This window comes from Agelaius tricolor, unplaced genomic scaffold (assembly GCF_023055355.1).
Source record: "Agelaius tricolor isolate 1412-34295 unplaced genomic scaffold, bAgeTri1.0.p SCAF_20, whole genome shotgun sequence".
Lineage (NCBI taxonomy): Eukaryota > Metazoa > Chordata > Aves > Passeriformes > Icteridae > Agelaius > Agelaius tricolor.
Genome location: NW_027269280.1, coordinates 897,366 through 1,028,013, shown reverse-complemented (window position 1 = coordinate 1,028,013; position 130,648 = coordinate 897,366). Strand labels below are relative to the sequence as shown.

At 48.7% G+C, this 130,648-nt stretch overlaps 3 protein-coding genes and 1 long non-coding RNA gene across 4 annotated transcripts in view; 2 read left to right on the top strand and 2 right to left on the bottom strand.

Moving 5' to 3' along the window:
* Positions 1-11,535: 11,535 nt before the first annotated feature.
* SLC15A4 (solute carrier family 15 member 4) lies at positions 11,536-34,126 on the bottom strand. The gene is made up of 8 exons (XM_071444945.1): positions 33,503-34,126; positions 27,390-27,685; positions 26,196-26,364; positions 25,542-25,619; positions 24,422-24,590; positions 20,568-20,723; positions 15,838-15,996; positions 11,536-13,308 (listed from the first exon to the last, which is right to left on the bottom strand). Exons 1-8 carry the CDS (start codon positions 34,070-34,072, stop codon positions 13,160-13,162), a joined length of 1,746 nt encoding a protein of 581 aa, XP_071301046.1. The 5' UTR covers positions 34,073-34,126; the 3' UTR covers positions 11,536-13,159.
* On the top strand, positions 26,035-30,952 carry LOC139598499 (uncharacterized). Its single transcript, XR_011681893.1, has 3 exons — positions 26,035-26,107; positions 29,197-29,282; positions 30,013-30,952. It is a non-coding gene; the product is annotated as an uncharacterized lncRNA (long non-coding RNA).
* A 3,439-nt stretch (positions 34,127-37,565) lies between the features above and the next one.
* On the top strand, positions 37,566-75,154 carry GLT1D1 (glycosyltransferase 1 domain containing 1). The gene is made up of 12 exons (XM_071444946.1): positions 37,566-38,183; positions 45,576-45,724; positions 47,663-47,768; positions 50,359-50,410; positions 53,565-53,601; positions 54,604-54,660; positions 59,069-59,164; positions 60,203-60,252; positions 63,405-63,448; positions 64,785-64,905; positions 69,242-69,340; positions 74,021-75,154. The coding sequence occupies exons 1-12, from the start codon at positions 37,813-37,815 to the stop codon at positions 74,168-74,170; spliced, it is 1,332 nt and encodes a 443-aa protein (XP_071301047.1). The 5' UTR covers positions 37,566-37,812; the 3' UTR covers positions 74,171-75,154.
* Positions 75,155-89,459: 14,305 nt separating this feature from the next.
* Positions 89,460-130,648, bottom strand: part of TMEM132D (transmembrane protein 132D) — a 195,659-nt gene continuing 154,470 nt past the window's right edge. Inside the window, exons 5-9 of the mRNA XM_071444941.1 lie at positions 122,345-122,488; positions 99,400-99,605; positions 98,171-98,444; positions 96,020-96,211; positions 89,460-92,436 (exon numbers count right to left, since the gene is read on the bottom strand). Of these exons, the coding sequence (XP_071301042.1) occupies positions 91,273-92,436; positions 96,020-96,211; positions 98,171-98,444; positions 99,400-99,605; positions 122,345-122,488 (1,980 nt within the window). The 3' untranslated portion in view covers positions 89,460-91,272. The remainder of the gene's footprint in view (positions 92,437-96,019; positions 96,212-98,170; positions 98,445-99,399; positions 99,606-122,344; positions 122,489-130,648) is intronic.

Here is a 130,648-nt window from a genome sequence, read left to right as displayed (position 1 = left end):
CACCCCAAATCCTGCTGGCTCCCAGGTCCTGCTGCTGCATCCCAAATCCTGCTGGCTCCCACGTCCTGCTGCTGTGGCTGAGCTGCTGGGCAGTCCCTATTCCCTCCCCAGCACTCTCACTTGCCCTCAGCTCTAGAAATACTTTGAGACTGATGAAATGTGAGAGGTGACCTGAAAAAGGGGAGCAGCAGGCAGTGAGTTCCTGGTGCTGCACCCCACGTGCTGGGAGCAGGGCAGTGACCCCCAGTGCTCCCACTCCTCCTTCCCTTGCCAAGCTCCCAGCCCAGGCAGCCGTGGCAGTGAGGGATTGCTGTGCTTTGAAATGCTCCTGGGCCAGATTTCAGAGCCCAGAATTTCAGAGCTGTCAGCAGAGATGCAGCAGCAGACAAAGATAACGATGGAAATTACCAGATAAATCTCCTCTTGATTACTTATTTGGGACAAACTCAGACCCATTCTTTTCATGCTTCTGTAGGGAATTAAAGCTCTTGGTGTGAAGCAGCAGTGTCAAGGGCAGCCTCAGTCTTGGGGAGTGCCCGGTGTTCAGCTGAACCCTGGGTTGCAGAGCCACCCTGTGCTAATTGCAGGCACCTGTGCTAATTGCAGGCACCCTGAACCAATCCTCTGCCCTGCCCTGGCTGCTGTGGGGCTGCTCTGGGCACTCCAGGCCATCCTGCACGTTTCTGGAGCTGTTTTCAGAGATGCTCCCTCCTTTACCCTCGTTTTCCCCCGGAACTGGATCTGGAGGTTTTTGGGCCATGGAGGGGTGGGAGCAGCAGCTCCCCAGCCCCTCTGAGCCCGAGCTGCCAGGGCCAGGTTTGCTGCCTGAATTGCAATAATCTGAGCAGTAACTGAGTTCCTGGAGGCCGCAGCTCGGGCTGCAGCCCCTCCTGAGCACATTGCAGCCCTGCCATGGCCTGGGCCCCTGTCTGGCTGCCAGGGCAGCTGGAGGGAACCTTGCAGGGGTTTTGGGGTTCTGCCACAACCTCCCAGCGCAGGGGCCTTGGCTGAGGATTGCCAGAGCTGCTGTGCCAGACCCTGAGTGTTTCCCTCAGTGCTGGGAGCTTGGAGCTGCCCTCCAGCTCCCTGAGGCTGCAGATTTACCTGTGCCAGGGAAAAGCCACTGGCACCAGTTCATTATTTGCATTTGTGGGAGAGGGGAGGCGCAGAGAGCTGTGGACAGGCTTTGTGGCAGAGGTGAAGAATGAGAGAGCGGCTGTGTGAAGGGTGGGTTGTTTTCTTAGTTTGCTTTCTGTAATGTTTGCATCATTTCCATGGCTGCTGTGCTCTCTCTTGGTCTGGAGTGATAATTTTAGAGAAATTCCAGCTTTGGGGGTGAGGTCTGCACAGCAAGGGCTGTTAATTCAGGGTTTGCTGGGGCTGGGGAAGGTTTTGGTTCCCAAACTCAGTGGTACAGCTTGTGAGGCTGCTGGACAGCTGCAGTGCCAGTGGGAAATGGTGCCTTGATTTGCCCAAGTGCCTCTGCTGGAGAATATTAATCTCTGCAGACAATGCATGGGGAGGCCCTGCAGCTATATCACATTAAATTAATGGAGTGCCATCATGGTGGTGGGCTCAGCTCAGCCCCATTGGATGCGTGGTGTCACCAAGAGCAGCCCCTGGATCATCCTGCTCCTGTAGCAGCTGCTGCCAGGTGACCCTGATGTGGCAGTCCCGGGATTGTGGCTGGCTGTCTGTCTGTCTGTCTGTCTGACAGGCCCTGCAGCTGTCCAGCAGCAGCTCAGGCTGTGCAACCCCGATTGCTGCGGGCTGTGTCCCTGCTGAGAGGCTCTGAGGCACACGGAGGGAGCCCAGCCGGGCCTGATGTCAGCTCCTGGCTGAGGTCATGGCCATAAAACCCTCCCTGTGCTCGGGAGTCCCTCGAAGGGAGGGTACTCATCACCTCATTGGCCCATTCGTCTCTTCTCTCATCAAGCGCCTTCTTAACAACAGTGATGAGTCATTTCTTGCCTAAACCGGGAAGCTAGCAGGTGTAATGCCATTACTTGTGCTTTGGAGGTATTTGAGACGGTTGTCCTGCTCTTTAGAATAAATTCAATTCAAATTCTGTCTGGGATCCCGAGGAGAATTAACCCAGGCTGATATGGGAGCCGCTTTGAGCTGGAGAGAGGGGATGAAGGGGTTAACCCGGGACAGTTCCCAATGCCGGGGCTGCAGGGGTTAACCCGGGCCAGTGCCGGGGATGCAGGGGTTAACCCGGGCCAGCTCCCGCTGCTGCCCGGGATGCAGGGGTTGAGCCGGGAGGTGGCACTCGCAGCCTGGCGTGTGCAGCACGGCCCTGTTGGGAAATGTTCCTAAATCCCATTTATCGCGTTCCCAGGAGCGGCTCGGGAATCCTGCCCTGCCCGTGCTGCTGTGCCCAGGGCGTGGCCAGGGCGTGGTGTCGGAGCCGAAAACAGAATCCCCGTGGGCTCCCTGGGCACGGCCGCTCTGTGCTTCCCTGGCTCAGGGCCGTGTTTGCATTTTAGTGCAGGTCTAGGTTGTGTCTTAAACAAAAATCCCCATCCAAGACCACTGAACGTGAGATACAACCTCGTTTATGTAATGACCATATTGTGTATATATATGGTATTTATATATATTTCAATATATTATATATATATATAACATTTCTATATATTTCTATACTGCCTGGCCCCAGGCTGTACTGAATTGCCCTGAATTCCTGAGAGGTTTCGTTTCATTTCATTCAGAAACCACCTCCTCCTCCCCCATGAAAAGCAGCCCTTGCTGGGCTCCCTGCTCTCCCCAGCTTGTTTGGCATTCAAGGATGCAAAGGGGAACAGAAATAATTTGATATTCCCAGTGCCAAGTGCAGGCACTGCCGTGGCCCCAATTTCAGCAATGGAATGGACAGTGAATTATCTCAGAGTGTGTTCTGAGATCAGAGCTGATCTAAAGGTTATTCACCCCAGGAGAAATTATGCTGTAATTGAATTTATCTTGCATTTGTCTATTCAAGGAAACATAACTGCGGTTTAAGGGAGAAAAATACATCAAGGAGGTAAATTTTTATCATCAGTTTGTATAAAAAGACACAAATTATCCCAGCAAACTTCCTCCACTGAGCTGTGTTGTTTTGTGCATAATGGAAGTCCAGAGTGGAAAATAAAGAGACATTTTCAGCACACCTTGGACCCAGAGCAGATGAGAGTGGAGCAAGGGAGCACAGAGCACTGAAATAATGAGGGTAATGTGGAATGAGTCAGGAAGTCTGGGAAGGGAAAGGAGAAAGGAAAGGAAAGAAAGAGAAAGGGGGAAAGGAAAGGAAAATGGGAAAGGAAAGGGAAAGGGGGAAAGGGAAGGAAAAGGGGAAAGGAAAGAGAAAGGGGGAAAGGAAAGGAAAATGGGAAAGGGAAGGAAAAGAGGAAAGGAAAGAGAAAGGGGGAAAGGGAAGGAAAAGGGGAAAGGAAAGGGAAAGGGGAAAAGGGAAGGGGAAAGGAAAGGGAAAGGAAAGGAAAAGGGGAAAGGGAAAGGGGGAAAGGAAAGGAAAAGGGGAAAGGGAAAGGGGGAAAGGAAAGGAAAAGGGGAAAGGGAAGGGAAAGGAAAAGGGGAAAGGGAATGAAAAGAGGAAGGGAAAGGAAGGGGAAAGGAAAGGAAAAGGGGAAAGGGAATGAAAAGAGGAGGGGAAAGGAAAAGGGGAAAGGAAAGGGAAGGAAAAGGGGAAAGGAAAGGGAAGGAAAAGGGGAAAGGAAAGGGAAAAGGAAAAGGGGAAAGGAAAGGGAAGGAAAAGGGGAAAGGGAAGGAAAAGGGGAAAGGAAAGGGAAAAGGAGCCCTAGAGTGACGTTGTGGTGTCCCAGAGGGGCTGGGCAGCCTGGCTGGGGCACGGACACCTGGGCAGAGCTACAGCAGCTCCTGAGTAGGGCTGGTGCCACCAACCCCTCCCAAGGAGCTTTTCCTGCTGCTGAGCCCGGGCTGCTGCTCCTCTCAGGGTGTTCCTGTGAAGGAAAGCAGGAGTTCTGAAGAAAACTTCAAGGCAAAGCAGGAAATCCTGCTGCTTCTGAGGCTCTCCAAGGCTCCAGCCCTTCCCTCTGACATAACGAGCAGTGGGAGAAGTGCAATAAAATGGATAATGAAGAACAGGAGGATTAATAAGGAATGTGAGAGTGAATGAGGGAAATAACTCTTCCATTGTTAGAATGGTGCTGGTGGCAGCTTTATAGCAACTTATCATTTCTATTTAAAGCCTGGTTTGGGGGCCATAATCTCTCAGCTGTTTTCTGTACCATCTGGCTGAAATTTAGCATAAAATTTGTTATCTCAGAGGTAAATTAATTCTTTTCCCTTTATCAAAATTGCTGGATTGGGGCAAAAACCCCCCAAGATATAGAGACCCACATTCAGGAGGGTTTTTATCAGCCAAGATCCATGTTTGCTGTAAAACCAGCTCACTGAGATAACCTGTGATGGGCAGCACCTCCAGCCCTGCCAGTGCTTTCACCACTGTGCTGTGAGGGGCTGCAGGGAGGGCTCAGGGCTGGGACAGCCCCAGGGCAGTGCCAGGGGCACAGGGACATCCCCGGGTGTGCCCTGAGCCCTCGGGCACAGCCCCCATGGGCTGGGGCTGCCCAGGGGCCAGCAGCACAGGCAGGGGCTGGGCAGGGGCTGGGAGTGCCAGGGACAGCCCTGGGCAGAGCCAGGAGGGTCTGAGTGTGCCAGGGGCGTCCCTGTCACACCCTGCAGTGTCTGGAGGTGCCAGGGATGTCCCTGTCACACCCAGCAGTGTCTGGAGGTGCCAGGGATGTCCCTGTCACACCCAGCAGTGTCTGAGGGTGCCAGGGGTGTCCCTGTCACACCCTGCAGTGTCTGAGGGTGCCAGGGGTGTCCCTGTCACACCCTGCAGTGTCTGAGGGTGCCAGGGGTGTCCCTGTCACACCCTGCAGTGTCTGAGGGTGCCAGGGGTGTCCCTGTCACACCCAGCAGTGTCTGAGGGTGCCAGGGGTGTCCCTGTCACACCCTGCAGTGTCTGAGGGTGCCAGGGGTGTCCCTGTCACACCCTGCAGTGTCTGAGGGTGCCAGGGGTGTCCCTGTCACACCCAGCAGTGTCTGAGGGTGCCAGGGGTGTCCCTGTCACACCCTGCAGTGTCTGAGGGTGCCAGGGGTGTCCCTGTCACACCCTGCAGTGTCTGGAGGTGCCAGGGGTGTCCCTGTCACACCCTGCAGTGTCTGAGGGTGCCAGGGGTGTCCCTGTCACACCCTGCAGTGTCTGGAGCTGCCACCCCTGCCAGCCCCAGCTGCCCAAGGCTCCCCAGGCCCAGCTGAGCCCAGCCCTGGCTCTGCCCTGGCTCCCCTGACCCTGCTCCAGCTCCTTCCAGCCCTGGCACAGCCCCAGAGGGGGCAGGGGCTGAGCCCAGCCCTGTGCCCATCTCCTAACCCGAGACAAAGCCTGGGGACAGCCCTGGGGACAGCCCTGAGCCCCCCAGTGCCCCAGGAGTGCTCCCAGCCCAGGCTGCGAATGCCCAAGCTCCACTTCCAGTTTCACAGCTGAACTTTGCCTTTTCCCTTTTCCCTTTCTCTCCCCTCTGGCCCAGCCTGTGCCAGGTGTTCCCTCCTGCTTCCACACCACCTGTGGACAATCTCACACTCTCAGAGTGATGCCTTTCTTTTTTTAAGAATTTTTTTTAAAGAATTTTCAGCCCTCCAGCTGAATCTTTGTTCTCTGTGTGATCCCGAGGGCATTGCAGCAGCACCAGTCATTGTTCCAGTGCCTCATTGCAGTCTCCCCTGTTGGGATAACCCAGGGAGCTGCTGGCAGGGCAGGGCAGAGCCCTCTGTGCAGGTCTCAGCCAGGCTGGCAGGGGAGGGATGAGCTCAGCCCTGCCCTGACCGCTCTGTGCCTGCAGCTGGGCTTCATCTCCTGCTTCTGTCTCACATTTTAAAGTGCTACATGTATATGAAAAGCAAACAATGGGGCTCTGTGCCTGCCAGGGACGTGAATCATGTCAGGGAAGTGAGAATAATAAAATATTGTTTAATATACTGCAATAGACACAGCAGATGTTTAACTTTCTTTCAATAAAAATGACCCCATATCATTTTATTAACTTCAGGGATGCATTAGTCTCCTCTGCAGAAGGCAGGAGGAAATCCAGCTATTGTACAGAAATGAAAGAGGAAATTGGAGGGGGATGTTATCGTGCCATGTCTCCCTGCTGCATTCTGCAGCTCTGGAGCACTGCAAGCAGCTCCTGTCAGATCTCACTGGTGTCTGCAAAACCAAACAAAATGAATTTGTACCCCAAATCAGCCATCTTCTCCAAATCCATGCACACCAGGCTGCTGGATCAGCCTTTCCTCACTCCTGGAAATCCTGGCAGTGTCCCAGAGCTCCCTGCTCTGCCAGGCTGGCACAGCCACGGGGGCACCGGCACCAGAGCAGGGCTGGGAATGGGGAGCAGGAACCCCTGGCAGCAGCTGGATCTCTGCACTGTGGGTGTTGATATGTACAGGAGCTGCTCTGCAGTGTGTACATTGATATTTACTGGAGCTGCTCTGCAGTGTGTACATTGATATGTACTGGAGCTGCTCTGCACTGTGGGTATTGGTATTTACTGGAGCTGCTCTGCAGTGTGGGTATTGATATTTACTGGAGCTGCTCTGCAGTGTGGGTATTGGTATTTACTGGAGCTGCTCTGCAGTGTGTACATTGATATTTACTGGAGCTGCTCTGCAGTGTGAGTATTGATATGTACAGGAGCTGCTCTGCAGTGTGTACATTGGTATTTACTGGAGCTGCTCTGCAGTGTGTACATTGGTATTTACTGGAGCTGCTCTGCAGTGTGTACATTGGTATTTACTGGAGCTGCTCTGCAGTGTGTACATTGATATTTACTGGAGCTGCTCTGCAGTGTGTACATTGGTATTTACTGGAGCTGCTCTGCAGTGTGTACATTGGTATTTACTGGAGCTGCTCTGCAGTGTGTACATTGGTATTTACTGGAGCTGCTCTGCACTGTGGGTATTGATATTTACTGGAGCTGCTCTGCAGTGTGGGTATTGGTATTTACTGGAGCTGCTCTGCAGTGTGTACATTGATATTTACTGGAGCTGCTCTGCAGTGTGTACATTGATATTTACTGGAGCTGCTCTGCAGTGTGGATATTGGTATTTACTGGAGCTGCTCTGCAGTGTGTACATTGATATTTACTGGAGCTGCTCTGCAGTGTGGATATTGGTATTTCCAGGAGCTGCTCTGCAGTGTGTACATTGGTATTTACTGGAGCTGCTCTGCAGTGTGGGTATTGGTATTTACTGGAGCTGCTCTGCAGTGTGTACATTGGTATTTACTGGAGCTGCTCTGCAGTGTGTACATTGGTATTTACTGGAGCTGCTCTGCACTGTGGATATTGGTATTTACTGGAGCTGCTCTGCAGTGTGTACATTGGTATTTACTGGAGCTGCTCCTGCCCCCACAGGGGCCAAAGCTGCTTTTAACCCCATCAGCAAACACACTGCTGCTCCGGGAAGCTGCAAGCTGCAGATGAGCTGGGATTGTTGCTTTTCAAGACTCTCCAAGTGTTTTTCTCAGCCTGGGGATTTATGTTTTGATGTCTGCTGCTTTTACTTCAAAAGGCTATTTGACCATATTCTGCTTTGACATCCTTGTAAAAATATTTGAAGTGTTCCAGCAACATGAGAGTGCTTTGAAAAGCCCACTTTAAATGATGGTAGTGTTTGGTGCTTTTATAAGGGCTTGAATTTGGGCAGTTTTGTATCACACAGAACAATTTCCTCACGTTAAAGCTCATCCATTTGATGAGCTGGAATTGCGAAATGATGAGCATTGTGCACATGTGTAATGTGATTTTTGGAATCATTAAACTCCTGACAGCCTGCAAAGGCATCACTGCCAGGCTTTGCCAGGGTGGGTTTGTGGCTGTGCCTGGTGAGTGGGACAGGGAAGGAGGAAGGTAAAGCTGAACCAGAGGGATTCAGGTCTGTTGGAGTTAGGGCATCTCTGGACCTGCAGTGTTTGACAGAGTTCTGAAATGTGCAGTCAATTAACAGGAACCCTCTCCCACGTTTTAATTAATTCAGTGTCTCCTGGGCCCGGGTGAGCCCAGCCCTGAGCATCTCCTGCCTGGAGCCCCTTCCTCGAGCTGAGCAGAGCCCTGCTCCTCACAGGTGCTCGGCTGGCAGGGCTGCCCTGCAGCGTCCTGCCTGCCAGGGAAGCCATTTGTCATTAGGGCCAGGTTATTCATCAGTGATTAAAGTCAAAAGTGCCACCCTCAGTGCGTGTGGCACAGAGCATTCACGGGTTTCCATGGCTGCAGCAGCCAGGAGAAAACTGCTCAGAGGGGATGGGATGGGATGGGGCACGGGGGCTCTGCAGCCCCAACCAGGTCAGAGCAGGCCCTGGGTGCTCCAAACTGTGCCAGGGTGGCACCAGGGCAGCCACAGGGGCCTCTGAGCTTTCCCAAGGCGCTTCACCTGCCTGCAGCTCCGCCTGCAGAGCCTGAGCAGGGCTCCCCTTGCCTCCCCTGGCCATGGCCGTGCTCTGCTCCCTGCAGGAGGGACTGGAGGGCTCCTGTCACACCTCGGCACGGGCTGCCCCTCCTGCCTCGGGGAGCAGCAGCTCCCACAGGGTGCCCTGGGGTGGCTGCTGAGTGTCTGTGCTGGCCCTGGGAGCTGCAGGCTGGGGACAGACAGACAGTGCTGGGACAGCACTGGGGACAGACAGACAGCGCTGGGGACAGACAGACAGTGCTGGGACAGACAGACACTGCTGGGACAGCACTGGGGACAGACAGACACTGCTGGGACAGTGCTGGGGACAGACAGACAGTGCTGAGGACAGACAGACACTGCTGGGACACTGCTGGGGACAGACAGACAGTGCTGGGGACAGACAGACAGCACTGGGGACAGACAGACACTGCTGGGACAGTGCTGGGGACAGACAGACACTGCTGGGACAGTGCTGGGGACAGACAGACACTGCTGGGGGACAGACAGACAGTGCTGGGGACAAACAGACAGTGCTGGGGACAGACAGACAGTGCTGGGACAGTGCTGGGGACAGACAGACACTGCTGGGGGACAGACAGACACTGCTGGGGACAGACAGACAGTGCTGGGGACAGACAGACAGTGCTGGGACAGTGCTGGGGACAGACAGACACTGCTGGGGACAGACAGCCAGTGCTGGGGACACTGCCAGGTCCCAGCTCAGCTGGGCACAGAATCCCCTCCACTCAGGGACATCCCTGAGCCGTCTGTGCCTATTTGGAACAGAGCTCTGCAGAGTGTCCTGACAGAGGGAGCAGCTTCAATGAAAAATGGGTATAAGGAAGTAGGAAAAGAACCAAGAATGGCATTTTGGGTTCAATGAAGAATGGGTGTAAGGAAGCAAATAACCAAGAATGGCATTTTGGGTTCAATGAAGAATGGGTGTAAGGAAGTAAAGAACCAAGAATGGCATTTTGGGTTCAGTGCCCTGGCCCTGGGTCCCACCTGCTCTCTGTCCCTGCAGGCAGCTCCAGGCTCTCAGCTCACTCTCACCAGCCCTGCTGGCTCAGAAATGCACCTGTCTCAAGGCACTGCCTGCTCAGATGGGAGCTGTTCTAATCTCCTTCCCCAGAGGGCTTTGCTGCAGTGCCAGACTTGCTCTGCATAGAAACAAAATCACTGGGATAGGATTTGGAGTTTGAAATTGCTTTTTGGAAATTAAGAACTCTGTGCAGCTTCTAACACCAGTTTATTGTCAAGCTGAGCAACCTTGTCTCATGTCAGCCCTGAGCAACTTCTGTTAACACCAAAAATACACAAATAAAACCAACTCAGGGGTGACTACAGACTTTTGAGGGAAATAGTGATGGATGTCTAAACTGCTGTAATTGAACTCATGCTGGAGGTTTACATAAGCAGAATAAATGAAAAAAAGTTTCCTTTTTTGAGGAGGGATATTCAGTATGGATGCAAAGGCAGGAAAAACCAGGTTTTGCTGTATTCTGGAAATATCCACCATTCTATGAGCAATGCACCCACCCTGTAATCTCAAATAAAACCAGGCCCCCTCCTTCAGCCCTGGTGGGAGCCTGGGGAGGCTGTAATTAGCCTGCAATGCTAATTATTTCTGCAATTCTCTACAAGTCAATTTACTGAGAGACCTCCTCTCATGTTGAACAAGGGCTTTTCTGTGTTGTGCTTTGAATTTAAGGCACCTGGAAAGACAAAGGCTTAAAGGCATCCATTAGGGGAACTCCTGTCAGATCTTCCCCCTGCTCTGGACAACCTAAGGAGTGAATGCAAAACTCACACCCTGAACCTTCAAGGTACTCCATTAATGAGGAGCAGTGCTCAGTCATGAAGTTAATTGGTTGGTTCCCATTTCTGTGCTGGGGTGGAACCAGTGCAAGATGAGATGGGGAGGAGGAATCAGCTGAGCCTTGCAGTCACTCAGAGGCCTCAACCCCTGATGAGAGGTGTCAGATTAGCATTGAGAAATGCTCATAATTCCCTGTGCCTGGGGCTGAGCCAAGGCATCCCAAATGCAAATTGAATTACAGGGGGCAGTGCTGGTTCAGGCTGCCAGGGTGCCCAGAGCTGGCCCTGAGCTGTGCTGGCCCCAGAGCATCACTGACTCTTGCCTGCACAGCCTCTGCCAGGCCCCTGCCTGCCTGGGGAACCTGCAGATCACTCTCCTGGCCTCAAACTCAGCTTCAACCACCCCTCAGCAGATGGGAAATGCATCCATTTATCAATTTATCAATTTATCAATTTTTATCAGTGCTCAGAAAGGGGCAGATCAGAGCTGCCCTGGGAGCTCTGGCCCTGGGGCCAGCCCTGCAGAGCAGGAACACCTCAGAGAGCCACACCTCCGTTTTTGAGAAATGCAGAAAAGTTTGATAATGTTCTGCCTGGCACCCTAATATTGCCAGTCTGAGAGACCCCAAAGGGGTAACATTTTCCATGGGAAGGAGAAGTCATTCCCCAGGGTCTGGGGATCAGATTAAAGGTGGTGTTCGGGGCTCTAAATATTTGCACAGTCCCAGCTGCTGGCAGCTTTAGTCTGGAGAAATCCAGCCAAGTTTGCCAAGTTCTAGCTTGGCACCACTGAGGAGGCCCAGCCCAGCTCTCCCCTGGCCTGGGGAGCTTTGCAGGCAGTGATGCAGGGGTGAAACACCACAGGCTGGTTCTTGTTTGGGAACAGCAGCTAAAAAAGGGGAAAAGTTACTTGGTCCCTGTTCTGTCTCTTATGCAGCTTCCACTCTCCTAATATTTGGCTTTTTTAGCTGGTTATGAATGGGATATTCCACAAACACAACATATGGAGCTTCTGAAACAGAGTTAGGAAAGGAAATTAGTTTTTCCTCATAGAGACATTATTCTTCAGTCATTGCAGTTTTAAATCATGCTAAGGAATGCAATGGCTGAAGCATTTTTGCTGATTTATCTGGGCAGGGAGAGGACACTGCTGTAGTGTCTGCCAGAATTAATGGGGTGCCTGTGGACACTCAGAAATCCAACACCATTCCTCTGTGTCTTCAGGAAATAAAGGCTAAAGAACAAAGCAGTTATAGCATCATTTTATTCACCTAGAAACAAAGGGTCGGAAGTCACAGCATGGAGGTTCATTTTATTTTGTAAACTCATTAAAAAGATGTCCATGTACAAAATAAGGACATTTTAAACAACAGAACTGCAGACAAAGGAAACTATAAAAATTCAATGCATTAATAAAAAGGTTTTATTTTCTTTCTGCATAATTCCTTGCACCTTCCATACCAGTGTGCACACACTCTGAAGTACAGTTGTTAAAATCATTAAAATTCAAGAGGCTGAACATGAAGCCATTTGCTCTGCTGGAGGAATGTGTTGCTGAAAGATCCAAACCCTGGAGCACGTTAACTAAAAGTAAGACAAGGCTGAAGGACCTGGCTAAAGGCTGCTAAGTGGTTACTGTGCATTGATCTGCTCAGAATTCCAGCTTGCTTTGCTTCCTGCAAATACCTGGAATAGTCCTTAGGGGAGAACAGTGTCAGACTGAACAGGGCCTTGCCCAGAGGTGGCTGTTGCCCTAACACATCTGATGCAGGCTCAAAAATAAAACCATTGCTGCAGTCAAGCAGCTGCAATCCCAACAAGTGTTAACTGTGCAGTGGCTGCTGAGCAGCTACTGGGATTTAGGACTCAGTCCTGGATCCTCCTGACTGCAAGTCTGGACTGGAACCCTTGATACACCCTCAGTAACAGGTCAATTATAAAATCTAAGCTGTGCTGATTTGTAATTTAATTTGTCCCTGTTTCTCAGCCCAAAATGACTCCCATGCACTGCTTGAGGCTCCTGTCAGGGTTTCCCTCCTCAGGGAAGGCTTGGCCTGCAGAGTTTCTGTAGGGTTCAGCCTGGGTCAGAACAGCCTCTGTGAGTCCCTGCAGTGCCCTCCAGGTGTGCCAGCCTCAGGAGCCCAGGAAACATCTCCCCATGGGCACAGAGCAGCTCCAGGGCCTGCAGGGGATGGATTCAGCTCCCGTGGGCACAGAGCAGCTCCAGGGATGGATTCAGCTCCCATGGGCACAGAGCAGCTGCAGGGGATGGATTCAGCTCCCGTGGGCACAGAGCAGCTCCAGGGGATGGATTCAGCTCCCGTGGGCACAGAGCAGCTGCAGGGGATGGATTCAGCTCCCCATGGGCACAGAGCAGCTCCAGGGGATGGATTCAGCTCCCAGGGGCACAGAGCAGCTGCAGGGATGGATTCAGCTCCCGTGGGCACAGAGCAGCTCCAGGGGATGGATTCAGCTCCCAGGGGCACAGAGCAGCTGCAGGGATGGATTCAGCTCCCGTGGGCACAGAGCAGCTCCAGGGGATGGATTCAGCTCCCAGGGGCACAGAGCAGCTGCAGGGATGGATTCAGCTCCCAGGGGCACAGAGCAGCTCCAGGGGATGGATTCAGCTCCCGTGGGCACAGAGCAGCTGCAGGGGATGGATTCAGCTCCCCATGGGCACAGAGCAGCTCCAGGGCCTGCAGTGATTCGTGCCCAGCTCTGCTGTCCCTGCCAGGCCGTAGTGCAAGAAGCAGCCCCTGCCCTAAGGCACTTGCCCAGGGGCACAGGGCAGGGCTGCAGGGTCCCTGGGCAGGCAGCAGGGCTCCTGCTGGCACTGCCCTCCCTGGTGCTGCTGGCACAGGTGCCCACACGCTCACAGCCTCCCGTTGGCAGCCGCCTCGCCCGCCTTGGCCTTGTGGTGCTCGTACTTGACAGACACAATCAGGAACAGCAGCAGGGTGGCTCCTTGGATAGCAGCCAGCAGGAAGAAGTAATAGTTCAATTGGCAGCCATTGATATTGCCTAGGAAGAATCGGGGAGGAAAAAAGCATTAAGTGAGATGATACAAAGGAAAACGTGAATCTGGTCAGGTGTGAGTGGTGAAGGCTTTTGTGCAGAACCAAACTGAACCATGTTTCCATCCCACAGCAAAGTTCATTTTAATTATCCACAGCAAAGGCTGGCACTGCTGAGGAAGGTGTGCACAGGATAAGCAGTGTTCTCTTTTGTTCTCCAATGCCTTAGACCAAGTCAAAAGAAAATTAAAAAAAACCCCAAAAAATGAATGCTGTAAAGGAAGAAGTTGGCAACTCCATAGATATAAAAAAGCCATTATTGAAATTGTTTCTCAGACTTTTTTGGCAACAAAGTTTGGAGTTCATGAAAACAGAGGTGACTTCTTTGTGGTTCAGTCCACCTGTGATGCCCCCATAAGTTGTCACAAATTACTGCTTTGGACACTGAACAATGTCAAATGAAGGAAGCTCATTGCTAAAACATCATTCCTCTGTTAGGAAGCATGCCCAGCTCCTGCTGGATTTCCAAGAACAATATATTGTGGCTCATTTCCAGCACAGCACAGCCAACTGGACCATTACAATTATCAGATGTGTTGCAGAGACTGAAACAGTGACGTGTACATGGACCCTAACCAGCTGCCTATAAACGTTCAGACTCAATTACTTTAATTACTGAAACTTAAGATTCAATTAAATGAACTTATCATAAAATGCAATAAAATTAAACTGAGCCTTTCCTTGACATTTAAAACACAATATAGATGTGAATCTCCATTTCAAGAGCAGATGTGTTTAAAGAGTAGTAATTATCCTTTATGAGATGGGATATTAAACCCATGAAATCTTAGTTTTGGTGGAAGAAACAAGTCAATTCAATGGCAGCAACCAGCCATGAAGTGCTGGCAGAGAGGGAACCTCCTCAGGAGATCTTGGAGGCAGTCAGACACCCCCATGATGCCATGAGATGGGATGTCAGTGATGTCATGGATGTCATTCCTACCCTGGAAAACCCAGGTAAAGTTCAGCTGTGGCTCTGGTAACTTCCAATGATGTTACAGCAATGAAAATGGATTTATGGAGCTACAGAGAGTTACACACCTGAGCCAGGTGTGTCCCTGCTGGGGAAAGGCACCAACACCCAGTGCTGACAGTGCCCAAAGGCCTCTGAGCTGCTCAGAATGATGCCCATGGCCCAGGAAAGGCACCAACACCCAGTGCTGACAGTGCCCAAAGGCCTCTGAGCTGCCCAGAATGATGCCCATGGCCCAGGAAAGGCACCAACACCCAGTGCTGACAGTGCCCAGAGGCCTCTGAGCTGCTCAGAATGATGCCCATGGCCCAGGACAGACAGCCCCTTCCAGTGCTGACAGTGCCCAAAGGCCTCTGAGCTGCTCAGAATGATGCCCATGGCCCAGGACAGACAGCCCCCTCCAGTGCTGGCCACCTCTGGGTAGATTTAGCACAGCCCAAGTATTTCACAGAGGGAAGATCTGGCAGTGTGCTCTCCCAGCTGCTGCAGAGAAGAAGGCAAGGGGCTGAAGAAGCACCATCATTATTTGTGTGGAATTCCTATCCCCTACTGAGCCATTACCAGCTGAATGACCTCTGCACTGCAGAAAAGGTTCCTTTTCCAATTCTGAACCTGACTGGGGACAAGAAGCCTCAATGGGATGAAATATTCCTTTGGGGAGCACACTTCCATAAGGGCAGGCTGCTCATTATCTCTTGCAGCTGTTAAAGAACAACTCACAAGCCACAGATGCCAACTTGTGGCACATGCAGGGATCAGACACCACTGCTTTTTGGTAAATGCACATCCAGTTGAAATGGCAAATTCTCTTGGACCAAAGTGAAAGTTTAGGCTGCAGTTTTAAGCCATGTCTAGCAGACATTTGCAGAACTGTTCACACTCCCCCTGGTTGAACTAATTAGCCCACTGAGGATGGGAGGGTTTTCTGAAATTCCCAAGGTGCCACCTACTGGTGCCAGTAATTATTTTTAACCTCCACTGGCAACTCAAAGCAGGCGATTTGTTGAACTTTAGGAGTATAAATAGCTGGCAGACAGAAGTGCAGAATTAACTCATGGTAATTTCAATGAAGTCACTTGAAATGAGGAAGCTGAATAATCACTTGGAGAGAAATGGGTACATTTTACTTCTCATAACCACAGAAAGCAATTTCAGTACTTTATACCAAATATATTCTTCTGCTGCACATAATTTAAATATTTTTTACTGAAATGAAAATATTTGTAATTTCTAGAGATGAAATACAGTAACAGCTGAGCAAGTAACTGAGGCTCTGCAGAGGTGTTCCTCAAGCTCTCATGAGGGCAGTGAATTATTTTGCACAGTCACATTATTTCATGCTTAGATGCAAAATGAAACTATAACAGAGCAGTAGACAAATTCCTATTTTGAAAATAATAACTGTGCTAAAAAACTGTGTTAAAACTCAACAGTGCCATGTCCTTGATGCTTAACTGAAACTTCTACTTTCCAGGCCATGAGCAGACTGAAAAACACACTTACCAAAATCTGTGTGATTACTCATCCAGCCAATTTCTTTAATGGACACCAGTGCCAACAATCCAGAGCCAACAAAGGAGCCAATCCCCGAGAAGAAAAAGAACAGCCCCATAATGGCACTCTGCATGGACTTGGGAGCAGCTGAATATGCAAATTCTAGACCTGTGTGCAAAGATGAAAAAATGCTATTAGAATATGTAAGAAATGAGAGTAGATTTTTCTAGAAGTGTTCCAGAAGGCACAGGTGTGTAGTGAATCCTTAGCAGTCCCAGCTCATTTTAATTGCTTTATGAATTCTCTTAAAGGTCAGCAATGCATCAACCCAGTGTTGAGACACAGACTTTGATCTTATTTATGTTCCATGTGTAAAATCAAGGAATCTTCTGAACCAACATATTCGTTTTTCTGTCTAAAATTATCCTCAAGGAAATGAATGAAACCAGCTCAAACCTGGCAGTTCCACGTTTCCCACCTCCCTTGTTTCCCTGGCTGCTGGGCAGGACAAGGAAAAGAGGAAAGAAGGAAAGAAGTCACTCTTGCATTAGCCATGAACATTGATTTCTTACAGCCTCAGTGTCTCTGTCTCTGAATGTGCAGACAGAGAAATTAACTGGAACTGGAAAGGCAGTAATTATTTTAATTTAATTTACTTTTGATCTAGAATTCTCTGAGTTTATTGCTTGCTAGCAACCAATTCTTTTTAAGATTTGTAGATAAAGGGCTTGAACTTTCAGCTGTCTTTGCTCAAATTTCAACCAACAAACCCAAGAAAAAGGTAGCAGTGACCATCCATCTGCAAATCTGTGCTACTGCATTTGTGTACCAAGAGCACTCACTGGGTTAGGCTCTGCCACACAAAGATTAATGCCCATGATTAACTCTCCTTTTTAGAATAATATTCCTGTCAAAAATCAAATGGGATTATTCACAAGAGACAATCAAATGCATTCCTTGCAGAGCTCTTTCTGACAGGTGAAATGCTTGTTTCAAAACACTCTGCTCATACTGGGAATTAATGCTACCTCATCTAACATTTTTCTTTGCAAGGAGAGCATTACAGACCTGCAATTGCATAACTCTCATGTCTGGCATAATGAAGGCATGCTTTATTTACAGCACCACTGCTGTCTGAGTGCTCCAGGCAGCTCGAACAGGAATCCAGGGGCATTTCTTTGGGAGCAAAGGATGAACAATTCAAGGCACCCTCGTGCTGTGAGGGAGGAGCTTTGTTCTGGGAGAGCAGCAGAGCTGGGTGCTCTCAGTGCTCCAGCAGCAGCCTCCTCACATTATTTCATGCTTAGATGCAAAATGAAACTATAACAGAGCAGTAGACAAATTCCTATTTTGAAAAGAATAACTGTGCTAAAAAACTGTGTTAAAACTCAACAGTGCCATGTCCTTGATGCTTAACTGAAACTTCTACTATCCAGGCCATGAGCAGACTGAAAAACACACTTACCAAAATCTGTGTGATTACCCACCCAGCCAATTCCTTTAATATGAAGCTGAGCTGTGGCTGGTGGCCACCACCCTGCTGCTCCATCCCCCTGGGGCCAGCAGGAACTGAAACTCTCCCCCTGCTCAGTGTGGGGCTTCCCTGAGCTCAGAGCACAGCCAGAGAGCAGCACAGACACACACACAGCTGCCCACAGTGGCATTCACTGCCAGAATTAACCCTGCCTGTGTTCCCTAGGCTCTGTGACCCATGTAACAATTCAGCTTTCCCAAGGAGCATTTACCTGGCCACCTGCACTTTAAGGAAAAGCAAGCAGACTGCCCTGGGCACACAGCAGCTTGTCTGGGAGCTCTGGTTAAGTGATCAGAGCTGCCACAGCCTGGGCACCAGGCTTCTCAAGGTTCTGCACCAGTTAAGCTCAGGTATAACACATGAAAGCATCTGAACTCCTTCTTTTCTTGTTTATTTTACAGATACACTGGATCTGACTGTTCCAGCTGGAAAAAGACCTTAAGACTCAGAACAAATACCAAAATGACTGTAACCCTGCACTTTTTGCAACAAAATAAGGTACATTTCTAAATTTGAGTGACTTTTGCAGCAACACTACTATTTAATCTGGCATAAAGAATATAAAATGTTTTCTTTGCCTTCAGAGCTCCTTTGGCTGCTGGCAGCCCTTGATAATGATTTCATGCTCCTGCAAACAAGCACTTCTGAAATTAAAGCCCCTCGCTGGTGTTGTCATGTGAGATTACAATTCCCAGTTAGACAAGGGTGCTTTAGGAGGATTGACAGAATAATACAAAGATTAATGCAATGTGTGTCATCTTTTTAAAGGTACCTCAAGTGTAACTAATGTGGCTTAATAAGAATATGCTTAGTTTTACAGTAAACAGAAAAACAGAGGTATGTTTCAGCTCTTGGGCTATTTATTCCCTTTTTGCTCACAACAAACATTTCCTCATCATTATGGTTTTGTAACCAATAACACTTTGCTTGTTTTAAGCCTGAATTTCATAGCAGAGTAGATGCCTTTATCAAGTTTAATATTGAATTGGTAAAGTACACTCTGAGTCTTGAGAGGCCTTCTTAAAAATATTAAGAATTATGTTCAGGTAACAATCAGAAGGCAGAAAGAACCTTTGTAAAACAAATCCAGTGAAAGTGCACGACACAAAGCAATTAAGCTCTGCATAGAATTTCTGGTGCATTTCTTTCAATCACTGACCAGGAGTTTTTGAAGTTCTAATGCTGTTGGTACAGACCCAGCAGTGCAGAACAGCAAAATATTCCCATGAGAAGGAGCAGAATATCCACATGAGAATTGTGCAAGCCTTAAAGACTTCTCCAGAGAACTCCAGCAAAGTCCTCTCAGCTTGGAGTTCAGCAAACAGAGACCTTTCCACAGCCTGCACACAGGTTTGCTGTTTTTCCCTTGCAAACACCTATGAACTATTAATAGTACCTGATAGAGAAACAAGGTTGTGTAAGAGGGAAGAAATTGGTTTAATTTTCCATGAACACTTGTGTTTCTGATAAGTCATCTGTTTATCTGAGTAAGGACTGAAGTGGAACTGTAACAAAACTGCTACAAGTAATTCATTTTACTCTTTGGATAAAAAAGCTAAATACAGCCTTAGTTGGAGTAACTAACTAAATCAGGCAAGATTTTATCTTCAGATTTTTGTGTGCTGGCATTTGTGACAGGCACCATACACACATAACAAAATGGACAGCAAACGAGTAGATAGGAAAAAATAACAAACCCCACTTTTATTCTCCTTGCCAAGCCATGCAAGCACCTTATTTTATTTCCTAACAACTGTGATGACAGCAGCCCACGAGTAACCAGAGCCTGTTGGAGCAGAAGTTCTGTGCTGCACTCAGAGGGAACAAATGGGCCAGGGCCAGCAGGGTGTCCCAGAGCTGAGGTCTCACTTCAGGCTGCTGTGCTTGCCCAAGAATGAAAGTGGCCTGCCCAGGGGAAGTGAAACAGGAGCTCAGCCACAGCAGTCGAAGGAAAGGAGCTGGGGGTGCTGCCAGCCTGAGGGGATGAGCCCAGAGCCCAGCACTTGCAAAGAGAATTCAACACTTTAATATCAGGGGCTGGAGTCCAGCAGAACTGCAGGCAGGTTAAAATGAGCTTTACAGGAGCCCCTGGAGGAGTTTTGGAGGAGTTTTGGAGGATTGCAGCAGGGAGCTCCACAGTCCTGCTGGGGCAGGCCAAACCTGGCTCTCAGAGCTGTTTCTGTCCTGGCAGCACAGGAGCAATCTGTGCTGAGACATTCCAGGAGCATTCACCTGAGCCAGCCCAGGAAACAGGGCTGGAAAGCACAGGCAGGATGGCAGGATGGCCTGAGCTCTCCTCCTGGAGCATTCCAGGAGCATTCACCTGGGCCAGCCCAGGAAACAGGGCTGGAAAGCACAGGCAGGATGGTAGGATGGCCTGAGCTCTCCTCCTGCCATGAGCCTGACACAGGAAACAAAGCAGGAAATCTGATTTTATGCTGCTCTCCTCCCACTTCACTTTCAGCTGCAGAACCCGGAGCACACAGCTGTGCTACAGCACCAGGGCACTGCTGGGGAATTCCAGATCTCTTGTTCAAGACACACAAAATGGGATCAGGGTCTCAGTTTCATTAAAGTCATGTTGAAGTACTGCAACAGCTACAGAAAAACTGATCTAGAAATGAAGTAGATAAAATGATAGAAAATACCTACTTCAGTATTAATATTCACAAAAACTTTTCTAATTTCATAGATGGAAAAACTCAAGTAACATGAATTAAACTGGTAAGTCTTTCTAAATGTGGTTTATTTCTTCCCTTTGCCCTCAGAATGGTGTTTCCACTCACTAATTGACTTTCTAAGCTCTGAGCTCAGTTTATAAGACCAAAAAACATCACAAAGCACAAATTGTATTTCCAACACAGAGGAATATACAGAGGACACAAAACTGCATTAAAATACAATATTGAAAGAGTAGATTGTTTTCCATTAAGGCTTGCAAATATCCAGCACTAACTAGATGTCACACAAGTATTTCAGGTGTCACTCTGCTTGAAATTCGATTTTGAAAGCACAGTCTTACATTGCCAGGCTTCAAATGTGCAAGCCAGGGGTGAGCTTTGCCACTTAAACTGAGCAATGCTGTATGAAAATGCATTTGGGAACATCAGAGCTTACTGGTAATGATTTGAGAAGTATTTCTTTTCTAAGATTCCATCATTTACAATAGATCCCAAAGCAGATTTAAGCACACACAGACTCTTACCTGCTATACTTGCAAATATTTCACTGAATCCAATCAGCACATATTGAGGAATCTGCCACCAGATTGGCAAATCTGCAGCGTGGTATGTAACATTCCCAATTGTCTGGTTAATTGTTTTAACCTTCACAATTTTCAGTCTGTTGCTTTCCAGAATTCCTATGTGAAAGGGGAGGGAAAAAAGATTGAGCTAAGATGCAAACATTGTTTCTCCACATTAAGAATTAAATTAGGATTCAGCCCTCCATTGCAATTAGGAACTATCCAATAGGAATATGTATTTATTTCCTGACATAAAGCATTTCAGACTACTTCTGCTGGTGTTATTTGAAGACATGGTTGTTCTGCCATAGAATTACTGATTATATTCTCATTCAGTAGCAATAATTATACAAACACTTGGCCCATTTCTGGATGGATCAGCTCAGAGCTCTCATGGACACTGTGCTGGGCTTTTTTTAAAGACAATCTCATTTTCACAAACTACTAGTGTGCACTGTTGAACCATTTCAACTGCCACCATAGTATTCATAAATTAGAAACCCTTTTGCTTATGGAAATGGCTACACCAGTCCTGTAGAGCTATGAAAACCCTCTATGAATATGATTATGACATTTATATGACACTTTTCATCCAAAGATATCCAAGAGCTCATTAGAGCTTGATTTACAAGCAATACATTGCATAGAAAGTACTTCATCTGGAATGAAAAAGAGACAGGATAGTGTAAAATATAAGCATTTGTAGCTTGCTCAGCACAACAGTTTAGGGTAGAAAGTGAATATCAAATAATGCTGTGGGGTTTTGTTGAAGTTGCCCAGATTAAACGATTGGCTCACAGTTCCATAAAATACAGAGAACAGTTAATAGTTAATGAAACTCCCTGCTGCAGCCAAAGAGACCTGCACAAAGGAACTCTCATCCCTTATCCTTGGAAATAAGGTGAATTTATTCATCACCATCCAGAGCAGGCCTGAGCCACTGCCACTCCAGCCTCCATCAGTGCTGTCAGCCCGGGGCTCCTTCTGTCCTGAGCCAGGACCTGCCCTCATCTGGGACACAAAATGTGTCCCCAAAACCAGGACCTGCCCTCACCTGGGACACAAAATGTGTCCCCAAAACCAGGACCTGTCCTTATCTGAGACACAAAATGTGTCCCCAAAACCAGGACCTGTCCTTATCTGAGACACAAAATGTGTCCCCAAAACCAGGACCTGCCCTCACCTGGGACACAAAATGTGTCCCCAAAACCAGGACCTGTCCTTATCTGGGACACAAAATGTGTCATGTCCCCAAAACCAGGACCTGCCCTCATCTGGGACACAAAATGTGTCCCCAAAACCAGGACCTGTCCTTATCTGAGACACAAAATGTGTCCCCAAAAGCAGGACCTGTCCTTATCTGAGACACAAAATGTGTCCCCAAAACCAGGACCTGCCCTCACCTGGGACACAAAATGTGTCCCCAAAAGCACGTGCAGGGCTCAGCTGGGCTGCTCCTGGCTATCACAGCATGTGCAGGGACTCCATCTGCTTCCTCAGTGCCAACTTCCCTTTCCTGGAGGCACCCAGGGGTGCCATGGACACATCCCATGAGCTGCTGAACCCCTCTGAGCCAAAGTTCTCACAAACATCTGGGTTTAGGTAAAGACTGCTCTGAATTCATTACTCTTCATGTCAGGCCAGCCACCACATTGTCTCTGTATTCCTCACTTCTTTTTAGGTGACCCATCTTATCTTTCTTTAGCTCTTCACCTACCTCAGTGCCCTCTGAACTATGAAGAGCTGCTGTAATTAAAATAAAACTGGAGTTCTTGATGTTTTAATTTTAATATAGCTGCCCAACATTTTAGAGTGGAACTTAATTCAAGTGTAAACAAAGCAGTAGAGTCATCTAAGTGCTCAGACATAATTTCCTTTATTTACACTCAGCACAGAATTGTTGCACCTCAAAACATCAAGGGATGTATAATGTGTAAGTATAAGTATAATGTGCTTATACTCTTACAAAATAACCATTGAGCCACCTAGGAGCACAACTACAATATCCCAAACTTTGCCATAAATTCATCTTCAAAGTCCTTCAGTATCTGGAATCTAGTGATTCTTCCCTTAAGACTTTGATAGACAAGTTTCATATTTAATTTTACACTTAGTAGTTAAAATAATCTGAACTTCTTGCTATAATGGTTTAAACTCTATACATGAAGTAGATTTTCCAGCTGAATAACCCTGAACATTGCTGCTCAGAATTCACCATAAGATGCATGAAGCACAGCAGATGTTCATTAAATCTAATCAGTTGTATTCTAACACAGCTTGTAAAATATTTTAAATAATCTAACCAATCTAATAGGCAGCCTGAGTAGTGTCCACCACTAATGGCTGTTAGATAAGCAAGTCAAAATGGAAATATGGCACAAACAAATCATTAAGATATTGCAATGATTGCAAATTCTTGACATTTTCATATGTTTAAGATTTCATTCAGTGTCCCTCTTGAAGGCAGCAGTGGTTGGTGTTAATAGTGTATTTTAAAATGTTAAAATATGGCAGCTATAAATATCACTTAATGAGAACATAAAAATTGAATGGAACACAGAAACCACCACCTTGCTAGAAAGAAACATTTTCCTAAACCCCAAATTTGTCACGACTGAAGCTCTTAAATTCCTGTTATGATGAAGAGATGTCAAGTTACTCCAAAAGGTTAAAACTTTCCAAACAGATTGCAAATAATCACCCAAAGAATTCACCTTTTCAGCTTCTACTGGGGCAGACTTGGGGAGGAGCAAACCAACAAAAGCATGTGTTACATTTGCAGGTGAATTGGAAAAAGCATCAGCAACTTTAAGGAATTCTGCTGTATGAGCCCATTCCCCAGCTCAGCTATCACAGCTTGATGTGCTCTTCCCCAGTCCAAATAAAGACAGATATTGCTGGTTTTGAATTCCCTCATATGTGAGCCCACAGGTTCTATTTAAAGAGCTGACATTTAAGTGTTTTACATCATCCTCTTCTGCAGCAGCAGCGTCCTAAGAAACATGGAATAAGAGAAACACTTCTATTTTAACTTTAAATGACTTTGCTTGAAGAACTTTTCCTTGCCCACAAAGTGACCTTGGCCTAATAATTACCTCTCTTATTGAAAGAAATCTTAATAACCATACAAAGTGTCCCTCTCCCTAAAATATAGGGGATCCCAAGTGCTGCAATGAATTTATGGAATGCTATAATGCTTTATCAGGATGTTCATTACAGTGATGCTGGTGAGGGCTATAGATTCTGTGAAGCATTGCTCAGAGATGCTCAGTTCCACATCAGCAGCACTTAACAACTTGAAATCATCTCAAAAGCAGCTGATTTATGGGGCCAGCAGAGTTGCCATCTTTTCCCTTTCATGCAACAGCTGAGCTATTTTACACTACACTAATTCCCAAACATTAGGGAACAGAAAGACAGGGGGGAGAAAACCCAAAGTGGGAGGAAACTCTTGTTCAGCCATGACCTAACTTTATTATTTCAGAGCAGGGGAAAGGACTTTGGGTAAAATTTCAGCTTTCTTATACTTGTGAGTCAGAAGGTATGAAGAAACATTTTTGAAGGGTATATGCAAAGTCTACTTCAGGCAGGAAAAATGCTCCAATTTTATTGCAAGTGTTCAAAACAGTTTAGTAAATTGTTGGATACAATCCTCTTTATTGAGGAAAATGCATCCATGAAGGCACATACCAACTATCCTGCTAAAAAAGATCTGAATAATGCTGAATTAAATATTCACACAGCTCTTTAAAAAATGCTGTAGCAGTGAGCTGGACAATTGACTGTGTCAGGAGATGCCCAAGTCATTTTCTTACCTGCAGCAAAGGCAGAGCACATCACAAAGAACATCCCAACTGCAATCCTCTTGAGGGAGGATGGCAGCAAGCCATTCCTCTTCAAAATGGGGTCCACCAGTTTGTCCTTTAGGGGGATCAGGATCAGGATAAGCACTGCATCAAACATGGTCAGCCAGGCTGCTGGGAACTGAAAGGGGAGATGAGTTGGCAATTTCATACTTAAGAGGTAATTTTTACTATTATTTTACAAAAAAGGTTTTAATTGAACCCTTTGATCCAAAATGAACAACAATGCACTGACAAACATTGTGAAAAGTCATAAGTGTTTATAAATAGGAGTGTTTAAAAGCTGAAGGAAGTACTCAGCCATTCAGGTTTTCATTGAATCAGGCTGCTGATACATGGTGAGCTCAGTTTCTCATCTGACAGAATTGCACTTTTTACCTAATTCAGTCATGAAAAGCATTTAACAGCCAAACTCTGTCTGTCTCCTATTAAGTTTAGAACTATCAGAAATATGCCACAGAAGAGCAGAAACAGACTCTTCCTAATGTAAATGCAAAGTTCAATTAAAATCAAGTTACACTTGTCAAATGACCAGAGAGGGTGGTGTAACACATGTAAACCCTGTAAATCCTGTGTTTTACTTCTCTGTGCCATTTCTGCATCACATGATGCCAGCCTTTCTTGAAAAGTATCGATTGAACAGCTTCTTTCAATATGCTGAAGGTAAAGTGATTATTGATTAGGCAGTCTAGAGTAACAAATGTGTCTCAAATTCCAAATGCTAATGGATCACTTAAGGATGGGTATTTATTCCTTCTGGGCTTGCAGAAATGCTTCTGGCCTGCTCTGGAAACTCAGGGCAGGGAGATTGATCAGCTTTCTCCAAAGGTCAGACTTTGGCCAAGGAAGGATAAAGCAACTCTGGATGAAAGCAGTGAGAGTTACTGAATGCATCCAGAGCAGGCTGGTGTGAACTCCAGGCACTTGCTGGAATAACCAAATCTGGGATGTGCATCGTGCTCCTAAACCCCCAAAGGCTGGGCCCCCTGATCCCCTGGAACTGTTGTACAATACTGCCCCAACCTGCATTTCCACTAAAGAAAGGCCCTGGCTCTTGTTTAGCTCTGCTCACCGTATGGATGGAGTTGGTGTCATTGGATATCTCGGGAATTTTCAGATGGAGGCTCTGCAGCACATACGTTGTCTGCATCTAGCATTAGGAAAGAGGAGTTGAGATTACTTGGACAAGGAGTGCTGAGAGCAAGATATTTTTCATTTTGTAACCATTAACAAAGATTGCACCAGAGGGGAAATGTTAAGACAGCAAACTGAAAACAATTACAGTCAGAACATTCCAAGGTTTTTTTAACCTTGTAGCTATTTTAACTAAAAACACCAAGAATCATTTCTGTGTCTTTGAAAACAATTTCTGCATTGTTTGTTTTGCCCCAAATGTATCTGATATCCTGAATCATCTCCATAAGGCAGAACCTGAAAATTAAAATGAGGTCTAGATCACTAAGCCTGACCTATATGAAACAGCTGCAAGATGAAACACAGCACAGTATTTAAGATTTGTGAATTTGTACAACTGCAACTCTTAACTACAATTGTAATGCTTTTTTATTTTCTATTATTAGGTCAAAATATTGTTTGAGAGCATTCCTTAGTAGTCACTTTTCATCTCTCAACTTCAAGGTAAGTTTCCCATTTATAAGAGAACACCCCCAAAATGTTAAATTAGAAATAATATAAAATATAACTGTAACCATATGGAAGTACTCACTTGAAAATACACTGTCCAGTAAGGAATTAAAGCCAGAAAGACAGGGATAATCTTGACAAGAGCTTTCACATCCTCTACCTTGTCTTCTCTGAAGGGCCCCCCCCGAGACAGCTTGGCCGTCTCGAAGAGGCTCTGCCTGCGAGGAGGGTGCAGCACTCCAGGGCCTTCACTTTGGAAAAGGATTTGACATGTTTAGTTCAACACAACTGGCAATCAATCTTCTCCTCCTTATAGAAAGCTAATGCATTTCCATAATGAGTAATTCATGTAAGTTACAGCAACGCAGCCAGGCCAGAGTGGATCCCCAGCAGGTGGAAACACCAGAGGAAACTTCCTGCCATGGAGTTTCCTCATTTCCCATCCTCCCCACACAGCTCAGCCCTAAGTAACTGGCAGAACTTGGAGTAACCTGTGTTTTGTGACATTGCTTGTTAAGTCACTGAACTGTTTGGCAATCTGAGCACATGAAACCCCACTGCAGAGCAGGCACCCGACTCCTCTTACCAGTGCTTCAACTCAACCACCAGTACTCCATGGGCAGCCCTTCAGAGTGGAAAAATGCTGGCTCCCCATCGAGCTCCTTAGAGCACTAAATGCAGATGACAGTGCTTTTCAAACCAGAAGGCATCCACAAACATATGTGCCAGAGCAGAAAGTTAACTAATGCTGAGAGCAGCCCAGTCAGGGTACAGTGCACCCTCAGGAGCTCTGAGCTGGCAGGACCCAGGGCTCACTGACACCGTGGTCTGGCTGCAGGGACCCCCAGTGCCCTCACTGTGCCTGCTCCATGCCATGGTGTGGCTGCAGGGACCCCCAGTGCCCTCACTGTGCCTCCTCCATGCCATGGTCTGGCTGCAGGGACCTCACTGTGCCTCCTCCATGCCATGGTGTGGCTGCAGGCACCCCCAGTGCCCTCACTGTGCCTCCTCCATGCCATGGTCTGGCTGCAGGGACACTCAGTGCCCTCATTGTGCCTCCTCCATGCCATGGTCTGGCTGCACAGTGCCCCCACTGTGCCTCCTCCACCCCTGAGCTCCCAGAAAGCAGCTCCAGGCCTGCAGCTCTGCAGCTGTCAGAGCAAAGCTGCTCAAGGTGCTGCAGCCTGTGGTGGGAGTGCCTGGCAGGCAGTGTGAGCTGAGGAGTTCAGTCCTGGGTGATTCTGAATGGGGCCGTACAGGAGAGCTCGTGACAAACCTGTTTGCTGAGGGCTCCCCGTGGGCCTTCTTCGAGCAGCAGGAGTATGTGAGGATTCTGAACATGTCTGTGAAGGCACTGCCATCAGGAGGTTTGGTGATGAAGAAGCTCTGCCCACATAAGAAAACCATGAAGGAAATCCCGATGCAGACCGTGGGGATGCTGTACCCGATGACAAAGCTCACGTTCTGCTGGATGTAGGCAATGCCTCCCAGAGACAGGATAGCTCCCAAATTAATGCTCCAATAAAACCAATTAAAAAACCTTCTGGTGGCTTCGGGACCCCGGTCTTTGACCTGGAGAAGGTTGAAAGCAAACCCTTCAGATTCTGAAGAAAAGAAGGCTAAACAGAATTAGAATCTTTGAATTAGAATTCTAGCAAGAACAATTCTAACAATACCCTGAAGAGCTCAGGTTTCATTTAGAGTCACACTGGAATGATTTGAGTGTTTTGGGCTTCATGTGGTATTTGATGAAATGCCCCCTCAGTGAGAGCTGCAGCATTCTGTGAGTAACCTTCCAGAAGCTCAGCACAGGGATGAAAAAGCCCCACTGCTGAGACACAGCTCCCCCAGAGAGGCCATTATTATTTCTACTGCACTGACTCTCACTGGGTCATTGCTCCACAAAAAGCTCCCTCACATTAACATCCCATAGTCCACAGTAGTTTAAGTAACTATTTTTTAGTAACGAAAGGTAAAGTTACATAAAAATTCACGTATTGCCACAATTGCCTCTTCTAACTGTATTTACATAACAGTTAACACTATTCCATTTCTAAGCCTCAAATGAATGCTTGGTAATTAAACAACAAATTTAATTTTTAACACAGTCTTAATGCCTCTCATCAGAACACAAATTGAGCACTTGTCCTTCTGACCTTTAAAAAAATTAATTAAATTTGGGCTGCCTGAGGATCACAAGGCTCCAGTAAATATTTATCCCTGTAAGTCAGTGCTGGTCATAGTGTTATTTTTTCTGCTTGAAGCTCTCAGTGTCTCTCCAGTGAAAGTAAAGAAATCCCTGTTTATAGAACTATCTGTACAGTTTTACCATCCCTCTTCATTACTGCCTACTGTAAGTTACCCCACATTTTGTAATTCACTCCCAGGAATCCAGCATCACTCATAAGAGGTGATGTAAGAGAAATGATGCAAATTAAAATCTGAAACACATTAAAAAGATCAAGCAGTCTGCAGAAGAATCCATAATACTGTATTTGTCAGTGGTTGATGACTGAAAGGCCATTAACAGTGACTAGCAAGCCAGTGCCATGCACCAGCCTGGCTGAGTCAGTTATTTTTCATTTGTAACTGCAAATTTCCCCTCCTCATTTGCCAGATCTCAAACAGACCCATATTTAGTTTGCAGTATGAAAAGCAAGCTGTGTCTTACAATGAGTTTTTAGCACTGCCAGTTCTGATTAACAGCTTCAGGTTTCCCAGTGGTGCACAAACCCATCTGTACCATTTAGCCAAGCCCCACAGAGGAAATATGAAAGAATCTATTCCTGTTACTAGCACTGCCAGGCATTCAGTGCATCTGTTAGAATGTCCAATGCAATCCTGGGGGCTAAACCCAAGAAATTCTCCCTCTCCAGCTTCAACTTGGTACTCAATTCCTAACTTTCATCAACTGCAGCAGTGGCTCAATCCAGGAATTCCTTCTAAAGCCCAATGAGCAGCAGGATATTAGCAAACAATTAATGGAACACGGTGCTCCAACTTGTGTAAGTGTTAGCAATCCGTTTGATGAAGTTTCCATTTCTTCATCACAAAGTCTCAGTTCTCTTATTTCTGCAAGGCAGATGACTTCTCATCCTCCCTCCTGCACATGACCTGGCTGACATCTCTACAAAGCAAAGCTGGGAGAAGAAAGCCAACTTTGATGCAGGTAAGAACACCGTGAGCCTTCTGACAAGCATTATCCCAGCCTCCTACCATTAGCTCCTGAGAACTTCCTGAGCCAGGGATGGCTTCTGTGTGCTTAATCAATGCAGCAGCTCTCCTCTCCACCAGCTTGTGTAACCTGCCTCTGAACCCAGGTCAGCTTTAGAGTGCACAGCATCCCATGGCAAAGAGCTCCACAGGTAATGGCACAGTGGGAAGGGCTGCCCCAGTGCCTGCTTTGAACCCAGCCTGTCTGAGCCTGCCCCTTTTCACCTTGTTCCAGGAAACAGCACAGACAGCCCAGCTCCATCCATTCCATTCCATCCCACTCCTGCTGCAGTGACAGCCCAGCTCCATCCATCCCATCCCACTCCTGCTGCAGTGACAGCCCAGCTCCATCCATCCCATCCCATTCCTGCTGCAGTGACAGCCCAGCTCCATCCCATTCCTGCTCCAGAGAGCTCAGCTCCATCCCATTCCTGCTCCACAGACAGCCCAGCTCCATCCCATTTCCATCCCATTCCTGCTCCAGCTCCATCCCATTTCCATCCCATTCCTGCTCCACAGACAGCCCAGCTCCATCCCATTTCCATCCCATTTCCATCCCATTCCTGCTCCACAGACAGCCCAGCTCCATCCCATTTCCATCCCATTCCTGCTCCACTGCTGCCTCTCTCCCCTGCCCACTGCTGGCACAAACCACTGTCACATCTTCCTTTTTGCTGCCTTTTCAGAGGTAGGAAATTTAGACTGATTTGTGATTCCTCACCTGGAAACTACTGACCATGTCTGTGGCCCTTCCTGGAAACGTCCTTCCCCATCTCCAGTGTCCTTTTTGTGACAGAGTGACCAAAATGAAGGAAGTGCTCAAAGGACAGACACATGACAGACTTACAATGCAAATAATCCATTTCTTCCTTCTTTATCAAAGCATCTGCTTGCACTAAAAATCACATCACAGCCACGTCTGAAATGTCACTACAGCCTTTAACTGGCAAACATTAATAACTGAATAAAGGTCCCACTGAACTACCTGGTGGAATATCTTCTCAAAGACAAAGAACTATGAAGATGTCTTGTCAAAACTCTGCATGAAAGCAACATGATCACTCAAAAGTCCCTGACAGTTGTGGCTTTCATTTGTTCCTGCAGTCAACTGACAGCCACAAGTGACAAATGTAACAAACACCCCCAAACTCATCCCAGTCAACCCTGAGAGCAGCCACCCAGCAGAGCAGGGATGGAACAGAGAACCCTGTCCTCATCCTCAGCCTACCAAAGAAGGTACAATGACGAGTTCTGTGCCATCAAACTTAGAGAATCCTGACCCTCTAATCCATCACTGCACACAACCACTTACTCTCTGAGATCATCTGAGAGCTGGGTAGCTGAGCTCCACAGTATTACTCAGCTGCTACATAATTTCCAAGTTTTAAACTGAAATTCAGCAAGTCCACATATAAAGCCTGTTCCTCTCCCATCTGTTATTACTGGCCTTGTGAATGCCACAACTTGTTCCAAACTTGTTCTCTGCAGAGCCTTCGAGGTCCACAGGCTCATAAGAAGCCTGACAGCAGCAACAACAAAACAAGCTGCAGTCAGGGACCTTCAAATCTTTATCCGTGGCTCCCCATTCTCATCCAGAGGCTGGAAAATCTATGCTCTACAAATAAATAAAGGCTGAAAATCACTCCAAAGCCATCTTTACAGCAGCAATTTACAATAGCTGGAAAAAATAACTGTAAACCAGCAATTCTAGCAGAGCTGGAAGATGTGTGGCAGTTGTAGGCTGACAGATTTAGTGGCTGTGAAGGCAGTTCAGAGGGCAGCCCTGCGTGGGTGAAACCTGGCTCCCCAGTCGCTGTGACCCTGAAAGAGACCCAGCTATAATTAGAGTGATTATGGCTGAGACCAGATCAGGAGTCTGCTGCTATTCTGGCCTCCGTGCTGAAGCAGCTTTCACAATAATGACCAGCAGTCCCATTGTTTCCCAACTGCAGAAAGTCACAGGCTGCTCCATGAGCAGGAAGTGACAGCAAACCCTGGCTCGAAAGGGGAACTGGAAAGGGCCAGGTTATGGGATCACATGATTAGAAACACCATTCTGAGAACCATCCCCTCAGACTGACACAGCACCACGGACCAGGCTGACACTTCTAGAAAAACATCTGTAAACACAGTTGAGAGAAGCTGCTCTGTCCCAGCTTTGCAGGAACTCTCTTTGCTGAGCTGACTGGTGGAAGTTACTCGATCCTAACTACTCTAACAGCACTTCTAAAAGCAAGCACTCAACAGAGAGTTAGGAACCTGAGAAAAGTAAGTATTGCAGTTCAGTTTCTGATCTTCCACAAAGTGATTCTGCTAAATAAAGAAACCTCTCATTCTACAAGAGCCCTCCACCCAAATTCTAAACACATATTCAAGCTAAAAAATTCACGTGGTAATTTCTAAGAGATCTGCAATGAAATGCAATTAACGTTCTGAAAGGTGATTTTGCCAACTGATGTACATGATACACAATTCATCCTTTCCTTTGGGAAAGAGGACAAGTCCTTTCAGCACACATCCAGCCAAAACACGTTGGCAATGTGCTCTGGCCTCCCAAGAACGTGGCTCTGGGATTGACTTTATTCTCAGGTATAGATAGGTAGATAGAGATATAGATTGATATATACAGCTATATAGATATATACTCATCTCCCCAGCAGTTTTCTACATTCCTGTGCAGGGAAAAGGCACCCAAGAGGGCCCCAAACTGCACTCCAAGGTAAGTGGCATGCTGTAATATATTTAACAAGAGATAAGCCAGAAAAAGAGAGAGGGGGAAAAATTCAGACCTCGGCAGAGCTCCACTGATTATTATGGCCCAGAAAGGAGTATTTCTTTTGCTTCGCCCTACATAAATCACTGTGAATTATCTGCAAACCCAGCCAAAACCTGCTTTCCTTGAAATCCTGGGGGAAAAGCCTTTACAAAATCCAGCTACAACAGCTACACTTCCATTGGCAATGGCCCTTCTTTTGCTCTGTCCTTGCCATTATTTATCTCCCATATTTAACTTTCATAAAGCGTTCTGGGGATAAGCAGTCAGTTTTGAAAAACACCTTACAAGATAAAGTCATATTAAAGCTATTTCACTTGATGGGCTTAGGCTGGCTCAAGCAGAGCTAATGCACTGGGGACACACAAACTGGGCTATAATCATGTTTTACATTTATATACTGCCTTTCACCCAGAATTCAGAACACATGAAATGCCAAGGAATGACAAATGCAAACTGCACAACAGAGAACAGAGGTATGTTTGGCAATGATTCTGTGGTGGATTCTCCCTCTTTCAAAGAATGCATGGCACTTCTGATACCTGCTCTAACCAGAACTCAGTGAGCCAGCAGAGAGACATGCCACTGGACTTTCAGTGTAGTTAGAAAAGCTGCTCGGCAGTACCTGAGCATGCTGAAATTCTGGAAAAAACCTACATGTAACAGAGCATTCCAGCTGCTACTGAGCTGCAGGCTGCCTCTCAAAGGTTTTCTGCGCAGCCCCTGGGTTCTGCAGGGTTGACCCAAGGAATGAGATCACTGTGGCGGGTCCCCACAAGGTCATTTGACAGGATGTGTCCTTAGGAACAGCCCAGGTGATGTTTACCACGGCCAGAGCAGCTTCCCCCATCATGTGATGCAGCACCAGCCTGCACAGAAACGCCACTCTGGGGCAAGGCAGTGCACAAATACCTAAAGCATAAAAACTGTTCGCTCTGCACTGTTAGATCCTTTATTTCAGGATGGTAAAGGCCTCTGACACTGCCTTAGGAGGCCCATGTCATCCTGGTCCCAGCTCAAATGTGTCTCTTGTACTTCATCTGATGAGCTCTGAGGTCACGTTAACTGGGTACAAACTCACCAGCGAGGACAATTAACAGTCCCCTTAATGGCCATTAAGTATTCAACCCAAGTCCTCGAGCTGGTGATGGCTCAGCCAACTCATACCCCACATCTGAGGCAGGGTAACCTGGAGAGCAAAGGGATCGGACACCCCAGAGGCACCGAAATGACACCAAACATGGCCCGGCTGAACAAGCCGCCCTGCACAGGGCGATGCCATTCCCTGCCAGGCTGAGCAGCTGCACAGAGCTCAGCCGGCCGGGCACTGCCCACCCCAGCACGGCAAGCCCCTCTGCCACCCTGGGCACCCCGAGCGCAGCAGCTGCCACACGATACCCGACCTGGTCGGCCCCGAACGGGGTGATGTTGGCCTTGACCGAGCCGACGCCCAGCCCCACGAGGACCAGTCCCACGAAGGTGGCGGTGGCGCAGTAGCGGGTGGCTCCGGCCTGCGAGCAGGGCGCCAGGGTGGCGTTGGCGGCCGGCGAGGAGCAGTTCTCCACGGGGAACAGGGGGATGTCCCCGCACAGGCCCTGGCGGGTGTGCGGCGCGGCGATGACGGGGAAGGCCAGCATGCCCAGCAGGTACAGCGCCATGCTGAGCAGGATGGTGCCGAACTTGCCCAGCAGGGCGTCGGCCAGCCAGCCCCCGAACGGCGACACCAGGTACGTGATGCCCATGAAGAGCAGCAGCGCCTGGCTGGCCTGCGCGCCCTCCCAGCCGTAGGGCGGCCCGTTGAGGAACAGCACCAGGTTGGAGGTGATGCCGTAGAAGGCCACTCGCTCCAGCAGCTCGGCCAGCAGCACGGCGGCGCAGGCCAGCCGCCGGCCCTGGAAGGCGCTGCTGGCCGCCCGCCCGCGCTCGCCGCTGCTCAGCAGAGGGCTGCGCTCGCTCGGCTCGGCCTCGTCCATGGCCCCGCGTCCCCCCGGCCCCGCCGCGGCCCCGCCGCGCTCCCGGCCCGCCCGCCGGGACCCGCGCCCGCCGCCGGCCCAGCCCCGCCTCCCGGGCAGCGCCGCGGCGCCATTGGTCGAAGGCGCTGTCACTCCGGCGGTGCCCGGCCCCGCCCCCGGCAGCGGCGCGGTGCCATTGGTCGGGGGCGCTGTCACTCCGCCCGTCGCGCCGTCATATGGCCGAGTGGGGCGCGGCGGGGCGGAAGTGGCCTGGCCATGAGGGAGCCCCGGCGAGTGGTTGGGAAGGTCCCTCAGGGTGCCCGTCAGAGCGGCCGGCCGGCAGCGGGGAGGTCCCTCAGGGTGCCCATCAGAGCGGCCGGGAGGTCCCTCAGGGTGCCCGTCAGGGCGGCCGGCAGCGCCAGCCGGAGCTGGGCAGCCCGGGGTGTGCGGCGCCTCTCCCCGCTGTGACCCGGCTGCCGCTCAGGGGCTGCACGGGGAAATGGAAATGCACAGAATCCCCGAACCGTCCCAGAGGAAGGAGCTCTGCCTGCTCCTGCTCCTTCCCCGGCAGGGTCACCTGGCACGGGAAGGCGCCCAGGTGGGTGTGGAATGTCTGCCGGGAGGCAGGATCCGCCGCCTCCCTGGGCAGCTGCTCTGCCATCCTTCGATGAAGGAAAAGAGTTCTTCACGGACAGGTGGAACTTGTGGTTTAGTTTGTGGGCATTGTTCCTCATCCTGTGGCTGGGCACCACTGAAAAGAGCCCGGCACCAATTTCTTGGCACCCACCTCTGAGATATTTGTTTGCATTAATGAGATCCCTTCTCAGCCTTCTTGAGACTGAACAGTCCCAATTCCCATGTTCTCTCAAAAGAGATGCTCCAGACCCCAAATCATCTTTTTTAGCGTTATTTAATGCTATAGTTAAAGACTGTCTCACAACAAGGCCTTTCAGCAGGAAAAGGTGATGCATGTGTGGTGCAAAAGGCTGTTTTCACATATGTTTTTATACGTGTTTTTATACGTATTTGAGGCCAGCTCAGCACCCAGGATGTGCCTGGTGACTCAGGGGTGGGAGCAGCAGCTGGGTGTGAGGGCATGCAGGAATTATCCAGGTACACATGGAGAGTGAACACTCTGATTTCAGTGGGACAAAGCATGTGATTAAAATGGGAAAACATCAATCAGCAAGATTACAACCCTGAGATGTGCTGCAGTTCCAGCACCACATGTGTTGAGGTACAGGTTGTGAATGCATGAAATTGTCTTCAGCAGCAGATCTAAAAGTCTTATTTTTGGCCAGAACAAAGTGGGTAAGACACTGCCGGTTGTATGTTTTCAGTGGAAAAAGTTAAGTTTATTGGCATCATGTAGTTACATACCAATCATTTAGGCATGACTTACTTTGGAGCAAGTGATGCTTGTAAAAGTAAATACAGTCATTCAATAATGGGCCTCTGTAAATAACATATGCCATAAAAATGACTGATTACATACATTTGCTTTCTTAACTAGTTAAGAAATTTCATGACAAAGGACAATGAGGAAAAAGCAACCAGCTGTACAGGCATTTCTTTGTGAACTACTGTAACATGACTGATTCTGTAACAAAATTACATTTCATCTTTTCCTATCTTAATACAGTACTGTCATTTTAACTGGGATTGCACTTTCTGAGGAGTTTGGTAGTATTTTCTGGAGACTCAAAGTAATAAAGCACACTTTGTATTACTGTGTCTTAATTTCATGTTTTAGACCCTTCATAATTTACCTTGGTGAGTGAGGTGAGATTTCTATAGTGACCTGTCCCACAACTGGTACAAACACCTAACAATGCTGAGCAGCAGTTGCAATGTACCTTAAAATGTTACCTAAGCCTTCAGGAATAGAGATGCAGGTACTCTCACTAAATTCACAAGTTACTGTTCTCTCTGGAAGTACAGCAGGAAGGAGGTTTTAATTTCCCTCCAAACAATACTTAGCTACAGTGTGTTTAAAACTTCCTTCTGATTCATCCACGACTCCTCCTATGCACACAGTGAGTGCAGCTGTGGCTATACAGGAATACATTCATGCATTTCCATGTTTTCAAGATGCAATGCACATTTCCTGATTATTTTTTCAGTCAAAGCCTATATAGCATAAAGCCAGAGTTACCATAAATAGTGATAACATGTTGAGATCTCTTTGAATGTTTCCTTTATTTCCTCTTTATTTCTCAGGTGACTGGTTGAGTTTTCTCATTTCTCACGGAGCAGGCTTTGTCTCACTTTAATGTTTGTGTTTTTTCTTCTTTGTGTTGCACACTAAATGTGTTGGACAGCTTTTGCTAACCCAAAACGTGGCTTTCTGAGCTTTCACAGCCAGATCCAGGGTACAGCTGCAGAATCTCCATTTTTGGGGCACACACTGCCAGAGCTGCCAGGTGTGACACACCTGGAGGGGCTGTGGGGACATCGTGGTACCAGGAGGGGCTGAAAGGCACCTGTGGAGCTTCACTCAGACTGTGGGACACCTGAGAAGCCCAAATGTGCTTCACAGGAGCCACTTCCAGGCTGGAATCCTGGCCCCACTGACAAAAGCCCTCCACATCTCAGCAGGAGTGGGATTTCATGCCAGAAACACTTTCTAGAATGGTGACAAAACCCTTCTAGACCCAATGGTTTGGTTCTGCCTACCCTTAGATTAGCACTTACCCTATTTTTAGCATTTCTGCAGGATTTGTTCCTCTTCTAGGTTGCAGCCAAAATTTTTAGTTCCAGTGGAGTTTGAAGTGGTCTAAAGAATGTTGTGCTGAATCTAAGGGATAACTCAGTGAGATGCAGTTAACACAGCTCTGCAGCATTAAGTTTCGTTAGCAAAACATGAGTCTGTCTACCAAAATGTTTACAGTTTTCCAGAACCCACTCCATTGTGTGTTTTTATGACGTTTAAATCCTCAATTTCAGAACACCTGTTAGCCTCAGAAATCCACACAAATTATTGGAAGAAGTACTATTTCAAAAATTATTAATTCAATATTTCTCTGCATGTGGCCTGTTTTTTCTCTGTCTCCCTGACAGTGAAATATGAATAACAAGGCAGTACAGGTTTTTGAAGACCACTTTTCCCTGTCTTCTCCAGCTTTGGGGAAGCTGGCATCTGTGTGACCCTGTTGTGAATTACATCAGGCAACCTGACCAGGTTATAAGCAAAGAAGTGACTTTTCTGTCCAATCAGCCCCTTTCTCATCACCACCAATGTCCTGCACCTGGTCTCAATATTGTTACAAGATGTTGGAACACGTTCAGGGGGGTATCTACAATCAGCCACCTGTTTCCTATTAATCTCCCAACAGACTCCCTGAGCTGGCCTCTCACCTTCCTGCCTGCTGCCCCGCTCAGCCCTTCTGTGTTCCTGGCTGTAATTGGGGTGGACACTTTTATCCTGAAGACTGGCTGGCTGCTTTGGGATATTGTTTTCTTCATCTGGAGTTCAGGTTTGTTCTCTTTTCTTCCCTGTTTGTTGTATCTTTGGGTTCTGCCTGTTGCTGTGGTTTCTTGCCTTTTCCCTGGTCTCACACACCTTTGGTTCTGCTGCATTTTGTGGCCTTCCTGATGCCGGGAGTGGTCTTTGAGCATCCCATTCCTTACTCTTCGGACTGGCACATTCCTCTGGCTGTTCTGGCGCTTGGCATCTTACCCTCCTTTCGGTTTTTTCCCAACGCTGTCCCTGCCCCGAGCATGAGGCACCTCCTGGGTGGCAGCAGGAGGCAGAGGCAGAGATGCTGTCCTCAGGAGGGTTTGAATTGCCGTTCCCCGGCCACGGTCCGAGCGTGTCATCTCTGTGCCGGACTAACGAGGGCACGCGGCGCTGTCTAGAGGCGTGGGCAGGCACCCAGACCTCTGCCAGGTATGCAGGTGCCCTCTGCCCGGGAGCACCTGCCAAGGCCGGCCCATCCCCGCACGGGTTGGTCGCGCAGGGCTCGGGGCCGCGGCCGCTCCGGCCCCGCTCCGCAGCGCCGTTTCCGGGGCCGCGGGCAGGTGAGGCGGCGGCGGGCGGAGCGGATCGGAGCGGAGCGGCCGCGATGAGGCTGCTGCTGCTGGCGTGCCTGCGGGCACAGACCGGCAACGCCACCACGGCCGCCAGGATCCGGTGAGTGAGTGAATGAGTGAGCGAGCGAGTGCCGCGATGGGGAGGATGCGCTGCCCTCCGAGCCCGCCATGCGCGGCCCGCGCCGGCGCACGGTGGCGGCTCCGCCGGCCCGGGTGTGCGGCGGCTCCAGCGGCCCGGGCTGTGCGGGGGCTCTGCCGGCCGGGGTGTGCGGGGGGCGGCGGCTCCGGGGGTGTGCGGGGGCTCCAGCGGCCCGGGCTGTGCGGGGGCTCTGCCGGCCGGGGTGTGCGGGGGGCGGCGGCTCCGGCGGCCCTGGCAGCGTGCGGGGAGCGGCGGCAGAGCGTAGCGGGATTGGGGTGTGCGGGGGGCGGCGGCTCCGGGGGTGTGCGGGGGCTCTGCCGGCCGGGGTGTGCGGGGGGCGGCGGCTCCGGCGGCCCTGGCAGCGTGCGGGGAGCGGCGGCAGAGCGTAGCGGGATTGGGGTGTGCGGGGTGTGCGGGGGCTCTGCCGGCCGGGGTGTGCGGGAGGCGGCGGCTCCGGCGGCCCATGGTGTACGGGGGGCGGCGGCAGAGCGTAGCGGGATTGGGGTGTGCGGGGGGCGGTGGCTCCGCCGGCCCTGGCAGCGTGCGGGGGGCGGTGGCCGGGGCCGAGGACACCGCGGGGCCGCCCCCGCTGCGGCGCTGCCCGCTCCGTGCGTGCCCAGAGCGGGCACGGCCGGCGGAGCCCGGGCCGCTCTCGCCCCGCAGCGTGGCCGGGTCCCGCACAGCCCCGGCTGCGGGGGTGGCACAGACGGGCGGCAGGGCAGTGCCGGAGCCAGCCCCGGCTGGCACAGTCAGTGTGACGGACACCGGGGCAGTGCCGGAGCCGGCCCCGGCTGCAGCCGTGCGGGGATGGCACAGACGGACAGGCCGGCAGTGCCGCACAGCCCCGGCTGCAGCCGTGCGGGGATGGCACAGACGGACAGGCCGGCAGTGCCGCACAGCCCCGGCTGCAGCCGTGCGGGGATGGCACAGACGGACAGGCCGGCAGTGCCGCACAGCCCCGGCTGCAGCCGTGCGGGGATGGCACAGACGGACAGGCCGGCAGTGCCGCACAGCCCCGGCTGCAGCCGTGCGGGGATGGCACAGACGGACAGGCCGGCAGTGCCGCACAGCCCCGGCTGCAGCCGTGCGGGGATGGCACAGACGGACAGGCCGGCAGTGCCGGAGCCAGCCCCGGCTGCAGCCGTGCGGGGATGGCACAGACGGACAGGCCGGCAGTGCCGCACAGCCCCGGCTGCAGCCGTGCGGGAGCCGCTCCGGTGCTGCCCTCGCTGCGGGCTGCGGCTCTCGGGATGGATGGCTGGATGGATGGATGGCTGGATGGATGGATGGATGGATGGATGACGGACACGGCGCTGCAGTGCTGGGAAATGGCACGAGCAAACAGAAGCGCAGAAATATCCCACATGTCCCCGTTTGGCTTCTTCTGTGACGTGGAAACGGGATGTGGCTGAGAGCGTTGCTGCTGGGGCTTCACTGTGCATGTCAGCTATAAAAAAAATAAGTCTCTATAAAAAATAAACAATTTCCCAATGGTTTTGTCCTCTTGAGGCTCACATTAACGATTTGAGTTAATCTTAACTGAGTTGTTCATTGTTTAGTTGTTTCTCTTCGGATGAATCTCTTGGGATATTCTGCTATTACAAGTTTTCCCTGACCTTGATCTGTGCATTGTCTCACATGTGAGGTTATGCATAGCAGCATCCTCAGACATTAGGTTTTCATGCTGCTTGTGCCATACCAAGTGCAGCCTGAGCCTTCTGCAGGGCTGCTCTGTTGTATGAGGTGCTGGTAGGACATATCTGCTGGTCCTGTCACCCAGGCACTGAGGATAGAAACTCTAGAGAAAGCTGAAGGGTTGCTATTTTAAAACAATACTTGTTACTAAAATTTTGAGACAAGTAAATTCTTTATGTGTATATATATATATACACTTCTTTTTATGCCTGTGCTTTCCAGCAGAGTTCCTGTGGCATTCTGCATTGCCTTTCATATCTTACCCTTTGCTCTCACTGGATAGTACAAGACTAGTTATCGTTGGGCACATCACTGCTCAATTTTCCTCTAGGAGGTTATTTACCTTTACAAATCAAATATTTACTTACCGTCTTCTTCAATTCCACTTTGAGGGAAGTCAGACATATGTTTAGGCTGGAGCTGTTCAGAGCTAATAGAGTAGAAAGCAGGTTCTGCATTGTTTCTAGTTAAAATAAGTCTGAATAAGCCAGAAAAGCAAGGGTTCACATATTATATCAAAGTCTTTTAATTACAGATATTGATAGTGAATATGTGGGCACACTGTCCTGAGGTACAGTGGCTTAGCAAGGTGCCTTTACCTGAATTTTTTTTAAATTTTGAACTTTTGGTTAAATATAAATGAAACAATGACGTTGTCTCTGGGTTGAACGCTTGCCAGCATAGATTAATTTTATGGCTTAATATCACAATGTATACTCTGTTTAAGGTGTTACAGCTCTTCCAATAACTGCTTCATCTTTTCATAAATAAGATATTCATTTCCTGAGTTTAAAGTAAGTGGTGACAAAGGTACCAGAATTTAATTTGGCTAAAAATCAACTTGCTAAAACAAGTGGTATAATGAATGTGCTGTGGGCTTTCTTCCTATTGGTGTGCATAATCTTTAATCACCTTAAAAAATATGAGCAATGAATAAATACAGCACTAAGCAAAAGTCTTTGCTTAGGCTGCCATTGTTCAGCCTTAGAAATGAGATCAAAGAGGGTGTCAAGGAAGAAAAGAAATTATTCTTCCCTGCCCCTTGAAATGTCTTGTTCATCTTTTATTACTTAGTAGTAAGGAGGAATAGAAATCTGGAATTAATAGGTTAATTAGAAAGATTTAGATTAACTGTTTTGCCAATATGTAAATGTTTTCTGGAGAGGGAGAAATTGTTTTGGCTCTCATTAACTGGCCATTTAAGAGAGCCATTCTGTAAATCCCCAGGTAATCAGCTGCAAGAGAATTAAAACCACAAATCCAACGGTGCTTATCATTCCTCTGGACAATTGGTTTTGAGCTTAGACATTTATTGGAGTAATTCAATAATCCAAACATTTCTACTATTTCATTTTACCCTGTGTGCCAGGGTTGGAATCCCACAGGGGAACACTCCCAGGGCAGGAGATCCTCCTGTCCTCAGGGCAGCTCTGGGAGCTCCTGCACCTCCCTGCTGGAACTGCCCAGGGGCTGGGACATCCCTGCCCAGGGGCTGGGACATCCCTGCTGGCCCTGCTCAGGGGCTGGGACATCCCTGCTGGGACATCCCTGCTGGCCCTGCGTGGCCATTCCCAGAGCAGGAACCTTCAGGACAGGTGTTCATCTTTCAGGACAGGTGTTCATCTTTCAGGACAGGTGTTCATCTTTCAGGACAGGTGCTCATCTTTAGGACAGGTGCTCATCTTTAGGACAGGTGCTCATCTTTAGGACAGGTGTTCATCTGCACCCTGGCATGAGTTCCACCATTTTCAGGGGCTGCCCTCAGTGCTGCTGCTCCCCACCATGGTTTGCACTGCAGGAGCTGTTTGTAACACGGGTTCAAGCTTTGCAGAGTTCTTTGGTCCTTGCAAAGCTCAGTTACTGAGTTCAGAGCACAGAGACAGGAGGAGCTGGTCCCCATCCTCACTCGCATTTTTAATTTCTGTGATTCACAGTGAACTTTATTCATAGTTCACTCATGCCAGTGCAATTTGTCTATGTTGCTTCAAGGAGAAGTTTGAGAGGGAAATGGAGTGAAGGACATGCTGTTTTAACAACTCTGAAAAATAAGATCATTTACAAAGAAAACAGGAGATCAGGCAGGGTTTCAGCTCGTGTAATTTGATGAGCTTCAGTGGGAATTGTGAGTGTTCAGGTCTGGCCAAGTTTCTGAGAGGCAGTGAAATGACTCTGCTCCCTTAACAAGCTCTGAATTGTGCCATATACATTTAACAGTAGTTGGTGCACAGCTGCTGTGCAGAGCAGGCAGCTGAGGGAAAGAGATAATTAATATTTTTGGATGAAGCCTATTTTGTGCCATTCAAAAAGTGTCAGTGTATCCACCTACCAGGAACTTTTTGGAAATCAAACATTCTTTGTCTGTAAGTAATGCCATTAAATCAGTATCAGTTGAAATTTAGAAGTTGAAAGGAAGGCATCACAGAAAACAGAGCAAGTTTCACAACCATAATACCTTAGAAATAAGCACACTTTTAACTCCTGTGCCTTCTCATCAGCCAGGCTGTGTTTGGAACTCTGAAACTGTTTTTTTAAATGCAAACCTGTGAACTGCAGATTCATGCTGGAGGAGGGGAAACTGCTAGCCAGGAGAAGATCAATTATGTAGGGAATAAAAAATTAAACATTGTAAAATATCGCTTGGTATTTCACAGATGCGTTAGAGAAAAATGTTTTTTGTATAGAAATCTCAAAGTGCAAATGTGTCAGAAAAAGCTTGTAGCTTTTAGCAGGATCTCTGCATTCAGTGTAGATGCAGAGAACACATTGAAAGTTGCACTTACAAGCTTTGTAATTTCCAAAGACTGTTAAAAATGCACCAAACAAAGAGAAATTAATTTTCTGAATGCTAAAATGAGGGACAAATGCTTTGTCCACTACTCAGGTGTGTATAAATAGTGCAGAGTAAGCAGTGGCCAGGGTAACGTACTCCTAAAACTGCTCTGTCACATTTACTGAATGGCTGGAGCCCTCCCTGATGCATTCTTCTTAGAAAAACACCCAAAATCTGGGATCTGCCAGCTCAACTCCATTTTGGAAATAGTATTTCTCCAAGTCATGGCATTGGCTTCCATGAGAGTGTCAGTAGAAGGGGAGAAGGTGGCAGGGCAATTTCTAGCTCCAAGCAACATTCGGGGTTTTTAAAAACACTTGGGAATTTATCTCCTGTGTTAAGAACTATGATAGAGAGAAAATGTAGCCTTGAGAGTTGGCATTTCCAGTGTTGTCTTTGATCCCCAGACAGCAGGAGCTGGGTTAATTTTTGTTTCTCATTCACAGAGTATTTGTTTATGAAATGGCAAAATAATGTGAATAGACATTTGCCAGGGGGAGAAGAGATATGGATGATGTGTCTCCTGTGCCTGGGCTTCATTCAGGGACATCTGGGACTTCACACACAGATCAGGCTTCCAAAAAAATCCCTGCGATAACTGCAGCACTCCCTAATCGTGTTCCTTGGTAACAGCATATGTGTGAAAATCACTCTGCTTTTTTTGGTTATGAAGATGAAAAGCCATTTAGAAAATATGAAAATAACGCTGTAAATTCCAGCACTTATATACTACCCAATAACTCAGCTTCCACACACAGGTATTTCCAGAGATGCATCGTTTGAAGCTTGTGATTAATGAGATCAAGCTCGATGGAATGTTCAGGGGATCAAGGCCTGTTTAAATCTGGGAATTTCAATTATTCTGGGAATATTTGCTTATTTTTCCTTCTAAAGATGTATGCAAATTTTTTACGTGCTCCTGAGTAGAATAAAAGTGTGTAAAAAAAAAAATTGGATTTGTAGAGATAACGCACAATCTCTGAGGCTTGGAACACTTGAGGGAGTCCCTCTGTATTTACTGCAGAAGCAGCTGCCATTCCCCAGGGAGATGTGGAGCTGTGCAATGTGTGGAGAAGTAATCATCCCTAGTATGTTTAAAAAAAAACCACTTTTGATTGGAATTCCTGGCTGAGTTTCTTGATTCCTGATGTCCTGAGAGAGTTATTTTCAAATTAATTGTAATATGCAAACATATTGCTTGTACAGGATAGTGATTTATGGTAATTGGAATGCTGATGGGAAAAAACCCTTTTGGACCATTTAATGAGCACCTGTGAAATTATGGAATGCATGCAGCAGCATCCCAAGGAATGCCTGGGAGATTTTCCCTCCCCAGCTGGGAGATTTGGGCATCATTATTGGGATAGAAATGGAGAGCCTCTTGCAAGGGCAGGGCAGGCACTTGGAACCAGCTCATGGAGCAACTGGCCTCAAGAATTGCTCAGCAGTGTAAATAAGGAGCTTAAAATGTGGCCGTGTTTCATTATTTATTAGCAGTTATCATCATTTATTGGTCTGGTTTGGAACAGTGGAGTTAAAAGGAGTTTCCCTGGGGGCTGAGGAAGCAATGCAGCCCCTGTGCTGTGCCAGTGGAGCTGGCCCATTCCTTCCAGTGCCATTCTGTCTGGCACTCCTGCCATTCCATTCTGTCTGGCACTGCTGGCACATTCCTTCCAGACATTTACAGCACTCTTAGCACCAGTTTCTGCAGGAATGAGTAACTTCTGCAGGACAGAAATCCCATTTCTTGGGAGGCTGTGCAATGATCAGGAGATGGAAGCTGCCACGGTCCAGGCAGTCAATGAGCCAGCAGGGTTGTAATGCCAGAACCATTAATACCTGACGAGAAATCAATCAATCAATCAATCAATCAATCAAGTGCCATGAGATGGGACAAGCACAGAACGTTCTTGTGGTGTTTGTGTGATCCTGACAGTGCAAACAGCCGTGTCAGGTGAGCCTTGCTGCTCTGTGTGTTTGCTGATGTTCTGGCAGCATCGATACCTGCCTGGTTTGGGGCAGGACTGGGGCTGTCTGCAATCAGTCAGTCCTGCTCTGGCAGCCCCTGCAGCAATGCTTCCATCTGAGAACCACTGCATGGAAAGGGGCATGCCTAAGCTCACTGCCAGCGGCTTGCTGGTTGGTTTTTCTTTTTGGAACTGAGATTTTTTAAGCAGGTTGTGAAAGTATTTGTGTCATTACTTTTGTGTAGTTTTTTTGCTTCTATTTCAATAATTCTTTGCCTGGTTTGTAAATGGTTGAGCTGAGACAAGGAGCAATTAAACCCACCCTCAAACAGAAGGGGAACACAATTCAGCTCTCTGGCTTTCTTGATGCATTCATTTTGGATGTTCTGTAGTTTTAGTAGCATTGAATGGCTGGACATGTTGTGCTTTCTTCACTTGGTGTCCCTTCTCCAGAACAAGGGGCTGAGAATCTCTGAGAGCAAGGTCTGAACAAAAACTCTGACACAAGAATTCTGACACCTCCCTTCAAAAGGAGGGGTTATTTCAGAATGACAACTTGAGTCAGGAAGGCTCCTGGGCATATTTCACTTTTTCTGATTTTTGTGTGGATCAGGCTTGGCCCATGCAGTGTTACCTTGCTTGGAAGGTGCCTGTGGATCACAGTGGTGAAGATAACAAATATCTTCCAGAAAAAAAACCAGCCTTGTGAACAGCTCTTGGCTGCTTGAACAAAACAGGCATAAAGTTGAAAGAGCAAAGTTTGAGGAAAAACATTTTGATAAAGTTTGCTTCATATGCTGGTGTGCCTGTAACATTAATAGTGACTTCTTTATTCTCTTTCTCTTTGTTCCCATAATGAAGGAATCATCTACATGCTGCAGGTCACATCTGTGTTCTTAAAGATGCTTTCATGTATGAAAGTGCAGCTGAAATAGCAAACCTGACCTCCTCAGACAAGTTTGATGCAGCCCTGGCCATTCACCTCTATAAAGGAGGCAGACTGCTGCAAGGTAATCCCCCTTCTGCTTTGCAATAAAAATACCTCCCAGGAAATCCTGCAAGGGAAGAGAATGAATCCTAACTGCTACAAATGGCCAGAAATGTCTAAACCCACACAGAATACCCTCACTCTGTTTATCCATTTCAGCAAACGTTCAGAAATGCTAAAAATCCCTCTCAGTGGGAGATCTGATCGAGAGAGAGCTAAATAAATGTACTTCTAAACCACATGGTGCTTTTGGTAATTAAGTACTTTAGCTACCCCAGGATGAGAGCATTACATGAACATCAGGATCCTTTCAGGACATGTGTTCTTTCAGAGGACAGTGGCTTGGCCAGGGAGAGCTGGGCTCCAATGCAAGGAAGCAGGGAGGCTAATTTGATTTTTCTGCTCAAAAACGAGTCAGGGTTTTTCAATGGGAAATAACATTCCTGTCAGGCAGACTGCAGGACACAGGATGTTATCAGACAAATAATAAAATTTTCTATTGTCTTTAGCCACAGAGAACAAAATTTTAGCCTGCCACTAATGATACACTAGGAGCACTCTGAGAATTACAGACAGTTATTTCACCTGCTGAAACTGCAGTTTGTGCATCCTCAGCTGAGAGCACCTTACAGAAATCTGTTCAAAGGCACAGAACTGCACCTTCCACTGATCTCAGGGCAGTTCTGGGGTTGGTTTGGACTTCAGCAGTGCCCCCAGTTGGTTCTGGGGCTTTGCAGACAGCCTCAGTTACTGTGTCTGCTGTGCCTGGGCTGCTTCTGCTCCAGAGGGGCTCTGATTTCAGCAGGGACCTGAAATACAAACACAAAAAATACAAATAAAAAAAAAAGTGAAATAATGTAAAATGAGCTGTGCTCACATTTGAATTAAGGCTTGTTGGAACATAGAGATGATTGGTTTTTTGGCAAGACCTTGAATTGTTTTGGAGGAGGCTTAAACCCATCTTTTTTGGGTTTTTTGGGGATGTTTGCTGAAGAACAAAAGATAAAGGTGAATTTTAACTGTTTTTTGGAGTACAATTTTACTGGAGTTTAACTTGCATGGCAATGCCCAAATGCTGCTGCTGTTACCTTTTCAAAGTCCCAAGTGACCTGAAAAGCCTCATACCTTACAAAAGCTCAGGAGTTTCCATAAATCAGTTACACTGTTCTAAAAGGTATCTGCAGTGGCTGAAAGAAAAATACACCAAAAATCTCTGCAAGGCAGGACAGTAACAGCAAGGTTGCTGAGATGATCATAGTCAAAGTGTAAAGGTTATTGCAGATTTCTGGGACAGAAAAGGGATGCAGGGAACGTTCCTGGCTCCTGGAACATTTAGAAATTTAGTGATTGCACTACCATTGCTGCCATACTATTGATCTGCTGGGCCTCATCCTGGAAATTCTGTTTACAGGATCAGCACACCTAATAGATGGCATCATAATTATTCCCTTTTTTCATTCTTTACCGAGGCAGTGCATATTTTATGTGGTATTACAGACAGGCTGTCTCTGGAAGATTAGAGGCAGTGGTGCTTTGATAGTGCACATCAACTCCCTCCTCCTGCAAACATTAGAGTATCATATCAACAAATGCCAAGGAAATTCTCCAAGTAGCCAGAATGGTAATTAGTCTTTCCTTCTTTTTGCTTGCTCTCTCATTTAGTAATGAGGAAATTAGCAATGCTAATAAATCCTGATCTTACAGCTCACTCAACTTTCAAATACAAATGGAAATCTGTGGTACATTTCCTGTCTTTATCAACAAACTTTGTTTCCCATTTGGTTTGATGTCCTGTGAAAGTGCAAAGTTATTGTGTGTGGGGTTACAGTGCTAAAAAAATCAAAATTCAAGTTTCCTTTTCCCAGATTTTTGCTCAGATAGGTGATTCAGAGTTATCAGTGCACTTTTTCACTCCTGGTGATTACATGAACGTATTGGCCAACTTCTCACTGCTTTGCAGGGAGCAGAATTCCCTTTGGAATCATCTTTGGTGGGACAGATGTCAATGAAGACATCAAATGTAAAGAGAAACGCCAGGTGATGGGAGCAGTGCTGGAGAGAGCCAGGTAAGAGCAGGGGTGGAAGATTTCTGACAGGAAATTGCATTTTTGTGTGGCAGATCTTTAGGAAGTTCTCCACACACACTTGGAAGCACAGAAGATGTGGAGGCCAGCAGAAAACACTGGGCTGCTCGAAATCCTGGTGCCCTTTGCCTGTTATTTGTGGTTCAGTGCTGGAGGGGGAACAGTTTGAGCAGAACATGCAGCCTGTGTGCAGCCTGTTTGTTTGGTATTCCCTGCTCCTCACACACAGCTTGTTCACAGCATGCCTGTTGGAAAGTGGATCCCTCTGGTACAAGCAGGGGTTTTTTTGAATTTATTTTTCCTCCTGCTAATGTGATCCTTTCCCTGGGCCCCTGAGCAAAGCAGCAGGGACTGAAAAAGTCTTTAAGCAAATTCCCTCAGTTTTTAGGGGAGATGACAAGGGGGTGTTTTCAGGTGTTTTAAAGTCTGGAAAGCTCTAGTGCCATGCCAGTGTAGTCATCAAATGTAGATCCAGAACTGATCCTAAACCAGAGGAAATTACTAAGAACACTTTTGAGCACGTTTGATAGTTTCAACATCCCCAGGAAAGAAGTTTTCTCCTGGCTGATCCAAAGGTTTGTTGACTTCAGCAGTGTTTGCTCATGGCTCTGGTGGGGGAGGAAACCTTTTTGTGGCTGCAGACCCAGAGCAGGATGGAGTTTGGGTCGGGCAGGATCTGCCCCAGGCTCCTCTCTCCTGCTTCATCCTTGCTGCTGCCTCACTATTCCCAGCTGTTATTGGCTCACTTAGCACTGGCAGAGATGTGCTGCTCTGGCTGTAATCCCCTATAAAATGTGGTAAGTAAACAGATTTTAAAGACGGCGCTTAATCACACTCATTGAAAAATCGTTAGGGCATGTTCCTGTGTCTCAGTGTGGCTTGGAGCTGAGAGCAACTTAAGGTTCCACTCAGGAAAAGATTTATGTACTTGTTTACCTTTGTTATCAAGTAATCAGAAGTTGTTCTTTAAACAGGTCTGAAGGAAAAGAAAAAGATATCTAATGTGTCAGAGGGATTTCAGCACTGTGCAAAATGAGAAATACATAAAAACAATCTCTGAGTGTGTCCATTTGATCCATCTCTGTTTAAAATATCATCTGTCACAAATACAGCTAATACAAAATCTGCTTTACTGAATGTTTTTTAATGGTATTGAGTTGGGAACCTGAAGTATACCTTAATAGTATGAATTATCTATGATCTTTCAAAATGTATTATGACATCCCTGTGTAGTTTACAATATTTTCTGTACTACAGGAAAATCCTCTCAATTTTCTAGAAGTTATTCTGAATGTACCTCTTCTCCAGTGGCATCACTGCTGTTATTCATTGCATAGTTATTAAAAGAAACATTGATTTTTTTTTCTTTATTGATTGCAGGGTTCTAAGCAGAAAGCATCATGAATTGTAGATTACTTGTCCAGTACAATATCCCAGCACATTCCATAAAACAAACTATTGAACACTGTCTGCCATTATGAGTGTTTCATTTTTAATCAAATCCCTCTAAATGGTGCTTGTACCCCTCTGGGGTATTTTTTTTCCTATTGAACAGTATTTTGTAGACTTAGAAGTGACATCTTTTTATGCTTGTTAATGTGATGTATTGAAAGGATAATTGCACAATCTGGGGAGGGAGCGTGTGCCACTTGACAAAGGCAGCGTTTGCAGGGGCTTTAATAACCTCCAAGCTGTCAGGTTGTGGTGGGAAATTCATTGCAGGGCCATAAAGCAGATCCCACAGAGCACATGCAGGGGAATAAGGTTTGTTTCAACAAACAAGCAAAAGTAGGAGTTCTGATCCAGCATTTGTGGGAATCCTGCTGCAGCTCTGTGCGTTAATTTGGGTAAACTGGCAGCTGTCCCCTTGTTTGGGGGTTCCCTTTGAGGAATCCCCACTTTACCTTCCCAGGAGCTCTGGGTGAGAAAGCCTGAGGAGCTGTGGATGGTTTAACCACGGTTTGCTGCTGGTTTAACCATGGTTTGCTGCTGGTTTAACCATGGTTTGCTGCTGGTTTAACCATGGTTTGCTGCTGGTTTAACCATGGTTTGCTGCTGGTTTAACCATGATTTTCTGCTGGTTTAACCATGGTTTGCTGCTGGTTTAACCATGGTTTTCTGCTGGTTTAACCACGGTTTTCTGCTGGTTTAACCACGATTTTCTGCTGGTTTAACCACGGTTTTCTGCTGGTTTAACCATGGTTTGCTGCTGGAACAAGTGCAAAGCCTGAGGAACTGCTGCTGGTTTAACCATGGTTTTCTGCTGGTTTAACCACGGTTTTCTGCTGGTTTAACCACGGTTTTCTGCTGGTTTAACCACGGTTTTCTGCTGGTTTAACCACGATTTTCTGCTGGTTTAACCACGGTTTGCTGCTGGTTTAACCACGATTTTCTGCTGGTTTAACCATGGTTTTCTGCTGGAACAAGTGCAAAGCCTGCTTTTGTCTTTCAGCTGGGATCAGCTTTGTAAGCCTCTGATCTTAGTTCTTACCAAGGTTTTTTTTTGAAGTACTTTTTTTATGTTTAAACACTTTAAGCAGATGATCCCAACTATTTTTGTCCCCTTAACCAGGTTTGCAGTGGCTTTCACCGTGGAAATGAAGGAGCTGGCAGCAGCAGAGTGGGTATGTTTGTGTGATGGCAATGCTTACTGAATTAGCAGATATGCATGCTCCTAAATGTGCCCTAAATAGTGCAGGAATTGCAATGATCTGCATTGTTCCCAGCCCTGCTTGTCCTTTCAGAGAGAGCATTTCATGTTGATGTACAGTCAGGGAGGTCTGGCATTAAAAGCCCTTTAGGATTAGAAGAGAGTGTGGAGCAGTTGAGGAAGGGTTTCTCTGTAACATTTAAAACAAATAATTTGTTGTTACCCAGTCTCTCCTGATGCCAAATTGTTTCTTTTGGCATCATTTACTAAACTTTATGTTGACAAAATTCCTCCAGACAGCATTAGTTACAACAGAGAATTTGGAAATATAATTTGAAAATACTTGTTTGGTCAACTCTGGAAATAGAATGAACTCCTTCAGGTGAGCTGCAGAGGTAAATTAGATTTGATTTTTCTGTGTGCAGATCAGCAGGCCCAGTGAGGGGTGAGGAGGAGCCATTTGGGGTGGAAGCAGCAAGGCAGGAGCTCCCTGCTGCAGGGAGGTGTTGGCTCACTCACCTCACCCTGGGAAACACCAGCTGAAGCTGAACAATTAATGCAAGGAGCTCAAACAAAGTGCTTGGCACCTCTTCAGTTCTAATTTGCATCACAGGATAACCATTAATGCACTCTTGCCTCAAAAATAATCACTGAGAGCAGAGCTTGCACAGACAGCAGGAGGATATACAATACCTTCTTTCAGCATTAATTGATTTTTAAAATCTGTTTGCATTAAAAGGATACATGAGCAGACATGGGATTTGGTATTTTATTTTGCAAATGTAATTTGGTTTTAGTAGTTACTACAATGAACTTCCTGATGGGTAAAAGGGAAAGGGCACAGCTTCTGTCAGAGATATTAAGCAAGAAAAGGACAAAAGTAAGAGTGTAAGGAGAAGAAACAAAACTGAGCTTTGAAATAGTTCCAGAATCAGCACCTCGAGTGTTTTTAGGTAGCAGGCTTTGGTTTCACCTAAACATTCTGTACTGGGGGGCTGTGAGAGTGATGCAGTGTCTGGGGCCTGTGGCAGGCAGGGAGCTGGAGGCAGCTCTGTCCCATCCTGAACTGAATTCCAGCTCCTGGCTGTGCCTTGAATGCTGAGGTTTGGGCTCCTGCTCTCTGTGGGAAGGCTGGGAGCAAAAGGCTCAGATCTGCTGCTTCCAGGCAGTGAGGAGCACGAGCACATCCTTCCCCCACAGCTCCTGTTCATGCTGTTCATGGTGTTCATGGCATTTACATGTGAGCTCTCACTGCTCTGAGCTGCCCTGCTCCTCCAGTGGGGCTTCCTTAGCTGGGAGTCACCCTGAATGCACATCCCAAACACGTCAGCAATTGCACTGTGCTCAGAGGCTGCCCTTCCAACAAATCCCCTTCTGTTTCACTGGATAAACTACCCTGAATTCTGACGTGTAACCCAGCCCTGTAATCATCTGCATTCCAGGTGAGCTTGAAATACTGGAAAAGATCTCGTGCTCATGGTCAGCGTTTTATTTCAGGAGCATAAAACTGGTGCAGAAGAATTACCTAAGCCACTTTTATTAGCATTCCATTCCATTTTCCATTCTCCTCAAGCCCATTTAAAATAGGAACATAGGAGGAAATCGATCTCTAAAGTGTGAGCAGATCCCTGAGCCCTGTCCCAGTGCTCTCAGGCCCTCCAGGGCTGTTTTTACCCCCTGAGCCCTCTGGGGTTCTGTAGGGCAGGAACGAAGATGCTGAACTTGAAATTCTCTCTGAAACTTGGTGTTTTCAGGGGTCTGACCCAGCAGGGGGAGGCAGGGCTGGGGCTGCTGCCCCCCTGCTTTTCCCACCTCCTTTTTCCTGTTTTTCTCTGTTTTGCTCCCTTTTTCTGCAGAGTTCAATTCTGGAGTTGGCAGTGCTGTCCCATTGCTTGCAGGGGGGTTTTATCATTTTTATCATTTTTATCCTGCTGGGAAATTCAAAATGTTAGTCAGAGAAGGTCCACTGTTAGATAATAAAATGATGTGTTCAACTATTTTTATTATTTTCAATCCTTTGAACACAAAAGCTCAAGGAGGATGAAGTCCATGGAGTATCCCCAGGCTCCCACTGTAGCACAGAGCTGTTTCTTTCTCCCCCACTTCATTCCCATGTGGATTTGCTGCTTTTTTGTGTAATTTTGGTGACATTGCTCACCCTGATTCTCAGAAACCACCTCCTCCCCATCTGTGAGCTGCTTGGAGATGACTTTTTTAGTGACCTCTTTTCTTCCAGTTTCTTTTCCCAGTTCATTTTTAGTAACTGCAGAGCCTGGGCAGGGGACGGAGGGGCAGCCACAGAGGAACAACAGGGAAAACCAAAATCTCTGCAATTAAAAGAAAAAAATCACTTCTGTGGCTTCCTATTTCCTGAGGTGACTGGTTCAAGAATTGAAGTTTGTTTCTGAATTGATTTTCTCTTCATTAAAAAAAAAAAAAAAAAAAATTCCACAAATCCACAGTTTGAGTTATAGAAAGATATTGAAATAGGAAATTGCTTCTTTAATCACCTAAATTAAATAACAGCGCTTCAGGAGGGATTTTGGAAGTGTAGTAATTGCCTCTTTTACTACAGCTATTTTAAGGTAATTTATTTTGTAATTTTTATTTGTGAATGTTCTGCAATAACCGCCAGGCACCGGTTTTCCAGTCTTGGCAAGTCTTAATATTTGACAGCAGTTTCTGAAACTGATATGTTTCTAAATTGTATTATAGATAAATATAAACTGGATTTTCAAAACCAGTCTTCCAAGACCAACAGCTTTTTGGGAACTAGTGCTGATTTCCAGCTAGACAGTTGAAATTTGTTTTATTCCAGAAAATCAGGGTAATGGTCATAAGAAAGGATACAGAGACAAACTAAAAATATATATATATATTTGTACTAACTTGGTAATTGTGTTTATTGCAAAATTGATTCATTGATACTGTAAATGGACATAGTAAATATAAATTACGTTATTGGCTTTTGGAGTTCCTTAATGTATCTCATAATTTTGATTTTCAATAGTCAGAAGAAAATCACATTGACGTGTGTTTTGTTGCTCTTTATTGTGTTTTTGTTTTTAAGATTGAACAGATATTCTTATGTTGAACTCTGAAAGTTTTTTCTTCTCTTCTCTTTAAAGCCAGATGCTAGGAAGAAAATTTATGTCCAAAGCCAAGGTGAGAGCTTTGAGATCCTGATGAGGGATTCCATGTCTGTGCTTCCGGCTGGGCTGGGCTGAGCTGCTCCCTGAGTTGGGCTTTTTGCCTCTGCCCTTAACTGAGGCGGAATTTCAGCCTCTCTGCCTCAGTTTCCCCGCACTGGGCGCTCTGTGGAGCTTTTCCCAGCTGCCTTCCAAGGTCAGCTGGCACTGGGGCAGCTCTGGGATTTCTCCAAAGGCTGCAGAAGGTTTGAGGGTGGGCAATTCTATCCTGGAGCCCCAAGTTCCTTAAAATGCTCCAGGGTGAGTTCCCAGCCCAGTGAGAGCCAAGTCCATCACTGATAATCCAGGGAGCACAACTCAGTGTTTTAGTGTGATGGCTTCATTTCCCAATTTATTTAATTAAAAATAACTCTCTGTGGATTCCAAAACTCATTCCATCTTGTGTATTTCACTTTCAAAGAAGGTAACATCCTTTTCCAGGCTGTGCTGTTGAAATAACTCATTGTGAAGTCTGTTTAGCCCATCTTTAGTTTATATTTATGTTCCTTGGGAGGTAATAGTTAAATAAGTGTTTAAATAAATTAATAAAATAGTTTCATCATTAAAATAATTAATCTTTAACATAAGGAAAAACGAATGCATTAGTATTCAGGACAGATTAATATTTGATTTGTGCATAAATTTCATTTACGTCCCTTTGTGTTGAGGGCTCTGTGTCCCAGCTGCCCTGGATCTGTTCTGGAATAGTGTTCCCCCTCAGGTGATGCTATCCCAGGTGTAGTTTTAGAGGGCAGGTTTAGCAGGGCTGTGTTGCTGGAGAAGTTGAAGCACTGGGGGATTGTTCAGCATTTCCCATTGAATTCCAGCCTGTGGAAGGGCTGCACTGGCATTGCTGGTGAGGGCAGCTGCAGAGCAGTTCAGGGTGCCTGGCAGAAATATTGCTTTTCTGGACTTCCCAAAGCCTTCAGGAGCCACAGCTCAGGGCACATTTAACATGGGAGTCTCCTTTTTTACACAGGAATTAATACTACACCCAGTGAAACATTTGACTGGTACAGATTTCTACAAAATGCAGGTAAAACCCATTTTTCCCTTTGTTTTCTGTGTTTATTCCTAATAGATGTCAAGGATGAAAGAAACTTAGAATCAGCTTAACTAATTATGTAACAAAGTGCCTTAACTCTGTGGGAAATGGCAGAACATCCATCAGATGAGTCTGGGCCACCCAGCAGCCAGAAATGCTCTGGGTCTGTGCTCCGGGCAGGGCTGGGCTGCACCAGGAGAGCTCCAGGCTGGGGCAGGGGCCCTGCAGGGCCATGGGGAGCACAGCACAAATCCCTGAGCTTTATTCTGTCACAGCCTTTATTCTGTCACAGCCTTTATTCTGTCACAGCCTTTATTCTGTCACAGCCTCTATTCTGTCACAGCCTGGGCTGCCTGCAGGGAGACATAAATGCTGGTGTTTGGTTGTTTGGGCTGGAGCTGCCTCTGCCCTGCTCTCACCTGAGCAGGCCCGGGTGAGGCAGTGCCCTAATTCTGAGTCACCAATCTTTACTCACTCCATCCCTCCCCAAAAGGGGGATTTATAGGCATTTCAGCCTGGTGGAAACCTTTCAGTTTTACATCCCTCAGCCTGATCTCAGCTGTTCCCTCTGCTGCAAGTGAATCCTCCCCAGTGGCTTTATCCCCTCAGGAGATGTGAGCCATTAGTCAGAGCCAGGGGCAGTTTGGAACTGAGCATTGTGAGGTTATTTTGTTCTCAGTAAATCACAGTGCCACCAAGATTAATAATTGTCTGAAGTGAAATGATTTGTCACTTGCTAGCACAGCCTTAGTGTTGATTTGATCTCTTGTCCAACCATTTTGTGATTAAATGAGCTGTCAACAGATTGAGGAGAGGGAAGCTCCCCCTAAAGTGAATTTCTAATGTATTAGAGACAGTTTTTTGCCTAATGTGTGCTTATGCAAAAGTGCAAAATAATTCATAATGTACATGAAAAGCAAACTAAAATGTGACTCTAACATCTGTGCCTTATTAAATAATAACTTGGAAACTGGCATCAGATTATTCAGTATTGTTTTTATGACTGTTTCATCTCATTTATCGTCTCTGCCTGGTGCCTGTGTCCATCTCTGGTGGCAGCCTACAATTTCCACTTCTTTTAATACTGCACATGGGCTCAGGCTTTCTGGCTGTACCTTTGGCTTTCCAGGGACTAATTAGGAGCTCTCAGTGAATTGGTTTTTTCTGGGCATTTGCAGTTCCAAAGTGTTTAAAATTCCACTGAACTTGGAGCAAACCCTCAACAGCAGGAGGCAGTTTTGCTCAGGAGGATGTGATTTTGGCAGTGTGCACTTGCACAATGTTCTCAATGTGAAAAGACCCTGAGCTTTAATGCAGATGAAGCTGCCCAGTCTCCTTCAGCTCATGGCATTTGTGAGCTTTTCTGTTTTAAAAAAATTTTTCATGAATTCTATTCCATGTCTGAAGGCACTTGATGATTTTTTGGGGAGAAACATTTCTCCAGGTGACCCTTGCCTGCCTCTTTAGCAGAACCCTTGAGCCTTGGTCGCACTCAGGACTCCCAGGACAGAATGCAAAGCACAGCTCACACCCTGCAGTGCAGGTTTTATTTCATCTGAGGCATCTCTGTGAAACTCCCTGGCTGTTCAGGGTGCCAGGCTGCTCTCTCTAATGGAACAGGCTCTTCAGAATGCTTCCAGGCTGCCCTGCACAGAACAGGCTTCCTGTGAATATTCTTTGTGCTGATGTTTCTGTCAGTCAGAGGAAACATTTGCTCTCTTTAAATATGACACCAATACCCAAACAGCCTCTTTACATCAATGTAATGGCTTCAAAAGGAATTTAGTGGTGGCTTTAAAGTGAGTGGCAGAATGCACCAAATGCACTTTATGGTGGGAGAAGTGCAGCCCCCAGATCTGAATGGTGCCAAACGGAACTCTGAGGAATCCCAGCTTTGTGTGCACTCCATTTGATAGTTTGGGTGCCAATGTAAATTGCAATTGCCTGACACAAATGGAAGCAGTGCTGTGAAGGGTTTTTGCTGCTGTTGTTATTATTATGATGGGTGCAGTACAATCTCAGTACAAATATCACAGAATTGGTGTTTTTTCATAGTCTCTGGGAGCTGCAGAGGTGATGGTGTGGGGTTATTGCTGTCTCCTGGCTGCAGAATCTCCAGGGACTGGCTAGTCAGCATTCACTGGATAAACCTACCAAAAAAAAAGGGCTTTTAGAGTAAATTTGCATTGTGGTTAACAGTCAGCTTCACAGTTTGTTTGTGTGGCTGAGAGACTGTGAGCAGCAGCAGCCAAAGCAAAAAGCTGAACCCAGTGAGGCTGCAGCCTCAGGAGCTCAGCACCTGCAGCCTCTGGGGGAGCTCAGCCTGCTTCAGGAGGTTTTGCTGCCTGTGTCAGCCTGGAGACCAGAGCAGATGATCAGACTGCTTCCTCTGACCTTGCGTTGCAGGGATCTCCATGCAGCACAGTCTGTTTGGGTTTAGCAATTTCAGAAGCCCTATCTATAGACTTGGGAGAGTCAGGGGAAGTTCAGCCTTGTGCTGCAGACTGACAGAAAATGACAAGGCAGTTTAAGCAAAGGAGAAACCTGAGACTGATCTCCAGCAGCTCAAGGCTGGGGCAGAGCAGCTCTGGTCAGCCAGGCCTGAAGTCATCACTGCAGGATGAAAACTGCTTTTGATTTTCAGTGGGGCTGAGATACAGACCCTGTAAACATCATGTGATGAGAGGATGCAGATAACCAACAAAGCCTGCACTAACAGACTGAGAAATCTTTGTTTAGCCAACAGCCAGGGCTTAAAGCTGCTCCCACGGTGGTGTGGAACCTCAGGGTCATCACATGCTTATTGCAGCAGCAAATAAAACATGCAAAGTGTTTTATTTATATGCTTTTGTAGTTTGATTTTTCAACTCTCCTGTAATTTCTGCTTGGTGCAGGGCTGTTCTCTGAGCTTGAGAAGTTTACATAACCTGTCATGGCACAGGCAGGGTTTTACAGAGGCATTAGATTTTCCTGGAGCTGTGCTGGAAAGAGAGACCCACATAAGAAAAACTGAACAGTAAAAGTTTGAGTGTAGTAAAAACTGTATGACAGCAGCAATAGACTGAGTTCCCAAAGTAAACTGAAAATGCAGAGCTTTTTGTTGTCTGATCTGTTAGAAATAATGAGAAACAAGGGAGCAGATGGAGGTGATGGGCTCAGGAGATGATGGAGATGATGGGCTCAGGAGCAGATGGAGATGATGGGCTCAGGAGGAGATGGAGGTGATGGGGTCAGGAGATGGAGGTGATGGGGTCAGGAGATGATGGAGGTGATGGGCTCAGGAGATGATGGAGGTGATGGGCTCAGGAGGAGATGGAGGTGATGGGGTCAGGAGATGGAGGTGATGGGCTCAGGAGATGATGGAGGTGATGGGCTCAGGAGATGGAGGTGATGGGCTCAGGAGCAGATGGAGGTGATGGGCTCAGGAGCAGATGGAGGTGATGGGCTCAGGAGCAGATGCAGGTGATGGGCTCAGGAGCAGATGGAGGTGATGGGCTCAGGAGCAGATGGAGGTGATGGGCTCAGGAGCAGATGGAGATGATGGGCTCAGGAGATGGAGGTGATGGGCTCAGGAGCAGATGGAGGTGATGGGCTCAGGAGATGGAGGTGATGGGCTCAGGAGCAGATGGAGGTGATGGGCTCAGGAGATGGAGGTGATGGGCTCAGGAGCAGATGGAGGTGATGGGCTCAGGAGCAGATGGAGGTGATGGGCTCAGGAGATGGAGGTGATGGGCTCAGGAGCAGATGGAGGTGATGGGCTCAGGAGATGATGGAGATGATGGGCTCAGGAGATGATGGAGGTGATGGGGTCAGGAGATGATGGAGATGATGGGCTCAGGAGATGATGGAGATGATGGGCTCAGGAGATGATGGAGATGATGGGCTCAGGAGATGATGGAGATGATGGGCTCAGGAGATGATGGAGATGATGGGCTCAGGAGATGATGGAGGTGATGGGCTCAGGAGCAGATGGAGGTGATGGGGTCAGGAGATGATGGAGGTGATGGGCTCAGGAGGAGACGGGCTCAGGTTGTGCTGGGCAGGATTAGATTGGGGATCAGGAAAACTTCTTCAGCCTAAGGGCTAAAACCGTTGAGAACCACCAGGAGCTGTTCAGCTCAGGGCCCAGAGCTGGTTCTGGGGTCCAAGAGCAGCACCAGAGCTTTCTCCAAGTCCTGCCCATTGCCTGTCTCTGGAAATAAACCCCTGTGCCCTAGAAGGTGATGTACATCCTCAGTGTAGGACTGATGCAGAGCAGGAAACAGGGGGAATAATGATAATTGTTCATGATCTACTCTTTACTGCTTTTACCATTGTTTGTGCTCACTGATGGAACAGTTTGGAGTGTTCAGCTCTGCCCCCTGCCCCAGTGGCTGATTTCTACAATCATTTGTCCCAGGCATTCCTGCAGACTCAGGCCCTGTCCATCTGTTCCTCTTGGTGTGTGGGCTGCGCAGAGTCAAGGACCCTCTGTACTTGGTGGAAGCTTTCTCAGGTAAGTTCTGGATATTTGAACATTCCTGTTTGTCACTCAGAACATTCTTCTGATGTTGATAAGTTTGGCATGGGCTGTTTTGTTCATTGCAGGAAACATCATCATATATTTACATTTGAAAAAAGAAATTCTTATGTAACCATTGATCTGTCCAACACATTATTTCTGTGCCATGTCTTTTCCATCCTGCTGGGAATAACAGAGCATTCAAATCAAAGCAATATTTGATGATTTTGCTTGCTGAGAAAACTGTTTTGCTGTTACATGCAATATTGATGGAAGACAAAAGAAAAGATCGTCTACTTCAAAATAACTTTTTTATCTTGCTGTCCCGTGGCTGCTACATTGATTTGCATGTGTGCTAATTAATGCCACTGAAGCTGCAAACAAATTTTACCACCCATTGTTGTGGCTCAGTGCTCAGACTAGGGTGAAGTTCCCTGGTAGCACAAAAGGGAATATTTTGTCAGGCTCTGTTTGTGTCTGTAAGAGATTCAGGTATTCTGAGCTGGAAATTCAGCCTGCACTATTCAAGTGACTTTTATAACCCTTGGAGCCTTGTGATGCTGAGGAACAAATGCAGTTTGCAGTGAGGTGCCCTGGTCTATTCTGGGTATAAAAAGCAGCAGATGTCTCTTGTGCATATTCCTGAGTAATGATTGTAATGGCTGCAGTTACTTCCACATGTTCCTTGACACAGGAAAATATTCAAGCAATTTTGGCTTCGTGGCCAGAACCACTGCATTATACAGAGCATTGTTCTCCTGAGTGATTCAGAATTAATATCTGAGTTAGTTAAATAACCCCTGAGTCAGAAGAGATTGCATGAAGCAGAAAGGCTAAATACTAACTTTCAGATATGCTAATATTTGAATTCTGAGGAGTAATGTGAGGGCTGAGTGTGAATCCGGTGCAGATTCAGTCTTTTAAGTAGCAATACAATATTTGTCTAATTCTTCTTTAACCATGGAGCTATTTATACTGATTAAAAAAGTAATAATTTTTATTAATAAAACAGTTGCTTCTCTTCTGTTTCAGAGTGGCACAGAAAGGATCCCAGTGTCCATCTGGGCATTATTGGACCTGCAGTAAGTTGCTGCTGTAATTTTTATTTCTATATATTTCCATTTAACTCATCTGAGATGCCTCAGCTCTCCTCCAAACTGAACCTGGCTCAGAGGATTTCTGTTAGAGATGAGAAGCTCCGAGCCCAGACCTTGTCAAGGCTGTTCCCACCAGGTCTGAGCTTGGCAGCGGCTCCAGTGGCCAGAGTCCCACAGTCCAGGACTGCCCATGAAGGGGCCAGAGTCCCACAGTTCAGAACTGCCCCTGAAGGGCCAGAATTCCACAGTCCAGGACTGCCCATGAAGGGCCAGAGTCCCACAGTCCAGGACTGCCCATGAAGGGCCAGAATGCCACAGTCCAGGACTGCCCATGAAGGGGCCAGAGTCCCACAGTCCAGGACTGCCCATGAAGGGCCAGAGTCCCACAATTCAGAACTGCCCATGAAGGGCCAGAGTCCCACAATTCAGCACTGCCCATGAAGGGCCAGAGTCCCACAGTCCAGGACTGCCCATGAAGGGCCAGAATTCCACAGTCCAGGACTGCCCATGAAGGGCCAGAATTCCACAGTCCAGGACTGCCCATGAAGGGCCAGAGTCCCACAGTGCAGGACTGCCCATGAAGGGCCAGAGTCCCACAATTCAGGACTGCCCATGAAGGGCCAGAGTCCCACAGTCCAGGACTGCCCATGAAGGGCCAGAGTCCCACAGTCCAGGACTGCCCATGAAGGGACAGAATTCCACAGTCCAGGACTGCCCATGAAGGGCCAGAGTCCCACAGTCCAGGACTGCCCATGAAGGGGCTCCTGCACTGCAGGGGCAGCAGCTCCCAGGCTGTTCCAGGAGCTGAGGCAGCCCAGCCTGTTCCTCACTGCTTCACTCCATCCCAGGGAGGAGTTCTGAACAGAAAAACCAGCAAAATATTTGGGTTGGACTCTTGGCTGCTGGTGTTACCCCTGTGGGGTTTTAGACACTCACAACCTGCTAAAATGTGTACTTTTGCAAATCAAATACTAGCAATGGCCATTTCAGCAGGAACAGCTTAGAAATGAGCCTATCAAATGTTTTGAAAGGCAGCAGCTGCCATCTAGGAGATGTTTTCCCCCAGGCCTGGCTAATGAGGATTTTGGTGCTGTGAAGGTGTTTCAGTGCTGTTATCCCTGTTCTCCCCTCTGCTCACGTGCAGCACTGGGTCCTTGTTCCATTCCAGCTGGGCTTTGCTGCCGTTGCTGGCTCAGACACAATTAACACAATTAAAATGAGGCTCAGCCTCTGTGTGGCACCAGCAGCAAGGGCAGGGCTGGAGCTCACAAACCCAGCCCAGCTCCTTTGCCATTCAGAACCTCAGAGCCTGGCATAAACTGAGGGGGTTTATACATCCCCATCTCAGAACAATCTTAAAGTTCTCCCCTGTCCTGATTCTTCTGCCTCTGTGTGCCGCCTGTGGAACTTTGTGCTGAAGTTACACAAGTAATTGCAGGGCTTTTGAGAAGGAAATCAGGGATCCTGCAGCACAGGGCTGGAAAAGGCAGCCTGAAGCCCTGGTTCAAGCAGGGGGAAGGTCTGAGGAGGCAGCTGTGCCATGTGAAACAAACTCTCTCTGCTGCTTGAAAGCTTCCCTGGCTCATCTGGGTGTTCCCTCTGTATCAGTCTCATCTCTGATTCATCTCCACGTGAGCCTGAAAACTTGCAGGCAATTTGCTTTATAAAAAACAAATAGGCACTCAATAGGCAAATAAGAACAATTTCTCTATTTTCTCATCCAGTTTTATTCTTTGCAAATTTGAGGACATAGGATTTTATTGTTCAAAGCTGTTTTTACATTTTTATTTTATCTGGGCTTTTTTCCACGCTAATACACAAAATGATGTGGAAGTGAGTGGTGTGGAAGGCAGATCTAGAGCAGGTGTAATGAAGCTGTGCTCCAGAGTCAAAAGATGCACTTGCTGCCTCCAGTGAGGATTTTATAAACATTTCAGTCATCTTTCTAAATCTGCTTCACTTTTTCACAAGCTAATGTCTTTACAGACCAGAAATAACCCAGTGGCAGTGCACAGGCTGGATCAAGGGCTGAACCTCCTTAAAACATTTTAGAGTATATTTCTCTCATGGAACTAAAATATTTCTAAAGGAAAAAATGCATCTCAGCTTTATTGGTATTTAGCTATACTCTTCTTATTCACATTGCTTCTCAAACCACAAAAATCTTAAGAAAATCAGTGCCACCATCTATGAAGCATGTAATTTTTATTGTGAATATAAAAGCCCATCCAGTAAGAGTATATTAATTAAGAAGAGAAAGAACAAAGGCCCCCACTCTATTTTCTGCTTTACTTCCATGAGATGATCTGTTTGCTGCCATAAGATTGTATTCTATTCCCTGGGTTTTCTATGCATTGGCTCAGGTGGTGCAGCTGAGGTAACGTTGCAGGATTGAGGCCTGTGTTATGTAAAACTTTCACCATTTGTCTCCACTTCCAGCTTTCCTTTTGTTCATTCCTATAATGAAATTTGGAACAGCAGCTAATTTTCAGCAGTTCCATATTCCAAGAATAGGAGCTTATGAAACTTTGAAAAAAAAAAAGAGTTAAGGCCAAAAAGCTTTAAAGTTTTGTTTAAAGTATTAAACAAATACTTTGTTTAAAGTATTCAGCTTCCTCTCAGAGCTCTTTTTGGGTTTTTTGCCCATGACTGTTTATTTACTAGGGGTTAGAATTTTGTGTGTATTATTTACTGGGGTTAGAATTTTGTGTTTATCATTTACTGGGGTTAGAATTATGTATTTATTATTTACTAGGGGTTAGAATTTTGTGTTTGTTATTTACTGGGGTTAGAATTTTGTGTTCATTAGATTTCCAAGAAGTCTTTCTGCCAGAGCACGTGAGTAGCATCCCTGTGAGTGTCTCATTGCAGCCAGGCTGCCTCCTGAGCCTCCTGAGCCCATTTTTACCCAGGGAGCACAGGGACAGTCCCTGGGCATATCAGTGCCCTGCCCCTCCCTCACACAGGAGGTGTCACACCAGGCCTTTGACACAAATGAGGAACACATCTGTGGCATGATTTTAAAGCTCACCATTTAAAGTATTTTAGATTAGAAATGTGCTAAACTTTGTTTATTTCTCTGGGTGTTTCAAACATGAGCTGCAGTGCCACTGACCTCTGTGTGTGCTCCTGTCCAGGTTGATCCACTTTTTACCAGTGAAGTTAAGGAGAGAGTTAAAAGGTAAGGAGTTCATGTTAAAGCTGCTCTGTGCTGAAGGCAGGCAGCTGGCTGCCCCTTTTTAAACCCTGTACATAAAAATGGGTGTCCATGCACGGGTTAATACCAATGGGTGTAAATACCAATGGGTGTCCATGCACAGGTAAATACAAATAACTGTCCATGCACAGGTAAATACAAATAACTGTCCATGCACAGGTAAATACCAATGGGTGTAAATACAAATAACTGTCCATGCACAGGTAAATACAAATAACTGTCCATGCACAGGTAAATACCAATGGGTGTAAATACAAATAACTGTCCATGCACAGGTAAATACCAATGGGTGTAAATACAAATAACTGTCCATGCACAGGTAAATACAAATGGGTGTAAATACCAATGGGTGTCCATGCACAGCTCTGTGGGACTGACAAAGCTGTTGGGATCCTTTGGCATGGAACAATCTCAGACCAGGAATTCCAGCCATTGAACATTCTAGAATAAGCAGTATGTTGATGTTTTAGGTTAAATCACCTGTGATTGAGTCTGACTTAGATCTGTTCCTGACAGAACCATGGGAGGGTTTGTGGTGGCTGAAGTTCCCCCAGCTGCACCCTCCCACGGGCAGGGGCAGCCAAGCCCCAGGCGCTGTCCTTGAGCTCAGGCAGGGATGGGAGGCCCCAAGGGGCCCTGGGCAGGTGGTTCCAGTTCCCTCACTCCCGGAGGGGCTTCCTCACTCCCGGGGTCCCTGCGGGCGGTTCCAGTGCCCTCACTCCCGGAGGGGCTCCCTCCCTCCCGGGGTCCCTGCCCAGTGCCCTCACTCCCGGAGGGGCTCCCTCACTCCCTGGGTCCCTGCAGGCAGTTCCAGTGCCCTCACTCCCGGAGGGGCTCCCTCACTCCCGGAGGGGCTCCCTCACTCCCGGAGGGGCTCCCTCACTCCGGGGTCCCTGCGGGCGGTTCCAGTGCCCCTCACTCCCGGAGGGGCTCCCTCCCTCACTCCCGGGGTCCCTGCCAGTGCCCTCCCTCCCGGGGACCCTGCCCAGTTCCCTCACTCCCGGAGGGGCTCCCTCACTCCCGGGGTCCCTGCGGGCGGTTCCAGTGCCCTCACTCCCGGAGGGGCTCCCTCCCTCCCTCCCGGGGTCCCTGCCCAGTTCCCTCACTCCCGGAGGGGCTCCCTCACTCCGGGGTCCCTTCGGGCGGTTCCAGTGCCCCTCACTCCCGGAGGGGCTCCCTCCCTCACTCCCGGGGTCCCTGCGGGCGGTTCCAGTTCCCTCACTCCCGGCGGGGCTCCCTCCCTCCCTCCCTCCCTCCCGGGGTCCCTGCGGGCTGTTTCTCTGTGGCCGTGTCCTTGCAGGGCCCCCGGCGTGCACGTGCTGCAGGAGCTGCCCCAGCAGGAGCTGCACGCTGCCCTCAGGAGCTGCCTGGCCCTGGTGAACAGCTCCATCTCCGAGGGCATGTCTGCTGCCATCCTGGAGGTGAGGCACCTTCCTGGGGCTTATCCTGAGAGCTTCCCTTCACAGCACCTCCTGTCGCTGGGAATGGCTGTCAGTGTTCCATGGACACCTTTCAAAGCTACTGAGGGCAAAACTCTAAAGCATTTCTTTTTCCAAGTGTTAGCAATTAAGGTTTTCTTCCCTTGAACTGACAGTTTGTTATGTTTTCTCTATTTATTTTTAAAGGATAGAAGGTAATTTTATCAATCCTGCTAAATTAACAATGCAGACCTGAGATGCAGAAATCACTCTGATTTCCTGGGGTTGTCACTAGGCTTGATTCAACACCCACTTCCTTATAATGCTGCTAGAATGGACTTTCATTTATTTTTACATCCCTTCAGAAAGCAATCTAAGAACTGTATTTGGTTATTTAATTCTGAAATGATTAATGAATGAATGACACGCTCAGTTAATCCTTTTGCCATCAGTATTGAAAATTAATAACCAGTTTTATTTCATACCTGTCAAAGTAGGGCACTGCTTAGTATCAAGTGCTTTCTCAGGAAAAAATAAGTGTACTTGAAGTGAAGTTCTGTGGGCAAATGCCTTTCATTATTCCATTTGTTTGGTTGGTTCATCATGAGCACAGAAATTACCCCACCATTTGTATGTGGTTATGTAATACAAATGAGCCTCCCATTTGTGTTTGTAATGAGCTGCATTTCCAGCATCTGAGAGTCCTCACGAGTAAGAACCAAGGGAGCATCCCAGGAATGAGGCAGGGCAGGTGCTGGTGGGACAGCACAAGTGCATTTCCACCCCAAATGCCCTGCTCAGGGGTGCATTTCCATCCCAAATTCCCTGCTCAGGGGTGCATTTCCATCCCAAATGCCCTGCTCAGGGGTGCATTTCCACCCCAAATGCCCTGCTCAGGGGTGCATTTCCACCCCAAATGCCCTGCTCAGGGGTGCATTTCCACCCCAAACACCCCTGCTCAGGGGTGCATTTCCACCCCAAATTCCCCTGCTCAGGGGTGCATTTCCACCCCAAATGCCCCTGCTCAGGGGTGCATTTCCACCCCAAATGCCCTGCTCAGGGGTGCATTTCCACCCCAAATGCCCTGCTCAGGGGTGCATTTCCATCCCAAACACCCCTGCTCAGGGGTGCATTTCCATCCCAAATTCCCTGCTCAGGGGTGCATTTCCACCCCAAATTCCCCTGCTCAGGGGTGCATTTCCACCCCAAACACCCCTGCTCAGGGATGCATTTCCACCCCAAATGCCCTGCTCAGGGGTGCATTTCCATCCCAAATGCCCCTGCTCAGGGGTGCATTTCCATCCCAAATTCCCTGCTCAGGGGTGCATTTCCATCCCAAATGCCCTGCTCAGGGGTGCATTTCCACCCCAAATGCCCTGCTCAGGGGTGCATTTCCACCCCAAATGCCCTGCTCAGGGGTGCATTTCCACCCCAAATGCCCTGCTCAGGGGTGCATTTCCACCCCAAATGCCCTGCTCAGAGGTGAATTTCCATCCCAAATGCCCTGCTCAGGGGTGCATTTCCACCCCAAATGCCCCTGCTCAGGGGTGCATTTCCATCCCAAACACCCCTGCTCAGGGGTGCATTTCCACCCCAAATGCAATGCCCCTGCTCAGGGATGCATTTCCACCCCAAATGCCCTGCTCAGGGGTGCATTTCCACCCCAAATGCCCTGCTCAGGGGTGGCAGCTGCTCCTGCACAGCAGCCCAGCTCCCTGCAGCACTTCCAGGCTCTCACATTTCCAAAGCTGGGCTGTGCCAGGCCAGGCAGGCTGGGGTGGAGCTGCAGAGCCCTGACCCAGGGAAGCTCAGTCTCTGTTACCTCCTCCTCACCTGCTCAATGCTCCCCTCTCACAGAACTCACAGAACACTTGAGCAAAACTCAAGCTGATTTATTTATTTTATTTCTTTATTTCTGCAGAGCGCCAGGGCTGAGAGGCAGCAGCCAGGCACACCAGAAGGGCTCTGGGGAGACCCAGCAGTGCCTGTGAGCTCAGTCTGGTACAAACTGTGCAGGCTCAGGGCTGGCAGGACGCTGCTGCACATCCCAAAGGGTTTGGGGTTTGTGTGTTTGTTCAGTGGCATCTGAGACATGCTAATAAAACACCCTGCTGGGAACACTCCCTCTCCCAGAAGTGGCAGCCCAGGACACTGAAGTTCTTTCCTGGGAGGGCCAGCAGCAGCAAGGGCCATCTGCTGAGAGCTTGTTGGATAATAAGGCAGAAAACTCTGCATAGAAATCTTCTGGTCCTAGGCTGGAGGAAACAGGCTGGAGTTTGGAAATGCAGCTCTCATTGTCCTCAAAGTTCAACACTTAACAAGGTCATGAATCTGTAAACAGTATTTCAGAGTGAGATAAATATATAATAGACAAATGAGATAAATGTATAATCCCACCTAGTTGCACCTGCCTGGAGGTATGGAGAGCCAGGAGCCATCACTAATGGCTCTGTCAGCTGGGTCTGAGATCTCAGAGATCTGACTGGAACTGATCTGTTTGCCTTTGGCATTTGAAGAAGAGAAAACAAAACATTAGAGCAGGCATTAAAAATGCATCTCATCCTCTGAGAGCCCAGGAGCTGTGCACGTTCCTGGGCACGGGATGGTGGGAAAGGCTCCACTGCTGAGAGGTTTCTGAGTTCCCTCTGCTCCTGCTAACACCAGGAACAACTCCAGCACCATTGCACTGGAGCCTTTCCCTGTGCTCTCAGGATGCTGGAAAAATCATTGCATTCTCATGCTTTTACCAAAAAGAAACCAATTTGAAATGGTAGAAAAGGAAACTGGACAGGTTCTGCTGTGCTGGGAGGACAATCCACTCTTGGCCAGCATGTGCAGCACTAAGTCTGGAATAACAGCCAGAGCAAATGATAAAACAGCAGAGATGAAGGGATCTGTAAAGCAGTAAAATTGCAGAGCCACCAAGAAGATGCATGGGCTAGAAGGAAGGAAATGAGGGACAGTGCACAGACAGAGTGCTAAATAAACCCTGCCTTTGCTCTATCAGCCCTGTGTTGCTGGCTGGAGGCCCTTACAGGGGAACGTCCCTACAGCTTCAATTTACACCCTGAATTCTCCTGCAGGAGCAGCAAAACACATTTGCACTCAAAATAATGCAACAAAACAGATGGCCAGTGGACTGAAATGTTGTTTGATGCTATTATTCCTGGAAGCTAGGGCAGTAAATTATGCATCTTTTCAACAATGCAAATGGTTCTTTTTACTGCTTGGAAATAGTCTAAGTATCTAAATTAAATTTGAAGCCACTTCTTACAGTAATTATTTACAGCCCAGTCCGTTTGGTTAAGGCCAGTGGCATAAAGGCAGCCCTGCCTCTGAAGTCTTTGGCCATCTGTTCTGCCTTTAGTGGCTGTAATTCACTGGTACCTGTGCATTTGGGGACCTGAAGCTTTTCTTGTGTGGCAATTCCTGCCCTCCAAGTCTGAGACAGAGCAAATGTCTTTCCCTTTAGAGTTTGGAAATGACAGAAAATGAAATAGAAACTTGGTGCTCAGCTTCAATCAGTCACCATCTCTGTGGCTTCATTAATGTGTGTGAGTGACCCCAGAAATTCTGGTAGTTTCTGATAGCAAGTGTAGAACAGGTTTTATCATTAAGGGCTGTTATTTTTAGCACTAACTGCTGCAAAGCAGATGTTTGTGCCAGGGCTATGGAAATGCTATGGTCAGACCAATACACCTGCAGTGGTGATTTAAACAGTGCTTTTCTTGGGGATTTTAAATTATTAAAATACGTTGCTAAGTCCTAGCAGTCCCTTCCTACACCTTATCAGCCTGGGTGTTTGTCTCTTCAGTTTTGTCCAAACTATAAAAAATCATGGTTTTCTCCTTGGAGTTTTGTTTCCTTGCTGTGTGGACTGAAGCAAAATTTCTCCTCATGCAGGACTGTAATGACAGCAATTAAAACTGCATTGACTCTGGAGTGACAGGGAATCAGTGTGAAACACAGTGAAGATTTGGGGGAGGGAGTTTCTTCCCCATTTGATGCTGTGATAATTGCACAAAATGAACATTTCTGCTTTTACAGCCAGTGCATCTCCAGAGTGCCCAATTCATCAATAGTGACTGAAGGCTCAGACCCAGAGCAGCAGAGCTGAGGGCCAGGGCTTGCACAGCTCAGAGCTGCAGCTGGGCTCTGTAAGGGCTCTGTTCTTGGCAGGGCTCTCTGGGGAAGGGGATTTTTCAGCTGAAAATCTGGAGAGGTGGGAAAGATGTTTGGGTTGTTGGTTGTTTGTGCTTTCCTTTTTAAAATTGTCATTGTTAGCTCCAGAAAATCCACAAATCCTTAGAAACTGCTTCCTTTTTCTATATTCCTGCAGGCAATGGATTTAGAAATCCCAGTGCTGGCCAGGAACATTCCCGGGAATGCAGCAATAGTAAAGCACAAGGAAACAGGGCTGCTGTTTTCAACTCCCCAGGTAAGAGCAGCACAGACCTTTGGGTTCCTTTGGTGTGCCAGGCCTGTCTGCGTGCTCACCCGGTGCCTCCTGGGCAGTTGGCTCAGGTTCTGCTCTCTGCAGCTGCCTCTGCAGTTCAGGGAGCCCGGCCTAGGTGTCAGCCTTGGGAAGGTTTCTGAGCTGCCCCAGCCCCTTGAGGCTCCGGGTTTGGAGCTGCAAACCCTGCAGGAGATGCTCTGCCTGTGCCAGACTCCCCTTCAGTCATATCTGCAGCAGGAGCTTGTGTCAGACACCAGGAGCTCACCAGGAGAATGAGCTGGAGTTTCAGATGACACATTTTCTGTAATTTCTAGCAGGCAGTGTTAATGTAAAGTATTTTTAGAGGCAAGATATTGCTCAGTCAGAGAAATTAATGATAAAATTAAGCCAAGTGTTAGGATGAAGTCTCAGGGAAGTTAAGTAAGAGTGGGAAGAGAGGGAACACTACCCATATTTAAATGCTGGAAATTTTCATTTCAGCCTATTTTCCTGCATTAGGGCTCTGCTGTTACATATTCATGTATGTCATGGAAAATGACTCCCAGAAAAAGATTCCCTCAGAGTTTTATCCAACTCAAGACTAAAAAACCATACTAGAATTCACCATTTCATGATTTTGCAAAGTAGAGAATGCATCTTATTTATTTACTTTGTGGACTGTGGGATTAGTGCATCCTATTAAGTTGTGTTTTTGGAAGGTGAATCCCCTTGGTTGGCTTTGAAGAAGATTTTAACAGCAAAACTCTCCCAATTCAAGAATGGTTCTATAAGCATTCCTTACTTTCAGCTGTTCCTGATGTGAGGAGGGAAAGCTTTGCAGTCCCTGGGATAGGAGCAGTGGTGCCTGCTGTCTCCTGAGAGCCAAATTAGAGGGATGTTAATTGACCATTATGCAATGAGAATTGTTGTAAATGGTGAGTGCTGCTGGCTTTCTTCGTGCTGGAAGTGAGCTCCTGTGGCTTCCAGGAAAGCAGGAAATGTTGTAGCCATCCTGAACCATTTGGATTTGGCTGAAAATAGCAAAGGCCCTGGCAGTGCCTGGAGCCAGCACTCAGGTGCAAACAGTTAATGTGGAAGGGAAACCTGCAACGTTTTGCTCCTGACACTCCATCATTTGTGCACATTACTGTGCACATCACTTTGAAATCATGGGCTGATCCTGCTGCTGCTTGAATTTGCAAGTTTATGGAATATTTGACACTGAGTTAATGGGACCTGAAGCAAAAAAAAGTAAGAGATAAGAATGGGGCAATAAATAATGCAAAGCTGTGTTAAAAGGGAAGGCACAAGAAGTTATTCAGCAGGCTGGGTTTCAGAATTACATCTCCCATGTCTGTGAGAGCTCACAGAAGGACCTAAATAAAGAGAAAGAGGCAAATAAACCTCCAAGGCACTAAGGAGGGACAGAAGGGACCTGGGCAGCCCCTGTGAGGGTTTGGAGGGCTGGGAGCAGCAGCTCTGCTGTGCCATGGAGCTTTCCTGTGCCCTCCAGAGCTTTCCTGAGTCTTCCAGAGCTTTCCTGTACCATCCAGAGCTTCCCTGTGCCCTCCAGAGCTTTCCTGTGCCCTCCAGAGCTTTCCTGTGCCACCCAGAGCTTTCCTGTGCCCTCCAGAGCTTTCCTGTACCATCCAGAGCTTTCCTGTGCCACCCAGAGCTTTCCTGAGCCTTCCAGAGCTTCCCTGTGCCCTCGAGAGCTTCCCTGTGCCCTCCAGAGCTTTCCTGAGTCTTCCAGAGCTTTCCTGTACCATCCAGAGCTTTCCTGTGCCCTCCAGAGCTTCCCTGTGCCACCCAGAGCTTCCCTGTGCCCTCCAGAGCTTCCCTGTGCCCTCCAGAGCTTTCCTGAGTCTTCCAGAGCTTCCCTGCCCCCAGGTACCTGTGGCACTGCCTGCCCACCTGGCCTCTGCCTCCCTGGGGCTGCTCTTTGGGAATCACCTTCTTCTGGCTGCTCCAGCTGCTCTGCACTGCTTTAACTGCAGACTTACTTTCGTGATATAATTCATATATTAACCATGCATCCTATTTGCATTATGTGTGAGCTCTGGTGGTAATTGAGGAATTCTTCACCCTTTTGCACTCATCTCCCAGCTGTGTCCTGGGTACCTGTGTGTGTCTGCAGGATATCAGACAGGATTTATCTGAGCTACTACACAGAGGAGTTGACATTTTCTTTGGGGATGATTGGTCAATTTACAGGACAAAGCTGCATTAAGGATGTTGCTGTTGGCAAAGGCTGTGTCTGTGCTGAGCCTGCCCATGGAAAGGGCAGAGTGGGAGCTGCTGAGGTCCAGGAGATGATTTGCTCCATTTCTCTGGGTTGTGGCTCACAGCTGAGCCTCAGCTCTTGCACTGTGCTCTGCTGGCACCTGCACATCCATCATCCCCACTCCTGGGTGGGAACAAAGCTCTCTTGGAGGCATGGATGGCCCCAGGTAGCAGGCTAGGCTGGAGATCACCTCCTTCACTTGGGCTGCTGCAAGCCATGCCCTGGCTTTTCTTACTGAAATGACATTGTGGCTTTGACCCCTCTTTCACCAAAACTGAAGCTACAACAAAATATGGGCGTGCATAAATATTTGTGCAAATATCCCAAACCCATTAGAAGAGCTGCTGGAGAGCTGCTGGAGAGGTGCTGCCTCCCTGTCATTGCTCATTCCCTGTGTCACAGGCCCCTGGAGAAGCAAGGGGCAGTGCTGGGTTTCCTGCAGGGCTCAGGGCTGTGCAGGTCTGATCCTTGCAGCAGATCCAGACTGAGCACAAAGCCCAGCTGCAGTGCAAGGCCCTGTGCTTAGGGGGACACCTGGGACATGAACTCCCTGCTCCCTGGAGCTCAGCATCCACACCTGACCCAAGGGCTCACACCCACATGAGCCCCAGGGATGCTCCACTGGCTCCAGGGATGGCAGTGGCCTGTGGGGGCTCACAAGGAGGAGGAGGAGGAGGAGGATGAAGCTGGGAAGTCCTTACTTGCCACCTCCTGGGATTTTTCCATTTGCTTTTTCTCTCTTCTGCATTTTCTCAAATTTAAGACTTTGGACTCAGTTTGGCATTTTTTCCTGAAATTATCCTCAGCCCTAAGTATTGTAACTGTGAATAAGGATCTCATTTCTTCTATCATTTACATGTTTCCAAGTTTTTGTCCTCCATATCCACAACTTAAAAGAATGCTAATAGGACTACCTGTCAAGAAATGTTACATTGCTGCTTCTGCTCTTAGGTAATTTACATAAATTACTTTTAAACATTACTTTAAATAAAATCCTCCACAGAGGCATAAAATTAAAGCTGGGGATGTGGTTCAGTGGGACCAGTATTTATCACTGTGACTTTCCAGGCAACTGGATGAAGGCAGCAGAGGTCAGGTGAGACTTTCCCCCCCTCCTGTGGTGTGTGTGGGGCTGGGTCAGCTCTGGCAGACACAACCTGGCAGGGCAGGGGCTGAAATCCCAGTCAGAGCAGCCCTGGGCAGGTGGGCACAGCTCCCCAGAGCCCAGCTCAGCACCAGCTGGGAGAATGAGAGCTCCTTGCTCAGGTGTGTGATGAAATCTCCCCATTCTCTTACCTGGCTGCACTGCAGTGCTCTGTGGCTCTGGGTGTTTGATTTTCCCCATCAGTGTGGCCCAGGGTCCCTGTGCCCTGTGCTCTGCAGCAGCAAAGCTCACCCAGAAACCCAGAGTTCAACCACAGAGTTCACAGCTCTGGGGGCATTTGGGCACTCTGGGTGCTTGGCTTTTCAAGGACAGCTGTCTCCCCGACCTGATGCTGATGTGAACTCTGCTCTTAGCTGGGCTATCTCCCTCCACAGCTGGCATTATTTGTGTGTTAAATAGTGGATCTCCTCCTCCCATGCTCTGTGTCCCCCCATGCCCTGCCCATCCTGTGCTAATACATCATCCTCATTTCCCAGGGACACCAGAGCTGCTCTCTGAGCTGCACCCAGCCCTGCTTTGCACACATCTGAGCATATTTGCAATCAAGCTGAAGCATTGGAAGCCGTCTCTTGATGGAAAATCAGAGCAGCTGCTCAGAACACATTAGTTCAGCCATCAGATCTCCCTTCAAGTGTTTGAAGTTCACAATTTCTCTTGCCTGAAGTCAATGGGAGGCAGAGGAGCAGGCAGAGGACAGTTGTGAGCTCTGAGCTCTCTGGGTGTTTTGCCCAGTGAAGTTAAAGGGAATATGTGGGGTTTTTGTGGTGTTTGTTGGGCTGACCCTGCTGTATCTGTCCCTGCCCAGGTGCTGCATGCTGCTCCTACCTTACCCTGTGTTTGTCTTGGCACTTCCTCAGTCTTACCATGACATTCACAATGAGGTGAAAGTTTAGCTGAGCTGAGCTCAAACCTCTGATGCCAGTTGTCCTCCTTGCAGAACAGGCAATTCACTTATAACCAGCCTGACTTCCCAGCCATTGGGTAGGCAGACAATTTTTGTGTCATGAAATGTGAATTGTCTTTGATTTTTAAAGTCTTAGTTGGAGGGCTGTGTAAAGTAATAATTTTGTTATTTATTGATCATTTTTTGTACATAAAGTATGGTACTTGACCTTGAGAAGGGACTCAGGACAGCTCCATTTATTGCCTCACAGCTGGGCAGTACCAGCTATTGCAGTATCATCAGGACCTTTTCAAAGACATTTTAACTGATTCTTCTTTTCATCTTTTTTAGGAGTTTGTTGCACTGTCCAAGGGTTTAATGAATGACCCCATTCTGGAGAAGGAGATTGTGAGCAGGGCCAAGGAGTACGTGGAGAAGCATCATTCCTGGGAGGGGGAAAGGAAAACCTACCAGAGCCTTGTGCAGAGACTGCAGGGATGAGCTGGCAGGAGCCAGCAGAGCCCTTTGGTGGTGGGAATGTGGCCAGGGTTGGGCTTTCCTGGGCTCTCTCTAGACCAGCAGCCAGCCATTGTTACTGCATTGAGCAGCCCGTGGGCAGAGCTGCCTCAGGCCCTGCCAGGCCCAGCTTGGGGCAGCCCTGGGCAGTGCCAGGATGGCTGCTCTGAGCCCTCCCAGGGCACTGCTGGCACACAGAGCTCCCAGGAAAGGCTCTGCCCATGCTGCATCCCAGCCCTGCCAGCCCCAGCCACTCTCACACCTGCTGCAGCCCAGGTGCACACACAGAGCATGAATTAGGGGCAGCCCAGGCATCACAGCCAGCCTGGGCACAGGGAGGGCACAGGGAGGGCACAGGGGGCTCTGGGCAGCCCCTCAGAGCAGCCCAGCTCTGCTGAGCCTGCATCCTGCCCTGGCCCAGCTGCCAGAGCATGCCAGAGATGCTTGGTTACACAAACTACCTCTTGCTTTGCCAGCTCCTTTGGTACCTCTGGGATTTGCTTATTTATTGAAAGATTTATGAAGGGATGGGGGCTGGAGGTATTTTCAGTTTGCTGTGTGTTTTGTACTGTTTGTTCTTATTTGTGGCTTTCCAGGATGCATTTCAATAGAATGCAGCAGCCTTGTCTGAAAGTGAGCCTGATCTCTGCCTAAAGTGCACACTGCTCATCCCTGCCAGCCCAGGGATTATGGACACAGCTCTGAGGCTCTAATTGTTCATCCAAGGACTTGCAGCTAGAGAAAAAAACAAAAAACAAAAAAAAAAGAGGGGCATGTTTGTAATGATTTGTTCTTAGGAACCTTTGTGTGCTCTCAAACCTGCCCCAAGGAGAGCCTGTTCTGTTGATCCAGTGGCTGTTGTGTCAGATTTTCTTTGTAATAATGAAGTTCACAGTGTATTTTAAGCTTTCTTCTCTATTTTTGATGTTTTGCAAGGTTCTGGTACAATAAACAAGAAAGCAGTTTGAATGCTGTGTATTGATTTCTCCCCAGTTCCCTCCTTGTTTTGTGCTGGGGCTGCTCAGCCCCTCAGTAACATCCCCAGGGCAAACAAAGCCAGATTTAACCCCAGCCCTGCTGCCCTCCCCTCTGAGCACATTTATTTGCCCCAGGCATTGCTGGGGGGCCCTGCCATGGGCTGAGGCTGCAGCTGGGAGTTCCAGGAGGGCTGGGAGCCCCAGGGCCCTGCCTGTGCTCACAAGGTGGATCTCCAGCATCACACAGGGCAGGGCACCTGCACAGGGAATACAAAAGGAGTTTTCCAACCAGCTGGGCCAACCTCAGGGTGTCCTGGTCCTCACAACCTCCCAGAGGTCTCTGCCAGCCCATTTCTGATGCCCTGCTTGACTGGCTTTGCTCCTCAGCCATGCCCCCTCCCCTTCCAATAGGTTGCCTTCTGAGGAAAGCAGGTTTTTAAAAGCAAATAAACAAATCCACAATGTGGGATAGGAGCCTAAGCACTGAGCTGATGGTAAGTGATTAGTAATAGTAATGATCAGAAGGCTTTTTCTGCAGCCTGATACATTTATTACTAAGCTTCAACTATAAATATATTGATCTGGAATTTGTGCTATTCCCAGCAAAACAAAATATGTTCAAGTGAGAAATTCTGCTACACCCTCAGAATGTAATTAACATATGATTTTTCAGGCTGTATTTAATCTATAAATATGAGATCTGCATCTGGGAAGCAGCATGCTCATTTGCATGTGGGAACAGTGGCACAAGGGAGGCATGGAGGGAATAAAGGAGGCAGCCCAAGGTGTGGTTTGGGAGCCCCAGGAGTTGTGAGGCCTCAGCACTGCCCAGGCAGGCTCTGAGCTCTGGCACACCCAGCACAGCTCTGCTCTCCCACCAAGCCTGGCCAGCGACTGCAGCAATTCCATCTTCATAAACTGCCACTGGATTTATGGTTTGCATTTCACCCAGTCTCATGTTCCAGGCCTATAAATATTCAATGAGTCTTGTAAGTCCTTGTAAGGAAAATATGAGACCCATGCAAGCAGTTTTGGGTGTAATTATCTTTGCAGCAACTTCACTCAAATGATTTTATAGGTAAGAATAATCCTTTTGTTGTCCTGCAGCCCTAATTACAGTATTTATCTTCCCCTTCAAAGCCCCACTCCTACCCAGGCAGCTTTTGAAGCAAAGCACACCTTGATGAGATGCAGCTACAGCTGCAAAAATAGCACTTGTTCTGTTTGCAGGGCCAAACCTCCATTGTGCACCCACCCCACGGCTGCTTCTGCGTCCCAGGACCTTGAAAGATCCCTCAGACCACACAGATCCCTCCTGAGTGTGCCAGCACAGCCCAAAGGGATGGGAGCAGAGTAGGAGCCTCACCTGGATTAACTGTTGATGAATCCCATGGCACTGTTCATGAATCCCATGGCACTGTTCATGAATCCCATGGCACTGTTTTAATGAATCCCATGGCACAGTTAATGAATCCCATGGCACAGTTAATGAATGAATCCCATGGCACAGTTAATGAATGAATCCCATGGCACTGTTCATGAATCCCATGGCACAGTTAATGAATCCCATGGCACTGTTCATGAATCCCATGGCACTGTTAGTTAATGAATCCCATGGCACAGTTAATGAATGAATCCCATGGCACTGTTCATGAATCCCATGGCACAGTTAATGAATCCCATGGCACTGTTAGTTAATGAATCCCATGGCACAGTTCATGAATCCCATGGCACTGTTCATGAATCCCATGGCACTGTTAATGAATGAATCCCATGGCACAGTTAATGAATCCCATGGCACAGTTAATGAATCCCATGGCACTGTTGTTCATGAATCCCATGGCACTGTTCATGAATCCCATGGCACAGTTAATGAATGAATCCCATGGCACTGTTCATGAATCCCATGGCACTGTTCATGAATCCCATGGCACAGTTAATGAATGAATCCCATGGCACTGTTGTTCATGAATCCCATGGCACTGTTCATGAATCCCATGGCACAGTTAATGAATCCCATGGCACTGTTAATGAATCCCATGGCACTGTTTTAATGAATCCCATGGCACTGTTCATGAATCCCATGGCACTGTTCATGAATCCCATGGCACTGTTGTTCATGAATCCCATGGCACTGTTTTAATGAATCCCATGGCACTGTTCATGAATCCCATGGCACAGTTAATGAATCCCATGGCACAGTTAATGAATGAATCCCATGGCACTGTTAGTTAATGAATCCCATGGCATGCATTTTATTCTGCAGTCGCCTCTGCCATGGAATCCATGGGCCTGGACAAGGTCACCACGATGCTGCTCCCTCCCTGGACAGCCCCCAGCCATGGAATTAGGATTTCACTGGGATTATCCTACAGCATCCACACCCCAGTTCTCAGGGTTAGCCCCCATACCTTCCCAAGCACCCTGCCCCAAGGACTCCCATGCTGGGCTGAGCTTGCCCAGATTTGGGGTGCTGACCATTGGGGTTTCCATTTCCAGAGCCCCAGAGCTCAGCCTGGCAACAGGCAGTTGCTTTGAAGGGTTGCTATAATCATACCAGGGCTTAAATGTGAAAGAAAAACGTTAAAATGTATATTGGGAGATGTAAAAGTATTTGTGCCTGTTCTGCAAATCATTTAGCATCAATTACAGTATTACCCAAATGCTACCTTTAGGATTAATAAATGCACAGGCACCTCAGTGTTCATTTTCAATGCATTTTCTCCTGTCTCTTGGGCTCATAACTCCTTCTGCCCCTTTCTCCCCTCAGTCTTTTTAATCTTCAGGTCAGGAATCACTCCCCATGAAAATAAAGAAACAGTTTTGTCAAAGGCTTGTCAGAGGAGATGGGTGCTTCCATGTGGAATTCAGTCATTTAATGGCTCAGTGGGATCTGAGCGGGTTTTTTTCATTAAGTTGTCCAAAGTAATTTCATCACTCCAGAATTTATTTCACTCCCACCCTCCCTTGCCTGCTCAGTCCCAGCCCAGTTCCTTTAATGTTTGAAACTCAAACCTTGTGTAAGAGCAGGTCCCTGCTGCCCTGTCCTGTCCCAGAGCTCCTCAGGGCCCTTAATTCTGACACAGACCAAGCAAAACCCTCCCCTTCCAGGGCCTTCATTGCACTGAGAATTATTTCAATTGTCTCATTTAGTAAAATGAAAAGTTTCACAGTCACCAATGGAAGAGCAAACTGTAGTAAAAACCAGGACTCCTCATTTGTTAAGAAACAGTTTACATTTTCCAAAGGGGTGGGTAATCATCTGCAATTTAATTCTTTCTAAATGAAGCATATTTTCATCAAGTAATTACTCCATGACATTGCTGTGACACCTCTTTTAGGTAGCAAATATGGAGGGCACTTCAAATCTCACATCCTTTCCAAATAATGCAGGCCAGCATTTTTGTCCAGTGCCTGAAAAAATGACTCTGGAAATTTATTTCCCCTAGAGCACTGCCATTAAGCTAATTTAAAACATGTGTTTGGAATTAAACACTACATTTTAATTAGACCAGCAGAGAACATCTGGGCACTGAGAAATCAAAGTTGTGGGCACCTGACCTGAGAGAGCATTCAGCCCCCTGAGCACCCTTTAACCCTTCCTGCTCCAGAGCAAGGGCCCCTCTTTTATGGTATTTTAATGTGCTTCTTACACACAATTCCTATTTCTGTGCACTTCAAACCTGCTTAAGAAAGAAGTCCAGCCACAAGTATAACCTTGCCCAATAGAGGTCACTTATTTCATTTGTCTGATTCAGTCAAGTTTCATCACTCATTGAAGCTAAATGCTCCTCTGGTGCTTCAGAATGAATCCCTGCCACAGAAATTGCCACTGTTGTTTCAGTGCCTTTCCCAAAGTGAACTGAGTTAGCAGAACTCCAGTTTGACCTGGGCCATACAGCAAAAGCTCACAGCCTGAGGGTGCCCTTGGCCATCCCTTACAGCTCCCAGCTTCTTCCCAGCTCGGTTTTTTTATTTTATTTTTATTTTTGCTTTTAAAAACAGGTTTAGGTAAGAATTCACCTGAAATCACTTTAAAAATTCCATCAGTCCTGTTTGTCCCAGCCTTGGCAGCTTGCACTGCCCTCCTCCAGCTCCCCACTGCCTCCTGAGTGCTGGGGAGGCTTTAAAAGCAAATTGTAGCACAAGAGTTTCAGGGGAAGACTGGGGAATCTGGCTGTACTGGTGGGAAGGATTTGTGCAGCAGCTCTGCTTTAGAAAGTTAGAGAAAGTAAGTCAGATTATTCCTCAGGAAATAAAATCATTTTAAAAATATTTTTTAAATATTATATATATATATATATATATATATAAAATAATAAAACTTTGAGCCATCAAGGGCTGAGCAAGAAGAACATATTTGAAATGAAACCTTGCTGCTGCATGTGCTGGGAGGGAGGAGAACAGAGAGACCCTTGATGTAAATGCACCCTGCGCTCCTCCAGGGACTGGGCATCACTGTGGGCTGCAATCCCACTGCCAGAGGATGCAGATTAACTCCCTAAACCACCAAGTAATTCCCATTGCATGCAGCTGCACGAGCAGAAGGTTTTCTGCACATTCTGCCCCATTATTCTGGGATAGAACAGTTCCCTTGGCATCAGTGCCAATGAATGGAGAGTTCATCCTGTCTGAGAGCCTCAACAAACACCCTGACAATGAGCACAAATCACATTGCTGCAGCACTCTCAAGGAGCTGGTAAAAATAATATTTTAATCAAATAACTCAGCTGCAAGTGCCATGAACTGCTGGGAAGGTTAAGGCTGAGGCTCAGCATTCTCCTGAGAAAACACAGAATTATTGCAAACACGGCTCCATCGCCACTGCTTGACTCCCATTAAAAGCACATGGCAGTCGCCAGCTTCTGTTAATGCTACTGCCACAGGAGACAGCAAACACTCAGGTATTTACCATCCATCCCAGAACTGTTCTTTGTGCCCCTGCTCACAGTCTGGCACTGTGTGAGCAGCTCCTCATTTACCATTGACCCCAGAACTGTTCTTTGTGCCCCTGCTCACAGTCTGGCACTGTGTGAGCAGCTCCTCATTTACCATTGCACCCCAGAACTGTTCTTTGTGTCCCCTGCTCACAGTCTGGCACTGGGCTGTGTGAGCAGCTCCTCATTTACCATTGACCCCAGAACTGTTCTTTGTGTCCCCTGCTCACAGTCTGGCACTGGGCTGTGTGAGCAGCTCCTCATTTACCATTGCACCCCAGAACTGTTCTTTGTGCCCTGCTCACAGTCTGGCACTGGGCTGTGTGAGCAGCTCCCCCTGCCCTGGGCCAAGGCTCCCCCTCTGTGGCTCCCAGGATGGCCCCAGCAGGGATCTCCTCCCAGCCAGCAGTGGAATCACAGCTCTGAGCTGGGCCCAGAGCCATCCCCACTCTTTGCTTTCCTCTCCAAGGCAGGAGTGACCTTTCCTCGGGTGTTTGGCCTTTGGATGATGAAGGGAGAGACAAATGCACGGGCAAAGAGGTGAAACCTGGTTTGCACACAGTCACTGAGGGCTGCCTCTGTCACTGCAATCCATTGATTCTGTGTTCATGCAAAGCAGGTGTGGCTGCAGAGCCTCACCTGGAGACACAGATCCCTCCTGAGTGTGCCAGCACTGCCCCAAGGGATGGGAGCAGAGCAGGAGCCTCACCTGCACACACAGATCCCTCCTGACACAGCCCCAAGGGATGGGAGCAGAGCAGGAGCCTCACCTGCACACACAGATCCCTCCTGACACAGCCCCAAGGGATGGGAGCAGAGCAGGAGCCTCACCTGCACACACAGATCCCTCCTGACACAGCCCAAAGGGATGGGGAGAGCCTGGAGCAGAGCAGATCTTGTGAAGCTGCTTCAAATGCAGCCAAGGGGCTCAAATGCAACCCTTTCACCTTAAACACCCTTTAACCACCCTTTAACCTTAAATAGGATAGAAACCCCAAAACCCCATCTAACCTGGCAGGAATTGCAGAGTGTTGATTTTCTGAACTGCACTGCATAAAACTGCATTTATTCTTCCACATCCCTCCTGCTCACTGGAGAGTCTGGAGTGCTGAGCCAAAGTCTCCCTTCTGGCAATGTGCAGGCACACCTGGAGGAAAGCTCCTGCCATCCCTGGCACTGTCCTGCAGTGCCAGGCCAGCAGCAGGGCCTGAGCCAGCAGAGCCTGAGCTCCATCAGTCCCTCCTCACACCGCAGTGTTTGGAGCGTTAAAAGGAAAAATAACCAATTAATGAGACTGATCTGCTGCATTATGAACACACTGGAAGCTGAGGGGGGCAGGGGTTCATTTCTCAGTGTAGGAAATAACTGTTTGTGTATCCTGTTCTCTGCACACCCCTCTGGGCTGTAAAGCTGGAGGCTTTTCTCTTTGCTCCAGACTAAATTGCCCTGAGTATTCACTGCCTGTATCTATTACCCAAAAATGATGTGTTCCAAGCTCAGTCTCTTTTTTCTTTCTTTTTTTTTGGAGGGGAAAAGGGGAAGAGAGAGAGAGAATCCCCAGATCAGTGAGTGAAATCATTCACAGCTATCCTCTTTTATAGAAAACAAATCCATTTCCCACCTCCCCACACCCCACATTGTCGCTGCTGCATTATCTGTACGAGCCAGGCATTGGCAAGGAGACAGGGGAAAATGACAGGACATTGTAAGAGAATTTAATGAAGTGCCTGCAAATATTGTATCCCAATAAATGCAGTGAATAATGCAGGAGCTCGTTCCAGGTCCCTTCAGACAGAGACCATTGTGTGAGCAGCAGGGCCAGGGCTGGGATGGCTGGGGAGCACAAAGGTGCCACTGTGGCACATGGCAGAGCAGGACAATGGGCACTCAGGGGCCCCACTGCCCTGCAGCAGCTCCCTGAGGCCAGCAAGAGGGGAGCAGGGGGAGGAGGAGAAGCGTCAGCCTTTCTGATCCCAACCATTTGCTTCTGCTTGGGCTGGAGGAAAAGGGGCTGATCCCAGCCCTGCATCTCAGAGCTCCTGGGGACACCCTGGGGCTGCCACTGCCACCCCTGCCTGTCCTTAGAAATGTCCCCTCAGATCCATCCTGGTGCCACAGGGACACAGAGCAGAGCACAGAGACCCCGGCACTGCCGGCTCCCCATGGCTGTGCCTCCTGGCCCTGCCAGCACCTGGGGACATCACAATTCCCTGGCTCTCTGTAAAACACCTCTGGGGCCTCTCTCTGCATGGGGAACACTCACAAAGGTGGGGAACACTCACAAAGGTGTGAAACACCTCTGGGTCCTCTCTCTGCCTGGGGAACACTCACAAAGGTGTAGAACACCTCTGGATTCCTCTCTCTGCATGAGGAGTAAAACACCTCTGGATTCCTCTCTTCATGAAGAACAGTGATAAAGGTGTGAAACACCTCTGGATTCCTCTCTCTGCATGGGGAACACTCACAAAGGTGTAGAACACCTCTGGATTCCTCTCTTCATGAAGAACAGTGATAAAGGTGTAGAACACCTCTGGATTCCTGTCTCTGCACGAGGAACCCTCACCCAGGAGTGGCACTGCCTTTGGGGACAGCACTGAGCACTCAGCTCATGCTGCTCCAGCTGTGCCAGAACAGTGCCAGCACAAACCCAGGTGGGGACCAGCAGCAGGAACCTTCAGAGCTCTTACCTTGCCTGTACACACCCTGTGTGCCTCTGCTCTCATTCTGTCTGATTCTCAGCCCCCCGGGTCTGGCAGGGAGAAATCAAATGGTTGGCACTGACCCACCCCCTCCAGCTGTGCCACCCCCAGCTCCAGGGCATCCTCCCCTCCCTGGGGACAGTCCTGACCCATCCTGCTCCATCCAGGCTCTCCCAATCCAGCTGCAATTCCCTGCCAGCTTTACTTGCAAATTCCCTCTGTGCCCAGCTCATGCTAAGAACCTTAATATTCCTGCAGATTCAGAAAGGGGATTTCCAACAAGCATTAGGAAAATTAAACTTCTCAAGAGCTGTCTCAATCTGACAAGCTATTTCTGGTCTTTAAAGGACAGTAAGTGAAAATATTAAAGTGGGGGTGGGGAAGCTGTAGTAAGCAAAGGATGAATTAGAGGCAGAAACGAGGGCAGGCAGTGCTGGATGTACCTGAGGCACCCAGATGTGAATTCAGAGCCACAGAAATACAGGAGTGTGAGTTGTTTAAGGCCTCCTGCTGCCTTGGAACAGAAAATCACCATCTCCCAGCCCTTGCTGCATCCAAAGCCAGAGCAGCTGATAGGACTGAGTGTGAGAGGCACTAATGGGTGTGAGAGGCACGAATGGGTGTGAGAGGAGAGCATCTCCCTTGGGGACAGGGGCATCTCCTTGGGGACTGGGGCATCTCCTTGGGGATTGGGGCATCTCCCTCAGGGATTGGGGCATCTCCCTCAGGGACTGGGGCATCTCCCTTGGGGATTGGGGCATCTCCCCTGGGGACTGGGGCATCTCCCTTGGGGATTGGGGCATCTCCCCTGGGGATTGGGGCATCTCCCTCGGGGATTGGGGCTTTGCATTCACCCAGGGCCCCTTGGAGGGGAGCTGGGAGCTCCTGGCTAACCCAGCACCCTCCCACCAGGCCATGGGCTCTGGGCAAGGGCACAGGGAGGGCACAGCCCAGACCTGCCAGGCTGGCCTGGGGGCTCTGGGCTCACCAGAGCTCCTGCTGGAGGTGGCACCAGCGCCCCCGGTTTGGGCTGGTCCCAGGGCTGGGCTGGGCTCACCTTCCCAGTCCCAGGGATTTCTGTGTGTCCTGCTGCTCCCTTCCCAACAGGGAGGCTACAAAATGCCCTCGGGTCCCAGCTGAGCCATCCCTGTCCCCTTTGGCTCTTTTCTGCCCCTCTCTGCTGCTCTCCCTTTGTGCCTCCCCTCCAGAGCTGCCCAGCCAGGGGAGGAGAGGCTGTTTATAGCCCAGGGCACTGCAGGGGAGGCTGAGAAGCTGAGCCAGCCTCCCAAGATGTAACGCTGTGACTCTGAAGGAGGAGATGATGTTATTTTCTTTAGGAGCATCACAGTGGCAAAATGTAGCTGTTTGCACATTTCTCAGTAGCGTGGCCTGACTCTTGCTCTAAACCTGGAAATTTCCCCTGGTTTGAGGCTGATTTGTGTGGTGATGCTCAGCCTGTCTGTCTGTCCTCCCTCTTCCTTGCAGCAATCATTCCCAGCAGTCCCACAGATGATATTACAGCCGGGGTAAAGAGCAGCCCTGCAATCAAAGCCCCTCCTCACACGTGGGAGGGGGGACACCAGCTCTGCAGAGGATGAGGGGACAAAACCATGAGAAGAGATGATTAAAATGCTATGGTTCTTCAGGGGCTGGGGTGATTGTGCAAGGACTGTGCAGTGCAATGGAAAAATCCTCCTGAGCCTGCACTTGCAGCCTGCCAAAAATGCCCCTCCAGCTGCATCAGCTGCTCTTGCAAAGACAATTCCTGAGTGCTGTGTTAAAGTCAAGGCTGTGTGGAGAGCTTGGCACAGACCTGATCGATAGACAGGATTTTCCACTGTTGCAGAATACTTTGCAGGCTGGCAGCACTTATTTAAGGCAGGAACACAAGAGGGACTGGTTTGACCTTGGTGTCCTGCTGGGCAGCACAGGAGGGAATGCCAAACTCTAAAAGCAGAGCTATTGATTAGGCCTGGGAGAGGGGAGTGATGCAAGAAAGTTGTAAAAAGTTATTCATGGCCAAGAGGAGCACAGTGATTCAGGGTTTGGCTCGATGGTAGCAGCATGGAAAATGTGTGTCCACAGGGAGGCATGAGGTACAACTGAACAGGGGGGTGAGCTCTGCATGGATACAGAGGAGGCTGGGCTGGACCCAGGCAGGGCTCAGGGAGGGTGCAAGCACAGCCCCCTTCCTTCTGTCCCTATTTCTGCTCCACTCTGCCCTTACTGAGCTCAGGGAAATGCTGCCAATGGGACTCAGTCATCTCTGCCCTCTCATACTACCAGGGCTGAGCAGTGAAGCTCCCTGGATTGCTTCTTCTGCCATTAGTGCATTAACTCACTGTAGGAAGCTCTAATTGAATTCCTAGGAACACAGGCCTGAACATGAACAAGCACGGTCCTGTTACACTTCAGAGCTGCAGCCTCCTGCTGCTGGAGACACTGACCTGGGCTCTGCCAGCTGCCACAGGGAGATGGAGGCACCCAGGCAGGGCCAGGCAGCGAGGACAGGCTGGGGAATCCAGGCACAAAGAGCTGGGGAATCCAGGCACAGAGAGCTGGGGGAATCCAGGCACAGAGAGCTGGGGGAATCCAGGCACAAAGAGCTGGAACCAGCATGGACAGGGCTGGGGAATCCAGGCACAGGGAGCTGGAACCAGCATGGACAGGGCTGGGGAATCCAGGCACGGGGAGCTGGAACCCAGCATGGACAGGGCTGGGGAATCCAGGCACAGAGAGCTGGGGAATCCAGGCACAAAGAGCTGGAACCAGCATGGACAGGGCTGGGGAATCCAGGCACAGGGAGCTGGAACCAGCATGGACAGAACAGAGCTAGGGAATTCAGGCAGAGAGAGCTGGAACCAGCATGGACAGGCTGGGGAATCCAGGCACAGGGAGCTGGGGAATCCAGGCACAGGGAGCTGGGGAATCCAGGCAGAGCTGGAGCAGGGTCTGTGGCTGCACAGGAGCCTGGCAGGAGCCCCCATGAGCACCCAGAGCAGTTCAGCAGGGAGCCATGGGGCTGTGCAGGCCAACGTGACACTGGTGTCCCTGCAGGCTCCCAGGGCAGGACCTGTCCTGTGCATCCAGCAGCCACCTTGGCCATGTGGTGGGGATCTCCTAATGAGCACTGGCAGTACACACAGGCACAGGAGCACTGCTGCTTCTCCAGCCATTAATATTACATCCATGGGCTGCTTAATTTGCTGCTCCTCACGGAGCTGGAGCAGGGAGCCTGCATAATGAAGCATTTGTTGACAGAGGTCTTCATATCACATCAGCAAGAAGGGAGCAAATGATCCTGTTGCAGGCACACGTGCTTGACTCGAGTGACCTTGGCCCTTGTGATGCTGCTGAGGATGAGCAGGGCCCGGGTGCTCTCTCTTCTCAGGCCATTAGTGCTGCCAGCCTGGAACTTCACCTGTTTCAGCTTCCAAAGAGCACATCCCTGATTGCACTGGCAGGAGCATTATTGCTGCATGAGGAAGGTGATGGGTGTTGGCAGCCAAACGCTGCTCAGAAAGGTGCTTAAGCAGATGGCTGGGTAAGGGCACAGGCAGGGCCCACCTGGGAGCTCTCAAACAGAAATGAACTGGAAGCAGAACACAAATCCTGTCCCCTCAGCACTTTGCAGTGATAGCCAACCTTGGTTCAGAGCTCTCCTGTGCTCAGGGGACAGCTTGAGCTGCAGCCAGACAGGGCAGGGAGGGATGGCTGGTGCTGCCTGGGGAGCTTAGGCTGGCACCTTGTACCTGTCCTGCAGGACACACCTGTGCTCACCCCTGTGCTCAGGACACCCCTGTGTGCAGGACACCCCTGTGTGCAGGACACCCCTGTGCTCCCACCTGTGCTCAGGACACACCTGTGCTCACACCTGTGCTCAGGACACACCTGTGTGCAGGACACACCTGTGCTCAGGACACCCCTGTCCTGCAGGGCACCCCTGTGCTCAGGGCACCCCTGTGCTCACACCTGTGCTCAGGACACCCCTGTCCCCCCTGCCAGCCCCTGAGCTGAGCCCCTGTGCTGGGGAGGGCTGCCAGCAGGACACAGGACAGCAGGACACAGGACAGCAGGACACAGGACAGCAGGACAGCTCCGAGTGCTGCTGGCACTGCTCTGCTGGCACTGATGTGCGGCTGCAGGGCCCAGGGATGGGCTCTGGCACCACAATGAACATGTAGAAATGTGTGACAGAGGTCCTGGGCTTTCAGGACTAAATAAATTCATCTCTGGGAGTTTTTTTAATGCTGGAGGCAGTTTCTAAACGCACCATTTGGCAGCGGCAGCTCCTTCCCCGAGCGAACTCCTCAGTGATGCTGGCTGGACTCTGATCAATACAGGGAGCCCAGCCAGCCTCTCTCTGTCACTCAGTGCCACGGGTGAGAGGCGCTGCCAGGCTGCGCTGCCCGGGTCCCTCAGCCCTCACCGCAGCACAACTGAGAGCTGCCAGTCCTGGAGAAACCCAGCACACACTGAGCTGAGCCAGAGCCTCTCCAGGGGGCTCCTTTCATTTACATCCCATTCATTACCGAAACGAGGTGTGAAAGTGGCTTCTAGAGCTACTTGGTGCAGGCTGCACAGAGATTTAATTCCTATTCTGGTTTTTAAAGGCAACTCCAGAGAAGTCTTGTTTCAAACCAATTATTTAGCTGCATTGCTCAGACTTTGAACTCTCTGGTGTTTAATGCAGCTGGGTCTAAACCACCATATATTTAAGACTGCTGAAGGGGAAGCTTTTAAAATGAAAGAAGAGAGTAAAGAACCAGCTTACCTGATTTATAGGACCATTGAGTTTCTGCTCCTGATTGTATTCATGCATAAAGTCTCTAAAAAGAACCAAACTGTATCAGATAAATCTTCTTTTTTTTTTAAAAAAAAAACATGCCTCAATCAGTCTACTCACAGGAAGAGAGACTCAAACATGAAAATAAGAGGCAACTGCACAGAAGAAAACAATAAGGTAATTAATAACTCTCACAGGAGAGTGCTTGCTGTCAGCAGGGCTCTTTATCAGGTTCAAGAGATTGCCAGTGGGAGCCACAGCTGCAGAACGTTGTGTGTGTGCAGCACATCAACAGCAGCACTGCTGTAGTGATGGGGAATAGGATTCAGGCCCCCTGTTTGCCAGCTGGGGTCTCAGCTGATTGCCTGAAACACGGAATTCCTCCTGGGATGCTCAGGGGGCTTTGCTCAGCAGTGTGGGCTCTGTGCAGTACAAAAAGGGAATGTACACAACACCCCCTCCCAAAGATACACACATGCAGAATCCCTACAGGAACTTGATGTATTCTGCTAATTAGCAGATTAATTAGGGTGTTTGCTTGCATACAGGTGACCACAGGTCACCCTCAGATCCTGCACGGGGGGGGTTTTGCCACGGATTTGCAGTGACTCTGGGCACATCACCTCACCCTGGGCTCCCCAGCTCAGTAAGGAACACACCTTGCTCAGAGCACGGTGAGGTCCATGGAAAGAGCACTATAAATAAACTGCATTATTTATAGCATTGCCCTGTGACAGTGGCCAGTTCCAGCTGCTGCACACACAGGCAGCTCTGAGCAAGCAGACAGGCACAGATCTGCTGCCAGGATCCCCAGTGCTGCAGCTGGAGGCTGTTTGTGCTCAGAGAACATCTCTGTGGTTTGTGCTACCAGAGGAACTTGCTGTGAGTGGCTCCTGTTCCCCAGAGGCAGCTGAGGCAGCAATCTGACAGAGCAGCAGTGTGATGGGGCAGGAATCTGATGGGGAAGGAATCTGATGGAGCAGGAATCTGATGGAGCAGGGCAGCTCTGGGCAGAGCAGGGTGTCAGGCTGCTCCCAGCACTGTCTGTACCTGCTCCTCCCAGGGGAAGGCAAACCTGCACTCACACCTGGGCTCTGCTGGGCTCCAGAGACACCTGGGCACTGTCAGCCTGCCTGCCTCCCTGCAGACACCATGTCCTGATGTGCAAAAAGCACCAAGAACAGCCCCAGAGCTGGGGGCAAGGCTGGGCTGGACCCGCGGGGAGGCTGCCAGGCCGTGCTGCAGCAGCAAGGCTGCTCACCTCACCTGGGAGCTCAGCCAGGCCCTGTCTGGAGCCTGCACTGTCCTGTCCTCACACCTCACCTGCTCCTGCACTGCTGCACCTGCTCCTGCACTGCTGCACCTGGTCCTGCACTGCTGCACCTGGTCCTGCACTGCTGCACCTGGTCCTGTGCTGTCACTGCTGCACCCGTCCTGCCCTGGGTCATCCAAGCCTTGAGCAGAGGTGCTGTAAGAAAGCAAAGACCATCTGATCTCCAAAGTTTTGGGCACATTTGCTCTGTTTACTCACTTACTCCCTTAGAAGGTGTATAGGCAAAGGTGGATCTACCCAGAGGAGAAAAGCAGACCCTAAACCCACAAACTCACATATTGGGCTTTCAGGCTAGAAATAAAGCACGTGGATTTATTTGCAAATAGTTCCAAATCTTGTTAGGGTGACTTGGTGCACATACATTTGTAGCATGACAGGTTGTTGGGGCTGCACGTTGTCCCCCAGCACTGCCAGTGCAATTCTGTGAGTGGATTGTGCCTCCTGCATCCATCCAAGCCCTCCTGCCTGTACTGCTGCCAGGCTTCTCAGGGCGAACCTCCTGACAGCCAAAGGAAAGAGGCGTGCCGAGTAGGGAAAAAAGATGAAGCCACTAAAATGCAAATTTTATTCACAGTTGGCATGTTTATAAATATATATATTACATTCTTACAATCTACAGTACATTCTAAATATAGAGGGATTCAATCTAAGTGTTTGTGGGAGGGCGGGTGTGTATTAAACTGAGCAACCTAGATTCAATCTTGGAAGACTTAACAAAAAGGGGGCAAGGACTGGCTCCAGAAAATAAAGGGGAGCTTGAAATATTTTTCTATATCAAATCCATTACCTGGATTTTAGTTAGTGCTTTGGCACTTTGCCACTGGCCATTGGAGGCTGCTGTTGGACCTCACAAGAAATGTCCTGGTTTGAGGCTGGAGGGCACGTCGGGTCGGAAGGGTAATCACTGAAATCCTACTGTATGTACATCCTTATCAAGAAAACAGAAGATAATCATCACCCCTGGGAGAAACAAATGTTATCTGCTGAGTTTAGCTGTGCAGGGTTCAATGTTGAGCGTGCAGCTCTCCCCTGCGACCTCCCAGCGCCCTCTAAACGTGCTGGGCTAAGGAGAGGGGGGCACAAGGAACTGAAGACCCCCAGCTCCCCCAGGGCAGGGGATGGACCCAGAGGCAGCTGCTGGCGGTGGTGGCCAGTTCAGCACACGGGGCATTGAGCCCAGGGACAGGGCCAGCTTGGGAAGGGACAGCAGGGAAGGCCAGGACAGCGTGGGACCAGCAGGGCCGTGCTCGGCAGGAGCAGCCTTGGAGTGATGGGCTCAGGAGGGAAGGGAAGGGAAGGGAAGGGAAGGGAAGGGAAGGGAAGGGAAGGGAAGGGAAGGGAAGGGAAGGGAAGGGAAGGGAAGGGAAGGGAAGGGAAGGGAAGGGAAGGGAAGGGAAGGGAAGGGAAGGGAAGGGAAGGGAAGGGACCACAGCTCCAAGGCTGACTGATCTGGGAAGTGCCCTCAGGATACCAGATGGGGAGCTCCAGGGAAAGGGCTGAGAATACAAATCCAAAACAGGACAATCAAACAAAGCGGGCTTTTAAAAATAGCTCATTCTCTCAAACTTTCCAAAAGACCTTCCTTAGGATGAGTGATAGTCTGAGTATAGATCATATCTTCTCCTATTTTACAAATTAAGAAATACCCAAAATTGGCTGGCAAAGTTTATTACCTTGGCATCTACTTAAAAAGAGAGTTTCAGTTTGAACTGTATCTGTGTATCCATTGTCAGTGCTTGGGAGGCAAACATGCTGGTTTGTAAACAGCCCAGTTACGCCTTTATCCCCTCCAGACTCTTTGGAACTCATGACTCCTCAGCTCTGGGAGCTGCTTCGTTCACTGTTGGTTTTTGTCAGCTTTAAATGAATGTTCCTGGATGGATATTCTCTGCACGTGGCCTGAACGACATGCTCTTCTCATGGATCTATTTATTCTGAGACCAATCTTTTGCTTTTAACCAAAGCTTGCAATATCGAACAGCAGAGCTGTGTGAGCTTTGTAATATCCAAACTGCACTGGAGTTTGTTATATTTATTGATTTCCTGGGAAAGCACAGAGAATGAGACTGCATTATTTTTCTAAGTTTTTTTTCATGTTATCGTGTATCAAAAAACCACACACATCTCTCACTTCCATCTCTGAGCACAGAGAAGACTTGAATTTTAACAGCTGTCCAGGATCTCTGCTCTCCCAGCTGCTTTTGGGTGGCTTCTTGGGGCTCCAGTGAGTAATTATCCACCAGCTGATTCCTGCTAGAATACAACATTTTGCCCCACTACCCAAAATTAAAGGCAGAAGGTGAGTGAAAAACAAACAAACGAACAAACCAAACCAAAAGAGTCTTTTGTGTCTCATTACGCATTTTCGTGTAACCTCTCCATGTAGTTTTTAAGCTCTTTGCACTCCCCCAGGTCCATGTCCTGGCAGACCCATTTAATGTCATCCTCATTACTCATCAAGATTGAGTTGACAGTTGGGCAGCCATCGTCAGAGGAGATGGTGGTGAAGGTGGTGAATTTCACCCGTTTCCTCTTGGAGGTAGGAGAAGTGGCTGGCTCACTTTTCTGTTCTTTCCCTTCACTGAATGTGGACTCAGGAGACCTGAAGGACTGTCCATTGATGTTTTTGGTGGCAGTTGTGCTGAGGAGGTATTTGCTCTCCTCGTAGTCCGCTCCCCTGTCGATGGCTGTGATTCTCTCATCCTGCTGGGATGAGAAGTTGATGTGATTCTCCAGCAGCTCTGTCCTGTTGCTCAGCCCAACCCAGTCATGAGAGTGGCTCATGCCCTCCTGCTCCTCAAAGGGCACCTGCTTGTTCCTGTACTTGAGAGCGAAGGTGATGCAGTTGATGAGGAACACCAGGATGGCGAGGCAGAAGACGCCCAGCAGGGCGTACATGCCGATCTCCAGGTCGCTGAGGCCGCGGGGGGACGGCACCAGCTCGCTGTCCTCCGCGTCCCCAGCAGCCCTGGGCAGATCCACCTGGGCAGGGAAGCTGGTGAAGTCCAGGGGCACGTTCTGGCTGGCGTCGTCCAGGAGGCTCTCTCTGTCCTCCTTCCTGCTCAGAACAGACCTGTGGGTGGTGGTGGCCCTGCCCTGCTCGTGGCCCATGGAGGAGCTGTAGTAGTGCCCGTCCCCTCTCTCCTGCCAGGGGCTTTTCTGGCGCCGCTCGCTGCCGTGGTTCTCCAGCTGGACACCCCTGTGCTTGCTGTCACTGGCGTTGGGGTTGGCATCACCCTGCCCAAACTTGACCTTAATGCTGCCGCTTCCGACGGCCAGGATGCTCTTCCTTTTGGATTTCTGGCAGGACTCGCTGATCACCATCTCCACCTTGACCAGCGTGCCCTGGCCCTCGGTCTCAGCAGCAATCACAGGCCACTTGAATTTGGGGTCGTGGTGGATGGACACCACCTTCTCATCCAGAGAGGTGGCTGACAAGGAGAAGTCTTTGGAGTCATAAATATCCAGGGGCATGACAGATCCATCACTGAACTGGATCCAGCAGCTGATGGCTGCTTCCTGTAATACATAAAACAAACACAGACCCACTCAGAGTGATCCTCGAGGGAAATGTGCTCTGCTCTGGTCTGCTCCCACCTCCTCACAGGATCCACACACCATGAGGGATCAGAACAGAAATAAATAGGGAGAGCAGTGAAATTAATATCTTGCCAAGGCGTGAAGAGAAATACTGGGCTCAAACACTCGTTGATAATAAGATTGGTTTCCACAAAGGTGCTTAAAGGAGCTGTATCCCCTGGGCTCTGCAGAATCCACTTCAGCACCATAATAAATTGCATGTCAGGAAGCATTACTAGTGACTGAGATCATTTACTGTTGTGTATTTACATTAAAAAACCCCAACATTATTTCTAAACTGCTTAAAATACAAAGTCTCCTCTTATTACACAAAGCACATGTTAAAAGATGGCTAATACAGCAAACAGGTCCACACGTGACTCCACACCTTCACTCCTTGAATTCCTGTCTCTCAAATTAAATTAGCAGATCGTATAAGCAGAGGAAACCAATCAATTTCTTCTTTAGAAAACGGCCAGGGCAATTTTTCTGCTTGTTAGCAATTAAAAGCAAGACAATAATAAAGTTTAATCTTGTGTCACAGCAATGCAGATTGTGTACTCCAGTGTGCACGGAGGCTTTCACTGAATGCCAATGAATCTGACCTGGGTACTAAGAACATGCCTCATGCTGCAGCTTTCCTGGGATCCTTGACTTTTGGCTTCTATCTTGAAACATTTGAAAGTATTTTTGAATTTCAGAAAACATGTGCTCACCCATTTCTGAAAATCAGGTCCTCTAAGGACTCTCAAATGGCCATTGAAAATTGTTGTGCCACCTGAAAAACATCTTTGTATTCCTACATTGATCATTTACAGATAAAATTCTCCTGGAATCTCATTCCTGCTTCTGATGGTGTGAGCTGCCCTGGTTGGGCTATCTGCACTGGAGTGTCCCCACCAGACAGACCTGGCTCCATCAGTGATTCTCCACTCTCTAAAATGAGCTTTTCTAGGGCCAGAGCTGGGATCACCCTGCTGTGAGAGTCAGACTGACAGACAGACACCCAACCAACAAATCAACTTGTGAAAACCGTGAATATCAAAGTCCTGTTCCTTTAAATAAGCAGATTTTCATACAAGACAGCATTTACATTCTAACTCCACATATGTACAGAGAACAAACACATCATCCTTTAAACTGCTCACAGCACAAAGTCATTCACCTGTTCAGAGCATGGAGAACAAGCTTCCAGTCCTTTGGGATTGCAGGGTGCTGATTCTACTGGCCTGATTCTGAAATCCTCAGAGCCACAAAGCTCCCCTGCTTCAATGGGAGATTTGCTTCTGTCTCTATTTCAGGCCAGAGCCCTAAGACTTTGCTGACACTGTCATAAATCCCAGCTTTGTGTTTATTAATCTTTGGCTGTTTCTTGAAGGCTGCATAGAATTTATGACATCAACTCTCATCCTCCCACTGTGTTGCTTAAACCTGCATAATCATTTAATAATTTTGCATTGCTTTGCTTATAGGGACTGCTCTGAAAATCCTGTCCTGAGCATTGGAGGGACTCAGCTGCCTTTGAAAGCAGAGCCAGCCCTGCCAGACTGGGGGCACACAGTTTCCTCTCTGGTTTTTGTGGATCCCTGACTGCAGCCCTGCATGCAGAGAAGGATCTGTCCCGACTCCATTTCTGGGGGCTGAAATGCCTGAGCTGGGCACACATTGGGGCTGACTGGCACCAACCCCTGAGCTGGGCACACATTGGGGCTGACTGGCACCAACCCTGCCCTGGGCTGGGCACACATTGGGGCTGACTGGCACCAACCCTGCCCTGGGCTGGGAACATTGGGGCTGAGTGGCACCAAGCCCTGGGCTGGGCACACATTGGGGCTGAGTGGCACCAAGCCCTGGGCTGGGCACACATTGGGGCTGACTGGCACCAAGCCCTGCCCCTGGGCTGGGCACACAGTGGGGCTGACTGGCACCAACCCTGCCCTGGGCTGGGCACACATTGGGGCTGACTGGCACCAACCCTGCCCTGGGCTGGGAACATTGGGGCTGAGTGGCACCAACCCTGCCCTGGGCTGGGAACATTGGGGCTGAGTGGCACCAAGCCCTGCCCCTGAGCTGGGCACACAGTGGGGCTGACTGGCACCAACCCTGCCCCTGAGCTGGGCACACAGTGGGGCTGACTGGCACCAAGCCCTGGGCTGGGCACACATTGGGGCTGACTGGCACCAACCCTGCCCTGAGCTGGGCACACAGTGGGGCTGACTGGCACCAACCCTGCCCCTGGGCTGGGAACATTGGGGCTGACTGGTACCAAGCCCTGGGCTGGGAACATTGGGGCTGACTGGTACCAAGCCCTGCCCCTGAGCTGGGCACAGTGGGGCTGAGTGGCACCAACCCTGCCCTGAGCTGAGCACACATTGGGGCTGACTGGCACCAACCCCTGAGCTGGGCACACAGTGGGGCTGACTGGCACCAACCCTGCCCTGGGCTGGCACACATTGGGGCTGACTGGCACCAAGCCCTGGGCTGGCACACATTGGGGCTGACTGGCACCAACCCTGCCCTGGGCTGGCCTCAGGGCACTTTGTCCAGCCCCCTGTGCCATGGATGAGCTCACTGGCCTTCCCTCCACCTGCCTGCCATCGATTCCTTCACTCCTGGAACACCACACAACTTTATCACCCTATACAGACAGCAGCTCTGCATTATTTCTCATCCTGCATCCCAAGGAAAATGGGGATTTTAATTCACTCCATGATGAATTAAAGCACCCCAGCAGTTGGCCAAACTTCAAATGGGGATGCCATTTGCCTTTAAAGCTCAGAACGTGCTTAAGTGTTAAGAGCCCAGTGCATCCTTGATGAAAGTCCCAGACTGATGGATTTGGTTTGGAAAAACAAGTTTACATTTCAAATGCGTGCAGAAGCACAAGGACAAATGCCAAGCAGGGACTGATGAGGACATGGCAAAGTCCAAAAGCCCTTGGTAACTGTTGGTTCCCTAATAAAGGAACTAAGAGTAATAAGGGAAAAAATGGTTTATGAAATCATGAATCAGGAAATGAGTCAGTGATGCTGATTCATATTCTAGTAATGGATCAGAATGAAAGGGATGCTCCCTGACTTCTTAAAGTGCTCCCAGGAAGTGACTAAAGGAGGAAGAGTCTGGCACAACACGAGCACTTTCCCGTGTACAGGTGGAATGAAAGGGATGATTTGGGTACCTGTGGTGGGAGGCTGAACATGGCAGGATATGCTGGGATCCAGAGGGTGCTGGATGGGACAGAAAAGGCACATGTGTGTGTGTGTGTGTGTGTGTGTGCAAGGGCACTGTGGTGCTCAATTCTGACACATCACTGCCCGTTATTTATGGATCAGCCATGGCAGGAGGGGCTGTTAAAACACAGTGCCCTTTTTGTGCCCTCTTTGTGCTGCTGTTCAGGACCCTTGGTGGCCTTCAGGAAAGTCCCATGCACAGAATGCTTCATTAGCACACTGTGAGTACAGCCCTGCTCAGTTCCAGCAGGTGTCAGAGGCAGGGCCTCAGAGCAGCCCAGCTGGGCACAGACCTGCTTTGGGGACTGCAGCAGCTCCTGTGCCACTGCCGTGGCAAAGATGGCCCTGTTGCTGCCCGGGCTGAGCTGCAGAGAGAGGGACAGTCCTGTCACCAGCTGCACTCCCAGGTCAGTTATTGTCACCTTCTCGTCCAGGACTGTCACTGTCTTCTCAGCCAAGATGGCATCTGAAAGGGGGGACAGGATCTGGAAAGGAGAACTGCAGTTACCAACAGCCACTTTGTACAGCACCACGTGAAATAACTGCACAGGATTCATGTGACACACATCAGGGATGTTTATGGGAATGGGATTTCTCTCAGCAGACACTATTAAAATATGATTCAAAAGGGCTACTCACATTTTGTAACTCTTCTGCAATAACAGGGGCCTTCTAACACCTTTTACCTGTGCAACTGTGATCAGCTGTGCCTCTCCCCTCTGCAATGTGCCAACATCTGCTTCAGATGTGCTGTCTGTAAATGTAATTACCACATCTGCCTCACATGTAGTAACTAGCTGTAAATGTAACCTTCATGTAAAATTTAAGTATTTGATTAATCCTCATGTTTTGAGGTGGCATAAATATAATGTAGGCTGTAGATTTTTATAAAATCCACTGAATAAATGGTATTTATTTCTGTCCTGTGGAAAGGAAGGGTAATGTATTGCTACAACAACCTCTCATGGTACTGAATGCAAAATTGACAGAGAGAATTTGTTTTGGTTAAGAAAATACACAGAGAGGTCAGTGCAGTGATACATGACATCCACGGTGCTCATTAGCAGAGAGCTGGATTTAATGATCCATACAGAGCATTTCTGAAGCAGCTCACAAGAGGTATTCTTTAAATATAACTTGCTCTCAGATTTTACCCTTGGATTTTTCTTTCCACAGTTTTATGTACATTGGCTAGAGCACTGTAAATTCCAGAGCTTTAGAAAGGCAGTCAGAAAATCTCTGCAGATTTTGCACAAAGTCAAAAATCTCAAATCCCATTTCTCCAGCCTTGACAACCTCGTTATCGACAGGTGTGCTGCTTGTTTTCTGCTTTGACAGCTTGGGATGATAAGCATGTTTGGAAAGAGATTTTCTTCCTGTTCTAGTGTTTGTTAACACGTATTCTACTTCAGTATCACTGAAATAATCTCTCTCCCCATCTCCTTTTCCTTTTCTTTAATTAATATTTGGATTAGTATTCCAGTCTTAGTTCCTTAACCTGGATAATTTTCACTTTACCCTTTGCTCTGTAGGGCAGGCTGGGAGAACACTGAGCTGTTCCAGCAGCTGCATGCCTTGTGATCAAATCTGGCTCCACGTTCAGAAGCAGCCTTAGACAAAAATAATCAGAAAAAGCCTCCCAATAGACAACCTGGATTAAATTAAATGAAACTGTGATCTACTACACTTTGGGACAGCAGATAAGGAGAGAAAACCATCTCTGCCATGTCTTCTAGTTCTTGCTCCAATTCTGTTCCATTCAGAAGCTCATGGCTCCAGTTTCTGTTGTTAATGCTGGACCACCCATGGGCAGGGAGGGGAGTTGAGGGAGGGACAGAACACATCAGTGATCTCCCTACCTGGATTGTTTAGGGGAATTAAAGCATGAACAGAACACATCAGTGATCTCCCTACCTGGATTGTGCAGGGGAATTAGGGCACAAACAGAGCACATCAGTGATCTCCCTACCTGGATGGTGTAGGGGAATTAAGGCACAAACAGAACACATCAGTGATCTCCCTACCTGGATGGTTTAGGGGAATTAAGGCAGGAACAGAACACATCAGTGATCTCCCTACCTGGATGGTTTAGGGGAATTAAGGCACAGAACACATCAGTGATCTCCCTACCTGGATGGTTTAGGGGAATTAAGGCACAGAGCACATCAGTGATCTCCCTACCTGGATGGTTTAGGGGAATTAAGGCACAGAGCACATCAGTGATCTCCCTACCTGGATGGTTTAGGGGAATTAAGGCAGGAACAGAGCACATCAGTGATCTCCCTACCTGGATGGTTTAGGGGAATTAAGGCACAGAACACACCAGTGATCTCCCTACCTGGATGGTTTAGGGGAATTAAGGCACAGAACACACCAGTGATCTCCCTACCTGGATGGTTTAGGGGAATTAAGGCACAAACAGAGCACATCAGTGATCTCCCTACCTGGATGGTGGTCATGCCCAGCTCCAGCCCCACCAGGACCTGTCCCTCGTGCAGCTGGGCGATCCTGGGCTCCTCCACCTGCATGAAGTCCCTGACCAGGTGGGTGATGTCCAGCTGCCAGTCTGAGCCCAGCAGGAAGCTGAGCTGGGCCCCGGGCTCGGGGGGCTCGGCCACGAACTGGGTGAGCACCCTGACCATGGCGTGCTGGTACTGCAGGGTGCAGCCCCTGCCCCTGCGCTCGTCCTCGTCCTCGTCATCGCTGTCCCGCGTGGGCCTGGGGACAGCAAGGGGACAGGGTCAGCTGTGCTGAGAGCTGCTGCTGACCCCAGCCTGCAGCCTGCTCCTGCAGCTGCTTCCTTCAGCTTCTCCCACTTTTATCCTGTTTCCCGTGTTCATAACTCAGAAACAGCACTTGAGACCATCTCTGCCTCCCAGCTTTGCCACCACACTGTCCTCCCCAAGCATCTTCCATTGTTTTCCATGTCAAGTCCTTGCTTTCAGGACCTTCACACTTCTTTTCTCTCTGGATCTTCCCATAAACATCTTGGTGTTGCCATGGAAATCTCCTCTGCACCTACACACACATCCCTCTCTGTACAGCACAATTTGAAATCGCATCTCCACCAAAATGTCTTTGCTCTGATGCTAACAGAAACCTGTAATAAATGGCTTCATTTGCAGGTGGGAATACCAAGCACCTCCTTTATCAACTTGTTCCTCTTGTTCTTAATAACACTGACAAGAGATGCAGCCGGTTCTGACCTGCTTCATCCACGCTGCGTCCTGTGGGCACTGACAGTGTCTGGGAGCTCTGTGTCCTGACTGTGGGGCACTGATCAGTGCCACTGCACCCCACGGGGCTGTGAAGCAGCTCTGTGCTAACTGTGACACTGGCAGTGGATCCTGTGAACAGGCTGGAGACCGGCCAGCCCTGCCAGAGCTGCCTCCTGCTGATGTCTCCTTTCTGCCTCGTGCCTGATCCTGCCTAACCTGACCAATTGGCTCTTCCCATCTCAGTCATTAGTGCTACAAAAGGTAATTGATTTCCAATCCAGGTTCATGCATCTGCAGCTTCCATTTCCCTTACAAGTCCAGAGCAGGAACCTATTGAATAAATGTCTGGTGACCTTCAAATTTACAGCAGAATTGCATTAAGGCCAAATGAGCATGTTCAGATCCAGAGGCCCTGACAGGTCCCTGGCAAGTGAACATCCTCTAATGAAACTTACCTCTTATTAGAGATGATGGGGACTCTCCAGCCCTTGATCTGATTGAGTTCTGTGTCAGAGACCTCTATCTGCAGCGGGAGACGAGGAATCCACACTGTCATCTCCAAAGGGGCACTCAGGTGCTGGTAAGTGAAATTAACCACGACATTCACTTTGCCTTTCATTTCCTTCCCGTTGACAAAGACATAGTCACACCTGTCAGAAACCTGAAAATAAAAAGGAGAAGGAAAAAAAATTAATGAGTCTCTTCACTAATTATAAAGTTCACCACATGCTGGGTAAGTGAGTGGGAGGAAGAGAAGGGATCTAGGTTTAAACTAGCTCCAGGTTCAGAGGACAACATGGAATAATGAGAAAGGTGCCTGGTGTGCCCTTAATAGCCTGTGTAATTCAGCATCACTTTAAGAGGCTGATTTTTCCTGCTGTAAACATTCTGGTATAATCTTAGATAAGGGAAGAGCTTTTTCTTGGTCCTTAATTCCCACTCCAGAGAAGGCTCCTCTCCTCTCCCCACAGCCCAGACTGCCCAGCCCTCCTGCTCTCCCTGAGAGCCCACAGAGCCCCCTCAGCTGGGGAGGAGCAGGTGAGGGCTGCACTCAGCCCTGAGAAGGGACAATCTCTCTAATCCACCCCAGAACGGGACAGAGCTCTTCAGGAGTCCTGCCACAGGACTGGGGCCATGAGGGGGTGCTCCCAACCACAGCTCCTCCCAGGAAGGGCTCTGGGGTGCCCAGGGCACAGCTCCAGCCCTGCTGCCAGCCTGGCAGGGCTCTGCAACAGGAGCCAGCCCCGCTGTCCCTGCATTTATCACCTGCAGCTCGGGACATCAATATTGCAGAGACTTCCTAAATCTCACTCAAGCAATTTAGCAGTAACTGCGAGGATCTAGGTGAGCTGACAGGACCTGTTCATTACAGTTAGTTAAAATATATGAGTGAATGTACACGTCAAATAATTTATTAACTACCACTTTACCGTGCTGATGATCTGAAGGAATGATCTATTAGAACCCTGAGCTCTTTTCACAATCCATTACCAGCCAGACCTTCTATTCCATTCCATCAATGTATTTCATACTTCTCACTCTGCAATCTATAGTCTCGTCCTTGTCTGAGTTTAATGCCATTTTCTACTTTTCTGTTTAAATGCTGAATGAATTTAAATCACATTTAAATATCACCAGCTTTTGTAGGATAATTGTGGGATAACATTATTATCTTTAAATAACAACAACCCCCTCACAGACAGACCCATAGCAAATGCATTTCCATCCTGGCTTGTCTGAGCCCAGGTGACACACCAAGAAAAGGTTATCATGGCTCTTGCAGTGCCTCCCTTCCAAGCCACCTCTGCTTTAAGGTCAAACTCTTGAGTTGCTCTTGGTTTCAGCAGCAGAGTAAGGAGTTTGTTTACAGGCAGATTTATGGGGTTTGTGTCTCAGGTGAGCCTGCTTTCAAGCTGAGCTCCTGCACTGCCATGGCAGCTGCTGGGTCCTGCACGTCCCCTGGGTGTGCCCTGCACGTCCCCTGGGTGTGCCCTGCTTGTCCCTGGTGTCCCCATGTATCCCCTGGGTGCCCTGCATGTCCCCTGGTGTCCCCTGCCCTGCACTTCACCAGGGCAGCTGGGCCAGGTGTCAGTGCCTGAACAGTGACTTTTGGTGGGATTTTGCTGCTGGTTTTACTGGTCTGTGAGCTTGTGAAGAGCAGCTCAGCCACAGGGGCTGGAACTCAGCACAGACTCTCCCAGGCCACAGACACAAATGCTGAACTGTGCTGGGCAGAGATGGCAATCAGACTCTCAGATTCTAAACTCATTAATGCTCGAGCAATAACAAGAGAGAGAAAATTTGGCAGGCAAACAGACCTGGATTCCAACTTTATGAGGGTTCACTGCACAAAGAGAGCTATAAAAAGAATCCATCCCTAAAAGACTACTGTATGAATGATTAAATAAATACCATGACCTTGTGCCTTCAAGATTATGATTTACAGAACAAACTGATGGTCAGGAAGAAGTGCCTGCACTGGGATTCCTGCTGGTGCCTGGTTCCCTGGCTGTGGGTGAAGCCAGCAGCACAATGAGCTCACTGAGGCAGCCCTCCCTGCCCAGACCAATGGGCAGCACTGCCCTGCTGCAGCTCGCATGCAGACCCAGCAGAGCAACACCAAAACACGGGGCAAGGTCCAGAACATGCTCATAAATCAGCCAGCACAGGCAGAAGCAGGTCCCAGTGGGCAGAGAGATCAGCCAGGCCCTGCTCCTGCAGCCACATCTGAGCCTTCATCTCCAGCACGAGGGAAGGGCCAAAAACACACAGGGGGAGCAGAGAACCAAAATATCTCCTGAGATTGTGTTCTCAGAGCTGTGAACAGGGCAAGAGGGCTCTGGCCTGGCCCAGCTCAGCTCCTGGGCACATCAGGGGCGGCCTGCAGCAGCCTGGGCACACACAGCCACTCCAGAAAGCCACTGAGCACCTTGGAAATGCAGCAGAGCTCAAAGGGGCTGGGGACAGGTGGGTGATCTGTGGGGAAAGCTGATCTCTTTCCTTCCCAAAACCCAGGGACTGCCCCATCTCTCATGTCCCCTCCTCCTGCCTTTGGGTTCTGCTATCCCAGAGATGCCAACTCCAGCTTTCAGCAAAGGTGACAAGGCATCAAGAGACAAAGAGCAGATTTTCCTTTCCTGCTAATGTACTGCTGGAATACATCTCTGTGTTGTGGCCACTGCAATCCAAGGACATTATAATGCCATTAAACCCTTCTGGTGCTGTGCTCCCTTGCTGAAGCTTTTCCAGGCTTTGTGTCACTGGAGCTTTTCACACACCTGCACTGAGCTGGCTCCATTCATTAGGGGAGACTGTACTTAGTGTTCACAAGATGCCCAGAAATTCTCTCAGTACAGGGGGCTTTCATCTCTTGAGGGACTGAATGGCTTTTTGGGGCATGGACTTGGCAGGTTATAGAAGTGCTGTGGGCTTCTTTGGGCTCCTGCAGGTCCCCCTCTTTTTCTTGCACCAGTGGAGAGCTGAGGCAGCTTCCTGTGAGTGACACACAGACCTGAGCACGGGTGCTGGCTCTGGGGGCAGAGCTCTGTCTGTCCCACACTGCCAGCACAGCACAGCCCCAGAAATGACATTTCCACATGTCCACAGCTCAGAGTTAGCGAGGACATCCCCCTGTGCCCAAGGCAAGCACACCCTGCTGGCACTGGGCTCAGTGCAGTGCTGGGCACACCTGGAATATCGACTCTGCACATTTTGTGGCAGTGACTGAACTCACACCCAGTGCCAGCAGGGGATGCAGGGGCTGCTGCTGTGCCCCTCCTGCACACACAAACACAACCAGGGGCTCTGCTGCTCCAAGGCAGTTCTACATTCACCTGAAAGGCCTGATTGTGCTGTTTGACAAGGGCTCACCTCTGTCCTCTGAAACTCCTCCCTTCTGAATGCTCTTGGGGTGTGATCACAAACAGAGCAATTGGTTTTTATTAATTTCCCCCCTTTTGGTTCACATTATCTGTGGCTTCCCCAGCCTGGGGAACGTGGGGAGCAGCACTGAGGCCCTGCACAAGCCCCACACAGTCCCTGCCACACCAACCTCCTGCCTCTCCCGTGAGCACTGTTCCCAGCCCTCTCCTAAAAGCCTTTCCCTGCTTTTCCCTCTCCCCTGTGTGCAGGCTGTCTGTGGGACACCTGAATTTGGGCTGAGATTCCTTTGCTCCCACAAACCCGGTGGCAACTTCTGGCTGAACAGGATGCAAAGCTCTAAAGGGAGGGAGGAAAGGGGAATGCACATCCTAACTCCCAGAGGAGGCACCCAGAACCTCACTGCCAGCTCAGAAATAACTGGAACAGGCTTTCCCCACCTCGTTATCATTATTAAATTCCCATGGGATAACAGTAAAGCCCTCACAGGAAACTGCTTTCCTGCTACAGTAATTCTGTTGGAACTCTTAGGAAGTCACAGCTAATAAGTCTTTTGAAAATAAAATATATCTTTGAAAATAAAATATATCTTGAGCAGTTTGGGTCAGTGCATCTCAAGGGTGGCCAGGTGGGAAGGTAAGCCTCTGCTATTTCCCATAAAAATGAGTATTTGGGAATGACTCTGTCCCATCCCTGGCCCTGTAAATGATCTTCCCCCTCGAAGGGCTCCCTGGGTATGATACACACTTCAAACACGGCCCTGCCACCCAGGCAAGCTCCTGGGACCTCTTGTGATTTAGCACTGCACACATTTCCTTGGCCTAGCAGCACAAATGGGGATATTTAGTAAGGTAAGTTATGATAATGAGCCCTGCCTAAATCACTGCTGCCAGGAGAAGAATGGGGGAGGCTCTGCTAACCATTAAAAATGAATGAGCGGGGAAATAAATAAGCAAAAGCAGCTCATTTGAGCTATAAAAGACTCCAGAACACAAGCTGTGTACCAAGGTACAAAAGGATGAGGCCATTATTAGCTCTATAAGTCACTAATGAACGACTCGGGAGAGGCGGAGTCACCTTTACTGAGCCGCGCTTAACCCGGGCATGGCTGAGCCCAGCCTAAAGCAGGAGCCCCGGGGATGCTGAGCCCAGCCTAAAGCGGCAGGGCAGGGATCAGAACTACGGGTATGGCTGAGCCCAGCCTAAAGCAGGAGCCCCGGGGATGCTGAGCCCAGCCTAAAGCGGCAGGGCAGGAATAGCTGAGCCCAGCCCAAAGCTGCAGGGCAGGGATCAGAACTCCAGGCATGGCTGAGCCCAGCCCAAGGGATCAGGAACTCCAGGATTTTGTACCCAAACACCTCCCTCAGTTTCTAAGGGCCTTGCTTGCTGCCAGCCTTTGCACAGGGACACGATGCAAGCCCGCCCAGCCCTGCTATAAACAGATATTAGCAGAGACCCGTGCACATGAAAAATGGTTTTTACTGCCCTAATCCACCTGAAGCGTCTCGTAGAGCATATTGATTAGGAGAACTCTGATACCAAATTATTTCTAGGAAGTATTTTGGTTGCTCTGCAGCTTTGTGGCAAACACCAGTGTATTATCCTCAGTGAACATACCCGGGTGAAGCACCACACCATGGGACATGTCAGAGGACTCACAATGCTGGGCACACACCCAGCTGGAGCTGCACGTGGAACAGCTCCTTTGTGGTCTGACACAGCCTCTGCTGGGCCACTGCACCCACCTGAAAAATCCCCTCGCTAACAGCCTCTCCTCAGGAATCACCTTCTGCTTTGTAAAACCCAGACTTGGCAGATAAAGCTTCAGTGGGTTTTTCCCTTCCATGCTTCTTTTGCCTCCGTTTCCACTACTACGAACAGTCAATTTCTGTAGCCATGATATTTTCTGAAAAAGCCTTTGCTTTGGATTTTTCCTCCTGAGAAGCCGAGAGGCCTCAGGAACAAAATGCAAACAATGGTTATCTGCTGCTGTGCAATGCAACAGGTGCAGCTGGGATTGGGCTCATGTGGTTGTTTCTGATTAATGGCCAATCACAGCCCAGCTGGCTCGGACTGTCTGTACGAGTCACAAGCCTTTGGTATCATTCTTTCTTTTTCTATTCTTAGCCAGCCTTCTGATGAAATCCTTTCTTCTATTCTTTTACTATAGTTTTAATGTAATATATATCATAAAATAATGAATCAGCCTTCTGAAACATGGAGTCAGATCCTCGTCTCTCCCCTCACCCTCGGACCCCTGTGAACCACAAGTTTCTCTGTGCAGTGGATTTGCACAGATTTCACAATTTTTTGGGGGTGAGCAGAGCAGCTTCTGCCCAGCCCCTCGTGAGCACATTTTGGAGTCTGTGCACGCTCTGTGCTCAGCTGTGATTTATTCCTGCCCATGGGCTGCCTGTTGGGAGCCTGTCCCCTCTGAGCCCAGAGCATCCCCTGCTGTGTCCCTGCTGCTGTGTCCCCTCTCCCATGGCACTGCCACTCCAGATGATGAATGCTGCATTCACCAGGGCTTGCAAGACACCTACATTTGCTTTCATTTTTGGGTCACGAAATTCAGTTTCATTTCAATTTCAAATGATTAAAATTATGTAAAAATACCACAATGTCAAGGAAAAAGTTATTTTAAAATGAAAAAAATCAAAACATTTCATTTTGGAAATGTCAAAACAAGTTGTTTCCTTGACACAACAAGAACCTGGTAACATCCTTTTCTTCTTTTTTTCTTCTGTCAGAGATGAAATTCCAAGGAAATTAGCATCATTTCACGAAGCTGCTTTACAGGAGTACAAATTCTGACTGAATAAACCCTGCCAAATTTTCCCCAATAAGCCTTAATCAACTGGGGCCACAAATCAAAACAAAATCATCACGATGAAACCTGCTCAATTAAAATGCAATCTCATGGAACCCGTGCTGCCTTTGGCACAGTGAATGTGCTATTCCCATGGGCAGGAGGGGACAGAAAGGCACAGAAGCACTTTACACAAGCCTGGCTTTAATTCCCTGCTCCCTCACACCCCTCCTGGCTGGCTGTGTGTAATTTATTGAGATCAATTCTCTGAAGGATGCTAAAGTGTTAAACTCCCGCTGAACTCCAGGGGAGTTTGGTGTTAAAGCTCTCTGAGAATCCGGCCTTTAATCTCCTTTTGATGTATGTGTACAATCAGGCTCCTCTCCCTTGTTTTACAGGGGTTCTGCAGAGCCTGATCTGTCAGGAACAAGAAGAGCTCAGGTGCTGGAGTCACCCAGCTGCACCTTCCTGCTGATAACATTTCTGATAACATTTCTGGGCAGTTCTGGGCCAGCCCTTCACCTCCTGGGCTCCTGGGGCAGGGGCAGCTCTGGGGGTGCAGCTCTGTCCAGGGCACACACACACAGACAATCCAGTCCTTCCCTCCTGCAGCTCCCCTGATTTGCTGTTGGCTGCTCCACCTCCTGCTCCCAGCTGGCCCAGGAGGCTCCCTGGCCACCTGCTGCCCGGGATGCTCAGTGGCACTGGCACAGCTCAGTGTCCGCTCCTGGCAGCCAGGGACAGGATGGCAGCACAGGCTGGCACTGCCTGAGGAGCTGCCAGCAGCCTGCTGGCCTCAGCCCACCTCGCGCTTCACGTTTGAGGAACCACGATTGTTTGTAATGAACGTGACAACGCTTTCCTGCTCCTGTTAATGAAGTTCCATCTCCCTCTCTCTCCCTGCATCACCCACTGCAGCCATCCCAGCACAGCCAGCACCCAGAGCCTCTCATCTCTGAACTGAGAATGGCATTTCTGCAAAGCTAAAAGAGCAGGAATGACAACAGAACAAACTTTGCTTCTCACTCCCGAAAGGGAGGCTGCTCACTTGTCTCTGGGCAATAAATACCTGATGTCCAAGGAAGTAGAGCTGATGAACAGTGTGACAAACCCAATGGGCTGAACACCAAAGCCAGGCTCCAAAGGGGCCAGTCAGGGTCCCAGACTGGTAAGATGCAGCCAGTGAGGCACCATGAGGACAGGAAGGTAATTAATACACAGAGCCTGGAACAGCCAGCTCCAGGGGCTGCCACCCTGTGTGTGAGCTCCTCTGCTCCTCCCCATGGACTGCAGCTCCTCCACACACCCTCTGCTCATTCTCAGTGAAATTTATGTTTGCTCTGTTAGAAAAAAATAAGATCCTCCTTTAAAGGGTTTTCATAACTTTACGGAAAATTGCTTCAAACCAAGTAAAATATAAAAATTCTTCTGCATCAACTGATGAAAAAAGAAATTACCACTCTTATTGTAGTTTTATGCATGACTGCTATTAAACTTTGGTCTGACAAACCAACAGCTGTTGGATTTCTTTGTAAAGAAAAAGAAATACAGAAACTGGCTTAAAATGCTTTTTCTTTAAGGCTGTAAGAGAAATGTAAATTCTTCCAGACCATTCTGGACTCCTAAATTAGTCAGAAAAAAGCACTGGGCTGATATATTCCCTGCCTCCTTGCATTCACTCATCTTTCATCTCCATCACTGCATTGCAGACTGGAAGCGTTGGTATTTTTTTGACAACATTCTCATTTTTCCAGCTTCCAAGAAATCTCTAGACAGGGACTGTCAGTTCTGATTATGCAGCCCGTGCTGCAGCAACAGGTGGTTAGGCAGGGCTCAGAACAGCATTCACCCTTTGCAGAGGGATGGCAGAGCCTGGCCCAGGCCCTGCAGGGCTGCACACCAGGGCAGGCAGCAGGGGAGGGCAGGCACAGGTGGGACAGGGGGACAGGGAGATGTGACCCCTGGGCAAGGGGGCCCCCTGGCTCCCAAGACACCAGCGAGGACAGGAAGGTAATTCATACACAGAGCCTGGAACAGGCACCTGGGCTGGCTGTGGGCACAGGGATGCTCAGGCTGAGCAATCTGGGGAGATTTACAGCTGAGCACTGAGAGCTCAGAGCTGGGGGCTGTGGAGCTGTGCCCACATAACTCAGCTGCACATCTCCCTGCAGACACCACAGCACGGGCAGAATCACCAGCCTGGGCACCTCTGTGCCATGGCAGACACAAAGCACGGGCAGGGCACGGCCCCAGCCCTGCACCAATAACTGGAGTGGAGGCTCCAGGATCCAGCCTTTAGGAGAGCCAAATCCCACCCAGCAGGGGCAATGTCCCTTTGGCTCTGGAAAGCTTTGATCCTACCCCAAACAGCCTCAAACAGGAACGTCCTGAGATTTTAACTTCTGTCCAAACGGTACTGGGTCATTAATCAGTTTTAATTAGGGACAGCACTGGGGACTGATGTGGCCCAAGCCAAGCACGAGACCAGACCTCCACAGGCTTAAAGCAGATGAGAGCTGCACAGAAGTGACTGAAAAGCCCCTGCAGAGAGAAGAGAATGCCAGGATGAAAGGAGAGGAGGAGTCTGAACTGTAGTGCCCAGAGCTGCAGGCACCAACCTGAGCTGGGGAACTCTGAGCTGGCACGGAACAGAACAATGGCCAAACACTGCTGGCATCAGCTGTGGAACAGAACAATGGCCAAACACTGCTGGCATCACCTGTGGAACAGAACAATGGTCAAACACTGCTGGCATCAGCTGTGGAACAGAACAATGGTCAAACACTGCTGGCATCAGCTGTGGAACAGAACAATGGCCAAACACTGCTGGCATCACCTGTGGAACTCAGACACCACCCCAGCAAGGGCACTGCCCTTCAGCCACTTCAGCACAGCCTAAAGGAGATGAAATGTCTCAGCAATGGCAGACTTCAGAGCTGCAAGGACAAAGAGATTTCCATCTTGGTAACAGGAGGACTTCAAAGAGTTAAGGATCCAGTTCTCTTTCTGCCACAGAGTTTGCCCAGGAAAAGTCTGGTTCTACTCCTCTGGCAAGTGTTCAGATATCCAACATCACAACTTAGGAAAAAAAGGAAAAATCTGTTGCAATATACATATACTCATGCACACACGGCAGGCTCTGGAAAGTTGGCCAACACTTTGAAGTGACAGGGGGAAAATAACGCAACAGCAAAGCATGAAAAATTTCTGAGAGCCCTACGCCTTTTTAAGCCAAGAATCACTTGCAGAGAAGCATAAATAAGCAGGGCTGTGCTCCAACAGCAGCCACAACACACAAGTGCCAGATGAAAGCTGCCAGCACGGACAGGCTGCAGAGCCAGAGGATGCTCCCAAGCCTCCCCTGCTGTGGAAGGGACTCCAGAGTCTGCACTGGAGTGAGAGAGAGAGAGACCCTGCACCACAGTGAGCAGGGAGGGGACACCGGGCACAGAGGGGACACCGGGCACAGAGGGGACACCGAGCAGGGAGGGGACACCGAGCAGGGAAAGGAGGGGACACCGAGCAGGGAGGGGACACCGAGCACAGAGGGGACACTGAGCACAGAGGGGACACTGAGCATGGAAAGGACACTGAGCAGGGAGGGGACACCGAGCACAGAGGGGATACCGAGCAGGGAGAGGAGGGGACACCGAGCAGGGAGGGGACACTGAGCAGGGAGGGCATTCCTGCGCTCCCCTGAGCCACCACAGCAGCTCCCCTCCCTCTGTGCCATGTGTGGGTGCCCTGAGGGCAGGGAGGGCTCTGAGCTGTGCCACAGGGTCCCATGGCACCCCTGGGGCTCAGTGCCACCCCGTGTGCAGCCTGCCCGCCCTGGCAGCAGCTCCTCTGCCTGCCCTGCCCTGCCCTGCCCTTGGGATCCCCCAATCCCGAGGGGCTGAGCTGAGCCAGGCTGCTCCAGCCCCTCTCTGGGCACAGCAGCATCCAAAGCCCTTGCTCCCTGCCGTGAACAGGGGTCATTATTTTGACAAATTAGTTAAATCTCTCTCAGTCAGCAACGAGGACCCTGAATTATTCAACATGCATCCGTCTTCCTCCCTTACAGAAACGGCCTGTGAAGCAATAAGTGTATTTCACTTGAACCACTTGTGAAAGATGTAAGACAGGTTGGGTTCACTCCAGTGCCCCTTGAAGTCAATGCGAGCCTTTCATTTAATTTTCATTTAATTAATTTCATTAAATTTGCAGATGATGCCAAGCTGGGAGGGGTTAGAAGTTCTCTGGAGAACAAGCTTAGAATTCAAAACGATCTTTGTAGTGTGGAAAACTATCTGAAATAAATAGATGAGATTGAAGAAAGGTAAGGGCGAAGTACAAAGCTGGATAGAAACAATTAAGTGCAGGATGGGGAAGATTGGCCTGGTGACATCAGTGCAGAAAAGAATTTGAACTAGACAGGATCTGACTAAAGACTCCAGGGACCACTGAGGGCTGAGATGATAATTAACAACTGCAGTAACATTTCTAACTGCTCACACAAATGACTTTCGAGAATGTTTTCCATAGCTGGAAGTTGTCAGGATGTCGCTCTTTTAATCTCTTTTTCATGCTCTTTCAGTTGGAAAATTCCAGTGATTTTTATACCTTATAGTGAGATAAGGGATGCACAACTTTTCCTGTCTGTAGTCCATGCATGCCATCTACAAGAAATGCAGTTTTCCTGGGTAAAAAAGGACACAAGTATTTCATCTTTGTTCCTCAGATTCAATATTGATCACAAAAGCACAAGGCCCTGCTGCATGCAGTGGGAGATGTGCTTTGCACAGTACCAGAGGCTGCAGAGCCTGTGGCATCCTCCCCTCCCAGCTGGCTGAACTTCCAGGGAGGGCAGAGCAGAGTGTGCTCAGCACCCTCCTGATCACACCAGGACACTGGAGTTTGCCAATTTATGGGGCTGGCATGCAGGTAAACAAGTTTGCAGTGCACCAAGTAAATATTACTTCAAACTTCCTTCTTCCCTTCTTAGATGTGAGAAAATGCTAAAGATATCGTTCCCACCTGTATTTATAGCATTAGTTGTGAAGCATCCTGACGTGCAAGACAAACCACTGCCTGAAAATTTATCACACTGCATTAAATCAAGAAGATTCAAGGAAAGAACATATTAAGAAGATGGAAGAAAAGGCATCCTGTTTTCCTCAGACAGCTAAACAAAAGCCTGGTTTAGGACAGTGCAATTACTATGGATCAATAGTTTCATTTCTGTGTCTCTTTTGCAGAGTCAAGTAAAATAATAACAACAATGGTGCTGCTGATGAACATTTTATATTTGAACTACTCCCATTATCTAACAGCATTTCAGCATTTTGCAAAAAAACCTCCTGACAACACTTTGTAAAGCACATCAGAGTGAGGGCTCAGTGCTCATGACATAAATGTGTGTCCCTGTGTGCATTTTTCACAGAAACACCTATTTCTCTAGCACAGACAGCATTATCCTCATTGTGGGAGTGAAGGAATTAACTGTTTACAAAGCTCTCCCATGGCCACAAAGTGCTGGGCAATGTTATCTGCAAGTGCTATCTGGGATGAGAAATGAAGTCTCATTACTGTGATGTTGGAGAATAATCAAACAAACAATGAAAACAGCTACATTTAGCATAAATAGGAAAGCCAGGCCAGAAACATCTCCTCTCACACAGTCCAGAAAAACTTATCAGCAAGCCACACTTGTGGAATGGGTAGAAGTCCAGGTGAGGACTGCAGAGATGCAGTTTCTATTTCATCTCTGCCATTTGACCTCAGAGAAGGAGTTTGTGTGCTCTGTTTATTCATCAGTGTTTTATTCATGGCTGCTCATGTCACAGGGCGGCTCTGACGGGCCCTGCAGCTCCTGCACCGAGGCTCAGGGCTGCTGGGAGATGCTGCAGGAGCTCTCCCAATTCAAATGTGCCCAAAGGGGCAGTGCCAGGCCTGGCCAGGGCACAGAACAGCTCAGACACAGCCCTGGGGCTCAGGGCTTGGCTCTGGCACCCCAGAGCTCTCAGAACATGCCCAAGGCCCCTGCTCAGACACAGCCCTGGGGCTCCGGGCTTGCTCTGGCACCCCAGAGCTCTCAGAACATGCCCAAGGCCCCTGCAGAGGACAGGAACATCAGCTTTTCTCCCAAACCAGGTAACAGAGCCCAGCTGTGCCCCAGCTGCCAGAGCAGCCCAGGGTGGCACAGCAGGGCAGGCAGAGGATCTCTGCCAACCTGAGCCCACAGCTCCTCCAAGCCTCCTTTTATTGCAAAGAAATGACAAGAGAGCACATTCAATAAAAGATTTCAGGAGCTGGTTTCAGGGAGGCTAGGGAATTGAAGGTGGAGGATAATTTGAAAGCATTTTGTAAGATTTTAGCTGCTTGTTCCCATTGACTCTGATGGGAGTCGTGCTGCTTTGATCTTTCAAATGCTTTCACACTCCTTCCATCCTGACAAGCACTCATAGCACGGATCTATTTACTGGGAAATTGAGCTGAGTCCTGAAGCTTGGTATCTGAACTATCTGCAAACAAGCAGGAGGAAAGAACAGCCAGCCTCTAAAAGAGGCTCCATCTGAACACAAAGTGCATGTTGTGCTGACACACCCTGCACATTCTGGCCTTGGCAACTGATGATGGCAATGACAAAGTCTCATGGCTGATCAATCCCCAGGGGTGGACGAGGGCTGTCTGCCTCAGGAGGATGCTCTGGACTCCCTAAGATTATTCAGATGTTTTTTTTTCAGAAGCAGGGGTGATCCCCAGCATGGAAAGCAGAGAAAAGCTGATTACAGGATGTGCAGAGCTCTTCCCCAGACTCCTCTCTGCTGTCCCACCCAACCTCTGTGTGTGGATGTGCAAAATCCAAAATCCAGTGGACTGAGGTACAGAGGGCAAGAACAGGGTCCTTCATCCTTTTCTTGCCATTTGTTTGGAAGGCAGGATTCCATATAAAGGAAGGAGAAGGAAATGGAGATGTGATATTTGCAAGAGAACTACGACTGCTGCAAATCTCAGTGTGGAGATACTCATCCCTTCAGGACAAAGCTGCAGTTCCAATTTGCTGGCTTCCAAACCCCAAAAGAGTTGTTCTGTCCCCTCAGATGTGGAGAGGAGGTTACAGAGGAGGATCCCCCTGGATCTCTGAGCCTTTCCCTGAGCCAGGGGCAGGCAGGGGGGTTTCCATCCCTCTGCAGGCAGAGCTGGGTGGGTTTCACTCCTCAAGGCTTCCACCAGCTGAGCACAGGCCCTCGGGGGAGCCACCACACACAGGATCCGGGCTCTCCTTCCTCCTGCCAGGCCACAAAGCCACCAGAGAACAGCCTGGACACACACTCACCACCAGGGCTCCCTGCAGGCCCCACTGCTGCCTGCCAAGGAATGTCCCTGTGGAGGCTCCTTGGAAACAGCAATTCCCATTCCCAGAACTCCTTGTAAAATTTCTGACTAAATTGATGAGAAAAGGTAATTTCCTTAATACAGCAGCTGTGCCCTGCAGAAGCAAGCTCCCTGGCAATACATTATTCCTCACACAATTTCAAAGTTTATCTACCTTAAGCAAATCTGGCTGTTTCAGCTAAAAGTTGTGCAGCCTTAGGCATTCTTTACCACATGAGCAGATGATCTTTTTAACACCTCGAGTTCCTGAGTTTCATCATTCACTAAATCAATCTCCCTTTCATGATTTGTATTTATACCAATGCCCAATTCTACTACAACTCCCTCTTATGCTTCCTCAATTTCCTCTATTATTCTTTTTTAGGTCTATAATATAATTTCAGTGCCTTACTCAGATGCTGTCACTTCGTATTTACGAACTGAAACTTGGATGTGCATTATTACTTTATTTTTATGAAAATCCATGATAACTAATGCAGTGATTCAATTTCTACCAAGAGGCTTAATGTTTGGTTTCCTATCTGGCCTCCAACCTTCATTCCTCCAAACAAACTTTTACATCTCTATTTACATATTGGGATCATTAAGGTTCTTTTCATCTCCCTGTCTCAATGGCTTCCAAAGCTACAATGGATTTAGGCAGGAGTTTAATTAGGAACTGCTCTTCTCTGTATTTCAGGCTACATTGCACGTGAAAGGGTAAAATATGCCTCTAACAAATGGAAAGCCCCAGGAGCCCCAGGCTAGGTAGGTTTCAGTGGAGCAGAGCATTCCTAAGTGGGAGATCCTGGAGCTGGGTCTGTTCCACGGGAGGCTGGCACTCATTTGATACCTGTGCAAGAAAATCCTGCCCCTGCAGTTGGCCTCTGTTCTGCCCTGACACCCATGGACACAGTCAGGTTCCTTTCAGCAAGGCTTTTCCTTGTTTTCTTCCTTCAGCACATGGAATATGTCAGAGCTCCACCTCAGAGACTCTGCTCAGGCTGGCCCTGCTCTGCCCACCCCATCCTGCTCTGAAGGCCCAGGAGCCACAGGAGCTGCTCCAGGTCCCTGCCCTGGTCACTGCAGGGGCAGCTCCTGAGCACAGGGCCAGGCTGGGCTCAGGGAAACCCAGCTCCAGGGAAGCCTGGCTCAGGGGTGGCCTCATTCTGCTGCTGGGGCTAAAAGCACCAGAACCCAGGGCAGCTGCAGTGCCCTCAGGTCTGCCAGCACACACTGGCCAGACTGGGACTGGCTCCAGGACACGCTGGCCCCACCAGCCTGGACCAGGCTCTTCCCTCACTGCTGCCTGTGCTGCTCAGGGAAGGAATCCTCCCTCAGACAATGACACACTGGGGCCACCCCATTCCTTTCCCTTTCTCAGAAATGTCTTTCCTGCAGTTTTCGTGTGTTGAGCACACCTTATGATATTCAGTGTCTCGTTTTATCCACTCAACAGCAACAAAACAACCAAGCAGCCTGCGAAGGAAATCCTGTCAGCACTGAGCCTTGCTGGAGATCAGATGATAGCTGTGAGCTCAGGAGCTGCAGAGTCCAGGAGGAGGTTATTAACCACACTGCACCCAGCTCACAGAAAGGATCGGGGAATGTGCCCAGCCCAGTCTGCTCAGGGAGCTCCAGGTGAGATCAGGCACACACATTGTTCAACCTGGGAACAAAGGGCACCATTTGCAGCAGAGCCACTTGTCAAGGTGTCTTCAGAAATTAGCAGAGTGCAGGCACTGCCCTGCCAGAGGGGCTGTGCTGCTCCTCTGCAGCCCCTGTGAACTCCTGGGATGGGATTCTGAGCCCTGGGGAAACGCTGCCTTTCAAGATCTGGTACAGGCCTGAAGCTCAGCTCAGCATCACCAGAGAGTGTGGAGAGCTCTCAAGGAACACGGGCAGACACAGTGGGGGCACTGAACGAGTGCAATTGGCTGTGGCTGCTGCTGGCTCCCAGCTGAGCAGAGCCAGCAGAGCCTGCTCAGACACAAACAGTCCAGGCAGGAACTCCTCCTCTCCTCATCCCATAAGGGCACAGCAATCCCATTAACCACACCGGGTTACACTGGGATTTGCAGTGGCAGCAATGAGATCCAGTCATTAACACAAGTTGTATGTGTGGGTGCATGTGAGACTGACTTCTTTTACTGACAGCCAAGTGCAATTAGTATAATGCTCACAGACAATGCATAAAATATCATTTAGTACCATCCGCTGTGCCTCTAGAAGGCTCCTCACCAGGGCCAAGGATACTTCCCTTCATCACTGAAGTTTCACTTCTCCCTCTCTGCCTCTCAGTGGAATGAAATGGAGCATGTAATGGAACGTCACATTCACAGATTCCATTCTGCTAGCAGCTCCAGGTCTCACAAAGTCTCAAACACTGCAGCAGCTTTTCACACGCTCACAAATGCTCCAAGAAATTGCTGAGAGCACTCAAATCCCCAAGTCTAAAGAAGATGCCCTAAATTTACTCAAACAAAACCCCTTTACAGCTACAAAACAATTACCTGCTTGCAAATAATCACATTATTTTAATAGTTATTATAAGGAACAGATTATTTAAGTTGGGAGAAAATATCAGCTTTGTATAATACCCACCTGCTCTAAATACACAGTTACACTTTTAGTCAAAATTGAAGAGCCATTAAAGCCACTTTTTGTAGGTGCTTAGGTTTCTAATTTGCAATTAAATTAATTGGATTTGAATACCTAAATTGATTCAGAAATCAGGCTTGTCATCCAACGACCAGTTCAACAGGATGCTGCAAACCAAGGCTGAAACAGGAGAGCTGTCCAGCATTTCTGTGGGCAGCTGATGGGGAAACCAAGGGCTCTGGAGTGTCCCACAAAGAAATCCAGCCCCAGGTCACACAGGTAAAGCACAGTGAGAACTGCTACACACAATCATCTCTGCTAACAAACTGCACCCAGGGAGCTCCTGGCACCTCCAGCACTTCTCAGATGTGTTTGACTGGTTTACTTCCTTTTCTCTTGAAATCCTTAAGTACTGCATAATTGTTTATATAACTGCAAAGAGAAAAAGTGCATGGGTAACCAAAAGTCACCATCCTAAAAGAAATGCAAAATGGTCCAGACAGTGAATAAAAGAGAAGAAACCTTCAGTCAACTGACCTGCACAGAGTCTGTTACATAAGAAATCTGAAAATATTTCTGAATCCTTCCTTACTCAGCCACTGATGTTTTATCATGACAGAATTTGTGATGGGCTGTGATTAAGCGAAATCGAACAGGAGATTTCTAGAGAGCCTGTGCTCTGTCCTAGTTAGGGTTATGGATGTTATTAACAGCCCTAATGAGGATGCTCATACGTTACATTTTACATCCCAAAGCACTCTTGGGGGATTTAGCATTAATGCTCCTTGTCTGCCAGGGTAATTCAGCCCCATGACACCTTTTGTGTGTCTGCTGAGACAGCTCAGATCAACCAGGCCCACAATGGCCCAGCCATGGCCCAGCTGAATGCCAGAGCCCACACTGTCACCCTTCAGTGCAGCACCTCAGAAACCACCCAGGACATCCAATTGTTGTGCACTCTTATTAAGGAGAAATGAAGATCAAGTGTCACAGGCTGTGTGCAGGCTGAGCCCTTATTAGAACCTGCAACGCCTAAAATCCCATCCCAGCTTGAACCATTAGAGCATGATTCCTTCCTTCCTTCATTAGAGCAAAGGCAGGGCAGGACAGCATGAAAAATTCAGGTTCATTACAGCCTATCAACCCCAGCCTCCCCTTCTCCTGCACAGATAAATGTCCAGAATCACCCAGCTGCCTTGGGGAGCCCTGGGAACCCTGCAAGGATCCCATAGCTGATCTTCAGGGCACCCCAGCTCTGACCAGCATTTCTCTCTAACTCCAGAAGATGAGCCCCACCCTCAGCAAATACTGACACAGTCCTTGGATTTGAGCACATCTGAATCAGCTGAAAAGATGTCATGTGTGTTTCTAGTTGTAAAGATGTCACGTGTGTTTCTAGTTGTAAAGATGTCATGTGTGTTTCTGGTTGTAAAGATGTCACGTGTGTTTCTAGTTGTAAAGATGTCATGTGTGTTTCTGGTTGTAAAGATGTCACATGTATTTTTATTTTAGCAACACCAGCCCCTTCCACTCACATTTTTTCCCATGAAGCACAAAACCCCAGATTCCTGGGTATCTTCTGGAGAATTCTGAAGAAGCCTCAACTCAGAAATTATTTGGGGTTTTTTTTTTCTCCATTACAGAGAAGTTTTTTTATCTTATAAGCTCATAGTCTTTCAAAAACATAAAGGAGGTGCAGGCAACAGTGACTGTGGCAGCCCCACTGGGGTTTTCAGCATGGATGATTATGATTACAAAAAGGCAAACAACACCACAGAAACCTCGTTCCTTCCCAAGGCTCACATCAGAATGATGAATTGGCAGAATATGAAAGAGACAAATCCAGTAACTCCAACAGCTTTAGGTGAGTTCCAGACAATTCCTGGGAGGTGCAAGGCTGTTGTATTGGTTCCACATTCAGAATTCATCTTTGCCACGTCTGTTTTTCATACCAGGGAGAGATTAAAATTGTGCCTTCTCCCTTTATAAGCAGCACCAGCAGCGCATGAACTGAACTCTACAGTTCTTATTACAACTCTTTGTTTTGACAGTGCATTTTTCTGTGTCCTGTATTCCTAGAGCAGGGCAGAAAAAGCATTTTCATTTTTAAAGCTGCTCCATCCTAAGGTGAAAAGGTCAGATGGATTCTGATGTCAGGAATATTGAAACTGAGTTGAAATGACAGGACATGATTTCATCATTTTCTATCAAAACGAAATGTTTAGACATTGCAGAAAATAAAAACATACATTTGCTGACTTAAATCAAGGTTGTTTCCAAGATGGATCAAAGTTTTTTGGGGTCGGAATAAGGCAGTTCAGCTGGCAAGAGAAATCCCTTTCTATTATGGAAAATCATGGCACAACCTGGATCTTCACTGCAGATCTCTCAAGGCACAGGGAGCCCTGGGGTGACTCGTGCAGCCCTGCCTGGAGGGTTCTGTGTGTCAGTGCCCCCATGGGAGCCTGCCCTGGCCCTTTCCAGCTGGACACTGAGACCTCAGTGACCCAGCACCATCAGGAGCTCTGAGATCTGCAGCACTGCAGCTGCCAGGTGAGCCAGGAGCACAGAGCATCCCGACTCCATTCTCTGCTCCCTTTGATCTTTTACTCTGTCACACCAGTGACTTTAGAAGAGCTCAACTTCTCCCTGAAGTGCACCAGAGTCAGGGAGAAAAGGAACAGCTGTTAAAAGTTTCATGCTTTAAAACACTGTCTGCTTCAGGCTACTTCACATGCTCTGACACTTCAGCTTCTGTAAAGTCTGTCACATGGTTAAAAGATGTTACTTTGCCACTGATAAAGCCACACTAAGTGTTAGTGAAAGATTTATTAGCCTGCAGTAATATTTTACAAATTGCCAAGTGTGCTGCTCTCCCCTCTAATACACTCCAAAGTGTCAGAGCAGAGCAGCTGCCAACCCTTCCCTGGACCAGAGATGAGTGCCCACGATGGAGCTGTGGCTGCAGCAGCGTCCTGGGGAGCAGGGGGGACCAGCATCCCTGCACAGCACAGCCAGGGACAGCCAGGGACACCAGAGCCTGCAGAGGGCCAGCACAGAGCCAGGCCAGCCCCACACAGGCTGCACAGTGCTGGGGAAGCTGGCCCAGGGAGAGAAATACAGCTTGGGTACAGGAAAAGGTGATTTAAAGGGTGAAAAGAACTGGAATGGTGGAGTCCCCATCCCTGGGGGTGTTTAACAAAGCCTGGATGTGGCACTGGGGGCCAGGGTTTGGCTGAGGGGTTGGGGCTGGGCTGGGCTCAATCGTCTTGAAAGGTCTCTCCCAACCTGGGGATTCTGTGATTCTGTGAATTCTGATTGCGTGTGATTGTGTGTGATTGTGTGTGATCGTGTGTGATCGTGTGATTGTGTAATTGCGTGTGATTGTGTGATTGCGTGTGATTGTGTGTGATTGTGTGTGATTCAGTGTGATTCAGTGTGATTCAGTGTGATAGTGATTGTGTGTGATTGTGTGATTGTGTGCGATTGTGTGATTGCATGTGATTGCGTGTGATTGCGTGTGATTGCGTGTGAGTGTGTGCGATTGTGTGCGATTGCGTGTGATTGCGTGTGATTCTGTGATTGTGTGCGATTGTGCGTGATTCAGTGTGATTGCATGTGATTGTGATTGTGTGTGTGATTGTGTGTGATTCAGTGTGATTCTGTGATTGTGTGTGATTGTGACTGTGTGTGATTGTGTGTGACTGTGTGTGATTGTGTGTGATTGTGTGTGATTGTGTGTGATTGTGTGTGATTGTGTGTGATTCAGTGTGATTCTGTGATTGTGTGTGATTGTGACTGTGTGTGATTCAGTGTTTCAGTGATTCTGGGAGAGGGAAATCCCAGAATCTGGGGCCGCTCTGGGCACCCTGCAGGGCTCTGGGGTAGTGCCCAGGCTGTGCCAAGGATCCCAGCAGCAACACCGAGCCCTTCCAGCCCCTGGGCCCAGCAGCTCCCTGCCCCCTGGCAAAGCCCAGCCTGCAGGGGGAAATCAAATCCATCAGTGCAGGGGGAAATCAAATCCATCAGCGCAGGGGGAAATCAAATCCATCAGTGCAGGGGGAAATCAAATCCATCAGCTGCAGGGGGAAGTCAATCAGCTGCAGGGCTTCTGCACACAGCGTTGGGTGACGCCGATTTCAAAAGGAGCCCTCTAGGAAATGCACAGCACAGCCCAAAAAAGGGGCACAGCAGCTGAATCCTGCTCCCAGGGCTGCCTCCAGCACTGGTGACTTCTGGCAACTTTCAGGTGTCTGATCAAACAAAATTAACAAAAAGCAGTTTTCGTTTCAGGGTAACCAAATGCAGATTTTTCCATTAACTCGTCGAACTGAAAAGCCAGAGCACTGGAAAGTGTTGCTTTGGAAACTTCCAGGCTTTGTTGAGCCTTCAAGAAAATGGGCATTTGGAAACAAAAATGTCTTTTCAAAATGAAAGATTAAAAGAAGCTGATATTTCTTCTCTCCTTATTCTTGATTAAAATCATCTTGAGAGTTTATTCTTTACTAAAAACTCAGCAAAAATAAAAGTCTGCTCAAAAATCTCTCTTTTTTCCCATTAGTTCAGTAGGAGTTTTACTATCCACAAATGGTCAGTACTTGACAGCACTCTGAAATTCACACCTTAGCTTTTCTGTGTCTCAGTCCTCATTAGTGAAACACAGTCTATAACACACCTCCATTTTTTGATTATTCTGTCAGGCTGGACCAAGTAATTTCTGACAATCATTTGTCAACAAAAATATTGTTTCAGTGGACTAAATTCTGCTCTGACATATTCAACCAGGTTCAGGTCGGTGCAGTTTGGCACAAAAAGAGTCAGTGCAGAGTTTGGACCAGCTCTTTAAAGTTCTTTGAAGTTTCAGATGAAAGAAGTGAGTAATAAATGTGGACCCTGAAACGAAAAGAAGAATGAGGTACCCTCGTTCTGCAAGGAAAATGAGCTTAACCTCATCATTAATCAACACCAAAAAACCAGGAATAAAAGCTAAGCCACGAAGACATAATCAATCTGTTAGATGCTACTTGACAGCTGCATTGAAAAACAGCAACAGTAAAGACCCAAAGAAATGTAATCTTAATCTTTATATTTCAATGGGCATCTTAAGCAGGTTTTTCTTCCATTTTCTATTCCCCACTCTGCTGCCCAGAGAACAGGAACTCTAATTACTGCTGCATGCTGAAGGCTGGCCAGTAATTATATATCTTTATCTTCATTAGGTGCCTGGGAACAAGGCTCGCTCTGAACCAGAGCAGGTAAACTGCAAACTCCAGACACATTTTCAATGAAGACTCCCTTTGAACTGGGGCCTCATTTCAGCAGTGCAGAACGCTCTGTGCTGCTGAGGAGGGGTGCACAGTGCCCTGATCCCTGGTGCCAGCCTGCTGTGGGCCAGGGCTGGCACTGACACACTGCTCACGGGCTGGGGACGGGAATGCGCCGCACACCAGCACTGCCTGGGACACTCATGTTCCTACGGCAACCGCTCAAACACCACAAAGCAAAACTGCTGTTTTACCTCCTCCAAATTATGTGTTTGCTTTAAAATCTGCTTTTTCCAATTCACTAAGAAAATGAAATAGAAGATGAGTGAGTTAGTAAGGACTTGGTCCATTAACTCCCACAACATAAGGACAAATAATTTCCTTCTGTTTCCAAATCTAAATTAAGTCCAACAACTTGCTATATTTGGCACATTTACCAGATCCAAAAAGGCTTCACAGAAGAGGAAAAAACCCCAAACCCCAAAGGTTCCTAATAATACAGCCAGAAAGACACATTTAATCAGAAAATACCAACATGGTGGCTAATCAGGTAAACAGGAACACTGAGAAGATTCTAAAAGGGAAGCATAACAAATACTAAACTTTGAAATTGCTGGGGTTCATCTCATGTATAAGAAATTACCATGACAAAATTATTTAAAACAAGTCCAATGCACATAGAAATTGCAATTTTTTTTTTGTCAAAAGAGATAGCTCAGGACAAACCATGTACACCACTGGGAATTCCATTTCCTCCATTAGGAGGGGGCCTAGAGGGTTTGTGATTGCTTTGGGACATGCTGGTTATAAAAATAATATAAAATAATTCAATATTAACTTTCATTAGCAGCTGCAACTCTTGTTTCCTCTTTCTGAGTGACAGCCACAGAGAGTTTGTGAGAAGATCAAAGCTGCTGCAGACAGGGCACCTTTTGTGTCACCTCTGGAACCCTCCGTGCCTTATCTGCCCCCATCACTGCCCCTGCTCCTTCCTGTTCACCACTCACCAAGCGGACAGAGGAGTGCAGGACTGATTCCTCACAGGATTCCAGTGGCAATGCTGGCACTTGCTGAAAGCCTCCAAGAAGCAGGGATTGCCCCGAGGCTCCAGTGTGACCCCCCCCAATTCAGCCCAAAAGGAGCCTCAGGGGCTCCTGTGAGCTGTGCCCTGGCTCTGGCCATAAAGCAGCCCTGAGGCACCCCAAGGGGCAGCAGCACTGCCAGGGCTCTGCACCCACAGCCCACGGCTGCAGAGGCACGGGGACAGTCAGCCCTGGAAATGCTCCCCAGGCGGGGGTGTCACACATGGAAAATTGGGATTTGGTGTTGGGTTTGCTGCTTCACTGGAGCGAGCCACACAGCAATAACAGCGATAATAAATCTTGGTGTTCCAGCAGCAGAGCAGTCAGAAAATGAAAGGACTTGTTCCATTAGAGAACAGCACTGCTCTGCAGGGCCTCTGCCTCCCTGGAAGGAGCAGCCTGATCCTACCTTAATGACGTCTTCATCTGATGAGCTGCACTCCACAGAGTCCACAAGATCTGTCACAGTCCCATCATCTTCCACAGAAACCACCTTGACAGGGACAGCCACTGTTTTCCCAGTGAGAATGGCTGTGTTCAGGATCTCTGCTTCCTGAGAGAAAAGAAAACAAAAGGCCACTTAGTATATTATATATATATATATAGTGCTATGAATTGATTAGCAGCACCTGCATTCAGCCTCAATTCCTCATGGCCATGGCAAGGACTGTTCCCAGGGCAGCCAGCAGGACAGGCAGATTTCCTCCCTGCAGCCCTGACCACGGTTCCAGCTGTGACTCAGGGCTGCTGAGATGTCTGTGGTGCCCCAATTTCTGTCCTGCCCTAACTTCTGTCTCATCCATGTTCCCTGAGGGCCAGAGCAGCCAGCACCTGGAGTGACCCTGCCCCAAAGGGACAAACACACCTGGATGTGGCAGCAGGGACTCCTCCAGCCTGAGCTCATCTTGATTATCACTTAAACATGTCTCAAGCCTTGCTGCTTTTCCCCTTTTCTGGAAGGTTTCCCACAAACACGGGCACTCTGTGCTGGGAGTGCCCCTCTCTCTGCCTGCACACCCAGGCTGGCACACGGGCACAGCTCAGGGCAGGGCTGAGCTGCCCTTGGGGATGCAATCGTGGCCAGGCCAGAACCCAGAGCCTGTGGAGCCACTGCCTCTTCTGGCAGGCACCCTGGCTTCCCTGCCCTGCCTCCAGGGGAGCCAGAGGCAGACTCAGGTCCTGGGTAAGTGACTGTGCCCCACAGGACAGTGTGGGATCACACCCTCCTCAGCTTTCTGGGGTGTACCCTGACTCCTGCTGGGCAAGCGCCTCCCCACAGCTCTTCCTTTACCTGTTCAAGAGGTTTGTGCAAACCCAGCCCCTTCAGACAGAGGGGGATGCTGGGAGGGTCTGGGCTCACCAAACAAAACCAGCTCTGTGGTGACCAGTGCCTTTGCAAAGCACATTCCTCCCGTTTGATTTACAGTTCTTATTTAAAAGTGCTGAGTTCTGGTTACCTGAGGAGCATCAGACCAACCAGAGCCCTCTGTCACCTGGGTGTCACCTGTGTCACAGACTGGCTGATCTGTGCCAGGACACTCTGAGCACAAACTGCTGCCCAAGTCCTCCCACCCCTAACTGCAGCATCCTGCTCATTTCTGGAAGGGTCTCTGGGCCTTTCAGAGCTGTGCCTGCGAAGCTGGGACCATCCTGTACAACAAGAGGCTCTTGATTTCAGCTGGCTCTTGTGCAATAAAGGCTCCCAAAGCCCCCCAGGTGCTAAATTCTCATTATCTAAATAGCTCCCACTCTGAGCTCTGAGACTGACCTGATTTTACTCCTGGAAGACAAGAGTGGGGATTGGAACCCAGCTACCAGAAGATGATGACTGCTCCTACTGCCTCTTGGGCTAAAGGGGAGAAGCTGGGATTTTTCTCCTCTAAAGTATTCACATCAAAAAGACCTTTTCCTCTTACTTAAAGAAACAGACACACTTTATTCAGACTCAAAGCAATATTTAAAGAAAGAAAAACCCCTCCTGGTCACTTGATAGCTGCTTTGCTAAGGTTGCCCCATCCTCACTGTGATCTTTAGGGAAGGGAGAAAGAGGATTTCACAAAAAGAGAACTTGAGAAGAAAATCCTCCCCCTCCCTCAGCACAAAAGCCCTTCAGATATTTTTAAATTGCAATCCATCCAAGGGTGAGAATTTCTGCCTGCACACTCAGGTCTGTGGCTCTCAGTGCAGATTGCACTGCTCAGGCACTGAGTTCTCAGGTCTGCAATGAACTTTCCATGTTCTGTGGCTTTTCCCATGTCTGGGCTCTGCACCCAGGTTCCCCAGCACCTTTTGCTGCTGCCATGGGCTCTGCAGAGCTGCAGGCAGGGGCAGCTGGCAGCACAAGCACCGTTAGCAGGTACTGGGTCACAGCAGCAGGGGCAGGCCCTGCTCTCAGCACTGGGGCACCAACCTCATTTCTCTGGGGCTGCTGGAGGCCACAGCACCTGAGAGCTGCTGCTGCTGCTCACACCTCGTGCTGAGCTGCCAGGAGCTGCTCCCCCGGGCAGCCACAGCTCCTGCCTCCCCTGCATCCATTAGTGTGACCCTCACAATTATTTCATAAAGCACAGGGAGCTCTAATAACCGAGCCTTTGAAGCGGCGTGATTAATGAGCTCTGCTTACCAAAGGCAAATGGAATTTCCCCTGGTAGGAGCCACTAACTGAGAACGAGCCTCGGAAGCTCCATGAATTTCTTCTGAGTCTCTGAGTTTTGCAGGGCTGCCTTTGGATGCTCTGAACACAGAGAGCATCCCAGGGGCAGGGATGGCTGCTGCTACTGCCCTGCCCTGCTCACTGCCCTGCCCCACTGCCCTGCCCTGCAGCACCTCTGAGCCAGGAGCTGCTGCCCAGAGCCCCTGGGGAGGCTGCACCTGGCAGCGCTGTGCCAGCCCAGCTGGCTCTAGATGGCATTGGGTGACACTGGGCTGGCACTGGGTGACACTGGGCTGTCCTGCCCTGCAGTCACTGAGCTGGCACTGGGTGGCTCTGGGTGACACTGGGCTGTCCTGCCCTGCAGTCACTGAGCTGGGTGCTCTGCCTGCAGACATTTCTGCTCCTCCCCAGGGAAGGACTCGAGGATGGCTTCTCCAGGCACTGCTTTGCATCCCCCAGGCACAGCAACACCAGCACTGACCCCAGCTCACCATGGAGGGCACAGGGAAATACCAACATTTACCCAGCTCACCATGGAGGGCACAGAGCAACACCAACATCAGCACTGACCCCAGCTCACCATGGAGGGCACAGGGAAATACCAACATTTACCCAGCTCACCATGGAGGGCACAGAGCAACACCAACACCAGCACTGACCCCAGCTCACCATGGAGGGCACAGGGAAATAAATGCCCCTGCAGGCCCCTGTTGAACAGCCAGGAAGGGCTGGACATCCCCTGCTGAAGGCTTGTGAAAACTGCTTCATTCTGAGGAAACAAACACGATACTTACTCAGCCACACTGAGATTTATAGTTCAGAGCCTCAGCATGTAAAAGCTATAAATCTAAATAGTTACTAATTTATAACTGTTGCTTTTTGCTGCTTGAGTGGAAAAGGAATCTCCTGAAGAAATATGATGTTCTTTATCTATAACTAACCCAGATTACAGGAGATAAGGTGTCAGGGCACCTCGGGATGGGAATAGTTACACTTTTGCAAAGCTACAGCCACAGTCTCGCTGGTAAAAGTTGATTCTCTCAGCAGCTATTAAAAAGGTGCTGAACCTTCTCTAACTATTAACACAGCATAGCTCTATAATTCACTTACACCGAGCCCCTCCAATAATAAAATGAAATAATCAGAGAAAAACATGTCTCTGCATGTAATAGAAATGGAAGACCAGGTAATCTTTATTCTGAAATTGCTACCACGGTAAATAAACAGTAATACTTTAAAGAAGATGCCAGAGTGAGTGTTCTTTGCTTACTGAAGAGATTCATATTAAATAACTGAGCATATTAAGCCCTCCAGCAGAAACATATTCAGAAGATGTACACAGTGAGCATCAATTTAAGTTGAAATGCAGAAGTGAATACCTATTAGGTTTTTTCAATTTTAATAGGTAGCTTGCCTGAAATTTAATTTCCCTTCAGACATCTTTTGCCTTATCTTTCCTGGGGTGAAAAAAAGGACTTTACAATATCTTTATAAATCTTTCCCAATGTCTGTTTCTGTTGTCTGTGTATACAGTTTGTGTGTGTATGTGTATATATATATATAACTTTTGAAAGAAATCAGTGCATGACTGGCTCATGCTTAGCTTTGGTCCAGCTGCACCTGAGCTCCCCTCCCAGCCTGGGACTCGAGGGGCTCCTTTCTGCCTCTCCCTGGCAGTTTGCTCTGGGCTGGCTGGAAATGCTCATCTGGCCAGCCACACTGAGCCCTGGGCTTACCCCACTGCATTCATCACCCATACATGCACTGCTGCCTCTCTCTTGCAGTGAAGTGCATCCTGCCACCACCACACTCACAGCCTTCAGCAGGAGAAGGGCTTGTCCTGCTGCCAGCCACAGGGAAAAGGAGGTTAAAAACTGCCCAGGACACTGTGACTCCTGCTCTGGAGGCACAGCAGCTCTCCAGAGACATTCCTCATTAGAGCAGTGCAATGTATCTGCAGGCTAAAAATCTCATTTCCAAACTCAAGGATGCTCCTCTCGGGTTCCAGTATGTACTTTGGCCCCTGGGTTATGTACAGAGTGCAATCAGGGAGAGAACAAACTGACCCCTGAAACCTCCTGCAGTCCAGAGCAGGCACAGACTGCTCTGAATAGCTGCCTGAAAATCCCTCCCCTCTGACATTCCTTAAGTTCTCCATTTTCAATGTATTTTCTATTCATCAGCATGTAGAGCACTAATCCAGGGTCCCACCTTGAATCTTTTCACTATTTAGGTACAAAGACCTGGATTTGCCTCCTGCTCAACCAGCAGCCATCTTGCCCATATCAGAGGATCCATGCTTCAGTCGTGCATAACTAATTTCAAATCTTATTTAGCATCAAGTCTCAGAATTAAGCAGCTAAGTGACAGCTGTTTAATTAACTCCTTAAGCTGATTAGAAAGCATTACAGAAATCTCCCCAAGGAAGAGTTTATAACTGTCAAGAGAGCCTAAGGCCATGTTAATGCTTCTGTTTAAATTTAGTAAGCTTCTAAACCAATAAAGTCTAAATGCTTGACATTCTCATGGATGTGGTCAAACTCAGCTTTTTCCCCCTGTTCCACTGCAAGGGTAGGAAACAAAACCAGCGAGAGAGAAGGGATTTGAGGAGTCAGGAGGCAGCAGCTGAAGAGAAAAGCAGGAGCTGCTGAGGGTGGTGGCACCAACCCTCCCTGAGCCAGGATTAGCCCTGAGCTGGAGCAGAGCTGAGCTTGCACCTGAAATGCAGAGTCATCTCCCAGCCCCTGGCTGCAAGGAAAAAGGGTTTCTTCATCGCCTCTTAAACCCTAAATCCACCTTTAATGATGAGATTATGGCAGCTGAAGTGCAAGTTTTAGAAGCAGCTGGTGGGGCTAGATACAAGGTGGTGCAGAGAAACCAAAATTGCTCCAAAGCAGATTTCCTCGCCTGTAGTGCATTATTGTCAGCTCTGAGCTGGCAAACAGCTTGAAATATAGAAAATATAATTCTGATTTCCTTATTTCCCCTGTTGTTTCCAGATTCTTTAGGATGCCCTGGTAAAATTATTGAAAAATCAGCTGCAGTTCTTCTGTGTCCCAGGGAATAAAGGAGCAGTGGCCAGAAATAACCCAAATTAATTTGTGAGACCTTTAATATAAACAGAAGAGTTCAAAGTACAAGCTGAAATACTGCAAGTATGAGAAATCATGGTGAAAGCTGAATGAGAAAATGTGAAAAGACTGACATGAACTCCAAGGTTAAATGTTTGGTTTAATGTGGGCACCTTTCATCATGCAGAATGAAATCTGAACTCCCTGGGAATGCGAGAGAGGAGGGGAATATAAGCAAATTAATCACATTTCATTCAAGCACTTGCTGCTTAATCAGTTCCCCTTTTTCCTGCTGCAGGCAGGAGAGCTCCAGGGGCAGATGTGCTGACACAGGGCAGAAAGGAGCAGCCCAGGAGCCCAAATGCAGCTTTGGACAGATCTGCCTGCTGCTCCCACACAGCTGCTAGAGAGGGCAAAAGAGATTCTTTGAATGGCAGAATGTGATTGCAAACCATTGCTTAGAAAGGAGTGGGTGGCAGAATCAATACTAGGATGTATTTTTCACTCTTTCTCCCTCAGCCTGTGATTCCTGGGATAATTTTGACTCCATGTGATGGGGGTGGCACCTCCAGCCACGCTGTCACTCCTCCTCACTGGGGCAGAATCACTGGAGGGAGCAGATGGGGAAAGGACGAGTGGTGAAACGAAACCCCAAATACACACCAAGCCCAGCAACCACAATTTTCCAGTTAAAAAACAGAGAACAGCCAATGGCTGGATTGTGCTGTAGGGAAAAAGCAACATGGCACAATCAGAGAGCCTGTCTGCCCCTCCTACTGTCACACACAAGGCACCAGGAAAAGCACCTAATTATATTTAATCTCAGACTTAACTTCTGCAAAGCCTTCCAGCTATTCTATATTCTTATTAAGGAACTTTCATCTGGCTGTAGATGGAATCTATCCCTGAGGCTGGAGGAGGGGTGGGGAAGAAAAGCTCAAGATGTCCCACAGTGCTGAGAGCAGCAAAGAGGGGACAAGGAGCAAAAGGAGAGGCAGGGGGGACAAGGGAACAGGGGCATCAGTAGAAGATGACCAGCAGTGAGGGGTTTGTCATTCCACAGCCTGTGATGCTCAGGAAAAAGCTCAAGAAGGCCAGAAATGCATCGCAGCAGGCAGAGGCAGGTGCTGCTGTAGTGCCCCATGGAGAGGCTGGTAATTCCCTTGTTTCCCAGGGTGTGCAGCAAAGACAGGCAATGTGGACACTGCCTGTGATTGCAGGATGCAATTCCACAGCTCTGAGTGATGAAAAGAGCCAGGAAATAAATCATCTCACTCCCAGGGAGAGAAAACCACATCTGCCTGGTGTGTCCCTTCTCCTTACCTCTGCCCGCCTCGCTGGCCCAGCTGCAGTGGTTCTAAACGGGATTTTGGGTTTGGTTTGTGTCTGTGCAGCGTCCAGCCCTGCTCAGACCCAGGTCTGGAGCAGCCAAGAGCAGGAACAGCTCCCTGGCAGGTCCAACAAGGCAAACACAACAAATGCAGAGTGCTGGGGGGCTCCCTGCTCCTGCCAGCTCTGCTGCTGGGACCCCAGGGCTCCCACAGGGACTGAGCAGAAGGGAATGTTCAGCCTGGGCTTTCTGTGTCTCTGGGGGCAGATTGGAGAGGGAATGAGCTGCTGGGACAGGCTGGGACAGCCCAGCAAAGGCACCAGGCTGCACTGGGTCTGAGTCTGTCACCCTGACAGCTGGGGAGCCAAACCCTCCATGGAGGTCACTTCTCCTGGCTCTAGAGGCAAGGTCGATTCAATTGCCTCAGGTTTAAGAGGACAAAGTCCCTTTGATGTGTAGCACTCAGGAGCTGTGCTAGCATCCTCCTGGGGAGCTGTCCTTTGCTGTTTGGGTGGTTTGCAGTGCTAACTAGGCTGCCACCATCCCAGGGAGCTGTCATGCACCTTCCCTGCTTATCAAAGTCTCACCCAGGCAGCCTCAGAGCTGTCAGGCTGTGGTTCTTCAGAGGAATTGCTAATTAATTCACAGGCCCCAAAGTGTAACTCCACAAAGCTGTGTGTGCATACTTGATTTCAGTCTCTAGACAGGCTGCTGTAGCTGCTCATCAGCACAGCTTGCTCTTGAAAGGAAAAACAAACAAACAAACAAACAAACAAACGTGTTTGTTTGGGGAGGATTTCTTCTTGGCTCTGCCCCAGCAGGCGGCCAGGCACCCCCAGAGCAGGGACAGGCTTGGGGACCCTCAGAGCAGCAGAGCTGGGAACCTGCCCCAGGGGACAGGAGATCCCTGTGCCTGCTGCCACTCAGGGCTGGGGACCCTGGCAGGGCCACGCCGTGCCCAATGAGCCAAAGGGAATCAGGGTTTCACACATGGGGTCACTGTCCCTGTGCCAGCAGGGTCAGTGTCCCTGTGCCAGTGGTGTCACTGTCCCTGTGCCAGCAGTGTCACTGTCCCTGTGCCAGCAGGAAGGGTCACTGTCCCTGTGCCAGCAGCAAGGGTCACTGTCCCTGTGCCAGCAGGAAGGGTCACTGTCCCTGTGCCAGCAGCAAGGGTCACTGTCCCTGTGCCAGTGGTGTCACTGTCCCTGTGCCAGCAGCAAGGGTCACTGTCCCAGTGCCAGCAGGAGGGGTCAGTGTCCCAGTGCCAGCAGGGTCAGTGGTCAGTGTCCCTGTGCCAGTGGTGTCACTGTCCCTGTGCCAGCAGGGTCAGTGTCCCTGTGCCAGTGGTGTCAGTGTCCCTGTGCCAGCAGGAAGGGTCACTGTCCCTGTGCCAGTGGTGTCAGTGTCCCTGTGCCAGCAGGGTCAGTGGTCAGTGTCCCTGTGCCAGCAGCAAGGGTCACTGTCCCAGTGCCAGCAGGGTCAGTGGTCACTGTCCCTGTGCCAGCAGGAAGGGTCACTGTCCCTGTGCCAGCAGGAGGGGTCAGTGTCCCTGTGCCAGCAGGCTCAGTGTCCCTGTGCCAGCAGGAAGGGTCACTGTCCCAGTGCCAGTGGTGTCAGTGTCCCTGTGCCAGCAGCAAGGGTCACTGTCCCAGTGCCAGC

Excerpts from the sequence above, each read along its gene's own strand:
- SLC15A4 (XM_071444945.1), bottom strand. The coding sequence starts at position 34,072 with ATGGACGAGGCCGAGCCGAGCGAGCGCAGCCCTCTGCTGAGCAGCGGC. Across the intron at positions 27,686-33,502 it reads CCCCGTTCGGGGCCGACCAG|GTCAAAGACCGGGGTCCCGA; the intron begins GTCGGGTATCGT and ends AACCTTCTCCAG. Across the intron at positions 20,724-24,421 it reads GTGCTCTGCCTTTGCTGCAG|GAATTCTGGAAAGCAACAGA; the intron begins GTAAGAAAATGA and ends CCTTTCACATAG.
- GLT1D1 (XM_071444946.1), top strand. The coding sequence starts at position 37,813 with ATGCTGTCCTCAGGAGGGTTTGAATTGCCGTTCCCCGGCCACGGTCCG. Across the intron at positions 53,602-54,603 it reads AATTTATGTCCAAAGCCAAG|GAATTAATACTACACCCAGT; the intron begins GTGAGAGCTTTG and ends TTTTTTACACAG. Across the intron at positions 64,906-69,241 it reads TGTCTGCTGCCATCCTGGAG|GCAATGGATTTAGAAATCCC; the intron begins GTGAGGCACCTT and ends ATATTCCTGCAG.